The sequence below is a fragment of the Schistocerca americana genome, chromosome 10 (assembly GCF_021461395.2).
Source record: "Schistocerca americana isolate TAMUIC-IGC-003095 chromosome 10, iqSchAmer2.1, whole genome shotgun sequence".
NCBI lineage: Eukaryota > Metazoa > Arthropoda > Insecta > Orthoptera > Acrididae > Schistocerca > Schistocerca americana.
Window position 1 is genome coordinate 110,342,506 of NC_060128.1, and position 144,179 is coordinate 110,486,684.

At 43.7% G+C, this 144,179-nt stretch overlaps 1 protein-coding gene across 1 annotated transcript; it reads left to right on the top strand.

Annotated features, from left to right (window-relative positions):
- Nucleotides 1-16,352: 16,352 nt before the first annotated feature.
- On the top strand, nucleotides 16,353-111,839 carry LOC124552626. The gene is made up of 6 exons (XM_047126951.1): nucleotides 16,353-16,489; nucleotides 101,889-101,969; nucleotides 104,990-105,224; nucleotides 106,958-107,191; nucleotides 108,131-108,819; nucleotides 109,835-111,839. Exons 1-6 carry the CDS (start codon nucleotides 16,406-16,408, stop codon nucleotides 110,663-110,665), a joined length of 2,154 nt encoding a protein of 717 aa, XP_046982907.1. The 5' UTR covers nucleotides 16,353-16,405; the 3' UTR covers nucleotides 110,666-111,839.
- The last annotated feature ends 32,340 nt before the right edge of the window (nucleotides 111,840-144,179 follow it).

Consider the following 144,179-nt stretch of genomic DNA (forward strand, 5'->3'; position numbering starts at 1 on the left):
ATAGAGAAGAAATAAAAATTTAGAGGTTTGTCGACGACAAGGACTTGGAAGAGCAGTTGAATGGAATAGACAGTGTCTTGAAATGAGAATATAAGATGAACATCAACAAAAGCAAAACGAGGATAATGGAATGTAGTGGAATTAAATGAGGTGATGCTGAGGAAATTACATTAGGAAATGAGACAGAGTAGTAGATGAGTTTTGCTATTTGGGAAACAAAATAACTGATGACTGTCGAAGTAGGGAGGATATAAAATGCAGACTGACTGTGGAAAGAAAACCGTTTCTCAAGAGGAGAAATTTGTTAACATCGAATACAGATTTAAGTGCCAGAAAGTCTTTTTCTGAAAGTGGAGTGTAGCCATGTATGGAAGTGAAACATGGAGGATAAATAGTTTAGACAAGAAGAGAATAGAAGCTTTCGAAATGTGGTACCACAGAAGAATGCTGAAGAATAGGTGGGTAGATCAGGTAGCTAATGAGGAGGCACTGAACAGAATTGGGGAGAAGAGGAATTCGTAGCACAACTAGCTTAGAAGAATCGATCGGTTGTTAGGACACGTTCTGTGGCATCAAGAGACCACCAATGTACTATTGGAGGGCAGCGTGAAGGGGAAAAATCGTAGAGGATGACCGAGGCATGAATACACTAAACAGATTCAGGAGGATGTAGGTTGCAATAGTTACTCGGAGATGAGACTTGCATAGGACAGAGCAGCGTGGAGAGCTGCATCTCTGGACTGACGACGACAACAACAACAACAACAACAACCAAGAACACATGCTTTTATAAGTAATCAATTTATAATTGCCTTAAAATAGGCAAGTTACGATACGAAAACCAGCAGTTACGGAATTCAGTATTGTGTCCATATCATGATATCTCCCCACGTGTAACGCTAACGAAGCAAACATAAACATAGCCAAATCCTTGCAGACAAACAAAAATTACGCGAAGCGAAATGTAGTGTGAGGAGGGCTATGCGAGAGGCGTTCAATGAATTCGAAAGTAAAGTCCTATGTACTGACTTGGCAGAAAATCCTAAGATATTTTGGTCTTATGTCAACATCAGATAAGGAGCACCAACAATGACGTTTCTGTATATACACTAATGGGTTTAAAAAAAAAAGGGGGGGGGGGCATTACTTGTTGAACGATCCTCGTATTTCGCTCGAAGCAGCGGTTTTCGAGTTATTTAAGAAAAACGTAAAAAAGTGACTTTTGAAAGTGCCCCCCCCCCTCTCAAGGGCGTGAGTATTAGGACGTCGATCAGGACGCTGCCGCACTACCACTGCACAAAGATCTGCAGCTACACGTATGTTTTCGCCAGTTTTCCTTCGTTGACTGGACTGTTGGGAAAGGAATCGGTTGCGCAAGGTTACATCGACTGCACTACAACTGGGAGCGTCCCTCTCTGTCTCTCTCTGTGCGTGCGCGCGCGACAGCCGCCCCTCACCACGCCCGGTATCGATCAGAGCGTCCATTCAGAGTAGAGGGTGTGTCCGCCACCCCCTGGCTGCCTTGCGTTCGCAGCAGACGCGTGCCGCAGGTCTGGTGTCTTCGCAAGACTTGGTGCGCACGTGACGTCATCCTGGCGTACCACGCAGCTATCAAAGACCGGAGCAACTGCGATCGTCTTCCAATCTCAGTTGATCCATTGTGGGTATGGGACACCAACCGGTTAAATAGTTACCAAGTAAAATTGCCAAACGGCCGTATACGGCTTTTTGGCGATTTTCCTTAGTAAAAAGCTATCGACATCTACATCTACATCCATACTCCGCAAGCCACCTGACGGTGTGTGGCGGAGGGTACCTTGATTACCTCTATCGGTTCTCCTTTCTATTCCAGTCTCGTATTGTTCGCGGAAAGAAAGATTGTCGATATGCCTCTGTGTGGGCTCTAATCTCTCTGATTTTATCCTCATGGTCTCTTCGCGAGATGTACGTAAGAGGGAGCAATATACTGCGTGACTCCTCGGTGAAGGTATGTTCTTGAAACTTCAACAAACGACCGTACCGAGCTACTGAGCGTCTGTCCTGCAGAGTCTTGCACTGGAGTTTATCTATCACCTCCGTAACGCTTTCGCGATTACTAAATAATCCTGTAACGAAGCGCGCTGCTCTCCGTTGGATTTTCTGTATCTCCTCTATCAACCCCATCTGGTACGGATCGCCGACCGGAGTGGCCCAGCGGTTCTAGGCGCTACAGTCTGGAACCGCGTGACTGCTACGGTCGCAGGTTCGAATCCTGCCTCGGGCATGGATGTGTGTGATGTCCTTAGGTTAGTTAGGTTTAAGTAGCTCTAAGTTCTAGGGGACTGATGACCTCAGAAGTTAAGTCCCATAGTCCTCAGAGCCATTTGAACCATTTTGGTACAGATCCCACACCGGTGAGCAGTATTCAAGCAGTGGGCGAACAAGCGTACTGTAACCTACTTCCTTTGTTTTCGGATTGCATTTCCTTAGGATTCTTCAAATGAATCTCAGTCTGGCATCTCCTGTACCGACGATCTACTTTATATGGTCATTCCATTTTAAATCACTCCTAATGCCTACTCCCAGGTAATTTATGGAATTAACTGCTTCCAGTTGCTGACCTGCTATATTGTAGCTAAATGATAAGGGATCTATCTTTCTGTGTATTCGCAGCACATTACACTTGTCTACATTGAGATTCAATTTTCCATTCCCTGCACCATGCGTTAATTCGTTGCAGATCCTCCTGCATTTCAGTACAATTTTCGATTGTTTCAACCTCTCGATATACTACAGCATCATCCGCAAAAGACTCAGTGAACTTTAGATGTTATCCACAAGGTCATTTATGTATATTGTGAACAGCAACGGTCCTACGACACTCCCCTGCGGCACACCTGAAATCACTCTTACTTCTGAAGACTTCTCTCCATTGAGAATGGCATGCTGCGTTCTATTATCTAGGAAGTCTTTAACCAATCACACAATTGGTCTGGTAGTCCATATGCTCGTAATTTGTTCATTAATCGACTGTGGGTACTGTATCAAACTCCTTGCGGAATCAGGAAACACAGCATCTACCTGCGAACCCATGTCTATGGCCCTCTGAGTCTCGTGGACGAATAGCGCGAGCTGGGTTTCACACGATCGTCTTTTTCGAAACCCATGCTGATTCCTACAGAGTAGATTTCTTGTCTCCAGAAAAGTCATTATACTCGAACATAATACGTGTTCCAAAATTCTACAACTGATCGACGTCCCTTCTTGAAAACGGGGATGACCTGTGCCCTTTTGCAATCCTTTGGAACGCTGCGCTCTTCTAGAGACCTACGGTACACCGCTGCAAGAAGGGGGGCAAGTTGCTTCGCGTACTCTGTGTAAAATCGAACTGGTATCCCAACAGGTCCAGCGGCCTTTCCTCTTTTGAGAGATTTTAATTGTTTCTCTCTGTCATCTACTTCGATATCTACCATTTTGTCATCTGTGCGACAATCTAGAGAAGGCACTACAGTGCAGTCTTCCTTTGTGAAACAGCTTTGGAAAAAGACATTTAGTATTTCAGCCTTTAGTCTGTCATCCTCTGTTTCAGTACCATTTTGGTCATAGAGTGTCTGGACATTTTGTTTTGATCCACACAAAACCAAAATATCATAGCATCTTCTTCCGGTCGATTAAATTTCGCTTCTGTAGCGCGTCATCTGCGTGGTGTAGCTATTTTAATGGCCAGTAGTGTATTTCATACAGCTGTGGATCGCCAACAAATTCTCTTCTTCAGTCACGGAGGTAAGTGCAACAAATGCACTCCCAGTTGTGAATACTACCAACCTCGAACTGTAGAATGGAATGACGGCATTGAAAATTGGTGCCGGAGCGGGACTCGAACCTGGGTTTCCCGCTTGTGGCGAGTGGTCGCCTTAACCATTTCGGCTACCCGTGCACGCTTCACGGCCAGCTCCAGATTTCCATATGTCGCTGTCCACGTGTCATTAGCCTGCACTTGCACGCTTACTGCAATTCCCGTACAGTGTAGAAATTTAATCGAAAGTCGCCAGCCTGGTATCAGCGGATAAGTGCTATGTTACAGTGCCTGCGACTGTAAAAAGTCGGTGCAGTGCTCTTTCGGACACGGCTGTCGAACGTGCACAGATAACTGAATAGTTAAGGCGACCGCTTGCGCAAAATGGGAAATCCGGGCTCGAGTCCCGGACTGGAAATAATTTTCAGTGTCGTCACTCTATTCCACTGTTGGAGGTTACCCGCATTCGCAACTGCATATGCATTTCCTGTATTTTGCAATGGCTGTAGTCGCTGGTGTGCCCATTCCTTCAGGCATGCTTGCAAGTCCGAAGGAACATTGCACTGTACGCCTTACAAACACAGGCGCTGCAGTATCACGTAGAAGTAAGTGTTTCGAAAATATCAGGTATCTATCGACAGTCACACCCAAATTTTTGGGGAAAACTCTCCCAGTGATTTCACATCTTCAAAAAAATTAACGAGGTGTCTGCATAATATAACAATCAAATCTTTTCACTTACAAGTTCTCAAATTTATCTCAGTGGCGTTACCTTTATTGCAAAGGATAGCTGGCACAATAAAATCACAGATTAAAATAAACAAATTTGAACATATTTTCAAAATTTTTGATTTTTTTTTACCATATGGCTAGGGCCCCCCATCGGGCAGACCGTTCGCCGGGTGCTGGTCTTTCAATTTGACACCACTTCGGTGACCTGCAGTCGATAAGGATTATAGGATAACCAAGTGTCATCCAAACAAAGTCTCGAAATTGACCTAAAAAATTATGAAGGCTATTCAGAAAGTAAGGAACGATAGGTCGCAAAATGGAAACCACAGTGAAAATCAAAACTGTTTTATTTGCAATGGTTAGCTACACCTCCCAGCTACTTCTCTACACAGTCGCCGCTCAGACTTAAACATCTGTCGTAGCGTTCTACCAACTTTTCAATTTCCTTGTTATAGATGACAGCCGCCAGTGCTTTTCGACAATTTTCTACTCTGGACTGCAGTTCATTGTCTGTGTCAAAATATTGTCTTCATAGCCAGCGGTTTATCTGAGCAGCGATGAACCTCAGGGGTGGCCAATTACGGGATGTATTGTGGGTGATCAAACACTTCCTATCGAGAACACTGCAGTAGCATCTTCTTTGCCCCTGCAGAGTGCGACCGAAAATTGTCGTGTAGAACGAATTGCAAGACAGTTATGTTATGTGGATTGCATAGCTTCAGGCGAAATCTTTCGCCAGGCCCTCATACTTGGCGGGAGACGCTAATTCTCACAGTGAGCTCAGAACTGAGAACAGCGACATGATGCGATCGCTGTGAGTAGCAGACACAGTGCCCAACGTATGTGTGCAAAGCTGCATCAGATTTTCACTGTATTTTCCATTTCGCGACCAACTGTTCCTTACTTTCCAAATAACCCTCATATATAGATCACTTTCAATTAATCTAATTCCTTTCGTTGACATATAATATACAATATAACATGAGGTCAATGATATTCATACAGAAATAGTATTCGTTGTAAGAATGGTAAACTAAGAAAAAGCTAGCGTGAAACTAAAAATGTGGAACCTTAACTACCCACAAAATGCTCAGAAATTCACAAACTTCAATATGCAACGCAGTTAAATTAAATATTAATCTTCACAAAGAAGACCGATGTATCGAAGCAGACAATTGATAGTGATTATTTGAATAATAGACAAATTACAGTGGCCAACAAAAAATTATTTTTCAATGTTTCCTGCATTTCATGAGACAATTCTCACTAATTTTGGGTCGAGAAAAACGAATGTGACAACGAAAAAGTTTCCTTACCTCCAGTTTCTGTGATACATATTAGGTGGAGGCATTTTTTAATTACATATGCTAACGACATTGAAAGTGTATCTGAATCTTTTTAAATGGTAGCTACATTTTAAGAGTTCTAAATTTCTGGAAGAATACCTCGCAGATCATTGGGTCTAAAGAGAATCATGTGGTGGCTGCATGCGATCGTCGTCTTTTAGCTTGCCTCTTGCAAACGGAAAGGAAGTGAAAAAGTCAATGAGCTTTTTTACTTGGGGAGCAAAATAACTGATGATGGCTCAATTAAAGATGACTGGACTAGCAAGGAAAGAGCTCCTGAAAGAGAGAAAATTGTTAATAACTATCGTTAATCTGAGTTCAAAATGGGTCAAATACCTCTGAGCACTATGGGACTTAACATCTGAAGTCATCAGTCCCCTAGAACTTAAAACTACTTAAACCTAACTACCCTAAGAGCATCGCACATATCCATGCCCGAGGCAGGATTTGAACCTGCGACCGTAGCGACTGAAGCGCCTAGAACCGCTCGACCACTGCGGCCGGCGTTAATCTAAATGTTGTGAAGTGATTTTTGAAGGTATTACTCTGGAGAGTAGCTTTGCACGCTTATAAAATGTGGACGCTAAAGAGCTCAAATTAGAAGGTTTGAAATGTGGAGCTAGTGAAGAGTCGTGAAGATTAGACATGTAGATCGAATAGAAGGCCGCAGTGGCCCAGCGGTTCTAGGCGCTGCTGCTACGGTCGCAGGTTCGAATCCTGCCTCGGGCATGGATGTATGTGATGTCCTTAGGTTAGTTAGGTTTAAGTAGTTCTGGGGGTCTGATGACCTCAGATGTTAAGTCCCATAGTGCTCAGAGTCATTTGAACCACTTGTAGATAGAATAACAAATGAGGAGGTGCTGAATCGAATTGGAGAAAAAAATTTATGGCAAAGCTTGAGTGTAAGGTCTTAGTTAACGGGACACGACCTGACGCACGAAGAAATGGTCAGTTTGGTAATGTGTGTGGGGGGTGAGAGGGGGGGGGGGGGGAGGGAGGGTAAGGTATGGGGCTCGAAACTTGAATGAGCAGGAGAGTCGGATGGATGAAGGTCGCAGTAGTCGTACGGAGGGTAAGGGGCTAGCACGGAACAGAGCTGCCTGTAGTCCGGAAATCTCCAGTGAACCATTCCTCGGAGGCTGCAAGTGCGACGAGGTGTACGATACACTGGCGTTGCTTTGAAGACGCCTTGTGATCGAGATAAACGTCGGGGGAATCGAAAAATGAAAACGACTGTTTACAGACATTTGTGCAGACAGCGACGTTTACGTTTCTCGGTGTTTCCTCCTTCACGAGAGCAAGAGCGGGGAAGACACATCGAGCACAATGCCGCACACAGGAAGACGTTAGGAAAGGTGGCTGCCAGCTGGTGTCGTGTGTGTGTGTGTGTGTGTGTGTGTGTGTGACGGGGTGGGGGGGAATGAGGGAGGGGGGTGTACTACTCGGTCTGTTGTGGCTCTCCGCAGCTGCCCCCCTCCTCGCCGCTCCTTCCCTCACCCGTCTCAACCGCTCACCCATCGAAACGGCTTTTAACGGCCACCCTGGGACGTTACAAACAAGTGTTCCATTGCCGTTTCTCGAGGCCAAACCGTCTGAGTTTTTCTATACTGTACAGGGTGGTCATAAAGTATCCGATCCATTTCAAATAATGATGGATGGATTTATATAACGCATCACTGTAACACATTCGTGTAATAACGTTGGCCCTGTTTTTTTTTTCAGGCAATCAGAAAAAATGCTTACGATATAAGAACGTGTGGTTGTTGCTAGTTTGACGGCCGTTGTGGCCGAGCGGTTCTAGGCGCTTCACTCCGGATCCGCGCTGCTACTACGGTCGGAGGTTCGAATCCTGCCTCGGGCATGGAAGTGTGTGATGTCCTTTGGTTAGTTAGGCCGGTATTACACTATAAAATTTCTTTGTCCAATATCTTTGTCAATAGGTGTAATAGGGAACTTTGTCAAATGTCGTCCAATATCTGATCAAATCTAGGGCCTCGCTGTAGATTTGATATCAAAGAAGTCGTTTGTCTTCTGTTCACTGCAATGTGTCATGTTGCCACATGGAGCGCTAGCATTGCTGCTTTCTGTCGTCTGTAGTGTTTTTTTATAAACATTGCGGGTAAATACAATTGGTGTGTGCCGACAGCTACAAAAGTAATAGAGATGTATGAAGCTGATGAGGCGCTATACAACGTGAGGCACACTGAATACAAAAATAGATTAAGAAGATTGGAGACCTAACCTAACCTCTCTCTCTCCTGTAGCAAGGAATCGGAGAGTTACAGTGAGCCTGTCTTCTGCAGATATAGCAGTTCTTAAGTGAATATTGTGCTTTGTGATATGAGTATACACTTCATTGAGCACATACAGAAATGTATGCTCATCCATTCTTAAGTAATTGATGTACGACTTGACGTCCTCCACTACATGCTCACGTAACAAGTTTTGTTGAATGCTTTTATCGTGTCGTCGTAAAACCCACGGCTTCACCTAGGTTTGTTTCCTTTTTTTCCCCGCTTCTCTTCCGCATATGCACGCAGTGTAATAGTGGTACATGCAACTGCTGCGGTTAACAAGTTGTTGTTGTCAGCCATCTTGGACTTCGACGAAAAATATGTTGACAGTGTAGCGCTACGTGAAAGATCTTTGTCAAATGTATTTGACGGAATATTTGATCACATCTTTGATCAAATCTTTGACAAAGAAATTTGATGATGTAATACCGGCCTTAGGCTTAAGTAGTTCTACGTCTAGGGGACTGATGATCTCAGATGTTAAGTCCCATAGTGCTCAGAGCCATTTGAATTTGTTGCTAGTTTGTGGCTGCGTGATTTTTCTTATGTGAAGATACAACAGGAAGCCACTCGGAAACTTCAAAGACGAGCACCGACAAGAGCATATATCCGCTTACTTGTTAGTGAGTTCCAAATAGCTGGAAACGTTGCCGATGAACCACGCGCAGGGAAATCTCATACACCACCACGAGATGTTGTTCAGCCTGACTGCATCGACGCGTCGATTAAACAAGTCAGACGTACCAAAATCAACGATTATAAAAGTACTAGTTCGCTTTTGTTCTACAGTATTACTTTTACTGTGTTAACTGGTTTTCGGGTTACAAGGCCATCTTCAGACATTTACGGACTATTCTCACCAAAGAAGTTACACTGTTTGTAAACAACGTTGGAAGACAAGTTACATGTCTAGATTGAAGCGGGAACAGACAATAAGTAACATCTTTGACAGTGTGGTGGTAATGCAATGTAAAAAGTAAAAAATTCAACAGTAAATAAATACGAGGGTTGGAACTTAAATAGTGGTGACTATTTATTCACAACTGATACAAGTTTTTCCTGTCTACTCCGTTTGTACGAGGGTTGGAACTTAAATAATGGCAACTATTTATTCTCAACCGATACAAAAGAGTTACATGTTTGCACCTGTTACTGACGTTCAAAGTAGTAACCAGCGTTGTGTAGAACCCATTGTCAGCGATGTGGAAGGCGTAATATACCGTTAGCAGAGCCTGTTCTGTAGATGGTGCGAATGGAGCGGTCTGAAGTTATGGTGATTCTCGTGTACGACTGTGATGGTGTTATCCAAATGCATTACGTTCATTCATAGCAGACCGTCAATGCACACTACTACTGTTCGTTTTTGGAGCATCACCTGCGACCAGCTTTGCGAAAGAAGCGGCGACACTTTCTGCGCAACCCACCCATCATTTTGCACGACAATGCGCGGTCGCATACAGCGCAAGCTGTGGCTGCTCTGTTCGGTCGATGGGACTGGGAAGTACTGTACCATCCACCATACTCCCCGGACTTAGGTCCTTGTGACTTTGATTTGATTCCGAAGATGAAGGAACCACTTCGTGGCATTCGCTTCAGAACTGTTCCAGACATTCGACGGGCAGTAGACCGCTCCATTCGCACCATCAACGGAACAGGCTCTGCTAACGGTATACTAGCCTTCCACATCGCTGGCAACGGATTCTACACAACGCAGGTGACTACTTTGAAGGACAGTAGCAGGTGCAAACGTGTAACTCTTTTGTATCGGTTGTGAACAAATAGTTGCCACTATTTAAGTTCCAACCCTCGTACAAACGAAGTAGACAGGAAAAACTTAAAAACAAAATAGGAACGGCATGCCTACATAACAGTTTCTTGACAAGGCTACAAGAACTGTCGGAAGATTTAGTTAACATGATTATAAAACTTTTTGCACTAAAGAAGAAAGTGTACGACAATCGAGTGCTCTGTACATTAGACCGCAAAGATTACGCAAGTCAGCGAGGTGTAGCTTACGATACACAACCGACGCCTTATGCGTCGCAGGTTCGAATCCTGCCTCGGGCATGGATGTGTGTGATGTCCTTAGATTAGTTAGGTTTAAGTAGGTTCAAATGGCTCTGAGCATTATGGGACTTAACATCTAAGGTCATCAGTCCCCTAGAAGTTAGAACTACTTAAACCTAACTAACCTAAGGACATCACACAACACCCAGTCATCACGAGGCAGAGAAAATCCCCACAGCAGTTAAGTCCCATAGTGCTCAGAGCCATTTGAACCTTATACGTCACAATTTGTTTACTTATGAAGTCACATTAAAAATCACTGGAAAATTTACGCGAAATACAGCTTTCTATTAAGGAGTCGCGTGCCACCTCACGCTGCGACGAAATGCTAAAGAGCAATTACTGGAACTAGAGTTCCAACAACAGCGCGCTGCTGACACTGTTATATTCCATCTGGGAGGAGCGCCCTCTCGTTCTGTCCCCACAGTGAAAAAGTACCTAAACTGCTAGATGCGTCAGTAGGGGGGTAGCAGGCTGTGGCCGTAGCGCTCACCTGATACCTCACCCTTGGAGTTTCCACGTGAGTGTACATAAAGTGAAGGGGTACAGAATAAAGATAAGAGACTGTCAGGATGAAACTTCGGCTATTTCACGAGACAGACTATGCTTCTGAACGTACACCACAGGCCATTAAAATTGCTACACCACGAAGATGACGTGCTACAGACGCGAAATTTAACCGACAGGAAGAAGATGCTGTGATAAGCAAATGATTAGCTTTTCAGAGAATTCACACAAGGTTGGCGCCGGTAGCGACACCTACAACGTGCCGACATGAGGAAAATTTCCAACTGGTTTCTCATACACAAACAGCAGTTGACCAGCGTTACCCGGTGAAACGTTGTTGTGATGACTCGTGTAAGGAGGAGAAATGCGTACCATCACGTTTCTGACTTTGATAAAGGTCGGATTGTATTGCTGGTCGCGTTGGTCGAGATCCAATGACCTTTAGCAGAATATAGAATCGGTGGGTTCAGGAGGGTAATAGGGAACGCCGTGCTGGAACCCAACGGCCTCGTATCACTAGCACTCGAGATGACAGGCATCTTATCCGCATGGCTGTAACGGATCGTGCAGCCACGTCTCGATCCCTGAGTCAACAGATGGGGACGTTTGCAAGACAACAACCATCTGCACGAACAGTTCGACGACGTTTGCAGCAGCACGGACTATCAGCTAAGAGAGCATGGTTGCGGTTACCCTTGACGCCGCATCACAGATAGGAGCGCCTGCGATGGTGAACTCAACGACGAACCTGAGTGCACGAATGGCAAAACGTAATTTTTTCGGATGAATCCAGGTTCTGTTTACAGCTTCATGATGGTCGCATCCGTGTTTGGCGACATCGCGGTGAACCCACATTGGAAGAGTGTATTCGTCATCGCCATACTGGCGTATCACCCGGCGTGATGGTATGGGGTGTCATTGGTTACACGTCTCGGTCACCTCTTGTTCGCACTGACGGCACTTTGAACAGTGGACGTTACATTTCAGATGTGTTACGGCCCATGGCTCTCCCCTTCATTCGATCGCTGTGAAACCCTACATTTCAGCAGGATAATGCACAACCGCATGTTGCAGGTCCTGTACGGGCCTTTCTAGATACAGAAAATGTTCGACTGCTGCCCTGGCCAGCACTTTCTCCAGATCTGTCACCAATTGAAAACATCTAGTCACAATACGGCAGTCACTACTCTTGATGACCTGTGGTATCGTGTTGAAGTTGCATGGGCAGCTGTACCTGTACACGCCATCCAAGCTCTGTTTGACTCAATGCCTAGGCATATCAAGGCCGTTATTAAGGCCAGAGGTGGTTGTTCTGGGTACTGATTTCTCAGGATCCATGCACCGAATTTGCTTGAAAATGTAATCACATGTCAGTTCTAGTGTAATATGTTTGTCCAATGAATACCCGTTTATCATCTGCATTTCTTCTTGGTGTAGCAATTTTAATGGCCAGTAGTGTATTTAGGTCCGCGAGTAATGCTTGGAAATCGTCGGAAGCAGTGTCGAAGTGCGATGAAAATACATACAAACATTGACAATAATCTTACGAGCGTATTACGTAAATGCATTCATTATTTTTGAGAAATGGGCCGTGACTTAATGACCGCCCTGGATTATAGACTCAGGATCACCCTGACGGCGCAGTACAGCAAGGAGTAACGGCTGCCTCTCTCGCTTTTTAAAATCACTTAATTTTCCTTTTTACCGCCTGCGAGTGTCTTTACACACGTCTCACCCCTTCAGGGCTCTCTCAGTACTCGCCTCTTGTACTTCCCATTCAAGCGTGGAAATTGAAATAGTCGTGGAATTCGATACAGTGACAGCCTGTACAGTAAGTAGGTTGTTTAGGTTTTTATGTTGGTAACGCCACATAGCGCTCTGTATGAAAATCACTGACTGTGCTGTGTGAAGTCTGTGGTTGGTTTGCATTGTTGGAATATTTGCTATTGTAGTGTTGGGCAGTTGGATGTGAACAGCGCGTAGCTTTGCGCAGTTGGAGGCGAGCCGCCAGCAGTGGTGGATGTGGGGAGAGAGATGGCAGAATCTTGAGAGCGGACGATCTGGACGTGTGTCCATCAGAAAGGGTAAATCTGTAATATTGGATATCATGAATCGATATATATATACATGATGACTTTTGAACACTATAAAGGTAAATACATTGTTTGTTCTTTACCAAAATCTTTCATTTGCTAACTATGCCTATCAGTAGTTAGTGCCTTCAGTAGTTTGAATCTTTTATTTAGCTGGCAGTATTGGCGCTGTATCGCAGTAGTTTGAGTAACGAAGATTTTTGTGAGGTAAGTGATTCATGAAAGGTATAGGTTATTGTTAGTCAGGGCCATTGTTTTGTAGGGATTATTGAAAGTCAGATTGCGTTGCGCTAAAAATATTGTGTATCAGTTTAGTTTTGATCAGAATAAGTAAAGAGCGAAGTGTCTGAGTACGTTCAGTTCTGCTCAGCTGTTTGAAAATTAAATAACGTAGAGGTTTTCCAGCACAGTAATTCATTAATTTTTCTAAGGGAATGTTTCAGTACGTCTGATACACCGGAGGCAGCATCGTAATTTTAACCAGGTGTTAAACGAACATATTTGAACAGTTCGACAGCAAAACACATGGTAGTTCAAGAGCAATAGTAAGCATTTTACAAAGTGATAGTCTAGACTAACTTCGCTCCGTGTCACACGTGTGTAATTTTTATTAACTACAGAGATACATCTGGTTACAGAAATAAGTTTACATTTTGTGTGCCGGCCGCGGTGGTCTCGCGGTTCTAGGCGCACAGTCCGGAACCGTGCGACTGCTACGGTCGCAGGTTCGAATCCTGCCTCGGGCACGGATGTGTGTGATGTCCTTAGGTTAGTTAGGTTTAAGTAGTTCTAGGTTCTAGGGGACTTATGACCACAGCAGTTAAGTCCCATAGAGTTCAGAGCCATTTGAACCATTTGAACATTTTGTGTGTCAGTACTCCTGTTGCTAAATGTCATTTACCGATTCTTACGCTATATGTACAAAAGTATTCGGACACCTCAAAAAACATACGTTTTTCGTATTAGGTCCATTGTGCTGCCACCTACTGCCAGGTACTCCATATCAGTGACCTCAGTGGTCATTAGACGTCGTGAGAGAGCAGAATGGGGCGCTCGGCCGAACTCACGGACTTAAAAAAAAAAAAAAAAAAAAAAATAGTTCAAATGGCTCTGAGCACTATGGGACTTAACTTCTGAGGTCATCAGTCCCCTAGAACTTAGAACTACTTAAACCTCACTAACCCAAGGACATCCTACACATCCATGCCCGAGGCAGGATTGGAACCTGCGATCGTAGCGGTCGCGCGGTTCCAGACTGCGATCGGCCACTCAGGCCGGCGCACTCACGGACTTCGAACGTGGTCAGCTGATTGGGTTTCACTTGTGTCACACGTGTGTACGCGAGATTTCCACACTCCTTAACATCCCTAGGTCCACTATTTCCGATGTGATACTGAAGTGGAAACGTGAAGGGAAACGTACAGCACAAAAGCGTACAGGCCGACCTAGTCTGTTGACTGACAGACCGCCAACAGTTGAACAGGGTCGTAATGTGTAATAGGCAGACGTCCATCCAGGCCATCACACAGGAATTCTAAACTGCATCAGGATCCACTGCAAGTACTATAACAGTTAGGTGGGAGGTGAGAAAACTTGGATTTCATGGTCGAGCGGCTGCTCATAAGCCACACTTCACGCCTGTAAATGCCAAACGTCGCCTTGATTGTTGTAAGGAGCGTAAACAATGGACGATTGAACAGTAGATAGCCGACCGAGCGGTTCTAGGCGCTACAGTCTGGAGCCGCGCGACCGCTACGGTCGCACATTCGAATCCTGCCTCGGGCATGGATGTGTGTGATGTCCTTAGGTTAGTTAGGTTTAAGTTCTAGGGGAAGTTAAGTCCCATAGTGCTCAGAGGCATTTGAACTATTTGAAAATTCGGAGTCGGTGGTGTTATGATGTGGTTGTGTTTTTGATGGAGTGGCTTGCAACCCTTGTTGTTTTGCGTGGCACTGTCACAAGACAAGCTATACTGATATTTTAAGCTCCCTCTTTTTTCCCACTTTTCAGGGATGGAGACTGCATCTTTCAGCACGATCGAGCACCATAATGGACGGCCCTGTAATAGACTGGCCTTCACAGAGTCCTGAGCTGAATCCTTTATAACACCTTTAGGATGTTTTGAAACGCCGACTTCGTGCCAGGCCTCACCGTCCGATATCGATACCTCTCCTCAGTGCAGACTGCACTGCCATTCTCCAAGAAAACTTCCAGCACCTGATTGAACGTATGCCTGCGAGAGTGGAAACAGCTATCAAGGCTAAGGGTGGGCCAACACCATATTGAATTGCAGCGTTACCGATGGAGGGCGCCACGAACTTGTCATTTTCATGCAATTTTGACATATGATGACATGCTGGAGACCGTGGCTGTTGTTTGAAGACAAATGTTGATGGTGTTAGGACAGCAACCAGCCACAAATTTACTTTCAGTTCCTTTATTTATTCAAAGGAAACCGTTACCGGTTTCGAATCGTTGTGATTCATCCTCAGACGGTTTACACGCTTTCTTTATGACATTTGGTGTGTTTTTATAGATTAATTGCCCTAAAATATAAATAAAACATAATTATAAACACGCCACACACAGATGGTTGCGTTACAGATTTTCGTTCCATGTGACTTACGTGAAACGTCGGTTTCGAGTGTTTGTTTTCATAACATTCGTCCAACCAATGTAAATGCATTCCCACTGCATCATCGTTGTTGCACACGTCAAATGTTACGATATATCATAGCATCTGTGATACTCATATGTTTCTAAGCTCTTTGTATGTATCAAAACATGTGGTGCGTGGTTGAAATGATCTCAGCGACAAATCTGAAGTGTAGAGTGAGAATTATTTATGTGTGCAACAACGAAGATGCAGTGGGAATGTATTTACATCGGTTGGACGAATGTTATGAAAACAAACACACGAAACCGACGTTTCACGTAAGTCACATGGAACGAAAATCTGTAACGCAACCATCTGTGTGTGGCGTGTTTATAATTATGTTTTATTTATATTTTAGGACAATTAATCCATAAAAACACACCAAATGTCATAAAGAAAGCGTGTAAACCGTCTGAGGATGAATCACAACGATTCGAAACCGGTAACGGTTTCCTTTGAATAAATAAAGGAACTGAAAGTAAATTTGTGGCTGGTTGCTGTCTTAACATCAACAACATTTGTCATTTTCAGCCAGGTGTCCGGAACCTTTGATCACACAGTGTATCTAGGAAACTGTTAGCAACAGGGCATGCCCCCCTACGAGGTTTTTTGCTAGAAATGGGCGCTCCTGTCGTATGCACGAGCTTTACTCCTGAGACCTCTTGCATCAGCGTTGTGGGGGTCCGGTCCCGGCGTGACGTCACAAGTGCGACGTGGAAGGCGGGCTACGCACAATAATACACACACCCCGGTCCGTCGTTGCATCAGCCAGCCCGCACTCGCCCGTCCGCCGGCCAATGGCGCGCTGCCACGTCACGGGACGCGCTCGGGGGTGGCTGGGAGCGCGCGCGAGCGGCGGCAGTCTAGCCTCGACTGCGGCCGAGAGCAGACGTCGCGCCCGAGAGTGCAGCCAGGTGGCCAGTCTACGCCGTACTATGAGCGACCGGCGCGTGGCTCTCGCCATGGCCCTGCTGCACCTGCTGTTAGCCAGCGCGCCCCCGTCGGCGGACGCCTCGCTGGTCAGTACTCGCGCTGGCCAGTCTCCCTCTCACGGACAGCACGGCGTGAGGCGCCCGCCCCGGCTCGCACTAGCACGGCGTAGCCGCTCTCTCGCTGGCAAAGTCACGCCACCTAAACACGGGCGCCGTCACTTTCGAGCCGGGCACGCTGCCAGCGGCGTGTGTTTATTTCCGCGTGTGGGCAACCGGCAGGCGCGACCGCGCTCACACACTGAGAACTGACCTTGAGAAACTGCGGCGGCTACCGCTTCGCCCCCTTGCCTCACGCTGTGTTGTCTGTGGGATTCGAGCCGTGCCGCTACGATAATAATACGGTCCTTGTTTACTCATTACCAGTCAACACGTGACTTGCTCCTCAGCGTTCAGTTTCTATTGTTATGTTATGTTAACCGGGGACCTAGAAACGACGGAGAGACTCCGTCCCCGCCGCAGCCGCAGTGGTCCACAAGCCCACGACGACTACCTCAGTCCACCCCTCCCCTGCGCCACACCGAACCCACGGTTTCCTCCAGAAACCTGCTGATTTTCTTTTACCTAAAAATAAAACTATAAAACTGTCCTGTCTGTGAACTCTCTAATATCCAAAGTTATTAGACGAATTTCCATGAGGGCTTCACAGGTTACTTGAGCGTAGGTTGGGCCAATATACAGGCTTTATTTCATCAAAAGCGGATTGAGGGGAAAAATGTAATATAAAATTAAATGAAACAACAAGTTCACTGTTACCAGTCACCGTTTTATTTATTTCCACGACTCGTTTCGAAGGTTTAAACCTCCATCATCGGGTGGATTTACATTAGTAAGTATTACATTTGTGTGTGTGTCGTAACACAAGACACACACACAAATGTAATACTTACTAATGTAAATCCACCTGATGATGGAGGTTTAAACCTTCGAAACGCGTCGTGGAAATAAATAAAACGGTGACTGGTAACAGTGAACTTGTTGTTTCATTTAATGTCAGTAACAGTCACGGTAAAGCCTAACCTAAAAATGTTCTTATTTAAAGGTAATATAAAATGCTCAGCTTAGTAGCTCGCATGTTAACTCATTCAGGGCATGGTACACCAAAGAATCCGTTGTATGAAATAACACGCACGTTTCTTTTGTGCGTAGTGGACCCCCCAGGGAAAGTCTCACACCAGACGAGTGTAACCCCCTATGTTTGCGTGGTAGAGTAATGGTGGTGTACGCGTACCTGGAGAACTTGTTTGCGCAGCAATCGCCGACATAGTGTAGCTGAGGCGGAATAAGGGTAACCAGCCCGCATTCGCCGAGGCAGATCGAAAACCGCCTAAAAATCATCCGCAGACTGGCCGGCTCTCCGGACCTCGACACAAATCCGCCGGGCGGATTCGTGCCAGGGACCAGGCGCTCCTTCCCGCCGGGAAAGGCGTGCCTTAGACCGCACGGCCAAACGGGCGGGCAGTTTCTATTGTCACTCCACATGGGTACAATCCGACGTACCTTTTAAAATCAAATGGCTCTGAGCACTATGGGACTTAACTTCTGAGGTCATCAGTCCCCTAGAACTTAGAACTACTTAAACCTAACTAACCTAAGGACATCACACACATCCATGCCCGAGGCAGGATTCGAACCTGCGACCGTAGCAGTCTCGAGGTTCCGGACTGTAGCGCCTAGAACCGCTCGGCCACCCCGGCCCGCTACGTTTTAAACAAATCTCTCTTTGTCTCTCCTTGCAGACATTCAACATCCTAAACGCGCATCTAATCTGAAGCAGAAGCTAGATGACTCAGCAAAGCGTCGCAAAAGTTGAGAGAGTTCTGTCGGAATTCGTTAAAAAGTGGATGGCTTTCCTCCAGAAAGCTGCTGATTTTCTTTCACCTAAAAATAAAACTATGAAACTGTCCTGTCTGTGAACTCTCCAATGTCCAAAATTATTAGACGAATTTCCATGAGGGTTTCACAGGTTACTTGAGCGTAGGTTGGGCCAACATACAGGCTTTATTTCAACAAAAGCGGATTGAGGGGAAAAATGTAATACAAAATGCTCAACTTAGTAGCTCGCATGTTACCTCAGTCATGGCATGGTACCCCAAAGAACTATTAGATGGCGCTGTTAGTTTCCTTTACGTCAGTGACAGAAGTGTTTTCCGAAGTTTATGCTTGCGATTACAAACTGACATTGAATTTATTTTGCTAGGGTATAGAAATTTACTGAATTCGCTTCCTGTGTTACAAGCTAGACGAAATTGCTTTGCTTGTTCGAAAGGTTTCATTTATATTTGGCTTCCTTGTTAGGAAAAACGAATTTATTGAAAAAGTGGTGCCATAAGTGTTTCGTTTTTACCCACTGTGGTATGGAAACCTAGAAATCTGTGGTATGCTATGGCCCTTCTTTAACTTCCGTCGCGAAGCACGTCCGTATAGCTAGTTTCCCGAAATAATTATCTAAAGCGCAAGTTACTACGAAAGGTTTAGAAAATTTCACCATTTATTACCTACAATGTTGATATTTAGTACATACTTCTTTCAGAATCTTTTGTATGGAATAACACGTACGTTTCTTTTGTGGGTAGTTATACAAAAGCGCACTACGACATGTCCCCCCCCCCCCCCCCCCCCCCCGTCGGAGGTTCGAGACCTCTCTCGGGCGTGGGTGTGTGTGTTGTCCTTAGCGTAAGTTAGATTAAGTAGTGCGTAAGCCTAGGGACCGATGACCTCAGCAGTTTGGTCCCATAGTCCTTACCACATATTTCCACTACGACAGGGGCGCGTACAAAATAGTGGATATAATCGTTGCTTCGACCGGAACGTGCAGGAAGTAATGAAACAGGACGACATGACTGCATTCTATGCAACATCGAGGCTGCCTCAAACCGAAATCAGATCAAAGGGCTAATACAGCCAGTACTAGATTAGAAACGTCTTAACCCTACAGCCATAAGCAAGCATTGAAATCTCGGACGAGGAATTCAGAACGTTCCTCCTATTATTCTGTGCACTTATCGTAATTACCGTTTCGCACACCTGCTGTCACCAATGCTAGCTTAAACTACTGTTGAGGAAAACTCGTTTATACGAACCAGATACGCCGCGGCAGCATTCGAAAGATCGAAGGCCAGAACAATAAGTAGAGGGACTTGTCGGAATAATACGGCCTTACTCGCGAAGAAATTAACTGCTAAAAGCAGCGAATGCGATTTCAGATAGCCTGCATCTTCATATGCTGTCCTCTTCCATGTTTACATTCATCGCTTGGAATAGTAAGTCTGTTAGACAGGGATGAGTATGTCACTAGCGTTTCCACCACGTAGGCGAGTGTTTATACGTGCGTATGTCAGCACAAGACGGAAAGTGTTCACGACCATAACACTTCGCGGAACAGATTTTATGAAGCTTTTTGATAACATTGTCACCTATCAAACATGTTGTGTCTAGACAAGACAGCCTAGACACAAAGAGAGGAAGCCGAAAGGCACGCGCTACGCTCACGCAGATGGGCGTGAGGTCTGAAACAGGATACGTAATGAATGCTATAAAGGAAAGTACGTAGCTTCTGGAATACTTAACTTTAATCCATCCCTTTGGTACATCTGGAGATTGTGGCGATACAAGTGAGACTCTTTAGATACATGCAATGTTACTAATGGCGCCTTGCTAGGTCGTAGCCATTGACTTAGTTGAAGGCTATTCTAACTATCTGCTCGGCAAAGGAGCGAGGCTTCGTCCATGTAGTCGCTAGCAAAGTCGTCCGTACAACTGGGGCGAGTGCTCGTCCGTATCTCGAGACCTGCCTTGTGGTGGCGCTCGGCCTGCGATCACACAGTGGCGACACGCGGGTCCGACATGTACTAATGGACCGCGGCCGATTTAAAGCTACCACCTAGCAAGTGTGGTGTCTGGCGGTGACACCACAAAACCAGCAACTCGTCTGTTTACCAAGCATACTACCTCTATACTGATGCGAATACCTCACCTATATTTAATAGTCTCTTGCGTTTTTCTATGGTTACCTCACCCGTTTTCCTCATCTCTCATGCCATGAAGACATACGAATTCTTGATATTTCGTGTTAGTCTTTACTATGACAGTTTGATAATGGTGTTGCCTCAATGTGTATTGTCCTTTCTCTCTACATAATAGTGACTATTATGTGTAAGGTCTGCTTTGATACTAATTACGCAGATATTGTCTGCCTTGGGTTATTGCGTCTGCTCGGTTTTCGCCCAGAGAAGTCAAGGTTTTTTACCTATGGTAATCTCGGCTTCAACGTATTAGAGAAAGGTTTTGAGGGGAAGCATAATACGCATGTGATTTTGCGCGCCGGCAGCTGTGACCGAGCGATTCTAGGCGCTTCAGTCCGGAACCGCCCTGCTGCTACGGTCGCAGGTTCGAATCCTGCCTCGGGCATGGATGTGTGTGATGTCCTTAGGTTAGTTAGGTTTAAGTAGTTCTAAGTCTAGGGGACTGACGACCTTAAATATTAAGTCCCATAGTGCCTAGAGCCATTTGCACAATTTGATTTCACGCATTTCCTTTGTCCTCTCTAAAAATTAGTGTTATTTGTTTGTTGTCAATGTATGTTTACTGTAGGCTCAAGTGAATATTGGAAAAGAATTTCTTTGTAAGGAGTAAAACGGCAAACAAATAGCTATCTCGATTAAGACAGCCACGTGCCATTCTGCAGAGGTAATATAATTGTCCTAACTGCATCTCACTTCCCTGAATGTTGACAGAGCAGTCACCGTGGCTGTTTCCATATATTTATTAGGACAGATTCATGAAAGTTCGTAGAGTTTGTAACCACTTAGCGTGCTCTTCGGTAGCTCTGTCGGAAACTTGATATGACCTAAATCAATATCTTCTCGTCACGCTGTACATTTAAATTCAGATATGCAGTGCTGTCGCACATACTTGATGACTGGCGTTACGACGTGGCTACCACAGTACCTTGTTGACTGAATATGAAGGGCTTATTTCAATAGTGGTACAAGTCCGTTTTTGTTCATTCTGAGATTCCTAAAGTTAAATGAGCGCTGAAAAATCTGCAGTTGCGATACCAGAAATATTCAAGCATATGGCTTCTTGCTAGAGATGAACCTTTCTTTCTGTTTGTTTGGATTAATTTCAAAAGAGTTATAAACAGGAAAGTGGAGGTAATGGACTTGTACCACTATTGAAATAAGCCCTTCATATATCACAAGACGCCAGTTACCTTCTGTTAATATCAGTTAATAAGTAAAACTTCGAACCCGAGCGAATGTATTCATTCAGATACCTGGCTGCTAGTTTTTGCATTTTCACTGGCTGATATGATCACACGACACACAGATTCAATCACACCCACACTTGGAAAACAAAGACTACAATAAATCATATGAGAGATAAAATACACTGCTGTAGGGATAATTACTGTCAATTAAGAGTAAGGTGTGAAAACTAGATTTATAGGAGAATTTCTCAAACACGTTTTCCGGAATGGTTACACAGAGAATAAGTGAACAGAATAGTTTTACTTAGATGTGTTGGCAGGTCAATGTAGCAAAAGTTGCGATCAATCGTAATAACGAAGTATTAGTGTGAGTCGCATATGGCGATCTAAATCCTAACAGTAGTTAGATTAATCGTAATACTAATACATAAACATAGTGAGAGTTAGTGGCATCTCTAAGTGATCTCAACTTGAACAGCTGGCAACCATACGAAAGTTGTCCGTTACTCTTCGAAACAAGACCTAGGACAGCCGCTTTGGCCGAGCGGTTCTAGGCGCTTCAGTCCGGAACCGAGCTGTTGCTACGGTCATAGGTTCGAATCCTGCCTCGGGCATGGATGTGTGTGATGATGCCCTTAGGTTAGTTAGGTTTAAGTAGTTCTTAGTCTAGGTGACTGATGACCTCAGATGTTAAGGCCGGTATTACACTATCAAATTTCTTTGTCCAATATCTTTGTCCAATACCTTTGTCAAAGATATTTGATAGTGTAATAGGGACTTTGTCAAATGTCTTCCAATATTTGATCAAATCTAGGGCCTCGCTGTATATTTGATCAAAGAAACCGCTTGTCTTCTGTTCACTGCAATGTGACATGTTATCACATGGAGCGCTAGCATCGCTGCAGCGTCTGTAGTGTTTTTATAAACATTGCCGGTAAATACAATTGGTGTGTGCCGACAACTACAAAATTAATAGAGATGTCTGAAGCTGATGAGGCGCTTTACAACGTGAGGCACCCTGAATACAAAAATAGATTAAGAAGATTGGAGACCTAACCTGACCTAACCTAACCTAACCTAACATAACCCTCTCCTGTAGCAAGGAATCGGAGTGTTATAGTGAGCCTGTCTTCTAAAGATGTAGCAGTTCTTAAGTGAATATTGTGCTTTGTGATATGAGGATACACTTCATTGAGCGCATACAGAAATGTATGCTCATCCATTCTTAAGTAATTGATGTACGACTTGACGTCTTCCACTGTAAGCTCACGTAACAAGTTTTGTTGAATTCTTTTATCGTGTCGTCGTAAAACCCACGGTTTCACCCAGATTAGATTACTTTTTCGTTCCATAGATCCGTGCTGAGGAGATCCTCGTGGATGTGGAACATGTCGATTTTTTTAAGCTGAAATAACAATACTAATAGTATGAATAAATACATCATTTGTTTCTATTAAAAATTTCGCCAATGGAGTAGAAGGAGTTGGCCAGTAGTAAGTCTTTCAGGCTCCTCTTAAACTGATCTTTATTGCTAACTAAATTTTTTGTTTCCTGGCAAATTATTGAAGATGAGTGTTCCTGAGTAGTGGACCCCTTTTTGAACTAAAGTAAGTGCTTTTAAGTCCTTGTGCAGATCATTTTTGTTCCTGGTATTGTATGTATGAACTGAGTTGTTTGTTGGAAAAAGAGATATATTATTTACGACAAATTTCATTAAGAAGTAAATATACTGAGAGGCAGTAGTTAGTATACCCAGTTCTTTGAAGAGGTTTCTGCAGGAGGTCCGTGAATTTACTCCACAAATAATACGTATTACACGCTTTTGGACCTTGAAAACTTTTGTTTGACTTCAAGATTTACCCCAAAATATTATCCCATATGACATTATGGAATGAAAGTATGCAAGCTTTTTCATTTTTATGTTGCCTTTGTCTGCTAACACTCGAATTGCAAATACAGATTTGTTAAGGCCTTTCTGCTGTTCTGTGGTGTGCTCCTCCCAACTGAATTTATTATCAAGTTGTAATCCCAGGACTTTTAAGACTGTCAACCTCGTATGTATGGTTCCATTTTTTTCCCCCACTTCTTTTCCGCATGTGCACACAATGCAATTGGAGTACGCAGAACTGCTGCGGTTAAATAACAAGTTGTTGTCAGCCATCTTGAACTTTGACGAAACATTTGATGACAGTGTAATACCCCTTGTAGCGCTACGTCATAGATCTTTGTCAAATATATTGGACGGAATATTGGATCACATCTTTGATCAAATATTTGACAAAGAAATTTGATAGTGTAATACCGGCCCAAGTCCCATAGTGCTTACGAGCCATTTGAACAAGACCCACCTTTAATTCTGTTTATCTGAGGCAGTTGCTATAATCTCATCTGTAGCTCACACAAATCGTTTTTCAAAAATAATTCTCATAGCATCGAGGTGTGGCACAAAAGAAAGAAGATATTACTCGCTCTGTAAACTCTGAGGTAATACACAACTCGGATTATATCATCCGATGGTTCTCACTGTGAGGGAAAATTTGGTCCTACGGAACTTGATGTGTAAATAAATAAATTAACAACGCAACTGATCTTCGGATTAACATATAACACCGTTGCTTACTTCTTAAAAGAATTACTTTCACTGTCTATACATTCGTCGATGTACACCTTTTATTAGGATAACGATTCTTTTGTTACGTAATACAAACAAAGATGGAGTCAGGTTTGAAGTCAGGGATTATTTATTCTCTCTCGCGATCAGACGCTCTGCTGTTTCGAAGACCGCTGATCTGCTGTAAGATGGCGGTGACAATCTTAATAATTATTAAAACAATGTCCAAACTTGATGTAAAGATTTATGGCTACCTAGTCACGTCTATTAACGGCAGAACACACAAAAAGACATAAACTTTAACATTTTTGAGCTGGATATGTGACTGTATCCCACCGTTTTAGCAACTGATACACAGATCACGAATGCACTTTAACAATGCCAGCATCTTAATTGCGTATTAAATATATAGCCGTCCGTTTGTTATTACACTCAAAACAAGAGGGTGGAAGCTAAGCTTCCGCCCTTCTAAACGCAGTTTTGTGCGAAGTAGGTGCAAGTTCAGTGTACAGAATGACTTCAGTCAAATTTCCACTCGTCAGTAACGTCAAACAACAAAGACCTCGCAGGTTCGAATCCTACCTCGGACATGGATGTGTGTGATGTCCTTAGGTTAGTTAAGTTTAAGTAGTTCTAAGTTCTAGGGGACTGATGACCTCAGATGTTAAGTCCCATAGTGCTCAGAGCCATTTGAACCATTTTGAACAACAAAGACCACAAAATCTCTAGCTCGTCTATCACGAGAATTTGGCTAGTATTGTCCAAACTGTTCCGTATTTGCACACTACTAAAAAAATGGCTCTGAGCACTATGGGACTTAACTACTGTGGTCATCAGTCCCCTACAACTCAGAACTACCTAAACCTAACTATCCTAAGGACATCACACACATCCATGCCCGAGGCAGGATTCGAACCTGGGACCGTAGCAGTCGCACGGTTCCGGACTGCGCGCCTAGAGCCACGAGACCACCGCGGCCGGCGATATGTTCTAGTTGGGAGGTATTTATTTTAACAATAATGCACCGTGAGGTCACCGCTTTGAGCCAAAGACGGTTTCCTATGAAGAAGTTAGGCAACTCACGTGCATGTAACTGCCGAGGCAGCTTACGATTGTTAGTTGATCACATTTCATTCATGAATAGACGCGCTGTAAATGTTTTTCTTTTTTTTTTAATTTATCATTGCATGAAAGGGAAGCAGTGGTTGGGAAGGGAGTGAGACAGGGCTGTAGCCTCTCCCCGATGTTATTCAATCTCTATATTGAGCAAGCAGTAAAGGAAACAAAAGAAAAATTCGGAGTAGGTATTAAAATTCATGGAGAAGAAATAAAAACTTTGAGGTTCGCCGATGACATTGTAATTCTGTCAGAGACAGCAAAGGACTTGGAAGAGCAATTGAACGGAATGGACAGTGTCTTGAAAGGAGGATATAAGATGAACATCAACAAAAGCAAAACGAGGATAATGGAATGTAGTCAAATTAAATCGGGAGATGCTGAGGGGATTAGATTAGGAAATGAGACACTTAAAGTAGTAAAGGAGTTTTGCTATTTAGGGAGTAAAATAACTGATGATGGTCGAAGTAGAGAGGATATAAAATGTAGACTGGCAATGGCAAGGAAATCGTTTCTGAAGAAGAGAAATTTGTTAACATCGAGTATAGATTTAAGTGTCAGGGAGTCGTTTCTGAAAGTATTTGTATGGAGTGTAGCCATGTATGGAAGTGAAACATGGACGATAACCAGTTTGGACAAGAAGAGAATAGAAGCTTTCGAAATGTGGTGCTACAGAAGAATGCTGAAGATAAGGTGGGTAGATCACGTAACTAATGAGTAGGTATTGAATAGGATTGGGGAGAAGAGAAGTTTGTGGCACAACTTGACTAGAAGAAGGGATCGGTTGGTAGGACATGTTTTGAGGCATCAAGGGATCACAAATTTAGCATTGGAGGGCAGCGTGGAGGGTAAAAATCGTAGAGGGAGACCAAGAGATCAATACACTAAGCAGATTCAGAAGGATGTAGGTTGCAGTAGGTACTGGGAGATGAAGAAGCTTGCACAGGATAGAGTAGCATGGAGAGCTGCGTCAAACCAGTCTCAGGACTGAAGACCACAACAACAACAACATCATTCCATTCAAATTGACTGAAAGATTGTACAGATTGAGAGGACGCATCATGCGACGTCAAGGTACAGTTAATTTGGTAATGCAGGGGAGTGTGGAATGGTAGAATATCGTAGTCGGAGACGAAGACTTTAGCGCGGGAACCAGGCTGAAATAAGCGCAGGGGGCAGCAGTTAGGCGCAGATCAAGCGGGCAACCGGATCACACACTCAACACTTCCAGTGCCACGCCCGTGTTACGTTGCTTTCAGTGTTGGAAAGAGTGCGTAAAAATTTCTGGCACATCTCAGCGAGAACTAACACTCCCATACTGCAGAGGGGGTCCAAAAAAATGTATCCACTGTTTAAAAGTCCATTACTGGCAAAGTAATTGACGGACTTGTCTATCTTCGGAAGTGTAATAGTTTGTAGTTCCGGCAATCGCCACACAAGCGTTGTAGTGCGGTGTTTTGTTTTGTCAGATGACAGTCGCCAAATAGTCAGTGTTTTCTTCTTAGTTGCACCTAGTTACTCGAGTAAATATGGCTGGCGCAAGGCTTACATTCGATGAAAGGAAGTCAGTTTTGAAGTGGTATTTTAAGTTCGAAAACATTAATGAGGTTCAACGGCAATGGCGAAATATCAAACAGAGCCACCGGCACGTTTAACGATTCGTCTCATTCGAGACAAATTTGAAACCGAAGGCTGTGTTAAAGATGTACATAAACAACGATCTGGACGACCTGTAACAGTAATAAGTCCAGGTAACTCCCGTCGTGTGTTACAACAATTCACTCGCACACCACAGAAGTCTGTGAGACAGTGTGCCCGTGAAACTGGAGTGAGTCGCTCAAGTGTTCGGCGAATTTTGAAGAGAGCAAAGTGCTACATCCCACGATTGCTACACGCAATGAACGAGGACGACCCAGTAGAATGGAGTACTGCAGGTGATTTACTAAGATGGTGCGCAACGATCAAGAGTTTGCAGAGATGACTGCGCAGTTCAAACTCAATGGTACAGTAAATCGCCACAATTGCATCTACTGGGCCGCCGAAAATACGAACGTCGATGTAGACAAAGCCGTGAATTTGCCAGGAGTAAATGTGTGGTGTGGGTTGTCTTACCGGGGCTTGATTGGGCCATTCTTCTTTGACGGCACAGTTACCGGTGAGGTGTAGCTTCAGAAGTTTCAGACATCCATTTTACCTGCCATCCGAGACTTGTATGGATACGGAAGAGTTTACTTTCAACAAGATGGTGCCCCAGCCCACTACCAAAATCGTGTTAGGGCGTATCCAGACGAAAATCTACCAGGAAGATGGATAGGCCGTAGAGGTGCTGTGGAGTACCCACCACGTTCCCCAGACCTAAATCCTCTGGACTTTTACCTGTGGGGAACACTAAAGGACGTCGTTTATCGACAAAAGCCACGTACATTGGATGAACTTCGAGAATTAATCGTACATTCATGTGCAAATATCTAACTGAACACGTTGCAGTTCGTGCTGCAGTTCGGCGGCATAGTTTGTGTGTGGATGTTAATGGTGACCATTTCGAACACCTACAGTGATATCTTTAAGTTAGTCTTTAAGCTACACTTTCACCAAAAATGAACAACTCCGTCAATTAGTTTGCAAGTTATGGACTTTTAAACAGTGGATACATTTGTTTGGGCCCCTCTGTATTACGGGCATGGTACTACGCCTGAAATGTCACAGGAGTGGCATTCATTCCAACATTGAAAGCAACATAAAATTACGTGCATGGTGCTCATAGGCGCTGAGTTGTCAGAAACCAGGTTTACGTAAGGCTCTCAAATCCGTATCGCAAACAGATTTACCAACACCGCTTCCACGAACGTTCGTGTAAGGTCAAGGTTTGTCGCGAAGAAAGTTCCGACATTGGTGTGGGGCGGGGTAGGGAGAAGGAGGGCAAGATCTGCCAACATCGCAAGCCAATCTATTTTCGGAGCGCTCTGTCGTCTATATAGTAGTGGATTTCGTACTTTTTGGGTCTTCGTAGTCTTTATTTATGCATTTTGGTTTGTTTTTGTGACACGCTGCAAACGTTCCTTGACGAATTCTATATTATTTTTGCAATGAGCGTTCTGAAAGCGAAAAATAAGTAGGCTGTACGATAGCTAATCAGAGAATAATCCGACATTGTTTACAAATAAAAACAAAAGTTGATGAAACAATTAATGTAAAATAATGTTTTTGCAGGGAAACAGTTAACTCGACTGAAGAACTGAAATTGGGTTGTTTCTGACGTTAATCGCTACATAGGAAAAAGGCAGAACCGATAAGGTGTACAATCTATAAATATTAACTGATGTGTTTGTGTATGTACCGGCCTAGGCAGGGTATTAAAAGAAGTATCAAGTATTTGGAGAGCTCGTACAATGGACCTAAACAGGACAGACATGTCCAGTAAACTTTGATTCGAATACACTTATGTTAAGAGCGATGAGCATTCGTACATCTTCGGAAATTTGAAACAGATTTATTCTACTGGCAAAGTCTTTAGTATCACGAACCACCTAGAGGATGCAGTACATCTACATCTACATGGATACTCTGCAAATCACATTTAAGTGCCTGGCAGAGGGTTCATCGAACTACCTTCGCAATTTTCTATTATTCCAATCCCGTATAGCGCGCGGAAAAAATGAACACCTGTATCTTTCCGTTCGAACTGTTGATTTCCCTTATTTTATCGTGGTGATAAACTTCTTCAGAAACCCTTTCCTTGCCATTGCCAGTCTACATTTCATATCCTCTCCATTTCGACCATCATCAGTTATAGCAAAACTCCTTTACTACTTTAAGTGCCTCATTTCCTAATCTAATTCCCTCATCATCACGTAACTCGACTACATTCCATTATCCTCGTTTTGCTTTTGTTGATGTTCACCTTATAGCCTCCTTTCAAGACACTGTCCATTGCGTTCAATTGCTCTTCCAAGTCCTTTGCTGTCTCTGACGGAATTACAATGTCATCGGCGAACCTTAAAGTTTTTATTTCTGCTCCATGGATTTTAATACCTACTCCGAATTTTTCTTTTGTTTCCTTTACTGCTTGCTCAGTGTACAAATTGAATAGCATCGGGAAGAGGCTACAACCCTCACTCCCTTCCCAACCACTGCTTCCCTTTCATGTCGCCGGCCGGTGTGGCCTTGCGGTTCTAGGCGCTTCAGTCTGGAAACGCGTGACCGCTACGGTCGCAGGTCGGTGAAAGTCGGTAACACGGACGTAGGCGGCGGCGGCCATTCAGCGGTCGCGCCGTTCGGCGTGGCCTTGGAAGGGACAGCCGTGCGCGCAGTACAGGCAGACACAGCTGCCATGACCTCGGCCGCGCAGCAGCTCGTGTGTGAGTCAGCATGGCCACGCCGCCCTTATCGATCACGAGGCTGTTCTGGGCGCGAAGCATGCAGTCGCGCCGCAAGGTAGCGGTCTCTCCTATCTCCCTGTACAGCGTACGTACTCGTCGCGGAAGCAAGTTCTCGTAGACAGTATAGTACGCAGTCGGCCGGAGAGGAGTGGGAGGAGCGGCAGCGGTGGGGGGAATCGCTCACAGCGCTGTAGGGGAAGTGCCATTCCAAGCTGAAGGCTATGCTCACATTTTTCATAAATACCGGGTGATCAAAAAGTCAGAATAAATTTGAAAACTTAATAAACCACGGAATAATGTAGATAGAGAGGTAAAAATTGACACACATGCTTGGAATGACATGGGATTTTATTACAACAAAAAAAAAAAAAAAATACAAAATTTCAAAAAATGTCCGACAGATGGCGCTGGACAGCAAAACGTCAGTATATTCTCGAATCAGAAACATACAAATTTACAGTAGCCATACACATCAATAAATATGTACATATACAGGGCTATTACAAATGATTGAAGCGATTTCATAAATTCACTGTAGCTCCATTCATTGACATATGGTCAGACACACTACAGATACGTAGAAAAACTCATAAAGTTTTGTTCGGCTGAAGCCGCACTTCAGGTTTCTGCCGCCAGAGCGCTCGAGAGCGCAGTGAGACAAAATGGCGACAGGAGCCGAGAAAGCGTATGTCGTGCTTGAAATGCACTCACATCAGTCAGTCATAACAGTGCAACGACACTTCAGGACGAAGTTCAATAAAGATCCACCAACTGCTAACTCCATTCGGCGATGGTATGCGCAGTTTAAAGCTTCTGGATGCCTCTGTAAGGGGAAATCAACGGGTCGGCCTGCAGTGAGCGAAGAAACGGTTGAACGCGTGCGGGCAAGTTTCACGCGTAGCCCGCGGAAAATTGGCTCATGCCACAACTGAAGACCGACAGCGCCGACTTCATCTTTCAACAGGATGGTGCTCCACCGCACTTCCACCACGATGTTCGGCATTTCTTAAACAGGAGATTGGAAAACCGATGGATCTGTCATGGTGGAGATCATGATCAGCAATTCATGTCATGGCCTCCATGCTCTCCCAACTTAACCCCATGCGATTTCTTTCTGTGGGGTTATGTGAAAGATTCAGTGTTTAAACCTCCTCTACCAAGAAACGTGCCAGAACTGCGAGCTCGCATCAACGATGCTTTCGAACTCACTGATGGGGACATGCTGCGCCTAGTGTGGGAGGAACTTGATTATCGGCTTGATGTCTGCCGAATCACTAAAGGGGCACATATCGAACATTTGTGAATGCCTAAAAACACTTTTTGAGTTTTTGTATGTGTGTGCAAAGCATTTTGAAAATATCTCAAATAATAAAGTTATTGTAGAGCTGTGAAATCGCTTCAATCATTTGTAATAACCCTGTATATACACAAATTGTATTTATATTACATGTGCCCAGTACTTTGCAACCTCCAAGGCGCTTGGAGTGGCTTGCAGGAGATCAATCTTCGTGCAGGATGTAGGGCACAAAAGGCACTGGAGCATGTGGCTTGTGGTTTGTTCTTGACCATAATCACAGGACGTATCTTCTGTTGTGAAGCCCCATCTCTTCAGGTTGTCTCTGGATCGTCCAACTCCTGATCGTAATCTGTTTAGATTTCCACACCAACCAGCTCTCGTTGTGTCCAGCTGGTAGTTCTTCAGCTTATGGCGTCTGCAGGTGAGGCGTCGACTTCTTCCCTAGCTCCAGCCTTGCCTTCTCTGGTGAAATGGTGAGCTTCTCGGATGTTCTCAGGAAGCTCTTTCGCGATCTCAGCCGTTGCTGTGGTGGATTATGTCCGTGCAGTGGATGGGCACTGTCCTGTTCCACTTTCAGTCTCTCCTTGTTGGCAGCCACTGTTCTGCGTATCCATGGTGGCGCTATTCCAGCCAGGCAGTAGAGCTTATCAGTTGGGGCATGTCTTAAGCAATCTGTGATCAACCTGCAGGTTTCGTTGAGAGCAATGTCTACTTGTCTGGCATGAGATGACCTGTACCAGACTGGAGAAGCATATTCAGCAGTAGAAAAGCACAGTGGCATTGCAGAACAGCGAATAGTTTGTGGATGTGATCCCCACCATGTCCCCGCTAGTTTGCGAATTAGGTTGTTTCGAGCGGAGATTTTCATTTTGAATGTCAGAGTTCTATCGAGAGTGACTCCCAAGTATTTATGTGCGTGATGATGCTGGAGTTGGATGCTTGACCATGCAACATGTAGCTCACGATTAGCTTCCCTGTTCCTTAAATGAAAGGCACACACTTGTCTCTTCGAAGGGTTTGGTCTGAGTTGTTTCCGATTGTAGTAGCTTGACAGTGTTCTAAGTGATGTTGTCAGGTTTCTTTCCACTCTTTCAAAGCATGAGCTCTGCGTAGCAAGGGCTAGGTCATCTGCCTATAAGAATCTCCTTGTCCCTGGGGTCAATGGCTGGTCGTTGGTATAGATGTTGAAGAGAAGTGGAGCCAAGACGGTTCCCTGAGGTAGCCCATTTTTCTGGGCTCTCCAGCGGCTGCGTTGTCCTTGAAATTCAACAAAAAACCTGCGGTTTTGGAGGAGGGTGTTGAGTAGTCTAACGAGGTGGGCGTTGTTGATCATATTGTATAGTTTTGCATGGGGTAACCGATGATGGACAGTATCATACGCTGCTGTGAGATCCACGAAGACCACGCCCGTTACTTGACGGGTTTCAAAACCATCCTCTACAAACTGAGTGAGATTCAAAACTTGTCCTGTGCAGCTTCTGTTTGGTCGAAATCCTGCTTGTTCGGGTATGAGAAGAGGGTCTATTACTGGTAGGATTCTATTCAGAATCATAAGTTCGAACAGTTTATAAAGGTGACTCAAAAGGCTAACTGGTCTGAAATTCTTGGGACGCTTCCTTTCCAGGTTTCGGAAGAGCTATCACCCTGCTCTTTCGCCAGATCTTTGGTATTTGGCACTGGTTCATGCAGTTGTTGAAAAGCTGCAGGATCCACTTTCTTGTTTCTGGGCCGAAATTCTTGATTTGCTCCATACGGATGTCATCTAGAGCGGATGCTTTACCAGTTTTGCTCTCCTTAATAGCCTTGTTTAATTCAAATATCTCGAATGGGAGAGTCAGTGACTGCTCGTGACAATCGTGTATAAAAGGAGCTGTAATGAGAGAGAGAATCAGATGCGCCAGCAGTCGCAGCATGTTGACGTTACCTGAAAAGGCGCTTTTAGTGAATCTCTATTATCAGAATGGGGAATGTGCTAGTTCAGCCTTACGACCCCATCGCCATAGGAAGGGGATTCGAACGGGTAAAGGTCCGTTGACAAATGTAGCTGTGGCGAGAATGATTGTGAAGTTCGAAGCCACAGGTTGTTTAGACGATAGACCCCGTAGTGGCCGGCCGAGCACAAGGCGTAATGCTTCTGAGACAGTTCAGGAAGAAATGGAGACTGTAGCGGGTTCGTCTATGCACGGGGAAGTCAGCGCTCGTGCAGTCGCACGTCGCACCGGAATTCCATACACTACTGTTTGGTTGGCCCTTAGGCGTACCCTCCGATGCTATCCGTACAAAATCCACTGGCATCATGAACTGTTACCTGGCAGTTTAGTGAAGCGGAGGGCATTTGCGGTGTGGGCGTTTCAAAAGATGGCGGAAGATGACGATTGGTTAAGTAACGTGTTGTGGACCGTCGAAGCTCATTTCACGCTCCGAGGGTCTGTCAACGCCCACAACTGCAGAATTTGGGCTACCGAAAATACTAGAACTGTCGTGGAAACTCCATTGCACGACGAGAAAGTCATGGTATGGGTTGTATTTACCACATCTACCGTTATCGGGCCTTTTTTCTTCGAGGAAATGCGTGATCCTGGTTTTGTAACTGCTACCGTGACGGGTCAGAGATACGTTACAGAAACACATCATCCCCAGCCTGGCTGATAAACAGCTACTGGAACGTACGATGTTTATGCAGGATGGCGCTCCACCCCATATTGCTAGACGTGTGAAAGATCTCTTGCGCGCGTCGTTTGGTGATGATCGTGTGCTCAGCCGCCACTTCCGTCATGCTTGGCCTCCCAGGTCCCCAGACCTCAGTCCGTGCGATTATTGGCTTTGCGGTTACCTGAAGTCGCAAGTGTATCGTGATCGACCGACATCTCTAGGGATGCTGAAAGACAACATCCGACGCCAAAGCCTCACCATAACTCCGGACATGCTTTACAGTGCTGTTCAAAACATTATTGAGGAATGATGGTGGACATATTGAGCATTTCCTGTATAGAACATCATCTTTGCTTTGTCTTACTTTGTTATACTAATTATTGTTATTCTGATCAGATGAAGCGCCATCTGTCGGACATTTTTTGGACTTTTGTATTTTTTGGTTCTAATAAAACCCCTTGTCATTCCAAGCTTGTGTGTCAATTTGTACCTCTCTATCTACATTATTCCGTGATTTATTCAGTTTTCAAATTTATACTGACTTTTTGATCACTCCGTACAGGGGGTGACAGAGAAAAACAGGAAAATTTCCACAATCAAATCAAACTAGAAGTGATAAAGGAAGGAAATTGCATTCATAGTTATTGAAACATTACAGCTTTGCCATTTACGAAACATTGATGGCCTTTAGATGACGTCCTCCTGTACGAATACATTCGTGAAATCTGCTGTTGAGATTCGTCATTGACCGCTGCAACATTTCAGCTGGGGTACTGAGAATTGCATCCCGAATTCACTGTTTTAACTAATCTAGGGATCTTGGTCGAGTCGTGTAGACTTTGCTCTTGAGGTAGCCCCACAAGAATAAATCGCAAACGAATAAATCTGGAGATCTAGGGGGGCAGGGAATGTTACCGAATCGTGAGATCACACAGTTCGCAAACAATTCTCGCAGACCATTGATTACCGAGCAGTGTGTGATGTCGCTCCGTCCAGTTGAAACCAGGCTTCTTGAACGTTTGGAAAGTTGTTCAAAATGGTTCTAAGCACTATGGGACTTAACGTCTGAGGTCATCAGTCCCCTAGACTTAGAACTGCTTAAACCTAACTAACCCAAGGGCATCACACACATCCATGCCCAAGGCACGGTTCGAACCCGCGACCGTAGCGTTCGCGCGGTTCCAAACTTAAGGACATCACACACATCCATGCCCGAGGCAGGATTCGAACCTGCGACCACAGCAGCAGCGCGGTTCCGGACCGAAGCGCCTAGAACCGCTCGGCCACAGCGGCCGGCTAGGAAAGTTGTTCAATGGAGGTGTGACGAAAGTTCGTAACATCTCCACGTAACGACCAGCACTGACAATTACTGTGTTTCCCTGTTCATTTGCGGAAAGGTACAGTCCGATAATCCCATGTCATGAAACACCACGCCATACTGTCACTCTACTAAAAATGGTTCAAATGGCTTTGAGCACTATGGGACTCAACTGCTGTGGTCGTAAGTCCCCTAGAACTTAGAACTACTTAAACCTAACTAACCTAAGGACATCACACAATCCATGCCCGAGGCAGGATTCGAACCTGCGACCATAGCGGTCGTGCGGTTCCAGACTGTAGCGCCTTTAACCGCTCGGCAACTCCGGCCGGCGTCACTCTACTGCCGTGAAAAGGGCGCTCATGAACGTCAATAGGATTTAAGTTTGCCCAGTAACAGTAGTCCTGTTTATTCACATAACCTGTGAGATGAAAATGTGCCCCATCTGACAGTCACCACCTGTTTGGAAATTTATTGTTTATTTTTGTCATCGTTTGTTGACAGAATCTAATCGTAACCGGCAATCGTTGTCCTTCAATTGTTGCGCCATTTGTAGTTTGTACGGATGAAATTTTAAATCGAGATGAAGAATTCTGCGAACATTCTCCCGAGACATTCCAACCACTGCTGCTTGCTTACGAATTGAACGCCGTGGGCTCCGTAAGACTGACTCGCTACAACATCAATGTACTAGACTTGGCCACTGTTTCTATGTTTCGATACAGTGTATCGATACCTGGAACTGTTTCAGTGTTTCGGAACGGCTATGGTTCACTGTATCGAAACAGTGATGTTTCATTCCGCTCTGTGTCGGACGAGATTCGGGCTCGGCATAGGTACTGAAACACAACATACCACTTCATGAAACACTTTCAAGAGTGTCGAAATCTTTTGACAAGCAATACCATGAAGCTTAAGATATCCGAAAATAAAGCTTCGTTTCTAGCTGACTGTCCTATTCCGAAATGGCGTAACATCTGCTTTATAAACACTAACCAAACAATAAAACAACGCATACTATTCACATTCAAAATAATAAATATGTGAAAATCATTCAGTTAAATTACACTTTTTTTATAACATACGCTTCTCTGGTCATGTACAGAAATCATATTAAGAAACGCAAGTAAGACTACAACATTTTAAATAAAAAAAGGCGTAGAGTGACAGTTATTAGACATGTACATAAATTTGATGCAGGTATAATTGCAAGCAATCTGTTTGACACATCACTGATAGTGTAATGGTGAACGGGAAGTAACGGTTCGAGACACCTTGAAACACAAAATTTTTTTTCTGTTATATTTTGTTATTTATTCGAATTATTTGGTGTTATTTGTGAGTCTATAGTCACTGTGTCTATTATCCACAATGATTCCTTTTGTGTGCATGGAAATTAGCAGGATGGGTATATTAGCCATACCAATGGAATGTGCGAATCCCAGTAGCATATCCGTTGTTTCTGCAGTTTGCTCCCACCTCCAGTTCCGTTCGTGGTGGTTCTTCTGTCTTCAGCTATGGCTGTTCTCAGCCAATTAAAAAGTGTGAAAGTCACACGACACGAAAGCAGCGCATTTGCTGCAGGAAACACGAAACTGCCAAGACGACTAAGTGATACACTCCTGGAAATGGAAAAAAGAACACATTGACATCGGTGTGTCAGACCCACCATACTTGCTCCGGACACTGCGAGAGGGCTGTACAAGCAATGATCACACGCACAGCACAGCGGACACACCAGGAACCGCGGTGTTGGCCGTCGAATGGCGCTAGCTGCGCAGCATTTGTGCACCGCCGCCGTCAGTGTCAGCCAGTTTGTCGTGGCATACGGAGCTCCATCGCAGTCTTTAACACTGGTAGCATGCCGCGACAGCGTGGACGTGAACCGTATGTGCAGTTGACGGACTTTGAGCGAGGGCGTATAGTGGGCATGCGGGAGGCCGGGTGGACGTACCGCCGAACTGCTCAACACGTGGGGCGTGAGGTCTCCACAGTACATCGATGTTGTCGCCAGTGGTCGGCGGAAGGTGCACGTGCCCGTCGACCTGGGACCGGACCGCAGCGACGCACGGATGCACGCCAAGACCGTAGGATCCTACGCAGTGCCGTAGGGGACCGCACCGCCACTTCCCAGCAAATTAGGGACACTGTTGCTCCTGGGGTATCGGCGAGGACCATTCGCAACCGTCTTCATGAAGCTGGGCTACGGTCCCGCACACCGTTAGGCCGTCTTCCGCTCACGCCCCAACATGGTGCAGCCCGCCTCCAGTGGTGTCGCGACAGGCGTGAATGGAGGGACGAATGGAGACGTGTCGTCTTCAGCGATGAGAGTCGCTTCTGACTTGGTGCCAATGATGGTCGTATGCGTGTTTGGCGCCGTGCAGGTGAACGCCACAATCAGGACTGCATACGACCGAGGCACACAGGGCCAACACCCGGCATCATGGTGTGGGGAGCGATCTCCTACACTGGCCGTACACCACTGGTGATCGTCGAGGGGACACTGAATAGTGCACGGTACATCCAAACCGTCATCGAACCCATCGTTCTACCATTCCTAGACCGGCAAGGGAACTTGCTGTTCCAACAGGACAATGCACGTCCGCATGTATCCCGTGCCACCCAACGTGCTCTAGAAGGTGTAAGTCAACTACCCTGGCCAGCAAGATCTCCGGATCTGTCCCCCATTGAGCATGTTTGGGACTGGATGAAGCGTCGTCTCACGCGGTCTGCACGTCCAGCACGAACGCTGGTCCAACTGAGGCGCCAGGTGGAAATGGCATGGCAAGCCGTTCCACAGGACTACATCCAGCATCTCTACGATCGTCTCCATGGGAGAATAGCAGCCTGCATTGCTGCGAAAGGTGGATATATACTGTACTAGTGCCGACATTGTGCATGCTCTGTTGCCTGTGTCTATTATGTGCCTGTGGTTCTGCCAGTGTGATCATGTGATGTATCTGACCCCAGGAATGTGTTAATAAAGTTTCCCCTTCCTGGGACAATGAATTCACGGTGTTCTTATTTCAATTTCCAGGAGTGTAGTTTCATACTTTCTACGATATGATTAGCGCTCTCGCACCTCATTTATGTTTATGTGGACATACTTATACAGTAGACATTCAAGATGATAAAATGTGTAGATTTATTAGATTACAAAACACAAACTGTTTCACTGTTTCGAAACAGTGTATCGAAACATTGCATCGTACTGTTTCATTAGTTTCGAAACAGTTACGTGTTTCAGTTTGCCCCTCTCTACAATGTACGCAAGAAAACGCACACTTCTTGGTCGTCCTGTTAGTTTCTTCTTGAGGACAGATCAGAGTCTCTTCAAAGTTATTGATCCAACATTTTATCACCTGAATGAGATTTTCCCTCTGCAGCGGAGTGTGCGCTGATATGAAACTTCCTGGAAGATTAAAACTGTGTGCCGGACCGCGACTCGAACTCATTTTATCACCTGTTTCGACGGAACGGCATTATGACGTCCTAATTACTAAAACGTCGAAACTCCTTCTGCGCTGCTACCAAACTATCACTGATTTTATAAAACATTTTTATTGCTAACGAACGCTGTCCGTTCACCCACGGAGGCAGAATAAGGGGAGATGGCACTACAGACGTACGCTGTACGTTGTTTTTAAGCCAGTGGGCGGGGCCTGCCGCCATCTTGGATCCCCCAAAACATTAGCAGACGAGTGTTTACAATTTGCTTCTTGTTCGTTATTTCTGTCGTGTGCACGCGATGTTTATTTTATATAGTAAATGTTTCACTGTTTTAGTGAACAACACAGCATAAGGAACGCAACTTCAAACGTTTTTGTGGTCTTAAATGCGTATTCGATACAGTAATACGACACGAAAATATGACGCTTCTGGCCTCAGTACTGTAATTCCTTTTTGTTTATACACTTCGAAGAACAGAGAAGAGAAGTGTGTGCTATGAAAAGCGTGCTTTCGTTTTCCATTTCTATTCACTCTCATTGTGTTTGTGTCGATAATTGATAAAGCAAGAACTCCAAAAGCAATGATTGATAGTTTAGAGGCACCGATTTGTATTCGTTGCATTTTCAAGTCAAATGCAAATTTTAAATGTTCAAGTTTGCAAGAAACTTTCCTTATTTCCTTTGGTGCCCCATAGGTGTATGCAGGGACGATATAAACAAGCCAGCTGTCATGTCAATAAAGTGAAAGATTCGTTAAATTACGAAGGAAAAGAACAGAATTTAAGATTGTCAGGGCCATTGTAGTTTACACATCTGCTTTGTTTTTAAATTGTGCCTACCAAGTGACATTCATTGTGGCAAATAACAGCAATTTACAGGGTACTACAACACAGTGATAATCTAAATAGCTTGGACTTAGATACGGAACTTTGCTTTAACAAATATGTAACCCTTTAAGTACTTATAATTTTACCACCGTAACAGGTGTTCCACACATTGTACTGAAGATTTAATTAACTACATGCAGTTACAGTACTTTTATATTAAATTATCGGGTTTCAAAACAGTACTCCCCTTTTGCAGGATATTTCTTGCCAGGACTTTTCAGTTACTTGGGAATAACCAAACACTGAAAACCAAGTGCATTGCTCACCTACAGAGAGCTCTTCACGTTGGATTGATTGGAAAACAAAAGTCAAGTCACAGAAAAAAAACCATACTGTAATACTTTACAGTGCATCAGAATTTCAAATATATATAAGAAAATAGTGCTTAAATAAGTCCACTTAGGAATGAAATCAGAACGATTAGTACACCCGTATGCGACGGAAGCCGGCATTTTTTATCAAAACACTTCACGACTACACGGAATCAAACCACCAGAAGCGAATGTTTTGGGGCAGCTAACATGGCGGATCTTCACTTGGGTCGGCTTCAAGTCTGTGACGTCATGACAACTTCTCTTATTTTTACCTCCATGGTTCCACCGATCCATGATTACAAAAATGGCGGACTGTTTACTCGCTGTCACGAACCTGCAGTGCTGCCACCTGCCCACGGCTGCTACAACTCATTTCAAACATTCCAATTATTCTGTGTCACCCCTCCACGCCCACACTTGCACGCTGACCGTTAAAAAAGGTCAACTGTCACCCCTGCTTTCGTTAGTATCTAATACGAATTCCGTCGAAAATGCGGCGATTTATTTTCGCCTGGCTTGTTAACCATTTCTAACTTTCCGAGAAGCGTCACGAGTGGTGAATTTTGACTAAAACCTACACATTTCTCTGATTGCCATGTCAAAATTTGATTCTCTCGCCAAAACACAGCGGAGTTTGACTGCCTCACCTCATTAACAAGCTGTGCAGGCACAATTACGAGAGAATACTGAAACAGTTGTGTACTAAGTTTTTTAAGTGAGGAACTGGGGAAACGTAAAGTCAGTTGTTGTTGTTGTGGTCTTCAGTCCTGAGACTGGTTTGATGCAGCTCTCCATGCTACTCTATCCTGTGCAAGCTTTTTCATCTCCCAGTACCTACTGCAACCTATATCCTTCTGAATCTGCTTGGTGTATTCATCTCTTGGTCTCCCTCTACGATTTTTACCCTCCATGCTGCCCTCCAATACTAAATTGGTGATCCCTTGATGCCTCAGAGCATGTACCACCAACCGATCCCTTCTTCTGGTCAAGTTGTGCCACAAACTTCTCTTCTCCCCAATCCTACTCAATACTTCCTTATTAGTTATGTGATCTACCCATCTAATCTTCAGCATTCTTCTGTAGCACCACATTTCGAAATCTTCTATTCTCTTCTTGTCCAAACTATTTATCGTCCATGTTTCACTTCCATACATAGCTACACTCCATAAAATACTTTCAGAAATGACTTCCTGACACTTAAATCAATACTCGATGTTAACAAATTTCTCTTCTTCAGAAACGCTCTCCTTGCCATTGCCAGCCTACATTTTATATCCTCTCTACTTCGACCATCATCAGTTATTTTGCTCCCCAAATAGCAAAACTCCTTTACTACTTTAAGTGCCTCATTTCCTAATCTAATTCCCTCAGCACCACCCTACTTAATTCGACTACATCCCATTAGCATCGCTTTGCTTTTGTTGATGTTCATCTTATATCCTCCTTTCAAGACACTGTCCATTCCATTCAACTGCTCTTCCAAGTCCTTTGCTGTCTCTGACAGTTTTTATTTCGTCTCCATAAATTTTAATACCTACTCCGAATTTTTCTTTTGTTTCCTTTACTGCTTGCTCAATATACAGATTGAACAACATCGGGGAGAGGCTACAACCCTGTCTTACTCCCTTCCCAACCACTGCTTCCCTTTCATGTCCCTCGACTCTTATAACTGCCATCTGGTTTCCGTACAAATTGTAAATAGCCTTTCGCTCCCTGTATTTTACCCCTGCCACCTTTAGAATTTGAAAGAGAGTATTCCAGTCAACATTGTCAAAAGCTTTCTCTAAGTCTACAAATGCTAGAAACGTAGGTTTGCCTTTCCTTAATCTTTCTTCTAAGATAAGTCGTAAGGTCAGTATTGCCTCACGTGTTCCAGTGTTTCTACGGAATCCAAACTGATCTTCCCCGAGGTTGGATTCTACTAGTTTTTCCATTCGTCTGTAAAGAATTCGTGTTAGTATTTTGCAGCTATGACTTATTAAACTGATAGTTCGGTAATTTTCACATCTGTCAACACCTGCTTTCTTTGGGATTGGAATTATTATATTCTTCTTGAAGTCTGAGGGTATTTCGCCTGTCTCATACATCTTGCTCATCAGATGGTAGAGTTTTGTCAGGACTGGCTTTCCCAAGGCCGTCAGTAGTTCCAATGGAATGTTGTCTACTCCGGGGGCCTTGTTTCGACTCAGGTCTTTCAGTGCTCTGTCAAACTCTTCACGCAGTATCATATCTCCCATTTCATCTTCATCTACATCCTCTTCCATTTCCATAATATTGTCCTCAAGTACATCGCCCTTGTATAGACCCGCTATATACTCCTTCCACCTTTCTGCTTTCCCTTCTTTGCTTGGAAATGGGTTTCCATCTGAGCTCTTGATATTCATACAAGTCGTTCTCTTATCTCCAAAGGTCTCTTTAATTTTCCTGTAGGCAGTATCTATCTTACCCCTAGTGAGATAGGCCTCTACATCCTTACATTTGTCCTCTAGCCATCCCTGCCTATATCCTTATGAAAAAGCACATCCTCGATACAAAAAACTGTAATGCCTTCACATATGTTCTTCCAAAACCCACAGCATTATTCGTTTCACCAGCTATCGAGGCCATTAAAATTTACATTCTTTAATCGAAAAAGTCTATAGTATATTTCACTCTGGCTTTCTCGCTGGCATGGCGCGATAGCAAATGCGTGTACATTAGATCAGTTTCCGATTGCTGATAGATAGATACCTCTAAAGAAAAATTCAATATGTTAGTTAAATTTATTGAATTTTTCTTTAGACTTGTGTAGAGGTATCTATGTCAGTTGTTAGTTAAATTTCCAAAATACTAACACGAATTCTTTACAGACGAATGGGACTGATAGAAGCTGACCTTGGGGAAGATCAATTTGGATTCTGTAGAAATGTAGGAACACGGGAGACAATACTGACCCTACGACTTATCGTAGAAAATAGATTAAGGAAAGGCAAACCTACGTTTCTTGCATTTGTAGACTTAGAAAAAGCTTTTGACCGTGTTGACTGGAATACTCTCTTTCAATTTCTGGAGGTAGCAGGGGTAAAATACAGGGAGCGAAAGGCTATTTACAATTTGTACAGAAACCAGATGGCAGTTATTCGAGGGACATGAAAGGGAAGCAGTGGTTGGGAAGGGAGTAAGGCAGGGTTGTAGCCTCTCCCCAATTTTGTTCAATCTGTATATTGAGCAAGCAGTAAAGGAAACAAAAGAAAAATCCGGAGTAGGAATTAAAATCCATGGAGAAGAAATAAAAACTTTGAGGTTCGCCGATGACATTGTAATTCTGTCAGAGACAGCAAAGGACTTGCAGAAGCAGTTGAACGGAATGGACAGTGTCTTGAAAGGAGGATATAACATGAACATCAACAAAAGCAAAACGAGGATAATGGAATGTAGTCGAATTAGGTCGGGTGATGCTGAGGGTACTAGATCAGGAAATGAGACACTTAAAGTAGTAAAGGAGTTTTGCTATTTGGGGAGAAAAATAACTAATGATGGTCGAAGTAGAGAGGATATAAAATGTAGACTGGCAATGGCAACGAAAGCGTTTCTGAAGAAGAGAAATTTGTTAACATCGAGTATAGATTTAAGTGTCAGGAAGTCTTTTCTGAAAGTGTTTGTATGGAGTGTTGCCATGTATGGAAGTGAAACGTGGACGATAAATAGTTTAGACAAAAAGAGAATAGAAGCTTCCGAAATGTGGTGCTACAGAAGAATGCTGAAGATTAGATGGGTAGATCACGTAACGAATGAGGAGGTATTGAATAGAATTGGGGAGAAGAGAAATTTGTGGCACAACTTGACCAGAAGAAGGGGTCGGTTTGTCGGACATATTCTGAGGCATCAAGGGATCACCAGTTTAGTATTGGAGGGCAGCGTGGAGGGTAAAAATCGTAGAGGGAGACCAAGAGATGAATACACTAGGCAGATTCAGAAGGATGTAGGTTGCAGTAGGTACTGGGAGATGAAGAGGCTTGCACAGGATAGAGTAGCATGGTGAGCTGCATCAAACCAGTCTCTGAACTGAAGACCACAACAACAGTTAAATTTCATACACAACAACATATAATGTACTTTACACCATACGCAAAATCATAGCGACCTCTATTTTCCATTGCACACTTCTCCGTATTTCGTGCAGTGTTTTACCTTCACGTAAATATCACAATAACCATGACCATTAACGAAATGATGGACACATCATCATGAACCTAACGTATAAATCTATAAGTGAAGCAAAACTGATTTTTTTTTACCGAATAGCTGCTGTAAAATGATTTGAAAAATGTTGCAGGAAGTGCCCCTCGATTCTGTTGTCTGTGACAGGCCGAAAGGTGGGAAACACTTACCGGCCTCCCCCTCCGGACAAACGAATGAACTCGCCCAGCGCTTTCGACGAAAACTGGTCAGTGCGCATCCGCGAGCATACTCACCGGTGTTATGACGTATATCCTGTGTTGCTTGGCGTGGAACTGTGTGGATCGATAACTTAGTGGGCGTCAGGCGGCCCAACCAATACTGGGGCGATCGGTCTGCTGTATGTACCGCGTGGTCCTAATTAAAATGCAGCTACTTGCACAGGTCCGGTTTGGACTGTAATTGTACAGCAGCGAAACTTGGTATACAGGGTGTAAATTTTAAGTTGACAAACCAGAATAACTCGAAAAATAAGCTTCACACGAAAAAATGTGTAGAATCCAAAGTTGATTATATTCGAGGGGTACATCTGCTGATGCTAAAATTAGCCCACCACCCCAGCCCTATTGGGGGTGGGGCGGGAGGCAACTTTAAAATTTCAAATGGGAACCCCCATTTTTTATTGCAGAATCAGATTCTACATAAAAAAACTACGTACATTTTGTCTTAAACATTTGTTTTTATTCTTGGTAGTTGGTGTTGTAATTCAAGATAATCCATGTTCTCATTTTTGCGTGGAAAATTATTATGGATAAATAAAAAATACTTATTTGCTTCGCACATTTTGATTCGCTAAAACTAAAACTCTCTCCCCATAGGGTGGGGTTTGAGAGAGAGTTTTACAAATGTTGACCCAAATATTAATTTTTTCCTCAGATTCGGATAAGTTTTGTTTGTTTCGTGGTCTTGAGGCCACACAACTTTTAATTATCAAACAAATCATCTGACTAGCTAACTAACTAACCAAACATCCTACTTACTACCGAGTGAACTCATTAACTCATAGAGTAAACAAAGTAAAAGACTGAGGTAGAGACTAAGCCACTCGCTAACTAAAGATGAACGTATTCCCGTTTAAGATTTGGTGGTCTTGAAAAGGAGCGATTGGTTTCATTTTATTGTTGATTATTTGCAAATACTTGCAAGTAAATGAATTTCGGGATGCTTGTTTTCAGTGAGTCCCCTGGCCTCTCACTTTCGGCCTGCTTGTTGTCCGTAAATCCCTTGCATCTCACCGTTTTATGAAATCAAATGTTCAAAGTGATGACCAACTCCGATGCATTTATTGACTCATGCTGTAAATCCCTGCTCACATCTTGATAACATGTCCGGTGTAATTGCAGCGCATCTCTTTCCTGATAAACGATATCTTTTAGATAACCTCATGAGAAAAAATCTGGCGAAGTATGGTCAGGCGATCTTGCTGTCCAATTCACAGGACCTGCCCTGCCACCGAGCGAGGTGGCGCAGTGGTTAGACACTGGACTCGCATTCGGGAGGACGACGGTTCAATCCCGCGTCCGGCCATCCTGATTTAGGTTTTCCGTGATTTCCCTAAATCACTCCAGGCAAATGCTGGGATGGTTCCTCTGAAAGGGCACGGCCGACTTCCTTCCCCATCCTTCCCTAATCCGATGAGACCGATGACCTCGCTGTCTGGTCTCCTTCCCCAAACAACCCCCAACCCCCCTGCCCAGCCGACCCAACGACCATGGTAAAGTCGATCTAGTACATCGCGCGATACTAATGAATAATGCGCTGGACAACCATCATGTTGCCCGCATCCCGTGGTCGTGCGGTAGCGTTTTCGCTTCCCACGCCCGGGTTCCCGGGTTCGATTCCCGGCGGGGTCAGGGATTTTCTCTGCCTCGTGATGGCTGGGTGTTGTGTGATGTCCTTAGGTTAGTTAGGTTTAAGTAGTTCTAAGTTCTAGGGGACTGATGACCATTGATGTTAAGTCCCATAGTGCTCAGAGCCATTTGAACCATTTTTGAACCATCATGTTGCAACCACATGTTTGGTCGAAGTTCGATGCTCAGGTCTTCAAGTAGACCTGGCAGTTTATTTTCAAGTATGTTTCGATATCTGTTGCCATTCAAATTACCGTCGATAAAATATGGACCGATCAGTTTATCGCCAATTATACCACACCAAACATTAACTGACCAGTGTGGGTTCTGTTCACTCCAGTAATGCACGTAATGGCGATTAACTTCGCCGTGGTTTGTGGATGATGTCTCATCGGAGAAAAGTATTCTGGCAAAAAAGTTTTGGTTTGAAACTTCCTGGCAGATTAAAACTGTGTGCCCGACCGAGACTCGAACTCGGGACCTTTGCCTTCCGCGGGCAAGTGCTCTACCATCTGAGCTACCGAAGCACGACTTACGCCCGGTACTCACAGCTTTACTTCTGCCAGTACCTCGTCTCCTACCTTCCAAACTTTACAGAAGCTCTTCTGCGAAGAGTAAAGCTTCTGTAAAGTTTGGAAGGTAGGAGACGAGGTACTGGCAGAAGTAAAGCTGTGAGTACCGGGCGTGAGTCGTGCTTCGGTAGCTCAGATGGTACAGCACTTGCCCGCGAGTGGCAAAGGTCCCGAGTTCGAGTCTCGGTCGGGCACACAGTTTTAATCTGCCAGGAAGTTTCATATCAGCGCACACTCCGCTGCAGAGTGAAAATCTCATTCTAAGTTTTGGTTTGTTTGCATACGTTGAACTGCCCAGTGACAAAACGAAGAAATGGTTGAAATGGCTCTGAGCACTACGGGACATAACATCTGAGGTCATCAGTCCCCTAGAACTTAGAACTATAAACCTAACCAACCTAAGGACATCACACACATTCATGCCCGAGGCAGGGTTCGAACCTGCGACCGTAGCAGTCGCGCTGTTCCGGACTGAAGCGCCTAGAACCGCCCGACCACAGCGGCCGGCCAGTGACAAAACGTTAACGGTTTTGGAAGTCATCGGCATGTATTTCCTGATGCATGGATACATGGTATGGATGAAATTTGTGGAGCTTCAGGATTTTCCAAACACTCATATGTGAAATTCCTGATTGCCTTGATATTTCTTTTGTGCTCACATGTGGATTATGAGCCACAGCAGCTAGGACTGCCACTTGATTGTTTTCTCCACAAACAGTAGCTGCACTTTCTCCATAAATGTACACCATCTCAATTGTTTCTTCCACATAAAGATAATTCATAATGACATGAGCCACCTATTAATAAAAAGAAATTGTTCAAATGGCTCTGAGCAATATGGGACTTAACTTCTGAGAGGTCATCAGTCCCCTAGAACTTAGAACTACTTAAACCTAGCTAACCTAAGGACATCAAACACATCCATGCCCGAGGCAGGGTTCGAACCTGCGACTGTAGCGGAGGAGCGGTCCCAGACTGCAGTGCCTAGAACCGCTCGGTCATTCCGGCCGGCAGCACTTAGCAGCCCCATCACTCAAACACATCAGTAACGGCTTGCACTGTACGTGCTTGAGCATTGTCCTGCAAAATGATGGTCAGGTCCTGCAGAAAGTGTCATCACTTCTGTCTCTATGCTGTTCATTTTTGAAACACAACCCACGACCAGCTTAGAGACAGTTATACCTTGAAAATGATCCCAGATAATGAACAAATATTATATTCCGTTAATATTTCTCTCGCATTATTAAGGCACTGCAAACTTCCCGGTATTGAAAAAAAATCTGTTGGTGGCTCTTAAATACCGAAAATTGACCTCAACCATTACTAGCTCAAAAACTGTTTCGAACGGAGTGCCCTTCGTACACAAGTTATTTGCCCGTGTGCGGTTCTAGGCGCTTCAGTCTGGAACTGCGTGACCGCTACGGTCGCAGATTCGAATTCTGCCTCGGCCATGGATGTGTGTGATGTCCTTAGGTTAGTTAGGTTTAAGTAGTTCTAAGTTCTAGGGGACTGATGACCACAGATGTTAAGTCCCATAGTGGTCAGAGCCATTTGAACCATTTGTTTGCCAGTAAACAGCGGAAGTCCGAGAGCGAGCGCTGACCCCCACCAGCTCGCGCGCCTGCCACGGCAGACTCTACATTACATCTACATCTACTTCATACTCCGCAATAGTGTGTGGCGGGGGGGAGTACTTTCGGTACCACTATCTAATCCCTCCAATCCTGTTCCACTCGCGAATAACGCGTGGGAAGAATGATTATCGACAAGCCTCTGTATTGGCTCTAATTTCACAAATTTTCTCCTCGTAGTCAATATGCGAGATAAATGTGGGGCGAAGTAATATGTTGTGTGACTCCTGAAAATTGCTGTCCCGAAATTTCTATAGTAAATCTGTCCGTGATGCACAACGCCTCTCTTGTAACGTCTGCCAGTGGAGTTTGTTCAGCATCTCCGTAACGCTCTCCCGCCAGCTAAACGATCCTGAGACGAAACGCGCTGCTCTTCGTTGGATCTTCTCTATCAGTCCTACCTGATAGGGATCCCAGATAGATGAACAATACTCAAGAATCGGGCATAAAAGCGCCTTACAAGCCACTCCTTTCGTGGATGAGTTACGTTTCCTTAAGATTCTTCTGATGAATCTGAGTCTGGTGTCTGCTTTTCCTACTACCTGTTTTATGTGGTCATTCCATTTAAGATCGGTCTGGACAGTTACACCTAGATATTTTACGGCAGACGCTGTCTCCAGCTGTTTGTTATCAATAGTGTAGCTGTACAGTAGTGGATTTCTTTTCCTATGTATGAGCAATATGTCACATTTATTTACTTCCAAGTTGAACGGTCAGAGCCTGCACCATTCATCAATTCTCTGCAGATCGTTCCGCTAATTCTTACTATCTCCTGGCGTTGCTCAAAAATGGCTCTGAGCACTATGCGACTTAACTTGTGAGGTCATCAGTCGCCTAGAACTTAGAACTAATTGAACCTAACTAACCTAACGACATCATATTCCCGAGGCAGGTTCAAATGGCTCTGAGCACTACGCGACTTAACTTCTGAGGTCATCAATCGCCTAGAACTTCGACCTAATTAAACCTAACTAACCTAAGGACATCACACACATCCATGCCCGAGGCAGGATTCGAACCTGCGACCGTAGCGGTCGCTCGGCTCCAGACTGTAGCGCCTAGAACCGCACGACCACTCCGGCCGGCGCCCGAGGCACGATTCGAACCTGCGACCGTTGCGGTCGCTCGCGTCCAGACTGTAGCGCCTAGAACCGCACGGCCACTCCGGTCGGCCTGGCATTGCTACTTTGATATAAACAACTGCATCATGTGCGAATAGCCTTAAAGAGCATCCGACGCTTTCCACTAGATCAAACTGTCGATTTAGTTCCGTTACGAACGACGTGTTGAGTTGTATCTGCAAGAAAGTCTTGAATCCAATCGCAGGTCTGCTCCGATACTCCGTAAGCTCATTTTTTTTTCATTAAATGACAATGCGGGACGGTGTCACATGCCTTACTGAACTCAAGGAACACGGCATCGACCTGAGTGCCGTTGTCCACTGCGCTGTGGATCTCATTGTGGAACAGAGCGAGCTGAGGTTCCTAGGATCTCTGTTTGCGGAATCCGTGTTAATTTTTATAGAGGAGATGTTCATTTTCCAAGACCGTCATAACTTAAATATTTTCAACATTTCGCGGCCCTGTCAGCAACTATATAAATATTAATTTTAATTTTAAAAACCAACATCCTCACTTGCAAAGATTACCTAGATTTACCTCGGTTTCAGTCGGGATAATCCAACCTTCTTCAGAATAAAAGTTTTTACAGTCTGACGATAATTTATGGATTTGTAGTTTTAGCTTGACGATGTTCACTATGGACAAACAGTAGTTACTTTTATTCTGAAGAAGGTTGGGTTATCCCAACTGAAGCCTAGGTAAAACTAGGTGAACTTTGCAACTGAGGCTGTTGATTTTTTAACATTAAAATTAACCGTCATAATTCTGAGCGTAAAACATGTTCCATAATTTTACGACAGATTGACGTCAACGGTATAGGTGTATAATTGTGTGGATCTGTCTTACGCCCTTCCTCAAAAACGGGAATGACCTGCGCTTTTTCCAATCGTTACGTACCTTTCGTTCCTCAAGCGATCGACGATAAATTACTGCTAGGGGTAGCAAGCTCTTTCGCATAATCTTTATAGTAAGGCTCTGAGCACTATGGGACTTATCTGCTGAGGTCATCAGTCCCCTAGAACCTAGAACTACTTAAACCTAACTAACCTAAGGACATCACACACATCCATGCCCGAGGTAGAATTCGAACCTGCGACCGTAACGGTCGGGCGGCTCCAGACTGTAGCGCCTAGAACCGCTCGGCCACCCCGGCGGGCAATCTTGATAGAATCTTATAGGTATCTCATCTGGTCCTCAGGCCTTTCCACTACTAAGCGATTGTAGCTGCTTTTCAGTTCCGCGATCGGTTATCTCAGTATCTACCATTTCGACGTTCGTACAACGATTGAAATGAGGGAAAGTGTTACGATCCTCCGCGGTGAAACAACTTCGGAAGATCGAATTCAGTATTTCGGACTTCTGTTATCTTCCACTTCGGCGTGGTCGCCGAGAGAATGAATAGATGATTGTGAAAAATGTGTTGCGGAAAGCAGGATTTGCGTCACTGGCCACTGCTATCAGTCTTAGGAGCGGCAAATAGCGAGTAGTCGACGGTCGGGCATCACAGAGCACTGCCGAAGACTGAACTTCAGAAAAATACATGTTGGGTTTGGATATACACTAATCTACGCAGCGCCACGCTATAATTCTAAATTCCTTCTTCAATATTGTATTGATATTGAGTTCTAGTTAGGGATTTAAGTGGCGCATTGATGCATTCGGTACTAGACAATACGTGGTGCATTCAAGTTCTAAGGCCGCCAATTTTTTTCTACCTAACTACTCACCCGAAATCGATGAAACTGGCGTTACTTCTCGACGTAATCGCCCTGCAGACGAACACATTTTTCACAACGCTGACGCCATGATTCCATGGCAGCGGCGACAGCTTCTTGAGGAGTATGTTTTGACCACTGGAAAATCGCTGAGGCAATAGCAGCATGGCTGGTGAATGTGCGGCCACGGAGAGTGTCTTTCATTGTTGGAAAAAGTCAAAAGTCACTAGGAGCCAGGTCAGGTGAGTAGGGAGCATGAGGAATCACTTCAAACTTGTTATTACGAAGAAACTGTTGCGTAACGTTAGCTCGATGTGCGGGTGCGTTGTCTTGGTGAAACAGCACACGCGCAGCCCTTCCCGGACGTTATTGTTGCAGTGCAGGAAGGAATTTGTTCTTCAAAACATTTTCGTAGGATGCACCTGTTACCGTAGTGCCCTTTGGAACGCAATGGGTAAGGATTACGCCCTCGCTGTCCCAGAACATGGACACCATCATTTTTTCAGCACTGGCAGTTACCAGAAATTTTTTTGGTGGCGGTGAATCTGTGTGCTTCCATTGAGCTGACTGGCGCTTTGTTTCTGTATTGAAAAATGGCATCCACGTCTCATCCATTGTCACAACTGACGAAAAGAAAGTCCCGTTCGTGCTGTTGTTGCGTGTCAACATTGCTTGGCAACATGCCAGACGGGCAGCCGCGTGGTCGTCCGTCAGCATTCGTGGCACCCACCTGGATGACACTTTCCGCATTTTCAGGTCGTCATGCAGGATTGTGTCCACAGAACCCACAGAAATGCCAACTCTGGAGGCGATCTGTTCAACAGTCATTCGGCGATCCCCCAAAACAGTTCTCTCCACTTTCTCGATCGTGTCGCCAGACTGGCTTGTGCGAGCCCGAGGTTGTTTCGGTTTGTTGTCACACGATGTTCTGCCTTCATTAAACTGTCGCACCCACGAACGCACTTTCGACGCATCCGTAACTCCATCACCACATGTCTCCTTCAACTGTCGATAAATTTCAATTGGTTTCACACCACGCAAATTCAGAAAACGAATGATTGTACACTGTTCAAGTAAGGAAAGCGTCGCCATTTTAAGTATTTAAAACAGTTCTCATTCTCGCCGCTGGCGGTAAAATTCCATCTGCTGTACGGTGCTGCCATCTCTGGGACGTATTGACAATGAACGCGGCCTCATTTTAAAACAATGCGCATGTTTCTATCTCTTTCCAGTCTGGAGAAAAAAATCGGAGGCCTTAGAACTTGAATGCACCTCGTATAGCGACGTTGATTTTGAATTTTGCTGGAAATGATTACTACACTCATGCTCATAAATTAAGGATAATGCTGATACATTGTGAAACAAGGCTCTGGTGGGAGGTTTTCGGGTTTACATCGCCTCGGGGTATGACCCTGCCGCGCGGGATTAGCCGAGCGGTCTCAGGCGCTGCAGTCATGGACTGTGCGGCTGGTCCCGGTGGAGGTTCTAGTTCTCCCTCGGGCATGGGTGTGTGTGTTTGTCCTTAGGACAATTTAGGTTAAATAGTGTGCAAGTTTAGGGACTGATGACGTTAGCAGTTAAGTCCCATAAAACTTCTCACATATTTGAACATTTTTGGTATGACCATGCGGTGCATTTGACCTGCGGTCGTCGCACGGTGGCGCTGGCAGCGGTCCACATTTGCATAGGTGTTTTGGTGCATGTCAGAGTACGGTGCAGCCAGTAAGTGTGCAGACGTTTTCAGACGTACTAATGGTGACTATTGATGACGTTATGAGGATTAGAATACTAGGGCGACTGGAGGCTGGTCAAACACAGGAGGTCGTAGCACGGGCCCTCCGTGTGCCACAAAGTGTGAGCTCAAGATTATGACAACGATTCCAGCAGACAGGAAACGTGTCCAGGCACTACAGTACGGGATGTTCACAGTGTACAACACCACAAGAAGACCGGTATCTCACCATCAGTGCCCGCAGACGGCCACGGAGTACTGCAGGTAGCCTTGCTCGGGACCTTACTGCAGCAACTGGAACAGTTGTCTCCAGACACACAGTCTACAGACGACTGAAAAGACACGGTTTATTCGCCCTGAGACCTGCAAGGTGCATTCCACTGACCCCTGGTCACAGGAGAGCCCGTATAGCCTGGTGTCAAGAACACAGTACATGGTCATTGGTACAGTGGTCCCAGGTTACGTTCACGGACGAGTCCAGGTGTAGTCTGTACAGTGATTCTCGCCGGATAAAATTGGTGTACCGCTCGTGGGAAATGGACAAATATGAAAACACAGTACAATCGTGAGCATTGTAAAATGGTCAAAACTAAAAGTGGATCTGTGGCAACTGAGATCTACGTTCCGAGATGTATATTTTACGAGCATATGAAGTAGTTGGAAGACGTGAACAAGTCAGGGAGAAAAATAGTAGGTCGTAAGTAAAATGTCATTCACTAGCGTAACCTTTGGTCGGAATTTTGTAATTACAGCTGTATTTTCACCGGAAATTTATTTATTTCTCTTGTCATGTCGTTTTGTCCATATATGATGCAAAGTAGTTTGCAGATCAATGGTTTACATTATTATAACAGCTAAAGCTGCAAGGGTTTTGTTCGGAAGTTTTTAATTACATTTGCCTTTTCAAAAAAGGGGTCAAATGGCTGAGCACTATGGGACTTAACTTCTCAGGTCATCATGGCTCTGAGCACTATGGGACTTAACATCTGTGGTCATCAGTGCCCTAGAACATAGAACTACTTAAACCTAACTAACCTAAGGACATACATACATCTATGCCCTAGGCAGGATTCGAACCTGCGACCGTAGCGGTCACGCGGTTCCAGACTGAAGCGCCTAGAACCGCACGGCCACAACGGCCGGCATTTCTCTTTTCACTCGATATTTGTTTATTCATATTCCTATTGCCATTTTACTTTGCCAACATCCGATATAAAGCAGGTTGCAAATTCATCGCTTGTATTCTTTGCGGTTCTTCCCGCATTGCCTCCCTTTCACTGAAGACATTTATTTTGCGGAGACATCCTCCAACTGCCATCCGAAACCCTGCCTCTTTCTGGATCTTCCACATCAAAACTGCCGTGAGGTGAGTAAACTGTGGCATTTTCTTTATTGCTTCTAAGACACAGTTGCAGAAGTCACTAAAGTTACTTTTTCATGACTTATGTGCATAGTTGTTCTAAGTCACCGAAAAACTTCCTACAATGCGTCAAAAAAAATTATCCACAATTCTTCTAGCGCGAGATATTCGATAATTAAACATTCTTTAGCCAGCCGGGGTGGCTGAGCGGTTCTAGGCGCTACAGTCTGGAACCCCGCACCCGCTACGGTCGCAGGTTCGAATCCTGCCTCGGGCATGGATGTGTGTGATGTCCTTAGGTTAGTTAGGTTTAAGTAGTTCTAAGTTCTAGGGGACTGATGACCTCAGAAGTTATGTCCCATAGTGGTCAGAGCCATTTGAACCATTTAAACATCCTTTCCTGGCTGCCTTTATGTTACCATCCTGCGTATGGGTTCATCATGTTCTATGAAAGAGCAAAAGCATCATCTCCCACCACAACAAATCGCAAATCTTCACAATGAGAATCCATTTCCATTGTTTTTCTGTAACAAAAAAAGTCCGAACGTGTGTTTACAAGAGTTCGAAACTGTTGTCAACATTTTTCCAACGGTTGTAAGTTTGGCAAACTCTCCAACAGTTGCAAGTTTGCCAAACTTGCAACTGTTGTACGTTTCTGTTTGTTGGAGTTGGTTTTCGGTGTGAAGGTACCTTTAATGGGTTAAGTGTGTCTGTTTGTTTCTTTTTTACGCCGTTCTAAAAATTCGTCATTTATTAAAAACGCGCTGCTTCGGGGTGGATTAAAGTCGAGGAACGATGTTGAAATAGAAATGAGCGGAGCTGATTAGCAGACACGTCGCATACTGCTACAATATACACTACTGGCCATTAAAATTGCGGCACCACGAAGATGACGTGCTACAGACGCGAAATTTAACCGACAGGAAGAAGATGCTGTGATATGCAAATGATTAGCTTTTCAGAGCATTCACACAAGGTTGGAGACGGTGGCGACACCTACAACGTGCTGACATGAGGAAAGTTCCCAACCGATTTCTCATACACAAACAGCATTTGACCAGCGTCGCCTGGTGAAACGTTGTTATGATGCCTCGTGTAAGGAGGAGGAATGCGTACCATCACGTTTACGACTTTGATAAAGGTCGGATTGTAGCCTATCGCGATTGCGGTTTATCGTAACGCGGCATTACTGCTCGCGTTGGCCGAGGTCCAATGACTGTTAGCGGAATATCGAATCGGTGTATTCAGGAGGGTAATACGGAACGCCGTGCTGAATCCCAACGGCCTCGTATCACTAGCAGTCGAGATGACAGGCATCTTATCCGCATGGCTGTAACGGATCGTGCAGCCACGTCTCGATCCCTGAGTCAACAGATGGGAACGTTTGCAAGACAACAACCATCTGCACGAACAGTTCGACTACGTTTACAGCAGCATGGACTATCAGCTCGGAGACCGTGGCTGCGGTTACTCTTGACGCTGCACCACGGACAGGAGCGCCTGCGATGGTGTACTCGACGACGAACCTGGGTGCACGAATGGCAAAAAGTCATTTTTTCGGATGAATCCAGGTATTGTTTACAGCATCATGATGGTCGCATCCGTGTTTGGCGACATCGCAGTGAACGCACATACTGACGTATCACCCGACGTGTTGGTATGGGGTGCCATTGGTTACACGTCTCGGTCAGCTCATGTTGGCATTGACGGCACTGTGAACAGTGGACGTTACATTTCAGACGTGTTACGACCCGTGGCTCTACCCTTCATTCGATCCCTGCGAAACCCTACATTTCAGCAGGATAATGCACGACCGCATGTTGCAGGTCCTCTACTGGCCTTTCTGGATACAGAAAATGTTCGACTGCTGCCCTGGCCAGCACATTCTCCAGATCTCTGACCTATTGAAAACGCCTGGTCAACGGTGGCGGAACAACTGACTCATCACAATACGCCAGTCACTACTCTTGATGAACTGTGGTATCGTACACGCTATCCGAGCTCTGTTTGACTCAATGTCCAGGTGTATCAAGGCTGTTATTACGGCCAGAGGGGGTTGTTCTGGGTACTGATTTCTCAGGATCTATGCACCCAAATTGCGTGAATACGTAATCACATGTCAGTTCTAGTATAATATATTTTAATGGCCAGTAGTGCACTATACTGTTGAGCGGCAGGCGGGAGAAGCGTCAACGCCGGCCTACTGCAGCTGTCCTTGAGCGGACATTCGGTCTAGAGGCAGGGCAGGGCAGAGAGGAAAACTCCGCTCTGTAATGTGCGTGCCGACCGCCGCCTCTGCAAACCACCGTGAGGTGCACGGCAGACGTTATGTCCTACAATACCAGTTCCAGGGTCACTTCCTGTTCCTTTCACGCGCGGAGCGCCTGTGTGTTTGTGCCGTGGCGTGCCGGCACGGAACACAACAAGACGCAGCGGTGCTGCCGCCGGCGGACGGCGGTCAAGGTCAAACAAGAGAGCGTGGGCGGGCGCCGTTGGCTGAGCGGGCTACGGCTGCAGCCACGCCTGCGCACGTGTCCACCACGTGCTCTCAGGAACAGGGCCAACAGCTGGCTGCGCTACCGACACTACACTACCAGGGATGCGCTAAACTGCGATTTTCCGATATCAGTGATTTCTGTGAATGCTACTTTTCGGTAACTGCGATTTGTCGCAGTTAACGAATTCACAACTTGTATCGCTGCGCTATTTCTGCGATTTTTGCCACTCCTGCCATTTCTGAGACTTGCGATTTGTGTGGCTTCTGCGCTTTATGCGATTTCTACGATTTATTATCGTAGCTGTTACAAGAGCTGTCTCAATGCAACCCAGAAATATTTTCCCGCCGGTATAGGCGATTATTTGTGAGGGGCTAACGTAACGTATCAGTAACCCAACTGACAAAAAGTTACCAACCAATCTTCCTCAGTTGTTACACGATATAGGAAAGATACGGTTGCCCAAAGACAAAATTTCTCTCAGTAAAACAATCAGTATTAAGTACTCTACGTGATCAAAAGTATCCGGACACCTGGCTGAAAATGACTTACAGGTTCGTGGCGCCCTCCATCGGTAATGCTGAAATTCAGTATCTTGTTGGTCCACCTGATGACAGCTTCCACTCACGCAGGCATACGAGGGTTTCTTGGGGAATGGCAGCCCATTCTACACGGAGTGCTGCATTGAGGAGAGGTATCGATGTCGGTCGGTGAGGCGTGGCACGAAGTCGGTGTTACAAAACATCCCAAAGGTGAAGCTTCCTGGCAGATTAAAACTGTGTGCCGGACCGAGACTCGAACTCGGGACCTTTGCCATTGGCGGGCAAGTGCTCTACCAACTGAGCTACCCAAGCACGACTCACGCCCGGTACTCACAGCTTTACTTCTGCCAGTACCTCGTCTCCTACCTTCCAAACTTTACAGAAGCTCTCCTGCGAACCTTGCAGAACTAGCACTCCTGAAAGAAAGGATATTGTGGAGACATGGCTTAGCCACAGCCTGGGGGATGTTTCCAGAATGAGATTTTCACTCTGCAGCGGAGTGTGCGCCGATATGAAACTTCGTGGCAGATTAAAACTGGGTGCCGCATTGAGACTCGAACTCGGGAACTTTGCCTTTCGTGGGCAAGTGCTCTGCCACACGTCAGTCACTCGACACAGCGATTGTTCAAAATAAGTGACAGCAGAAGTGGAAAGTGGCCACAGCGTCTTTATACCGTCTTCGTCAGAAGTGAGTGAATGAACGTAAGGGCATCGTTTATGCAAAGTGAGAAACCTCCCACCACTCAAGTGCTTTCAGTAGCAAAAGTATTAGCAGTTGTATAATGCGAATTATATTGCTAGTAATTAGTAGCAATACAAAACTTTAAAAATCCTCGTGATTTTCGAGACGCAGTTCCCATTTCTATAACTGGTTTCTCTATGTACGCATTCGTATCCAGAACAGATAATCATGAAGATTGAAAACGATTCTCGAAGAATTCGCAGTGTAAAAGAGCTACAACTGATAACATAAATGTGCAATATGAGTATTGGTACAGCGTGTCATTGAAGTCATGTCGGCTGTGATGACAGACTGGCCTGTAGCGCAGCCCAAGGTCTAGGTTAGACTGTAAGTTTTGGTGTTTTAAGATTGATGACGTGCAAGTGGAAACAGTGGAAGGCACTGACCTTACAGTTGCAAGCTGACATTGGGAATAGTACTGATGCAGCATTTTAAAATACAGGGAAAAGTTTAACTGCGTATTGTACTGTCGGAAAAAAATGTCTTGTGAATACAGCTGTTAACCATTTAGTAAAAGTTGTATAGTGGACACCAGATTGCATTTTTTGTAGTTTATGTGCGATATATATGCATCACAATACACATTGGAGACTTATCCGTTATCTGTTTTTGAAATTACCCTTCAGTTTTAGCGGATGAAGAGTGTGCTGAAATATGTCACGAAAATTCCAGGCTACGCTATACGTTTGTCTGTTCGCACAACCTTTATTCGGTCTTCACGTTTGTCGGCTGCACCAATTCTCAACCGAGTATAAAATTTTTCTCAGAGCTGCAAATTAGCTTCTTGGTTCATTTCTTCGACCATAAGCATGTAATACATCCATATCGTTAGACACAAGGTTCTCAGAACGAATTACAGACGTAGGACAACAGTTCGCGTACGGTATCTAATGTTAACTGCGCTTTTTAGTTGCTACATGCGACTTCTCACTGAAGAGGAAGGAGTACAAAATTTGGCCAGCAGATGGCACGCTGCGTTGAAATGTTAACTGCTCTATTTAGCTGCTACTTGCGACTTGTCACTGAAATCGCAGCTAGACAGCAGGGTCACAGGAAGAAGTACCAAATTCGGCCAACAGATGGCACACAGTGTTGAATGTTAAAGGCTACTTGCGAGTCCTAGTTGTGACTGAAATCGCAGCCAGAGTTGTTATTGTGATATCTGTGACTTGTCAGTCACTGTGATTTATAAGAGACGCGAGTTCTTGCCCACCCTTACGACGCAGCGTCTGAAGCAGCGTTTCTGTGCACCGGCGCTCAACACTGCTGGCGCCTTTGGTACTGTTCTCCGCCCGTTAGCAAGTGTGCAGTGTTTCGGTAAAAGCAAGTCTCAGAGTAGAGGGTGGGACTGGAATCCATCCTTAGCCGACGCGTCCACCAGCAGCTCCGCCAACACCGCCTCCTTCCCGCTACCCAGTGTGGCTTTCGACCGTCCTTCTCTGCCGATGACCTCCTTCACCTCACTCATCTCTCCAAACAGCTTCCGTCGATCCGCCATCTTGCTCTCCCTCGACCTTGAGCGTGCTTACGACCGTGTATGGCATTCCGGTCTCCTCTTCAAGCTCCAAACCTTCGCCCTTCCTATCAACTACGTCTGTCTGATCGGGTCCTTTCTTTCCCAACGTCCTTCCTATGCCACTATCAATAACACAGAGTCCTACACCTTCTACCCCTCCGCCGGTGTGCCCCAAGGTTCCGTCCTCTTCCCTCTTCTGTACCTTTTGTATATGGCGGACATGCTGCCGCCGTCACCCCCCGTTCACCTTCTCCAGTTTGCCGATGACACCGCCTTCCTTGCCCTCGCCCTGACCCTACAACGCTGCCAACACCTTCTCCAATCCCATCTTGACCGGGTGCAACCAGTGGTTGCTCAAGGTCAATCCTTCCAAGACCCAGGCGATCATTGTAGGCAAAACCACCCCTTCCCTCCGTCTCCTCGATTTCTCTAACACCGTTTATGGTTGTCCTGCCACCCTCACCTCCACCTTCAAGTACCTTGGCGTCACCCTCGACCGTCGCCTCTCCTGGACCCCCCATCTCCGGACGATCCAAGCCAAGGCACACTTCCGCCTCCACCTCCTTGAGCACCTTTCTGGCCACACATGGGTTCTGGACCTCTCCGCCATCCTCCACACCTATAAATTCCTCATCCGCCGTATCCTCTGCTACGCCCATCCTGCATGGATCTCCGCCCCTCCTACCATTTACAAATCCCTTCAAATCCTAGAACCCCATGTGCTCCGCCTCGCCTATCGCATCCGTCTCCCCTCCCCCACGTGGATCCTATATGACCTTATTCTGTTCCCGCACCTCCTCCTTTTCCTCAAACGGATACGGATCCTCTACACCTCCCGTAAACTTGATCCCCCTCACCCGCTTGTCTCTCCCATACTCTCCCACCCCCGTCCACTGCTGCGCCTGTATTCCCACGTCCCACCTGCTCTCCTCTCCACTCTCCATACCATCGCCCAAGATCGCTTCCACCAACTACCCCTCCCTGATGATGCCCTCATCCCCTCCATCTACCCCTCCTAACGACTTCGATCCTCCCCTTCCACACTCTGTGTTTCCTTAGGGCACCCTCTCTCCCTTCTCTCCCTCCTTCCCTCCTCCCCCTGGGCTTCCCCTACCCCCGTACTTTCTTTCCTCCCCCTCCCATCTCCTCTGCCACTGGCAACTACACCCTCCCCTCTCCCTCCTCCCCCAACTTTTTCCCTTTTGGCAGGTCCCCAGACTTGCACACGTCAAGTGAACATTCGCACACTGGAGATCGTCCCCATCGTGTGTCATAATGTTAGTGCTTTAGTGTTTTCACCGCCCACGCTCCATCGTTCACGTGTGTCGTTTCAGTCATCAGTGTCCGTGTACAAGTGCTGAACGTTATTTTTTTATTATGCCCCACCTGTGAACGGCTCCATGTTTTTTTACTCAAGTATCTACTGTTTTTTGTCCACCATTATGTTTTGTTTTTCTGTGTCTTCCTTGTGTCTACTTGTTCTATCTGTGGCCGAAGAGCGGCGTAATATTGCCGCTGCCGGCCCACCTTTTGTGTAAGGTATTAAAATAACAATAAAGAAAAAAAAACAGAGGATGGAAGCATTAGCGAGGCAGAGTTGTCACTGAACACAAGTCACAGACTCGGGTAGCGTTACATCGGTACAAATAAATTTGATTTGTTTCCGTGCTAATTGGAGCGTGGTATTTCCGAGTGTCCTTTTGCTTGTTGACTTTAAACTGTGTTTGCTGCTTTTTTCGCGACGGTAATGTCTGACGACAGTGGCAATTTGGAGCTGGTGCGGCGAACTGTTGGTGGTGGACATTTGCAGTCCAGCGGTCGGACTTCAAATTGTCAGGGCCGTGAGCCGAGAAGCTGAAAACCGTCTGGCGGCTCAGAGCGAGGCTGGCTACAGTGACGTGGAAGCGTAGCGGAGCAGCCGTCCTCACACGGGACGAGACAGCTAACGTTGCGGACGCGGACAGGGAGCCCACGAGAAGGCAGCGCCTTCGCGCAGGCTCACGGTAAGACCTGGCTGGAGTGATCTGCGCTCTCAGCTCTCCCCGGCGGCAGTTGTCGGCTTTATTTGGCTCGAGAACCACACAGTTTCCTTTCGAAAATGGGCGCGCGTGTAATTGTCGAAGAAGAACGGAGAAAATCGCGAAGAAGATTCTGGACTCGTCGACGACTTCAACAGCGAGTTGTTGCTAGAGGAACGCTACAGTGACCGGAGATCCGTGCTAGTAGAAGCTACCAGGTAGTCGTTAACTCAACTGCATTTTCATTCGATTTTCGGTTTTAAACTGAATATACTGAGTCCGCTATAAAAATGTATACCTCTTTCTCCGGCTCTATCGAGATATCGGTATTGTCATTTGATTTGAGTTAGAAGTGTGTTGTAGTATGATCTTTGGCTCCACAGATGTTGGTACTTTCATCTGGCTGGCGTGATCTGCGCCGTCAGCTGTCCCCGGCGGCAGTTGTCGGCTTTATTTGGCTCTAAAACCACACAGTTTCCTTTCGAAAATGGGCGCGCGTGTAATTGTCGATGAAGAACGGAGAAAATCGCGAAGAAGATTCTGGACTCGTCGACGACTTCAACAGCGAGTTGTTGCTAGAGGAACGATACGTAGTGCTATACAGCGACCGGAGATTCGTGCTAGTAGAAGCTACCAGGTAGTCGTTAACTCAATTGCATTTTCATTCGATTTTCGGTTTTAAACTGCATATTCTGAGTCCGCCATAAAAATGGTTACACTCTTTGTCAGGCTTTATCAAAATAACGATATTGTCGTAGATCTGAGTTATGAGTGTGTTGTGGTATGGTCTTTGGCTCCACGGATGTTAGTACTTTCATCTCGGTATTGAGAATGGCTGGAGCACGTTTGACATTCGAGCAACGAAAATGTATTCCGAAGTGTTTGAAGCCATTTCGACTATTTTTCCACCATGACTGTCTCAAATATGTAAAAGTTTTTTTTTTTAAATTACCACTACCAGTAACAAACTTTGTCAACTATTGTATTACTTATTTATTTAGCGACATACACTCCTGGAAATTGAAATAAGAACACCGTGAATTCATTGTCCCAGGAAGGGGAAACTTGATTGACACATTCCTGGGGTCAGATACATCACATGATCACACTGACAGAACCACAGGCACATAGACACAGGCAACAGAGCATGCACAATGTCGGCACTAGTACAGTGTATATCCACCTTTCGCAGCAATGCAGGTTGCTATTCTCTCATGGAGACGATCGTAGAGATGCTGGATGTAGTCCTGTGGAACGGCTTGCCATGCCATTTCCACCTGGCGCCTCAGTTGGACCAGCGTTCGTGATGGACGTGCAGACCGCGTGAGACGACGCTTCATCCAGTCCCAAACATGTTCAATGGGGGACAGATCCGGAGATCTTGCTGGCCAGGGTAGTTGACTTACACCTTCTAGAGCACGTTGGGTGGCACGGGATACATGCGGACGTGCATTGTCCTGTTGGAACAGCAAGTTCCCTTGCCGGTCTAGGAATGGTAGAACGATGGGTTCGATGACGGTTTGGATGTACCATGCACTATTCAGTGTCCCCTCGACGATCACCAGTGGTGTACGGCCAGTGTAGGAGATCGCTCCCCACACCATGATGCCGGGTGTTGGCCCTGTGTGCCTCGGTCGTACGCAGTCCTGATTGTGGCGCTCACCTGCACGGCGCCAAACACGCATACGACCATCATTGGCACCAAGGCAGAAGCGACTCTCATCGCTGAAGACGACACGTCTCCATTCGTCCCTCCATTCACGCCTGTCGCGACACCACTGGAGGCGGGCTGCACGATGTTGGGGCGTGAGCGGAAGACGGCCTAACGGTGTGCGGGACCGTAGCCCAGCTTCATGGAGACGGTTGCGAATGGTCCTCGCCGATACCCCAGGAGCAACAGTGTCCCTAATTTGCTGGGAAGTGGCGGTGCGGTCCCCTACGGCACTGCGTAGGATCCTACGGTCTTGGCGTGCATCCGTGCGTCGCTGCGGTCCGGTCCCAGGTCGACGGGCACGTGCACCTTCCGCCGACCACTGGCGACAACATCGATGTACTGTGGAGACATCACGCCCCACGTGTTGAGCAATTCGGCGGTACGTCCACCCGGCCTCCCGCATGCCCACTATACGCCCTCGCTCAAAGTCCGTCAACTGCACATACGGTTCACGTCCACGCTGTCGCGGCATGCTACCAGTGTTAAAGACTGCGGTGGAGCTCCGTATGCCACGGCAAACTGGCTGACACTGACGGCGGCGGTGCACAAATGCTGCGCAGCTAGCGCCATTCGACGGCCAACACCGCGGTTCCTGGTGTGTCCGCTGTGCCGTGCGTGCGATCATTGCTTGTACAGCCCTCTCGCAGTGTCCGGAGCAAGTATGGTGGGTCTGACACACCGGTGTCAATGTGTTCTTTTTTCCATTTCCAGGAGTGTATTTCGAGGGAATACCTCATCTTCAGGCTAAATGGCATTACAAAATCAACTTTACAATAAGGTCATACTGATGTTACATACTCTTTTCTTAAATGCTGTGGTCATGCTGTGGAAGAAGAGATAACTTAGTAGGAGGTGATGTCACTTTGGAAGCTGAACTGATGTTTGCACGAAAATGTTTTGTAACGGTCACTCACTTTGTTCTTCTGGCGTGGCAGTGTCTTAGTGATGCGATGAGGTGTTTCCATTTCCGTGGCTCTTGGTCACCGTTCACAAATTGTCACTAACATAGCAGGAACTTGGAAACACGATCACCAACAGTTCTGTAGTGCATTGGACAAGATGGTGGACGAAAGACAGCTGGTTTCGATTTGACTATCGATTTGTCGATCTATGTGGTGTCGGATGTTTACATGTCTTCTGCGCGTCTTGTTATCGTATTACAGAAGGAACTGATGAAGAAATAGAAACTCTATTAAACAGATTCAATAATTTACACAACAACATCCAGTTCACAACAGAGCATGAGAAAGATAACAAAATTAATTTTCTAGACATGACAACAAGTAACACAGACCAAACCCAAAATATCAATGTATACAGAAAACCAACAGACACAGTCATTGATAAGTCTTCCACACATCCCAACTCACATAAAGAAGCTGTTTTCAGATCCTTCTTAAACAGAGCACAGAAATTACCACTTAATGCTGCCGACTGTGAGACAGAAATGAACACTATCGAATACATTGCACATAACAGTGGCTATCACGAACATGAAATAGACACATTATCACAACGCACAGCTAAAAATAACAACAAGCAATGTGACACAGCTTCCTCATACAACATCAAAAAACCCAATTATATAACGTTACCATATTTAGGTGTCATATCAGACAAAACAGCCAAACTGTTTAAAAAAACAGACATCAGGATCAAATTTGCCACCAACAACAACTTAAAAAAGAAACTGATACATGAAATATCATATCCCACAGAGAAACTTAACAAAGCAGGAATTTATAAAATTACATGCAGTCATTGCCACAAATATTACATTGGTCAAATGGGAAGAAATTATAAAGAACACATTGACTGTTTCAGTCTTGGCCAACCGAATAAATCAACTATAGCGAAAAATATAAATGAATTGGGACACAGTGTTACAATAGACAACGTTCTCAAAGTACTACATAATTTAGAAAAGAGCTGGAAAATGGCCATCTTGGAAGAAATAGAAATATTCATCCATGGCCACATGGGGAATAACGAGATACTGAATGAAATGACAGACTTCAAAAATTCACAGTTCTTTTCCAATTTCACTACAGTACTCCTAGAATAAAAAATACATAGAATAAATACCGGGTGATCAAAAAGTCAGTATAAATTTGAAAACTGAATAAATCACGGAATAATGTAGATAGAGAGGTACAAATTGACACACATGCTTGGAATGACATGGGGTTTTATTAGAACCAAAAAATACAAAAGTTCAAAAAATGTCCGACAGATGGCGCTTCATCTGATCACAAATAGCAATAATTAGCATAACAAAGAAAGACAAAGCAAAGATGATGTTCTTTACAGGAAATGCTCAATATGTCCACCATCATTCCTCAACAATAGCTGTAGTCGAGGAATAATGTTGTGAACAGCACTGTAAAGCATGTCCGGAGTTACGGTAAGGCATTGGCGTCGGAGGTTGTCTTTCAGCATCCCTAGAGATGTCAGTCGATCACGATACACTTGCGACTTCAGGTAACCCCAAAGCCAATAATCGCACAGACTGAGGTCTGGGGACCTGGGAGGCCAAGCGTGACGAAAGTGGCGGCTGAGCACACGATCATCACCAAACGACGCGCGCAAGAGGTCTTTCACGCGTCTAGCAATACTTTTTTTTGTTCTAATAAAACCCCATGTCATTCCAAGCATGTGTGTCAATTTTTACCTCTCTATCTACATTATTCCGTGATTTATTCAGTTTTCAAATTTATACTGACTTTTTGATCACTCCGCACAGGGTGACAGAGAAAAACAGGAAAATTTCCACAATCAAATCAAACTAGAAGTGGTGAAGGAAGGAAATTGCATTCATAGTTATTGAAACCTTACAGCTTTGCCATTTACGAAACATTGATGGCCTTTAGATGACGTCCTCCTGTACGAATACATTCGTGAAATCTGCTGTTGAGATTCGACATTGACCGCTACAACATCTCAGCTGGGGCACTGAGAATTGCATCCCGAATTCGCTGTTTTAACTACTCTAGGGTTCTTGGTCGAGTCGTGCAGACTTTGCTCTTGAGGTAGCCCCACAAGAAAAAAAATCGCAAACGGATAAATCTGGAGATCTAGGGGGGCAGGGAATGTTACCGAATCGTGAGATCACACGGTTCGCAAACAGTTCTCGCAGACCATTGATTACCGAGCAGTGTGTGATGTCGCTCCGTCCAGTTGAAACCAGGCTTCTTGATCGTTTGGAAAGTTGTTCAAAATGGTTCTAAGCACTATGGGACTTAACGTCTGAGGTCATCAGTCCCCTAGACTTAGAACTGCTTAAACCTAACTAACCCAAGGGCATCACACACATCCATGCCCAAGGCACGATTCGAACCTGCGACCGTTGCGTTCGCGCGGTTCCAAACTTAAGGACCACACACATCCATGCCCGGGGCAGGATTCGAACCTGCGACCATAGCAGCAGCGCGGTTCCGGACTGAAGCGCCTAGAACCGCTCGGCCACAGCGGCCGGCTAGGAAAGTTGGCCGGCCGAAGTGGCCGTGCGGTTAAAGGCGCTGCAGTCTGGAACCGCAAGACCGCTACGGTCGCAGGTTCGAATCCTGCCTCGGGCATGGATGTGTGTGATGTCCTTAGGTTAGTTAGGTTTAAGTAGTTCTAAGTTCTAGGGGACTGATGACCACAGATGTTAAGTCCCATAGTGCTCAGAGCCATTTGAACCATTTCAACTCCGCAAGCCACCCAACGGTGTGTGGCGGAGGGCACTTTATGTGCCACTGTCATTACGTCCCTTTCCTGTTCCAATCGCGTATGGTTCGCGGGAAGGACGACTGCCGGAAAGCCTCCGTGCGCGCTCGATTCTCTCTAATTTTACATCCGTGATCTCCTCGGGGGGTATAAGTAGGCGGAAGCAATATATTCGATACTTCATCCAGAAATACACCCTCTCGAAACCCGGACAGCAAGCTACACCCCAATGCAGAGCGCCTCTCTTGCAGAGTCTGCCACTTGATTTGCTAAACATCTCCGTAACGCTGTCACGCTTACCAAATAACCCTGTGGCGAAACGCGCCGCTCTTCTTTGGATCTTCTCTATCTCCTCTGTCAACCCGACCTGGTACGGATCCCACACTGTTGAGCAATACTCAAGTATAGGTCGAACGAGTGTTTTGTAAGCCACCTCCTTTGTTGATGGACTACATTTTCTAATGACTCTCCCAATGAATCTCAACCTGGCACCCGCCTTACCAACAACTAATTTTGTGTAATCATTCCACTCCAAATCGTTCCGTACGCATACTCCCAGATATTTTACACAAGTAACTGCTACCAGTGTTTGTTCCGCTATCATATAATCGTACAATAAAGGATCCTTCTTTCTATGTATTCGCAATACATTAGATTTGTCTATGTTAAGGGTCAGTTGCCACTCCCTGCACCAAGTGCCTATCCGCTGCAGATCTTCCTGCATTTCACTGCAACTTCTCTGTATACTACAGCATCATCCGCGAAAAGCCGCACGGGACTTCCGACACTATCTACTAGGTCATTTATACAGTATATATTGTGAAAAGCAATGGTTCCATAACACTCCCCCTGGTACGCCATAGGTTACTTTAACGTCTGTAGACGTCTCTCCATTGAGTACAACATGCTGTGTCCTGTTTGCTAAAAACTCTTCAATCCAGCCACACAGCTGGTCTGATATTCCGTACGCTCTTACGTTGTTTATCAGGCGACGGTGCGGAACTGTATCGAACGCCTTCCGGATGTCAAGGAAAATGGCATCTACCTGGGAGCCTGTATCTAGTATTTTCTGGGTCTCATGAACAAATAATGCGAGTTGGGTCTCACGCGATCGCTGTTTCCGGAAATCATGTTGACTCCTTCAGAGTAGATTCTGGGTTTCCAGAAATGACATGATATGCGAGAAAAAAATTAAAACACTGATAATGGCACTTTAAAGCCGAAATCATGATCGTGAAAATGTAACACTGCAAATAAAAAACAGTCTAATGGCGGTACTGACTTTAAAGAAATAAATATTTGCCAACGTTGACATAGAAATATGGCAGTGCAATAGCGGCGTTACCAGCGGTAGGAACAGTAACGAGTTACGTCTTGGGATGCTTCGGCTGCGGGAGGGCTGTGGGCTATTCTCGGTTGTGACGTCACGGATGAACAGCCGTTCAAACATCCTGTCACGCCGCGTGACTTGCAGTTTCTGTGCTCGTATCAAGAGGTGGGTTATCTGCGTGGCATTCCCAGAGCCTGCGCTGCCGACGTTGCTTCTCATCCATCACGACCCTCAGCTGTATCTGTAGCTTTAGACATGTGTTGTATCTGAAGGTTCTTAGCGACGTGTGAAAGGGCACGTAATGCAGTGGAAACGAGGCTGTGATCAGACGATGCTAGCAGAGGTCTCTTATAATAAATGTAATACGAGCTATTAGCGGTGGTAGCAGTAGGACGATGCTGAATATTATAAAAGGCCGTTATCTTCCGCCATCGTCTTGAAATATCAAAATAGGCGATCGATAACCAGTCCAGCTGCCCAAGAAAAAGTAAAATAAAGAATTAAAGAATAATAAATACCATAACTTTTAAATGTGACAAAGTCAATATACAGGGTGAAAAGTATTTAAACCGACAAACTCTGGGAGGTTGTAGGGGACATCAAAACAAATATTTTTCCCTAGTGTCATTTTTTCCTATGAGGACCATTTAAACTGGTGGAGGCCGTATTACTCTCTTCAGTCCTTAGAGGCCATATTACGATCTTCAGTTGTTAGAGGGCGTATTACACTCTTCAGGTGTAGGTAACTGCTGTCCACCAGTGTAGCAGTGCATTGTATCTGTTTACTAATGGAGCGATACACCTGGAGTGAGTACACTGATACGGTTGGTGCGTACTACGTAGCGCACCACAACGGACGAGCTGCACAGCGGGTTTATCAACAAAAATATCCTAATCACCGTATCCCGCATCATACGACCTTTGCTGCTGTGTACCAACGTCTGCGTCAGACCGGCTCATTTAGCAGATTACCTGGACAGGGACGCAGTCGCACGGTAAGAACGCTGCAATTTGAGGAAGTTGTCCTGCAGCATGTGGAGCGGGATCCTTCAATCAGCACGAATCAGACGAATGTAAGAACAGTCCTTCGAGAGCAATTGTTACGTCCATTGCACTTAGAGCCTGTCCACAACCTGGAACCAGTTGATTATCCCCCCAGAGCACAGTTTTTTCAGTGGTACCTGGAACAGTATGAAATGCATCCTACATTTCCATCCTCTGTGTTATTTACCGATGAATCAACGTTCAGGCGTGATGGAGTCTTCAACATGCACAATTCGCATGTATGGAGTGAGGATAACCCGCATGCCAGTTACTATCGCTCATCAAGTGTCGTTCTTCGTTAGTGTGTGGGTCGGTGTTGTTGGGGACTGTTTAATTGGGCCGTATCGGCTACCTAGGGCATTCAATGGCAGACACTATTACAATTTTCTCGCCAGAGCATTACTAGAATTCCTGGAAGACGTCCCGCTCCCTACAAGACAACGCATGTGGTTCCAACATGACGGGGCATCGGCACATTTCAGTCGTCGTGTGCGTCGATTCCTGGACCGACGGTTCCCAGAAACGTGCATTGGCAGAGGTGATCCTGTACCTTGGCCTGCTCGATCCCCTCTAGACTTTTTTCTGTGGGGAGAGATGCGCTACCTTGTTTCTAAAATGGTTCAAATGGCTCTGAGCACTATGGGACTCAACTGCTGAGGTCATTAGTCCCCTAGAACTTAGAACTAGTTAAACCTAACTAACCTAAGGACATCACAAACATCCATGCCCGAGGCAGGATTCGAACCTGCGACCGTAGCGGTCTTGCGGTTCCAGACTGGAGCGCCTACCTTGTTTCTGCAACTCCTGTTGCAACAGAAGAGGATCTGGTTGCCCGGATAGTAGCAGCAGCAGGAACAGTTCAGGATACTCCTGGGGTTTTTGCCCGTGTCAGACAGAACATGATCCGACGGTGTAACCTTTGTTTACGTGTAAATGGAGGCACTTTTGAAAATCTATTGTAATTGAAATTGGGTTGTGTTAACGTGTTGTCTCTTGATCATAACAAAATGGAAAAGTGTTTGTTGGTTTAATTAATTTGCCGCCAGAGAAATCTTCCTCTACCGGTTTAAATACTCCTCATAGGAAAAAATGACATTAGGGGAAAACATTTGTTTTGATGTCCCCTACAATCTCCCAGAGTTTATCAGTTTAAATACATTTCACCCTGTATATTTTCCTTGTGGAGCCGGCCGGTGTGGGCGAACGGTTCAAGGCGCCTCAGTCAGGAGCCGCACGACCGCTACGGTCGCAGGTTCGAATCCTGCCTCGGGCATGGATGTGTGTGATGGCCTTAGGTTAGTTAGGTTTAAGTAGTTCTAAGTTCTAGGGGACTGATGACCTCAGAAGTTCAGTCCCATAGTGCTCAGAGCCATTTTTTTTCCTTGTGGACTTGAGTCCGAACTCAGGACTGGTTTGATGCAGCTCCCCACGCTGCCACTGGATAACTACCGCAGTCTACATTCACCTGTTCCCTGTGTCTGTGCGTTGTCCCACCACTACAATTTTTATTCCTGCCATTTCTTTCCAACACCAGGTTGTGACATACACTATGTGATCAAAAGTATCCGGACACCTCCAAAAACACAGGTTTTTCATGTTAGGTGCATTGTGCTGCCACTTACTGCCAGGTACTCCATATCAGCAACCTCAGTAGTCATTAGACATCGTGGGAGAGCAGAATGGGGCGCTCTGCGGAACTCACGGGCTTCGAACGTGGTCACGTGATTGGGTGTCACTTGTATCATACGTTTGTACGCGATATCTCCACACTCCTAAACATCCCTAGGTCCACAGCCCCCGATGTGATAGTGAAGTGGAAACGTGAAGGGACACGTACAGCACAAAAGCGTACACGCCGACCTCGTCTGTTGACTGACAGAGACCGCCGACAGTTGAAGAGGGTCGTAATGTGTAATAGGCAGACGTCTATCCAGACCATCAAACAGGAATTCCAAACTGCACCAGGATCCACTGCAAGTACTATGACAGTTAGGAGGGACGTGAGAAAACTTGGATTTCATGGTCAAGCGGTTGCTTAAAAGCCACACATCACGGGGGTAAATGCCAAACGACGCCTCGCTTGGTGTAAGGAGCGTAAACATTTGACGATTGAACAGTGGAAAAATGTTATGTGGAGTGACGAATCACGGTACGCATTGTGGTGATCTGATGGCAGGGTGTGGGTATGGCGAATTCCAGGTTAACGTCATCTGCCAGCGTGTGTAGTGCCAACAGTAAAACTCGTTGGCGGTGGTGTTATGGTGTGGTCGTGTTTTTCATGGAGGGGGCTTGCACCCCTTGTTGTTTTGCTTGCCACTATCGCAGCCCAAGCCTACATTGATGTTTTAAGCACCTTCTTGCTTCCTACTGTTGAAGAGCAATTTGGAGATGGCGACTGCATCTTTCAACACGATCGAGCACCTGTTCATAACGCACGTCCTGTGGGTGAGTAGTTACACGACAATAACGTTCCTGTAATGGAGTGGCCTGCACAGAGTCGTGACCTGTATCTTATAGTACACCTTCGGGATGTTTTGGAACGCCGACTTCGTGCCAGGCCTCACCGACCGATATCGATACCTCTCCTCAGTGCAGCACTCCGTGAAGAATGGGCTGGCATTTCCCCAAGAAACCTTCCAGCTCCTGACTGAACGTATGCCTGCGAGAGTGGAAGCTGTCATCAAGCCTAAGGGTAAATTCCAGCATTACCGATGGAGGGTACCACGAACTTCTAAGTCATTATCAGTTAGGTGTCCGGATACTTTTGATCACGTAGTCACGTATTTTAGTCAGACTGGGCCAGTAACAATTTTTCTCGCAGTTAAGTTCCGTACCATGAACCGTGGACATCACCGTTGGTGGGGAGGCTTGCGTGCCTCAGTTATACAGATAGCCGTACCGTAGGTACAACCACAACGGAGGGGTATCTGTTGAGAGGCCAGACAAACGTGTGGTTCTGAAGAGGGGCAGCAGCCTTTTCAGTAGTTGCAGGGGCAACAGTCTGGATGGTTGACTGATCTGACCTTGTATAACTAAATTCCAGGGTTTAAATTTGCGCATAGAAATTCCACACGAAAGGTACACGAAGTCTGTCAAATTGACATTCATTGCTGGGAACTACATTTTTCTTATCAGCACTCAGAACACATTCGATTTTAACAGACACTTTAAGTATTTCATTGAAGAAATCACAACGCTCCTGAAGATTTTCCTCTGAATGATACTGTTGTTCGAAAGCAAATCGTCGTCTTTTTCGTTTATTTCTTGATCTGTACCACTGACACCTTCCTCCATAGACCGACTAACAATTTCATCCAATTCGAGAAAGTTTAAAAACTTACACATCCATGCGAAAGCATTTTGAGCTATAGGGTACCAAATGGTTCAAATGGCTCTAAGCACTATGGGACTTAGCATGTAAGGTCATCAGTCCCCTAGACTTAGAACTACTTAAACCTAACTAACCTAAGGACATCACACACACCCATGCCCAAGGCAGGATTCGAACCTGCGACCGTAGCAGCAGCGCGGTTTTGGACTGCAGCGCCTTGAGCCACTCGGCCACAGCGGCCGGCTATTGGTACCGTACTGAAGAAAACAGGTACGTAGTACACGAGGCTCCAACACCTATCAAGAACACGTGTCAACCTTAAACATAAGGCGATAACGCAACCGACAACAAAACATCGTAGGCTTGGCAATTCAAGAAGCGTACGGGGAGTATAGAAGCATTCCACCACAACTGGCCTTGGAGAGCGAGTCCTAAAATTTTCGCGTGGTCTGAGAAGATCACACTTCGTGAGTTAAGGGTTTGGACAACACACACACTCATGCCCGACGGAGGGCTCGAACCTCCGAACCGTAACAAGGCTACCTAGACCGCGCGGAGCGGTTTTTTTTTTAAGATTTTTTTTTTTTTTATATAAAAGGGTGCAGTCAAGGGTGACACCGAGGTACATATGGTACTAGTTGTCCGTGTCTCGGACGGCTTTCAGCGAGCTGGGAGAATGCCTGGTCGAACGCGTTCGCGTGCTTCCAACGGTTGCAACTGTTCCTGAAACGGACCGGAAGTCAGCGCAGCTGGCAGGGCGGAAGCCATGCCACGTGACTGTTGCCACGCTGGCAGTTCGGCGTCACGCACCGGCCTGCCGTTGCTCTTGTCTCAGATAGCAGAGCTGCACTTATCCGACATGGGCGAGACGTTTGCAGCTGTAAAAATTCTTATCAGATGTAACAGGCGACCTGCAACCGGAGGTTGCAGACACAGACATCTACATCTCTACATCTACATTTATACTCCGCTACGGTCGCAGGTTCGAATCCTGCCTCGGGCATGGATGTGTGTGATGTCCTTAGGTTAGTTAGGTTTAAGTAGTTCTGTTCTAGGGGATTGATGACCACAGATGTTAAGTCCCATAGTGCTCAGAGCCATTTGAACCATTTTAACTCCGCAAGCCACCCAACGGTGTGTGGCGGAAGGCACTTTACGTGCCACTGTCATTACCTCCCTTTCCTGTTCCAGTCGCGTATGGTTCGCGGGAAGAACGACTGCCGGAAAGCCCTCGTGCGCGCTCGATTCTCTCTAAATTTACATCCGTGATCTCCTCGGGAGGTATAAGTAGGGGGAAGCAATATATTAGATACCTCATCCAGAAATACACCCTCTCGCAACACGGACAGCAAGCTACACCGCTATGCAGAGCGCCTCTCTTGCAGAGTCTGCCACTTGAATTTGCTAAACATCTCCGTAACGCTGTCACGCTTACCAAATAACCCTGTGGGGAAACGCGCCGCTCTTCTTTGGATCTTCTCTATCTCCTCTGTCAACCCGACCTGGTACGGATCCCACACTGATGAGCAATACTCAAGTATAGGTCGAACGAGTATTTTGTAAGCCACCTCATTTGTTGATGGACTACATTTTCTAAGGACTCTCCCAATGAATCTCAACCTGGCAACCGCCTTACCAACAATTAATTTTATATGATCATTCCACTTCAAATCGTTCCGCACGCATACTCCCAGATATTTTACAGAAGTAACTGCTACCAGTGTTTGTTCCGTTATCATATAATCATACAATAAAGGATCCTTCGTTCTATGTATTCGCAATACATTACATTTGTCTATGTTAAGGGTCAGTTGCCACTCCCTGCACCAAGTGCCTATCCGCTGCAGGTCTTCCTGCATTTCGCTGAAATTTTCTAATGCTGCAACTTCTCTGTATACTACAGCATCATCCGCGAAAAGCCTCATGGAACTTCCGACACTATCTACTAGGTCATTTATATATATTGTGAAAAGCAATGGTCCCATAACACTCCCAGAGGTGACTTTAACGTCTGTAGACGTCTCTCCATTGAGAGCAACATGCTGTGATCTGTTGGCTAAAAACTCTTCAATCCAGCTACACACCTAGTCTGATATTCCGTAGGCTCTTACTCTGTTTATCAGGCGACAGTGCGGAACTGTATCGAACGCCTTCAGGAAGTCAAGGAAAATGTCATCTACCTCGGAGCCTGTATCTAATATTTTCTAGGTCTCATGAACAAATAAAGTGAGTTGGGTCTCACACGATCACTGTTTCCGGAATCCATGTTGATTGCTACAGAGTAGATGCTGGGTTTCCAGAAATGACATGATATGCGAGCAAAAAACATGTTCTAAAATACTACAACAGATCGACGTCAGAGATATAGGTCTATAGTTTTGCGCATCTGCTCGACGACCCTTCTTGAAGACTGGGACTACCTGTGCTCTTTTCCAGTCATTTGGAACCTTCCGTTCCTCTAGAGACTTGCGGTACACGGCTGTTAGAAGGGGGGCAAGTTCTTTCGCGTGCTCAGTGTAGAATCGAATTGGTATCCCGTCAGGTCCAGTGGATTTTCCTCTGTTGAGTGATTTCAGTTGCTTTTCTATTCCTTGGACGCTTATTTCGATGTCAACCATTTTTTCGTTTGTGTGAGGATTTAGAGAAGGAACTGCAGCGCGGTCTTCCTCTGTGAAACAGCTTTGGAAAAAGGTGTTTAGTATTTCAGCTTTACGCGTGTCATCCTCTGTTTCAATGCCATCATCATCATCCCAGAGTGTCTGGATATGCTGTTTCGACTGCGTCCCTACGGTGTATCGTCTCAGTTGTGCGACTGGGTTCGTGATTTCCCGTCAGACAGGTCACAGTTCGTAGTAATAGACGGAATATCATCGAATAAAACAGAAGTAATATCCGGTGTTCCCCAAGGAAGTGTTATAGGCCCTCTATTGTTCCTGATCTATATTAACAACATAGGAGACAATCTGAGTAGCCGTCTTAGATTGTTTGCAGATGATGCTGTCATTTACCGTCTTTTAAAATTATCAGATGAACAAAACGACTTGAAAAATGATTTAGATAGGATATCTTCATGGTGCGAAAAGTGGCAATTGACTCCGAATAAAGAAAACTGTGAAGTTATTCACATGAGTACTAAAAGAAATGAGCTAAATTTCGATTACGCGATAAGTCACACAAATATGAGGGCTGTAAATTCAACTAAATACTTAGGGATTACAATTACAAATAACCTAAATTGGAACGATCACATAGATAATATTGTGGGTAGAGGAAACCAAAGACTGCGATTCATTGACAGAACACTTTGAAGGTGCAACAGGTCTACCAAAGAGACTGCTTACACCACGCTCGTCCGCCCTATTCTGGAGTATTGCTGTGCGGTGTGGGATCTGCATCAGGTGGGACTGACGGATGACACCGAAAAAGTACAAAGAAGGGCACCTCGTTTTGTATTATCGCGAAATAGCACAGATAGTGTCACAAACATGGTACGTGAATTAGAGTGGCAATCAATAAAACAAAGGCGTTTTTCGTTGCGACGGGATCTTCTCATGAAATTTCAATCACCAGTTTTCTCCTCCGATTACGAAAACATTCTGTTGGCACCCACCTACATAGGGAGAAATGATCATCACGATAAAATAAGAGAAATCAGGGCTCGCACAGAAAAATTGAAGTGCTCGTTTTTCCCGCGTGCCGTTCGAGAGTGCAACGGTAGAGACAGCATGAAGGTGGTTCATTGAACCCTCTGCCAGGCACTTTATTGTGAATAGCAGAGTAATCCCGTAGCTGTAGATATAGATGTAGAAAGTGTACAAGTATATGGCGTTTGTATCTTCTGAAATCCATGTATGCACCAGAGTACTGCACTGATCGGGAAGAAAAGCGGCGAAAGGAAATTTGACTATCGTGCTCAGTTAGTTTTAAAAGTAAAGGAAGGCTTCGGTCTCGTCATCCACTGTGGAATCTTAAAGGATGTTAAAGCAACGGCTTTAATATCTATGCATGCTGGAGACACAGATAGCAGAGTAATGCCACGACGGAGCAGCATAAGATCCCCTGCATATCGTCAGAGCCACGCGAATCTGAATTCGCGCGCAAGATCTGATCGTTTCTTAACCGAATTAGAACCACACTGACAGTGTGCCGATTCTCAGCACGAGTGGAACAAAATAGTTTCTCCAAGTTGTTCCGGCGCTGGAAAGCAGACTATTCAGCAAGTAGTTGGAGAATGTCTTCTGAGAGCTTTCCGTCGCTATCCGACACAGCTCTGGTGATGAGGGGGGATTGATAGATTACCTTCGTGGCCTAGACATTAGTTAGTAATCTACGGTTATTTTCGGTATTTTAGACAAGTAATCATATGCTAAATACATAAAACTAATTAAATAAAAGGAATATGATTTTTAAATAGAGATTACAAGCTTTCCGATGTGAGCAGCAACTGGTGCAACACCCCCCCCCCCCCCCCCCCCCGCCCACACGTTTAGTGGTAACATGGGCCAGTGCACAGGCTGTTAAAACAAGATAGAAAAAAGCTGTACTGGACTGTGAAAAAAAGCAAAATAAAAGCAGTGAACGGTATTAGAAAAAGAAGCGCAATATGGAACAGGCATGAAGAAAAATGGCGTTACGGTTAAGTGGCTACGTTCTTGGAATTCCACGCGGACGAGTCGTGTTCAAATTTCCCTATCGCTAAATTTTATTTTATTTTTTTTCCACTATTCGCGTAATTCTGATTTGTGTCTGTATCATGGTGTAACGTACGTTAGTAAAACACAATTACACTATTAACAGGCGTAAGGAAGTGGCTTTCCCATAGGAACCCAAATCTTTGATGGTAGCCGACAAGTAAACCGAATCCTCCACCGGGAACCACGTCTGATGTCTCATGCACGGCATTAGTGACAGTGCGTGGTGTCGTATGATAGGAATCTCTTATCGACCCACCTACCTACTGGCCATTAAAATTGCTACACCAAGAAGAAATGCAGATGATAAACGGGTATTCATAGGACGAATATATTATACTGTGATTACGTTTTCACGCAATTTGGGTGCATAGATCCTGAGAAATCAATAACCAGAACAACCACCTCTGGCCGTAATAACGGCCTCGATACGCCTGGGCATTGAGTCAAACAGAGCTTGGATGGCGTGTTCAGCTGCCCATGCAGCTTCAACACGATAGCACAGTTCATCAAGAGTAGTGACTGGCGTACTGTGACGAGACAGTTGCTCGGCCACCATTGACCAGACGTTTTCAGTTGGTGAGAGATCTGAGGAATGTGCTCGCCAGGGCAGCAGTCGAACGTTTTCTGTATCCAGAAAGGCCCGTATAGGACCTGCAACATGCGGTCGTGCATTATCCTGCTGAAATGTAGGGTTTCGCAGGGATCGAATGAAGGGCAGAGCCACGGGTCGTAACACATCTGAAATGTAACGTCCACTGTTCAAAGTGCCGTCAATGTGAACAAGAGGTGACCGACACGTGTAACCAATGGCACCCCATGCCATCATGTCGGGTGATACGCCAGTATGGCGATGACGAATACACGCTTCCAATGTGCGTTCAACGCGATGTCGCGAAACACGGATACGACCATCATGATGCTGTAAACAGAACCTGGATTCATCCGAAAAATGACGTTTTGCCATTGTTGCACCCAGGTCCGTCGTTGAGTACACCATCGCAGGCGCTCCTGTCTGTGATGCATTGTCAAGGGTAACCGCAGCCGTGGTCTCCGAGCTGATAGTCCGTGCTGCTGCAAACGTCGTCGAACTGTTCGTGCAGATGGTTGCTGTCTTGCAATCGTCCCCATCTGTTGAATCAGGGATCGAGACGTGGCTGCACGATCCGTTACAGCGATACGGATAAGATGCCTGTCGTCTCGACTGCTAGTGATACGAGGCCATTGGGATCCAGCACGGCGTTCCGTATTACCCTCCTGAACCCACCGATTCCATATTCTGCTAACAGTCATTGCTACTACTACTTAAAAGTATGGCTCTGAGCACTATGGGACTCAACTGCTGAGGTCATTAGTCCCCTAGAACTTAGAACTAGTTAAACCTAACTAACCTAAGGACATTACAAACATCCATGCCCGAGGCAGGATTCGAACCTGCGACCGTAGCGGTCTTGCGGTTCCAGACTGCAGCGCCTTTAACCGCACGGCCACTTCGGCCGGCAACAGTCATTGGATCTCGACCAACGCGACTAGCAATATCGCGATACCATATACCGCATCGTGATACCCTACAATCCGACCTTTATCAAAGTCGGAAACGTGATGGTACGTATTTGTCCTCCTTACACGAAGCATCACAACAACGTTTCACCAGGCAACGCCGGTCAACTGCTGTTTGTGTATGAGAAATCGGTTGGTTCAAATGGCTCTGAGCACTATGGGACTTAACTACTGAGGTCATCAGTCCCCTAGAATTTAGAACTACTTAAACCTAACTAACCTAAGGACATCACACACATCCATCCCCGAGGCAGGATTCGAACCTGCGACCGTAGCGGTCACGCGGTTCCAAACTGACGCGCTTAGAACCGCACGGTCACACCGGCCGGCGAAATCGGTTGGAAACTTTCCTTATGTCAGCACGTTGTAGGTGTCGCCACCGGTGCCAACCTTGTGTGAATGCTCTGAAACGCTAATCATTTGCATATCACAGCATCTTCCTCCTGTCGGTTAAATTTTGCGTCTGTAGCACGTCATCTTCGTGGAGTAGCAATTTTAACGGCCAGCAGTGTAATTTCTACGACTGGTAAGCGAGTGAGATTTGCCTGCTTGCCCGATGTAGTTCTTCGTACGAATGTTATCGCTTCTAAGGAAATCATGTAAACATAATACTTTGTCACATAAGCTGCAACAAATGAACGCAACAGTTTCACAATCACACAGTTTCTCTTATACTGTCTAAACACTATGTTTTTATCGTTTTTGCAGTTGCGTTCCGTTTTGGACGTTTTGACTCTTGAATTCCATTGTTGTAACATAGTTCTCACTAGTTCATTTGTTGCTTTCATTTCTGACACGTCCATGTGATATCTCGCCTGCTCTCACTATTCATCACATTTATTTGCGACGGTAACGTATTCATACCACGACTCATAATCTATAACCAATGTATAGTACACTGAAGAGCCAAAGAAACTGGTACACCTCCCTAATACCGTCTAAGGCCCCCGAGAAAACGCAGAAGTGCCGCAACACGATGTGGCATGGACTAGACTAACGTCTGAAGTAATGCTGGAGGGGATTGACACAACCATCGGTAATTTCCAAGAATGATTGCCTATCGAAGGCGCAGGGTCAAAACGACACATATCGAACGTGCGATTGTAAATCGATCATGCGAGTCTCGTAGCGGGCGGTAAGAGTTATGTTGACGGCGGTCACTACAGCAACGACAAAAGAAGAGCGTTAAAAAAATACTTGCATTTACAAAGGACACGACTTACCTTATTCGTCGTCGGTGTTATCGTCACGTGAAAGTCCATGTGATGTGTGCGCTACAGGGACAATTCCCTTGTTCCCATGGCCTGGGTAAACTCTGCCAATATCACGCAAGAATATCGGCAGAGTGTCACATGCGTTGACTTTTCCCTGCAAACGCAAGTTGTGAAAGTAGAGGTACTGAAACAAGTACAGTTCGTCTCGTTGTCCTGGATGCCCTTCCCTTTTAATGGAAGACTTCACAGATTTACATGTTGTGGTCTTCAGCCCTGAGACTGGTTTGATGCAGCTCTCCATGCTACTCTATCCTGTGCAAGCTGCATCATCTCCCACTACGTACTGCTTAGTGTATTCATCTCTTGGTCTCCCTCTGCGATTTTTACCCTCCACGCTGCCCTCCAATACTAAATTGGTGACCCCTTGATGCCTCAGAACATGTCCTACCAACCGATCCCTTCTTCTAGTCAAGTTGTGCCACAAACTCCTCTTCTCCCAAATTCTATTCATTACCTCCTCATTAGCTATGTGATCTACCCATCTAATCTTCAGCATTCTTCTGTAACACCACATTTCGAAAGCTTCCATTCTCTTCTTGTCCAAACTATTTCCATAGCCGCTCGATATTCTGTGTGTGGGCACTGGAGTCATCCGAAGACACAGGGTGGTTCACGAATTCGTGGTCGAATCCTTCAGCTTTCAGAGTCTTGTACGACTGAAACCTGTCTTTAATGACTTTAGTACCAGGGAGTATGAAGTGCTTTATCAGACCCGGAGAAAAGAGCAAGTAAATGAAACACGGGAAACAGATAAAAATGACGATCACAAGTAATTGATCATAGCGCCCGCCACGAGACTCGTATGATCGATTTAGAATCGCAAGTTCGATATATGTCGTTTGGATCCCGCGACTTCGATAGGGCAATCATTATTGGAAATTACCCCACCATCCTTCAGAGCTGTCCATAAATCCGCAAGAGTACGAGGAAATCTCTTCTGAACATTACGTTGCAAGGCATCCCACATATGCTCAATAATGTTCATGTGTGGGGAGTTTGGTAGCCATCGAAGGTGTTTAAACTCACAAGAGTGTTCCTGGAGCCATTCTGGACGTGTGGAGTGTCGTTCTGGAGGAATTGCCCGAGTACGTCAGAATGCATAACGGACATGAATGAATGAAGGTGATCAGACAGGATGCTTACGTAGGTGTCACCCGTCAGAGTCGTATCTAGACGTATCAGGGGTCCCATATCACTCCAACTGCACACGTCCCACATCATTACAGAATCTCATTATCACGCTTGCCGAATATGGTCTAGCAAACTGGCGCTCTGTTTCTCTCGCACCTCAAGTTAATGACGTCACATTGCTTCGTAGAACGATATAATTTTGCAGGCACATTGAGTGGTATACACTGACTCAGAAAATGTCATGGGATAGTGGGATGTCGCAGGTGCATTGTATGCGCACGACACTTCCCCTACGCAGTGTGTTGCGAATAGTAGGCATATTAACAGTAAAAAAGTAATAATTTAAAACATCGTGCTTGATGCTGACATTTGCATGAAAAGCGAAAATGTACTTAACATTTTCATATCTCATCGAGAAAGATTATTTTTATATAATCTTCATAAGCCGTAAATTCACACTAATTAACATTTTGTCCTTTGTGGGCACCACGCAAGAGACGAAAACAATTGATTTACCTTCGATCTTCCATCGCTGCTCGGCAATTAGCTCCGCGAACATAAATTTCAAAAGGATTGGTGGCAATATTGAAGAATGGGATACAGCTCATCAGATTTGACCAGTGACGTCATAGATAACTCATACACAAACAGTTGAAAGCATAAATAAATGTTCAGAAAAAAAAGAAGAATGTTTGCCTATGGAAGCCGCGGGAACCAAACGATAGATATCGAACGTGCGAATCTAAACCGATCACGCGACTATGTATGTTTATAGTGGTCACTAAAGCTACGATAAAACAAGAGTCACTAAAATTACAAACGAAACGACTTACCTCACCCGACGTGACGTTGTCGTCATGAGAAGCTCCATTTGATGTGTATGTTACAGGAAGCATTCCCTTTTTGCCGTAACCTGAGTAGACTCTGCCAATGACACGCAAAAATATCGATAGTGTCACATTCGTCAACTTTTCCTTGCAACCTCAAGTTATGGAAATACAGATACTGAAACAAGTTGAGTTGGTCTCTTTCTCTTGGACGCCCTTCCCTTTTATTGGAAGATTTCACTCATTTCCGCCGGCCGCTGTGGCCGAGCGGTTCTGCGCGCTTCAGTCCGGAACGGCGCTGCTCCTATGGTCGCAGGTTCGAATCCTGCCTCGGGCATGGGTGTACGGTATGTCCTACGGTTTGTTAGGTGTAAGTAGTTCTAAGTCTAGGGGACTGATGACCTCAGATGTTAAGTCCCATAGTCGTGAGCCATTTGAACCACTGATTTCCACAGCCACTCGATGTTCTGCGTGTGCACACTGGGGTCATCGGAAGACACGAACTCTACAGACTGGTTGACGAACTCGTGGTTGAATCCTTGTGCTGTCAGTGTCTTGTAGGACTGAAAGCCGTCTGTAATTGCTTTGTTACCGGGCAGTATAAAGCGCTTTATCAAACCGACTAAAGTTACCTTGTCTCTGGAGAACACTCTTATCACAAAGCACTTCCGGGACTGTCGTAGAATACCCAAGTATGTTTGATTTCATTCTTTAAAGGTCGTCCTTTCTGGTTTTTCCTTCTTGCTATGTACGATTCGTCCACTTTATTTCGGTCTGAGGCACCTTGTCACGGTCAGCGCGGCTCTCACCGTCGGAGGTTCGAGTCCTCCCTCGGGCATGGATGTGTGTGTTGCCCTTATCGTAAGTTAGTTCAAGTTAGATTAAATAGTGCGTAAGCTTAGGGACCGATGACCTTAGCAGTTTGGTCCCATAAGATTTTAACCACAAATATGCAACTTTATTTGGTCCACCGATTGGTACAATGTCATTCATCACTATTACATAACAAACTTCTCTGCAAAACCCGAAATAGTCGCACACGGTATTGGTAGATAAATCAATTTCCGGTGCTGTTGCTTGCAGGGTGCTGACCCTAATTCAGCAACATACACTCCTGGAAATTGAAATAAGAACACCGTGAATTCATTGTCCCAGGAAGGGGAAACTTTATTGACACATTCCTGGGGTCAGATACATCACATGATCACACTGACAGAACCACAGGCACATAGACACAGGCAACAGAGCATGCACAATGTCGGCACTAGTACAGTGTATATCCACCTTTCGCAGCAATGCAGGCTGCTATTCTCCCATGGAGACGATCGTAGAGATGCTGGATGTAGTCCTGTGGAACGGCTTGCCATGCCATTTCCACCTGGCGCCTCAGTTGGACCAGCGTTCGTGCTGGACGTGCAGACCGCGTGAGACGACGCTTCATCCAGTCCCAAACATGCTCAATGGGGGACAGATCCGGAGATCTTGCTGGCCAGGGTAGTTGACTTACACCTTCTAGAGCACGTTGGGTGGCACGGGATACATGCGGACGTGCATTGTCCTGTTGGAACAGCAGGTTCCCTTGCCGGTCTAGGAATGGTAGAACGATGGGTTCGATGACGGTTTGGATGTACCGTGCACTATTCAGTGTCCCCTCGACGATCACCAGTGGTGTTCGGCCAGTGTAGGAGATCGCTCCCCACACCATGATGCCGGGTGTTGGCCCTGTGTGCCTCGGTCGTATGCAGTCCTGATTGTGGCGCTCACCTGCACGGCGCCAAACACGCATACGACCATCATTGGCACCAAGGCAGAAGCGACTCTCATCGCTGAAGACGACACGTCTCCATTCGTCCCTCCATTCACGCCTGTCGCGACACCACTGGAGGCGGGCTGCACGATGTTGGGGCGTGAGCGGAAGACGGCCTAACGGTGTGCGGGACCGTAGCCCAGCTTCATGGAGACGGTTGCGAATGGTCCTCGCCGATACCCCAGGAGCAACAGTGTCCCTAATTTGCTGGGAAGTGGCGGTGCGGTCCCCTACGGCACTGCGTAGGATCCTACGGTCTTGGCGTGCATCCGTGCGTCGTTGCGGTCCGGTCCCAGGTCGACGGGCACGTGCACCTTCCGCCGACCACTGGCGACAACATCGATGTACTGTGGAGACCTCACGCCCCACGGGTTGAGCAATTCGGCGGTACGTCCACCCGGCCTCCCGCATGCCCACTATACGCCCTCGCTCAAAGTCCGTCAACTGCACATACGGTTCACGTCCACGCTGTCGCGGCATGCTACCAGTGTTAAAGACTGCGATGGAGCTCCGTATGCCACGGCAAACTGGCTGACACTGACGGCGGCGGTGCACAAATGCTGCGCAGCTAGCGCCATTCGACGGCCAACACCGCCGTTCCTGGTGTGTCCGCTGTGCCGTGCGTGTGATCATTGCTTGTACAGCCCTCTCGCAGTGTCCGGAGCAAATATGGTGGGTCTGACACACCGGTGTCAATGTGTTCTTTTTTCCATTTCCAGGAGTGTACAAGAATTATGATGGTATGTTTCGATAATTTGAAATAGTCGCACCATATATTCTTCTTGACAGTCATTCGTTTACCACGGTTTCCGCAATGAAATTGTAAAGCTATTTCACTATCAGTACTCTTCTTACGAACTTTTACAGGCTTCGTTCGCCCCACCGTACACCGTCCCTCCTTTCGTCGTCCGGTATTAGCCCATATTTCCGACAAAAATTCAAACAATTTTCTAAATCGCGTAAACATGGAATTAGATTCTTCCACGTGAGGCTATCGGCTGAAGAAACGTCTACAATACCAGACATCCCACTCACTACCGATGTAAATCCTTTAGGTTTCCCTAGAAACTCACAAATGATTTATCATAACGTCCGGCATCATAGTCGCGTGATCGATCTAAAATCGCACGTTCGAAACCTGTCGTTTGGAGCCCGCAGTTTCGATAGGCAAACATTCTTGGAAATGACCAAGAACTGTAGGACAGGAAACAGAGATCGTAGACATAAATCACATAAAGCCATACTTGTAGTTATAGAGCATATATAACATTTCCGTATCTCTGCCGTGTTAAAGGCTTGAAACCAACAACAAAGTCACGTGACTCGGTGTTAGAAAGCAGAGTTCCGGTCATTACGCGTTGTGGTTAGTGGAGCTGACATAGTTTCTCTCATATCTAGCTAAAATCAAGTGTTGATTTTGACAATTCATCGAACTGTACTACAACAGTTACACATGTAGGAGTGCGGTTAACCTAGTTTCTCCGAAAGTCCTGATAATAAATGGGCATCGTTGTTACTTGGGGGTCAAGTTGAAATGTACTGATGGTTCTTTTTAATAAGTAACAGAATGACTGTTCTTTAGTGAATACTTTCTTTTTTGTTTCGCTGCGAATTATTGTAGTTCACCGCTTCGGGAGTCGAACACAAAATAAGAATTTCGCACGATTCCGCAAGAAAAAGTGTGAAACGTTTTAATATGATTTAGTAAGAAAGGAAATTCGTTTATGCGCATAATGTCAGGTATTTACACAAGATAAGCGCATATTTCTGGTTTTTGCCTAATCCAGTACAAATACCGAAAAGATATCAAGATAGAAAGCATAATATATTATAAACTGTTGATTATGTTTGTGTAGTGAGCTAGAGATTAACGATATGTCGTCTCAAAATATTAGTCATTCATCAATTTTACATCCAAGGGCCAACGCCCATCCTAACTTTCAACTTGTGGAAATACTTCTGCAAGGATTTTCAAATAGTTCCCTTTTACAATTGAGATTTTCATCTGTTTGTGAAGTGTGTAGTGTCAAAAGAAGACTTCTGTAGGCTTATATGAAGGTCATTAACTATGTTGCTATTACAAAGCACAAAATTTGATCTGTAACAAAATTACACTGTAGATTGAGAACCCTCAGGGATGTGGGATGAGTGAAGACCTACAGTAACAATAAGCAAATTGTAGACATTCTGTATTAGCATTAATGTACCCATCTCTGTACTACATAGTTATATTCATACTTGCAGCAGCTAATTAATTACAGTAAAAAGAATGCTGCCACTCTGAAAACAACTGCTACATCCATAGTTATACTAAATACTTGCTGTTTGCCTCCCATTGATAGCTCAGTACTAACTTAATTACATTCGAATTTTGTTAGCTAAATAGTTACTTGTGGCGGCAAAAACTGAGTCTTGCTTGCAGTGCATTACTATTTAACATATAGCTTTACAACTTAAATCTGTGCCTACCAAGTAAACAACAGAACTTTTTAATTACCGAATCTAGATCTTCATGTAATATAGGGTGGGTAATTTAAGTATAGTTTTCTTTTGAAATAGTAGAAATTTCCAATTTCTTGCTCTATGTTAGAGGGAAGCTTGCTGAATAATATACCTTTGCAGAAGGATTCATTACTCCTCTCGGAACACTATGCAACAATGCGAAGCACACATGAAAATTATTTTGATTGCCTTGTATTGTGTTAAGTGCATCACAGCTCAGCTGAAAATTGTTTTTGTTGTAACAAGAAAAACTATAATGGAGTACAGGTATTGTGGAGCAAGAATTCCAAGAGCCTAAAAAAGCATTCTGCACAGTGTGTGGTTATCTGCCTTACACACCAATCTTGCTGCTCACTTCTGGCGAACAGATACTGTTTACTACACATGGCCAAACACTTAATGTACTTAAAATGACCTGCCGCAGAGGACTGAATTACAGCAGAGTGAAAATAAGCCAACACCAATGCCCACACAACCCCCCCCCCCCCCACCCCCCCAAAAAAAATCATCATTTACATGGACAACAATGTACACCCTAACACTTCATACAGACATCAGTCAAGCTTGTTTGTCTTAATATTATCGTAAATTTCGTTACATAATGAAGTGCTCTCTCGGAGGAATAAGGTAAACAGCCTTTTTTTAAACAGGATCATTATCAGTGTCATAATTTTTTTAGGATCAGCAACAGGCTATATTATGTGGTTAAGGTTGCAGCTTTTTCTGGTAAAGTTCAGGGGTAGTACATTTCTAATGTGAGTACATTTTCACTTTCTGACCTCGTGCCAAAAACCTGCACCGAATTCTAAAATCAGGAATAAAAATAAAAATAAAAGTACTGGTGGTAATAATACAACCACTTAATTTACGACAGAAAAACAGCGCTAGTGCAGAATTTGTATCCTTGTACTGTGGAAATTTATTACTGTATCGCTTAACACAAATCTTTTAGAGTGAACTTTATTTAATCCAATTTTTGCTGCAGTGGAAGAAGAGAAAAATGTAGTCCAGTCTTCTTAAAAATTAAGATGATAACACAGTTTTAAGGCATATAAATTTGGAAACTGATATTCTGAATTACACATTGGAACAAATATAAAGTGTTAATTTCTCACTTGTTAGCGACAGAGTTTTAAAAAAAGATACAGAGAACGTTCATGTAAACAAAAAATAGGCAACTTGATCTCTGCAGCTGCCACCACATGTTATGTAATTCTATTTTCAAAAAATCATAAAATCACTGATTAGTAAACAAAGCTATTTTTGTGCGAACACTTCTAATCAGAGCATGGTGTAGTGTCTTCCTACGGACTCTCTGTTATATCCTAGCCAGGAATGCCACCCGAGCCCGCTGCCAAAAGGTTGGCAGCATCAAAGTCCGGACGCCGTCCGCATAAGCAGCGCCAGCGAGACAGGAAATCGCCGCAAGTCTGCGCGCGCCACCGCTGGCTTCTGGTTTCTTAAGCGCTGGAGTCGCGAGCGCTAGGACAGTTTTGTATTCGCCGCTCAGTTGTATACTCGCCACCGAATTGTGTACTTGCTAGTCAGTTGTGTGTTCATCGCAGCAGAGTTGTTGTTGGTCGTCAGCCGACGCTGACCTAGCCGCTCCGACTGGAACTAGACAGATTTCTGTAGACACGGAGTCCACTACGGTGTTTTCTGTATCATCGTTAATAAAGATAAGTACCGACTTTTATTTAATCAGAGTGTTTGGGTTTTCATCTTTCTGTTCACTGTTCCAGCGGACCGGTCGGCCCGCTATTAAAAGTGTGGCGGTGACTTCGTAAGCCGTTTCTACAGCGAATTGTTTGTCCCTACAAACGCCACCACAAAACTCTCATTTCATCATGTAGATTTATTTTGCTATACTCAAAGATTATAGCTCTTTTGCAGTTGAAGAATGTGATTATCAAGGGGGTACTGTTTCAAACATGTTTATTCAGCTAAGGAAAACATTACTCCTCAGGTCCTGCAAAGCTGAGGTAACTAATTTCTGAAAAGGGTTTTACAAATTAAAAATGCGCATTTGTTCAATACTTTCTGGCCCATTTTACACACGTATTCATGATAATCGGACATGAGAGATAAGCCAACTCTGTTTTTTCTGTTCAAGATACCAGTACTAGAAATTTTAGAAAACGATGAAATTGGCCACAGGTGGCACTCTAGTTTTATTTATTCTGTTTCCGAGCCAAATACGAGGGGCGTTTGAAAAGTCCGTGCAAAACTAAGAACTACTTACGTGTTTGGGGTCAACCTTTTTTTATTTTTGAACATAGTCTCCTTTTAGACTTATACACTTCGTCCAACGCTGTTCTAATTTTTTGATCCCATCCGTATAGTAGGAATCGTCAAAGTCTGCAAAATAGCTATTCGTTGCTGCAATCACCTCCTTGTTTGAATAAAATCTTTATCCTACGAGCCATTTCTTCAGATTGGAGGGTCAAGTCTGGGGAATAGGGGAGATGTGAAACGGGCTGCAATCCTATTTCCATTAATTTTGCGACCACAACTGCTGAGGTCAAGTCTGGAGAATAGGGGAGATGTGAAACGAGCTGGAATCCTATTTCCATTAATTTTGCGACCAGAACTGCTGAGGTGTGTGCTGGTGCATTGTCGTGATGGAGAAGGACTTTTTTGCGGTCCAATCGCCGGCGTTTTTCTTGCAGCTCGGTTTTCAGACGGTCCAGTAACGATGAATAATATGTACCTGTAATAGTTTTACCCTATTCCAGGTAGTCTGATGAGAATTATCCCTTGCGAATCACAAAAGACAGTCGGCATAACCTTTCCGGCCGAAGGAATGGTCTTCGCCTTTTTTGGTGCAGATTCTCCCTTGGTTACTCATTGTTTTAGGTTGTTGTTTGGTCTCAGGAGTATAGTAATGTATCCATGCTTCATCCACAGTGACGGAACGACGCTTAAAGTCCTGCGGATTCTTCCTGAACAGCTGCAAACCATCCTTGCAGCACTTCACGCGATTCCGTGTTTGGTTAAGCGGAACCCATTTTGCGGATAGATTTCTCATGTTCAAATGTTTATACAAAATATTATGTACCCGTTCATTCGAGATGGCCACAGCACTAGCAATCTCACGCACCTTAACTCTTACAAACTCTTATAATCGAAGGTGCAGAGTCACCGTAATGTTTATCAAGCTTCTCTTTAGTCTCCTGAGGCGTTTTGCCTTTCATAAAGTAATGTTTAATCACCGTACAAAATTCTTTTTCACCCATTTTTTGACAATCACTCGACTTCCTTGATTCACACGAATGCCAAACACAAAGAAATATGCCAATATGGCTGAAACTTCGCATGCGTTCTTTCCAAAGATGCTAAACATGACCTCGATGCGCGCCGGTGGTCCAATCTCCCAGACTTTGCACGGACTTTCTAAACGCCCCCCGTACAAAGTCTAAGAATAGATAATAGGTTTGTTTATAAATAAATAAATCTTCTGCTACCAGTCACGATTTTTCTTTATTTTAGTATTCGCACGACGCGTTTCGAGAAATAATTCCCATTTTCAAGTGCGTTTTTTGTCTGTATTAAGCCATTTCTTTTGATGTTGTTAGTGTGTGTGACTCTGCTTCATTTTGTTGACTTTTACTGTAATACATACGAAAGACGCGATTCTTTAGTTGGGTATCAATTCTTTTTGTGAGGTTAGTGGCTAAAATTTAGAAGGATTTGTACTTACAGTTTTCTAATGGTCCAATTGTGTAGAGTCTCACACACACACACTTAACATCACACACAACTTGTTGTACACATTACACATCGGAAATATCTTATATAAACAAAACAGTTACAAAGATCTTCTTACAGGTAGTCCACAGAGATAACATTAAAGGTCTTCCACAGATTATGATATGCTTTTGTACAGAGGTTATTTATCTTAACAATTTGGCTCATGAATTACTTATATTGATTTTACAATTGTGCTTATTTCTATGTTTTACTATTTTTATTTAAGTATATTATCAAAACATCTGAAGAAATTCACTGATTCACTTTCAAGTTTTTCATTTAATATTTTATCTTCATATTTTCTGTAATGTGAATATACCTCCCGTTCTTCAAGCAAATCCATTTTATGTCCTTTATTTAGTCGGTGGAGTACTTTGACATTTTGCTCTAATCTTCCAAATGGGTGTCCTGTATTATGTATGTATGTTGCTATGGCTGATGTAGTGTGTTTGTTGTGTGTGTATGCTCTAATGTGCTCTGTGTACCTGGTGTTGATATTTCGGCCTGTTTGTCCTATGTAGAACTTGGAGCATTCCTGGCATGTTACCTTGTATATTCCAGAGTCTGAATATGGATCATGATTACACTTTATATTATGTATTAGTTTTTGCTGTAGTTTATTAGATGTAGAAAACCCAAATTTACTCTGTGATTTTTGAAAATATTTTCAGTCTTCTGTGATACATTGCCTATGTATGGAATGCTAGATATACATTTGTTTTTCTCTTTTTCTTCTGTGGTGCAGTTTGTACCTGGGTTTTTCATCACTTTGTCTAAGATTGTGTCAACCATGGAAGTATTGTATCCATTGGCAACTGCAATCTTTTTCACTGTGTTTAGTTCTTGTTGCATATTTTCTTGGTTCAATGGTATTTTTGTTGCTGTATGCAGCATTGACATGTATGCTGCCTGTACAGGTTCTTCTGTGGTGCAGTTTATAATACATAATATAAAGTGTAATCATGATCCATATTCAGACTCTGTAATATACAAGGTAACATGCCAGGAATGCTCCAAGTTCTACCTAGGACAAACAGGCCGAAATATCAACACCAGGTACACAGAGCACATTAGAGCATACACACACAACAAACACACTACATCAGCCATAGCAACATACATACATAATACAGGACACCCATTTGGAAGATTAGAGCAAAATGTCAAAGTACTCCACCGACTAAATAAAGGACATAAAATGGATTTGCTTGAAGAACTGGAGGTATATTCACATTACAGAAAATATGAAGATAAAATATTAAATGAAAAACTTGAAAGTGAATCAGTGAATTTCTTCAGATGTTTCGATAATATACTTAAATAAAAATAGTAAAACATAGAAATAAGCACAATTGTAAAATCAATATAAGTAATTCATGAGCCAAATTGTTAAATCAATTGTAAAATCAATATAAGTAATTCATGAGCCAAATTGTTAAGATAAATAACCTCTGTACAAAAGCATATCATAATCTGTGGAAGACCTTTAACGTTATCTCTGTGGACTACCTGTAAGAAGATCTTTGTAACTGTTTTGTTTATATAAGATATTTCCGATGTGTAATGTGTACAACAAGTTGTGTGTGATGTTAAGTGTGTGTGAGATTCTACACAATTGGACCCTTAAAAAACTGTAAGTACAAATTCTTCTAAATGTTAGCCACTAACCTCACAAAAAGAATTGATACCCAACTAAAGAATCGCGTCTTTCGTATGTATTACAGTAAAAGTCAACAAAATGAAGCAGACTCACACACACTAACAACATCAAAAGAAATGGCTTAATACAGGCAAAAAACGCACTTGAAAATGGGAATTATTTCTCGAAACGCGTCGTGCGAATACTAAAATAAAGAAAAATCGTGACTGGTATCAGGAGATTTATTTATTTATAAACAAACCTATTGTTTCTACAGTCGCCGGCTTTCAAAAACCATTTATAATGGATCAAATCACAAAGTCTAAGAAACTAGATTAGGTATGTAATCAGAGTCGTTATTTATTACAACGGCAGAGCAATTAGCACTAGTAGGTGTACCAATCTGAATGTGTACCAAAAATCTCTTGGGAGCAGCTTCAGACTGCTGGACTGATGTTCTGCCCCTCCATGACTTATCACAGCCTTAAAAAAAACACTTCCAGCAGGCCTTGAGTGAGCTTATACGCCAGTACGAAAGTGCTTCGTGGTGCAGATCTGCCTCTGGCAGCTCCATATACAACTAAAGATGAATGTTGACTGTTAAATATACCGATAAAATCTGTTCTTGTTGAGTGAGCCATTTACCTTCACCCAGGAGATTTTTCCAACATAAACTGGCAGTCTTTTACTTGCTTTACATACCAGCATCATTAAGTGGCAAAGGTCATAAAATATAAACTATTATTTTGCGTCAAAACCGAACCTTCTGATTATAAATGTATTTAATTTCTTGTAAAAGCATTGCAAAACATTGACACGTTTTGTTGATGAATCGTCAGAAAAGTAATGTAGCCTGCCAAACTGATATTTTGCGTTCTACTCCTGTAGAAACGGCGGACTAAAAGACTCACAGTGCAACAACGGGGACTACTGAAGAAAGGGGTACAACCCGCCGGCTTTCACCAATGGCGTCAAAATTTGCCAGAGATGATTTATTACGCAGATTTAACAGCAAGGCTTCATAAAAAAAGGAATGCAGGAGAGAGAAAACAGATGGTAGACAAATATCACGTACATTAATATTTTGAACATAACAGAAAAGATTGTAACAACTACAGAGGTATCTCTTTAACCAGCGTTGTGGGTAAAGTCTTCTCAGGTATTGTTGAAAGGAAAGTGCGAGTATTAGTTGAGGACCAATTGGATGAAAATCAGTGTGGGTTTAGGCCTCTTAGAGGTTTTCAGGACCAGATCTTTAGCTTACGGCAAATAATGGAGAAGTGTTATGAGTGGAACAGGGAATTGTATATATGCTTTATAGATCTAGAAAACGCATATGACCGAGTTCCTAGGGGGAAGTTATTGTCTGTTCTACAAGATTATGGAATAGGAGGCAAACTTTTGCAAGCAATTAAAGGTCTTTACATGGATAGTCAGGCAGCAGTTAGAGTTGACGGTCAACTGAGTTCATGGTTCAGAGTAGTTTCAGGGGTAAGACAAGGCTGCAACCTGTCTCCAGTGTTGATCATATTATTTATGGATCATATGTTGAAAACATAACTGGCTGGGTGAGATTAAGATATGTGAACACAAAATAAGCAGTCTCGCATATGCGGATGACTTAGTTGTGATGGCAGATTCGATTGAAAGTTTGCAAAGTAATATTTCAGAGCTAGATCAGAAATGTAAGGACTATGGTATGAAGATTAGCATCTCCAAAACGAAAGTAATGTCAGTGGGAAAGAAATATAAACGGATTGAGTGCCAGATAGGAGGAACAAAGTTAGAACAGGTGGACGGTTTCAAGTACTTAGGATGCATATTCTCACAGGATGGCAACATAGTGAAAGAACTGGAAGCGAGGTGTAGCAAAGCTAATGCAGTGAGCGCTCAGCTACGATCTACTCTCTTCTGCAAGAAGGAAGTCAGTGCCAAGACTAAGTTATCTGTGCACCGTTCAATCTTTCGACCAACTTTGTTGTATGGGAGCGAAAGCTGGGTGGATTCAGGTTACCTTATCAACAAGGTTGAGGTTACGGATATGAAAGTAGCTAGGATGATTGCAGGTACTAGTAGATGGGAACAATGGCAGGAGGGTGTCCACAATGAGGAAATCAAAGAAAAACTGGGAATGAACTCTATAGACGTAGCAGTCAGGGCGAACAGGCTTAGATGGTGGGGTCATGTTACACGCATGGGAGAAGCAACGTTACCCAAGAGACACATGGGTTCAGCAGTAGAGGGTAGGAGGAGTGGGGGCAGACCGAGGAGAAGGTACCTGGATTCGGTTAAGAATGATTTTGAAGTAATCGGTTTAACACTGAATAGGGGATCATGGAGGAACTGTATAAGGGGGGCTATGCTCCAGACTGAACGCTGAAAGGCATAATCAGTCTTAAATGATGATGATGATGATGACGTTATGAATGTCGCTTGTTTGAGTCCTAGTACTTGTGTAAAAAATAAAGAAAAAAGGGATAGAAGTAACGTTAGCATGGAATACCTCAGTTGACATATATATATATGAGCTGTATCTCGAACTTCAGTCGATCTGTATAGGCCGGCCGTTGTGGACGAGCGGTTCTAGGCGCTTCAGTCTGGAACCGCGCTGCTGCTACGGTCGCAGGTTCGAATCCTGCCTCGGGCATGGATGTGTGTGATGGATGTCCTTAGTGCTTAGAGCCATTTGAACCATTTTGATCTGTATAGGTCAACTGCAGTACGGGATGCGAATGTAACGTACGTCGCTTTCTTCGTTTTCGTTAGCAATAGTGTCCTATTCTTCACTTGATCTATATAGGTAAGTGATAGCAGTGCTACATATGTCGATTTTTTCGTCTAGATAGCACCGGAAGACTAAACTTATCTTACGCAAACTTCTCCGCCAAAAATCCAAAACTCGCCTTGAAAGATGTTGAGAAAAATCACATACCCACATACGCAAGAAACACAACATCACAAAAAAACACACATACATACAAGTATATAACCCCAGAAGTTCACATCAACGAAATGAGGTAAAATAATTTAAAAACTATCCACAGAAGAAAATAAAGAATGATGGATCAACCCCAAAAAATCCAAATCAGTATTTTAACCATCCCGACAAATTCACGCTTTTTCTTAATTATCAGTTACCTCCCCCCCCCCCCCCCCCCAATCGCAACCTGAAATTAACTAACAAATTTTGGAGGACACCTTTGCCCAACACGTTTAAGGAAACACTTAAATGAGCCATATGTATCGGGTAATCTACGCCTCCATGAATATTCATCTCAATGGCTCTGTAAACTCGAAATGCGTCTTTTCCCCCCTCCCTACAACATATTTTATGGCTGATCAATAGCCTGCTATACTATTAGTACAGTCCCCAGTTCATAAAGATCTGAATTCATTGTTATGATTGACGACAAGATGGTGAAAACCCCTATTCCCCAAATCCGTATATGAAGAAAAACATCGGAAATAATTACAGATCCCTCTGCAACATGATTTTCAATTAATTTCATCAAAACTTTCCTCGTTCGATTTGGAACTACTTCAAAAACTACATCATCATATTGTGGGCCTGAAATTACAGCCCACCAAATCCATAATCCCATAGTAGGTTCCTCTCTGTTGTACTTGGTTTTGCCAAAATGAGACTCATCGATTTCGACTATAACACGCAGCCCCCCCCCCCCCCCCCCCAAAGCTCGCCTATGCTTTATATATTCCCCACAAACTTCCCTACGAAACGAATACCAGTCTAAAACTGTACACTCACTCACACGGCATTCATGCACACACAATCACACAGGATACTTCAACCACCAACAGTATGTAATTTTTATTACATCCCTCAAGGCCAGCTTCGATTTCTCAAACGATGTTCCTCGTCTAATTGAGCGTCATAGTCGATTCTTGCTACATCTCCATATTAATAAGTCGTGAGTACGACGAACAGACAAATTTATCATGCGCATATGTTTGCCGCACTCACGACATCGAACGTAATCAGCAAGAAGATCAGACATTTGCAAAAATCGAATGGTTACCATCATATCTACGCACAAAGCCTGCTTTAAGTCTTCCATATTTATGGGAACAGATAAATTCATACCTACAAACGAAAATCAAAAACAAAAAAATATTCTAAATGAAAGCCTATCCTCCCAAATTATCTCAAACTCACTAAGAATGGAATTATTTACGCCAATTGAAACGAAAAAATGTTATGCCATGTCTGGTGCTGTCTTATAAAAACACACTCATTTATTTCAGTTTACAATGATGGCGCTTATCCACAGCAGATAACCGATTTATTATCTATGGCTCTAAAGTAAAGACCTGAATATGATTGAGTAACCCATGACGTCATTGGACAGAGCCGACGGGTTGTTCAAATGGCTCTGAGCACTATGGGACTCAACTGCTGAGGTCATTAGTCCCCTAGAACTTAGAACTAGTTAAACCTAACTAACCTAAGGACATCACACACATCCATGCCCGAGGCAGGATTCGAACCTGCGACCGTAGCAGTCTCGCGGTTCCAGACTGCAGCGCCAGAACCGCGCGGCCACTTCGACCGGCCCGACGGGTTGTATCCCGTTCTTCAGTTGACCCCCAATAAATACAAGTATTCACTCAAGAACTGTAATTTTGTTGCTTGTAAACAGAACTGTCAGTACGTTTCACCTGGTCACATGTATAAACAATAACCATCGCATTAATGTTAGGAATTTCGGAGGAATCTGGTTAACTGCACTACTACATAGCGTTATTTTCTTGTTAAAACCAATGCTTGATTCCAGCTCAAATGAAAAAAAAACTGGAAGTGACATCTCCACTTCACGCAATTCGTAATAACAAAGTCGGCGTCCTGCACCAAGTCATGTGACTTTGATGTTTCAGCGTAATGACGTCGCGTGCAGTCTATGTTATCTATGGTCCATGCTTGTAATCATCATCAAACTATGCATCCATAAAATGGTGGCTAAATGCACAATCGGAGCTTTAGCTTACTCTACTAATAAACCAGAACTAAAAACTTATCTCTGCTATTATCTGCGTCGCCGCAGAGAGGGAAACATTTGAAAATCCACAGAGTACAAAGTGCAAATCGCTATCGCTACCTTACCAGAAGTGGCAGAGGACAGCGTACTTAAAATACATCGTAAGGAAAATGTCTTTCCTACGCCGGAGGCGGCAAAATGAAACTAAAATATTACAACCGATAAACTTTTTTCCCTTACATCATTTTGTGAGGGACGTTAGGGAGATTTAGCTTCGAAAAGGTTTGAAATTGTAAGATGCAAGTCGCTAAGTACATTCATTCTCAAGTACTGGATGAAGATGGTCTGCGTATTTGCGCGCGTTGGGTTACGCCGCTGGTGTTAAAGCTGTAACGTGAGAATATACCTTTTAATGAGTCCGCCTGCTTAGCTGGGTGGTAACGTGCTCGCCTACCATGAATGTAGGCACGGGTTGGATACCCGGCTGGGTCGGCGATTTTCTCCGCTCGAGGAGTGGGTGTTGTGTTGTGTTGTCCTCTCCATCATTTCATCGTCATCACCGGTGCGCAAGTCTCCTAATGTGGCGTCGAATGAAATAAAACTGGCGCCTTGGCGGCCGAAGTTCCCCGAATAGGGGCCTCCCGGCCAACGATGCCATACGCTTATTTCCATGTACCTCTTAACGAACACTAAAAACATTTAAATTGGAATCATAGTTATACAGGGTGATTCAAAAAGAATACCACAACTTTAAAAAAGTGTATTTAATGAAAGAAACATAATATAACCTTCTGTTATACATCATTACAAAGAGTATTTAAAAAGGTTTTTTTTTTTCACTCAAAAACAAGTTCAGAGATGTTCAATATGGCCCCCTCCAGACACACGAGCAATATCAACCCGATACTCCAACTCGTTCCACACTCTCTGTAGCATATCAGGCGTAACAGTTTGGATAGCTGCTGTTATTTCTCGTTTCAAATCATCAATGGTGGCTGGGAGAGGTGGCCGAAACACCATATCCTTAAAATACCTCCATAAGAAAAAATCGCAGGGGGTAAGATCAGGGCTTCTTGGAGGCCAGTGATGAAGTGCTCTGTCACGGGCTGCCTGGCGGCCGATCCATCGCCTCGGGTAGTTGACGTTCAGGTTTCATAACTAACCTTTTTCGTAGGACTCTCCATACAGTTGATTGTGGAATTTGCAGCTCTCTGCTAGCTCTGCGAGTCGATTTTCCTGGGCTGCGAACAAATGCTTGCTGGATGCGTGCTACATTTTCATCACTCGTTCTCGGCCGTCCAGAACTTTTCCCTTTGCACAAACACCCATTCTCTGTAAACTGTTTATACCAACGTTTAATACACCACCTATCAGGAGGTTTAACACCATACTTCGTTCGAAATGCACACTGAACAACTGTCGTCGATTCACTTCTGCCGTACTCAATAACACAAAAAGCTTTCTGTTGATCGGTCGCCATCTTAGCATCAACTGACGCTGACGCCTAGTCAACAGCGCCTCAAGCGAACAAATGTTCAACTAAATGAAACTTTATAGCTCCCTTAATTCGCCGACAGATAGTGCTTAGCTCTGCCTTTTGTCGTTGCAGAGTTTTAAATTCCTAAAGTTGTGGTATTATTTTTGAGTCACCCTGTATATGAAATAGCTGATAGTCAAAATGGTTCAAATGGCTCTGAGCACTATGGGGCTTAACATCTGAGGTCATCAGTCCCCTAGACTTAGAACTACTTAAACCTAACTAACCCAAGGACAATACACACATACAAGCTCGAGGCTGTACTCGAACCTGCGACCGTAGCAGCAGTGCGGTTCCGGACTGAAGCGCATAGAACCGCTCGGTCACAACGGCCGGCGATAATCAAGATTTTGTTGCCCCTGGAAGCCGGTAAGATAGGCAACCTGCAATTGAAAACGTGTGCCGTGAACGGGATTAACTGCTTAGATACCAGTATGTGTAACCAGAGGCAGAAATTACGCAGGAGAAATGCTCAGTATTTAAGTGTAGTTGCGTAGGACCAAAAATTGTTTTCATTAATGTTAACATTAACCATGTTTACATGTACTGTAAGCTGACTTGTTCCACATCATTTCGATAAAAGAATCGTCCAAATGATCTACGGAACATGTAACTATTTTCTGTATGGTTCACTACGTTGTCACTGTTTGGAACGTATCACAGTAGTGTGGAGGAACTTGAGACGAGCAATTTGATACGGGACACTTGTGGTCTGTCAAGTGGAGAAACTATATCAAATTGACCTTCAAAACCTGCCTGAGCTACAGCGCACGGGCGTTGCGCGAGATTTTCAGTACCACCTGTTTCTCTTCGCGCAAACTATCAGTTCAAATGGCTCTAAGCACTATGGAACTTAACATCTGAAGTCATCAGTGCCCTAGACTTAGAACTATTTAAACCTAACTAACCTAAAGACATCACACACATCCATGCCCGAGGCAGGATTCGAACCTGCGACCGTAGCAGCAGCGTGGTTCCAGAGTGTAGCGCCTCGAAGCGCTCGGGCAGAGCGGCCGGCAAACTGTCAGTCATACAAGAAAAATGAATAGGGCCTTATTTGTATTTAACTTTGTACTGAGATATACTTTTGCTGTACGCCGCGGTTTTCGAGTCATTGAAGAAATACGTATAATAGTGACATTAAACGTGTTCTATCACGAAAACCATTCGGAATGTGGCGTATATCCGTATGAAGTTTATTGCTTCAAATATTCCGCAATGTCGACAGTTACTTCTTTTATCAGAGGACATGTAAGAGGAGAAAGAAGTTCGACAGTGAAGCAAGTAGCCTACGGGAAATAATGTAGCATATATTAACGAAACGTTGAAATTGTGCACATCTGCACGGGAAGCGTGTCAGCGCAGTTCTGAGACAGAACGGATTTCGCTAGCGCCCGCAGTAGAGCGGGCGCACAAGACACACACACTACACAGGCAGGCAAGACAAGCTGCGACTTGACGGGACCCCCACCTCACAGCGAATTTCGAGGAAAGGTCCTGACAGAGCCTCCCACCGCGGCCACGCTATGGTTCCCCCCCTCCTCGCGATGCTATTGGCTGGCCCTGACGTCAAGGAGCTATTTTCAGCCGTGCCGGATGTCTGATAAAAGAGCGAGATTGTTCGCGCACGAGGCAGAGAGAGGTGGTGTTTCGTTGCGAGTGGATGTATTTTCGACTGCTGTCAACGTACTCACGAGTGACCGTGCACGACAGCTGCGTCCAATTGCGATCAGTGTTCCACCTGCCTGCGTTGTTCCGAACACCACACAGCCGCACCAGAGCAGCAGTAACACCGTAGCCGACCGACACCGCACTGTCACAGACAGGGAAGGTAAGTTCGCCGCTAGACACTTATGACTCTTGTCCTTAACCTTGGATGGTATAACAAGTTACCTGCCAGCAGTAAATAGAAGAAATAGCTCACCGCGGGGAAGAAAACCACCGTAGCGTGTATTATTCGAGTTATGTCGAATGTCAGATTCAAAGTGGACAGACATGTGACATGTTTTAGGGGATTGCGCAACATTGCGCAATACTTGCAAAATTCTGCAAGTCACGTGGATGTTGCCGTAATTAAGCCTTACGCATTACTAGTTCACGTAATTGAAATAAGAGGACGGGAATTACCGAGAATTTGTCTTCTGATGGAAATCGGCTTAACATGAGTGGCAATGTTCTGTTCTGACGCAGGTCGTCTCACCGTACTCCGCTATTTCGGCAGTTCTCTAAACACAGTTCTTTCGCCGTATACTCCACGTTGTTTATTTTAATATGCTGTATTTCATTAGTGATGGCAAATCGTGTAATTTTGAATTTCAAAGACGAAAGTGTAGTGGAAGGCGCGTTTGTTACTGGAAGCGACAAGTTTTACCTTTACCGACGAACGTACGTATGCGATTTATAGCTTGGAGCATTTGCGTTTCTATTTGTACTTATCTTGATTGAGTTTTCAACAAGAAATGACCGCGCGTCGTAAGTGTTAATTCATTCTCTTCTGTATCGAAGTGTAATGCTGATGCCACCGTTGTGGTATTTGTAAACCGAACGTCACGGTGTTTGATAGCTGCAGTTCAGGTTTACACCGGCTGTGCGTTTTGCGTCTTAGAACATTGCGAGAGCGAAGAATTCTTTTCCTTTCTGTGAAAGACAGAATAGAAAGACGGCGGCCGGCATAGAATGGGTCGGAATTTCTAGATCAGAGCGCAGCGCGCTGCCGTTACGTAACGCGCAATCGCCTGGGCGCAGCCGGTGATAACGCGTGTTTCTACTTCAAAGCACAGGGCGGCTTCCTTCAAACATTCTGTGTTGTAGTTGCTGCCGTGTAGTGGAAGAATCGTCCAGGGAGCTGAAATTTCACTTTTGATTCCTGTAACGGCCGGGTAAGCGAGTGTTCACAGCCAAGCAGACAATAACTAACTTCGAGTATAAGGTATCTTGTAGTCGGAGGGGACAGGATTAAATGACGATAGGCGCAAATTGAGTCATCTGAGAGTGGTCAGCCGCTGCGACACTTCTGCTCCACAAGTTTATATTCTGCTCCACTGCAGACTCGTTGCTGTAGTCCGTATTTTCCCTGTAATAAGACTGTAAAACTGCTTACGGAGCATCCAGACGGTGTGCAGTGGATCATCTCTTCCACGTAGATTTTTGAGCAAGATAATGTGACACAGCTACTAGCGAATCACGTCATACTTCATTTGCATCATTCTTCATAATACGTGTAGTACAAATCGGGGTAAAAGCAGCGCAGTGCACCACTCTTTTCGTTTCTCTTATTTGCTTCACAATACTCGTCGGAAACTTGTCCATTATCATAAATTTATCTCTGTAGTTTAACGTTATATAACGAAAAGTTTGTGAAATAAGCACCGAATGGAGTCACTGGGCGATGTTACAGAGCAACCTTCTATTACAAACTTTATTTCACATTCGCATTCGTCGGCTTCCCAACTCATCACAAAATTATCATCTTAGGGCATAACATAAAGCTTGGGCAATGGGACATATCAATCTTATCACTACAGCTATGGTTTCAGTGGAGGTCCACTATCGCACTGTTGCCCACATTCGAATAGTTTCTCCACTTCGTCCCCAGTAATGTATAGAGCAATGCTGTGACAATCTAAGACGTACCCTTGACTTTAGGGTCTTATATGAGGTGATTGTTTTCAGATGTAAAGCAAATCATTAAGTAATATTGATGTGAATGACTGTGTGTTCATTTTTGACGATCTGAAGTTTTTCTTTGATACTTAGTGGCAAGTGTTTGATTTTGCAGGTACGATGTCTCTGTCTGAGGTGTTAAAGCATTCCACCAACATGGGCGTCTTTTTTCTGTTACAGGTTGAGAAAGACTCAACTATCCCTTTAAAAAAGCAAGCGCAAGTCGCCACCATTCGTTGTGCACATCCTGACAGACTAAAGGTAAGTAAAGCAACTCATTTCTGATTTGCTACCTAGCTAGTGAAATTAATTTGTTTTCTTCACTTGCCTATCAGTATTTCTATTTATGTTGTTTTAACAGTTTTTTTCTTTCTGCAGTAGAAGGGATAAATTTTCTGTTCTGGATTTTTCAGTTAACTTCCTTGTTAATTGTCCTAAGGAGTAAGTACTGTGTAGTTGAAACTGTATCGATAAAAGTGAACATTGTACTACCACTAATTTCTTAAACGAGGTTCTGTTCATACAAAAGCAAAAAAAAAACTTTATTTTCCTCAGACCTGTCCACAAAAAGATCTTCCGTGCATTTGTACATTTTTTTGCTGATGTAATATACTTGCATTAGAGAGCATGATTTTTTTCCACTGGACTGTGTTGGTTACTGAGTAACGCATTGTGATGTTTTGAACCCACCTTCACTTCCCATCCTCTTGTTGTACTTCTTGTCTCTGAGCAGAAGTGTTTTGTCAGAGGTTGGTAAAACTATGTCAGTGGCCCGATCACATTTTCAAAGTTATCTTTAAAATACCAGATTTGTGTTGCTCCTGTATTAGTGAGTGTGTGTGTGTGTGTGTGTGTGTGTGTGTGTGTGTGTGTGTGTGTGTGTGTGTGTGAGAGAGAGAGAGAGAGAGAGAGAGAGAGAGAGAGAGAGAGAGAGAGAGAGAGAGAGAGAGGCAAGCAGGAGCACACTTGATGAAATTAGGTTGCACATCGTGTTTTATGTGCAGCTTTTGCAGTGACCAACATCGCCCATGTGAAATAAATCATACTGCGATGGTAGTACATTGTAAGATGCAACTGCAAATTGTTGCCCAAATATATATGTGGTAGTGACCAGGCTGCTAGATATTATTGTTCCTAAGGGCGGGGTAGGCGTGGTGCGGCGGTCGCACGGTTCGGCTCGCCTCCGGAGGCCGCGCCAGCCGGGTGTCCGCCCGCCTGCGCCTACCCCCGACAGCACTGTTTGTGTTTGTCTCCTCTCGTGTTGCTAACATTGCTGGCTTCTTTTTTAAAGGTGCCTATATTTGGGCAGCAGCAGTACGCACCCTACAAAGTCAACTCCTAGAAAGTTGTGGTGCTCGAGACGAGACTCGAGTCTTAAGCATTCACGTCACCTCGGTTAACCCATTCTTTCCCAATGTGGTCCAATCTTAGCACACCTGTGGACTATCTGGTAACATTTTTTGAACTTTCTAATCTTTTATATTAATTTTTTGACGGGAGGAGGGGGGCAGTCAGGGGAGAGACGACCTGGTATTGCGACGACACTGTCCAGAGCTTTGAACAGTGATGGTTGGGTTAGGAGAGAGAGTGAGTGAGTGAATGAGTTGAGTGTGTGAGTGAGCGAGTCAGTGAGAGAGTCGCAAAAGCTCTGGAGAGAAGCGTGCTTCACCAGAATCTCTCGCCTGTCTGCTGCTGCCTTCTCGCCATAATGATCATCTCGAGTTAAGTTCAACCTCTCTGCAGAATAACCGGGCATAGCCAGTTTCATTGGCTATCTCGTGTTAGTAGATAATGCAGACTCCCTCCACTTCAATAGTACTTTATTCTGTGGCAGTACTTGAACACAGTTGTAGGCAGCAGACCCTTGGCCTCTGTTATTTATGAGTGCTGCTGCAATTGCACTGTACAGTCTGCCATATTTTGTGCTGACATTTGGAACAAACTGTAACTTTCAGTAATTCTTGAGAACAATCACATTAGTGAAGAAAGTATGTAGGGAATGCAAACAGGCTGAACTGACTGATCATTTTATTTAATGTGGAACACTGCATTATTCAGCTTCACCGTTTTGTTGAAAAATAGTGAAATTGTGGTCATAGTTGACTTAATTTGGAAATTATGTTTCTGTTAAAGAAATGCAGGTGAAGCATAGTTTAAAGCAGTGTGTGAGAAATGAACTGGAAATGAACTTGTTTTCAGATTTTTCATTAATTACTAAAATTATCATTACAAATATTAGTTGATTGCAGTTTGATGATAGTGTTAGGATGGCGTTGAATAGAGTAGAGGTTTCATTACTCATACTGGGTGTGGTGTGGCAACAGAAGAGAACTAACAGATGTTGTCAATAACATTTTGTTCTACCATAATTGGGATATTTCACATCATCTGCCACTGGCATACTGATTTTACAAATCGTGGTCTCCTCTTCACTTTTCTCGTACTGCTGGGAGGGGGGTGGTTTTGTGGGAGGAGACAGTGAGGTCATTGGATTAGGGAAGGATGGGGAAGCAAGTCAGCCGTGCCCTTTCAAAGCAACCATCCCAGCATTTGCCTGGAATGATTTAGGGATAGCATGGAAAAACTTAAATCAGAATGTTCGGACACAGTATTGAACTGTCGTCCTCCCGAATGTGAGTCCATTGTGCTATCAACTGCTGGAATGTTTGATGGAATTCCCGAAATGATGATGTTGACAGAAATACATGGGTAGAATTATTCTGAAGTAAAACTGAATTAGGAACGTGAAGTGTAAATACTACTACTACTACTACTACTACTACCATTTGGAAAGTACATAAAGCTTCATTTCCAGTTCAGAGAATGCTACTTTCTATTGTTAGTTGTTGATTTAATGACATCTCACGCTACACTACATTTTCACACATACAGCACACACTTGGCCTGTCTCAGAATTTCTGCTGTCAACACTACCACTGAACTTTTACTTCCGCCTGTTCCTTCTCCTAAATAGTGCTATGTAAAGCTATACATGAACAAAGTGGTCAAAATCACAACAGTGTACGTTTCCAGGAGGTGGAAAGTTGTTTCATATTACTGAGCATGGATGTGGCCAGCAAATTACTTTCAGGTTTTGCACCAGGAACTCAATTGTAGATGTGCTATTATGAAAGCACCCCCCCCTCCCCCCCAACACAAAAAACAAACAAACACAGACAGACAGAGAGAGAGAGAGAGAGAGAGAGAGAGAGAGAGAGAGATTGTTACCCTCTTGTTTTTTCAGAATACTCATTTTGTGCTTTTCTTTTTATTTCTAATAGCAATCGTCTGCAAGATGTCACCCGCTCAAGCCAGCACCTGCGTGGTCCTCGCCGCCTGCCCTCAACGGAGAGAAGCCACCCCTCGGCAGGAGGAATGGGCTTCCCAGTGGGGTAGGAACCCACCGTGCCTCGAAGCGGGCTCAGCCGTCACCTTTGCCGCGACCCGTGGACACCGTACCCACTCTCACGCCCTCGCCACCCTCGTCGGCGAGCTGGGCGGCTTCGCCGGAGACTCGTGAGTATAGAATTGTTATGTTCTCTCTCACAGGCGACAAAGATTCTCCTTTTCTCTGCTAGATTCACACCTCTCTGTTTCTCCCATCTTATTCACTTCCATAAGCGGCCTCTTCCCCTTCTTTACTGCCTACTATTTGCGGGTTTCAGCAGAGATTTATCCACAGGGGAGGGGGAGAAACTGAAATTGCTGTTTTCGATATTTCAGTTGGGGTCAATTTCGTGATGTGCAGTGCCACAAGAGCTAATTATTAGAGGTGACACAAAAAACTTACCTGTCCTAGACAACTGATGGCCATCCACTCACTTTTAGAATGCATGAAAATCCTGTGGTGAATAAAAGCTCTGCACTTATACCAGGAGTGCAAGGGCCCCCCTCGCCCCTTTTGCAGACAACTGTGCTACCACACCTTCCCCTCACCCATTCACATTCACCGCCATCATTTCTGCTAACCACTTCCATCACCATTGCCATGCCACATTGACTACCTACCTTCCACATCTTTTTCTTCCCCTCGGCCGCCCTTCAGTCCCTACCAACCCTCCCTTTCCTACATTCACTACCATGCATCCCCTTACCACCCCCCCCCCAACCACTACCATCCCTCCCTACCCCTCTCCCTCACACAATCACTACCCTCCCTCCCTTCCCCTCTCCCCAACCCCTCCCACAGTCATTACCATCTCTCCCTTCCCCTCTCCCCCACCCCTCCCACAATCACTACTATCCCTCCCTTCCCCTCTCTCCCATCCCTCCCACAATCGCTACCATCCCCCCTTCCCCTCACCCTCCCACAGTCATCACCATACTTCCCCTCCCCTCTCCATCACTGCTTCCACATTAATTACCATCCCTCCCCCATTCCTCTCCCCTTTCACATTCACTCACATTCATTCTCGTCCCTGGTCCACTCCAGTCTCCTCCCTTCACACCTTCCACACTCATTCCTGTTGCCTCCCCTCATCTATCCAAAGTTCACACTCGTCCCTGTCCTGTATTCAACTCACTCACTCCACTCAAGATGACGACTCATCCCAGTCAGCAATAGGTTGTATATTTGAAGTGTTCTGCAGAACAACATTCCCTGAACTCCTTTGTCACATTTCGTGTTAATGTGCATATTGACCATTTGAAGTCTCCATTGTAGATGAGTAATTGTCTTTCTTTATTCCATTGTATGAGATACATTAAGTCGAGTTCATGAGTTGTGCATTCTCAATAGATTTAAGTGACTAGGGCATAAAGGAGCCTATTAACTAAGTTCTGTGAGTGACGTGGGGCAACTTTATTTGTTGTAGGCATACTATAAGGCTGCTCCAAATAACAAAAGGAGAAACCTATTTGTTGCATTGGATGTTTTAAAAAATGCTGAATTAATCCTGTTCCAACACAATATCTGTGTACTGTTGAACCTCTGAAACAGAGATAAATTTAATGTTACTAATACACAATCAAAAAATTTGCTACTGCTGAACATATTTTATCAGGTAGTGACAGTGAACGAGCAATTAGATTACAGTTAGTTGAAGGTGAAAATTCGGACATTGTTAGGTGTGAATTTCGTCATTACACTTTTGGTGTAAATGTTTTTCTGGTTGGAATTCAGATAAAAAAGTAAAATATACAGTATGCAGAATTACTTCTCTGACTTAGTGGTTCTCAAGTTTAGAACAAACACCAGGTTCTCAAGTCTTTGGAGTCGGTTGTAATTTACGGTGTCCTCTCTCCCACAGTGACATCGCCGATGTCAGCGTCCATGTTCTTCGCAAGCTCCGCAGTCGCTCCTCAAATGGGAGAGTACGTGGGTACTCCAGAGGATTCGGAAGTGATCTCTTGCTGGGGCGAGCAGCCTCCAGACCTCGTGACGGCAGCCAGTTGCATGGAAAGCTTCATGGACCTGAAGCAGTACTGCAACACATCAGCCTTCACAGAACAACCAGAGGGTGAACTCAACACCCCAATCATAGGTGAGACTCACACATACTATATCCCAAGCTCTTTTAGAATTCTAAGATGTAGATCAATGTTAACGAAAAATGGAACAGCAAAAGAAGAGAGAAAAAGAATATGAAGGTTAAGAGTTTGTCTCCAAAAGGTCTACGGAAACTGGGCTCTAACTCTGATCAGACAGGTACAGGGAAAGGAACAGATTATGACATTCATTTAAGGAAAAATATCACACGAGGTGATTTAGGGAACTACAAAAATCTATATCACAGTGAGCAGTTGCTATTTAAATCCTATTCCTCCCAGACCGAAGTATTGTGTCTTATACAGTTTACCAGTTTGTTGCCTATAGAATTTCACTACAGAGGTAGCTGCTATGAACATAAAGCAGCTTAAAGTGAGCCTGAACAAATGAAGGTAAAACCATTATTATTGTGAGAGGGAGATTGGTAAATAAATTTATAGTGACCTGAGAAGAAAACAATGATGAACTGTGTCTGTATTGACACCCTGTGGTCGTAGGTTACCAGTGCTGAGGTAATGTGTGCTCTTTCGGGCAGATCTATCTGTGAAAACTGGTGACACATTAGAGACAACTCGTGTCGTGCCCGGTGTGGACAATGGCCAATGCGAGGAAAGGTCTTTCTGTGACTTTGCGTGTCTATCGACTACTTTTTGCGCCAGTCGTGGCGTCCGGCTGGCGTCCTGTCGGTGTAGTCAGTTGTCGGCCTCTTGATACAGGCAGTAGCAGCACACATTGCATGTTTATGTGCGCTGCTAAATGCGATATATGTTGGGATATCCTTCGAAAAAAATCACTATTTTTATCATACCATTTGTAAAAGTTCTAATTCTCACACTTGTCATGTATGAAGTATGTATGGTGCACAGCAAAATACTAATCAATTATTTTACATAAGATATGGTAGTATGGAATTAATTACTATATTCTTTTTCAGACCTTACCAAGGAACCAAACTTCGACATACCGTCTAGGACGGTCCCTGGAAATGACTCTGTCGACTACTCGTGGAGACTAAATGATACTATGGGATTAAATGATAACTACAGCATTGAGGGGTGGAAGGAGACAGAGGAGTCAGATGCCCCTGCAGAAGAAATGGATATAATGATTAGTGACAACAACAATAATAATAATAATGATGATGACAACAATAACATTAATGTGGGAAGAGACTACACAGCCAGTGAATATAACCAACTCGATCCTGCCCGTTACTCTCACGATGTGACATTCGGCAATGCTGCTATGCCATTATTCACGAAGTCGGAACTCGCAGGCACAGAGACGTACACTACTACCACTACTGCGATGACAGGTGACGAAGTGTTTCTCGTGGTCGACCGCGAAGAAGTGGTTCCGCCAGTTGCCGAAGAAGTGATAGTGAAGAACGAAGGGTGGCCGCAGCAGACGGGCCACGTCATCGAGTCCGAGCCGAGTCCCGTACCGGACGACCCTGCCGGACCGAGACACTCCGCACCGGCTCGCCGGCGGCGCGGACTCAAAGTCGAGTTGCCGGTGCCGAGTGTCTCTGCGGTTGCTCTGCAGGTCACTCCGGGCACTGCTTCGGGAGACCTGTTCCAGTCGGTGCCGCAGGACTTCGATCTCATGAAGTTCCTCCTGGAGGTGAGCAAGCATACTCTTCTAGCAAATTCTTCTTGTCTACCGTGTAACTGTTGATATCAGTTGCTGGACACAAATGTGGTGTGCACGGGCAGAGGCACGCGTGTGGCGTACTGTACTGGAGAGAGGCCGAGAAACATGGAGCTGGTGTCACCTTCGTGTTTTCTGCCTTCCCCACTCCATTTGTTTGCGTTATCCTCTTCTGCTCATTCTCTACTAAAATGGTACTACACTCTGTGCATTTTATTTGTTTGTGTAATACTTAGTGCATTTCTTTCCTGTCATCCACGGTAAGGGTGCCCGTACCCGGGGCTAAAGGGGGCTGCGCCCTCTCCCCCCTACTTCTCAAGGAAAGAAATAAAATGTATAGTCGGGTGTTTTTGTTTTAAAAATGATTTAAAAGTCTGTATTCCACAGGTTTTCGATGCGCTTGGAACTGGAACTTTATTATGGCTACTTACGAGTTACCTTTTGTCTTCGTACTGTCTGGTTTGCCCTCCCATCCCACCAACTATTGGATGGGTACTCTTGCTCCATAGAGTACACATACTGGCTCTGTCGCTATAACATTAATCACCCTAATTAAAAAATTATGCCAAATGTTTACTGTGCATCATGAAATTTTTGCAACTGACTGAACTGTCAGACAGCAGCATAGTTCTTAACAGTATCTTAAGTGAACCTACTGCCGGCTTTCTCTTTGCACACCACTCTGTCTGCAGTTCAGTGTTTCCTTCACTGGAGTCTGTTATGTCCCTTCCCTTAACCTCATGTTGCGTGCAATACTGCTGTTCACTTGCTAAGATGGAAATGGCGATAACTGTAGCAGTTTACTGACACTGTGGGGCACATGCTTGTTTCTTCATTTCTGTACTTGCTGGAAATTGCTATTTAATTGTACATTCAGGATAAAGTATAAATTTTCTCAGATGATTGCACAACTTAAATTGTGTGGAGATTAGTGATAATTTCTCACATTTCTGCTCTTGATATTGACCCAATTCGATTATTGTTACAGGACGGAATGCCCGAGGAAGTGCCGGATCCGTTGGCAGCCCTGTGCAGGGACGGGTGGGTGCCCAACTCGAGCTCAGCTCGTGTTGCGCCCGCCGGCAAGAAAACTGCCCCTTCAGACGTAAAGGACGACTTACCCGACGTAAAGGACGACTTACCCCTCAGTGCCGACAAACGACGGGACGACAGGACAGTGGAGACCGACCGGCAGCACGACACGGGCAATTTGCGGGACACGGACCGGCAGCGGGAGAAGCTGCAGCTGGTCATCCGTAAGACCGACAGCCCGGACGGCCACGAAAGTCCATCGTACGCCGTTGTCCAGAGGCCACAGAGGGCGGCTTCGAGGCGAGTCCTCGAGGCTATCAAAGAAGAGCTGCAAGACGACTACGAAGAAGAAGAATACTTGCCGGACGACAGCGAGTATGGAGACGAGCTCGAACGGGAGTCGGGCGATGGTCGGCGGACGACCGGGAGGAAGCGGCGGGCGCCCCGCGGGACTCGCCGGGAGAAGACGCGGCACGAGCCTCCCAGGCAGAGGAGGCGGACGGTCTCGACTTCGTCGGCTGACGACGTCCCGATCTGTCGCCGGTACCGGGAACTGAGAGACAAGAACAACGAAGCGTCACGGAGGTCTCGCGAAAACCGCAAGATGCGTGAAGCCGAGATGCAGGAGCAACGTGAGAGGTTGGAGAGGGAGAATGCCCGGCTGAAGGTCCGTGCGGAGGAGCTGGAGAGGCTGGTGGACGCCCTGCGTAAGGCGCTTGTCGCGGCAGTGTCGACGTCTGCCAGCAGGCGGAGCACCGCGGAGGCGGAGACGCGGACCGAGGACTGAGCTGCGCCTGTCCGCCTGCAGGTGGGCAGAGGGCAGAATGAGGTGTATTTCTAAAGGGCCCCGGGCAGGGTGCCATTTGTATCGTCTGCTGATGGAGTTTGTGTCGGTGGGGTCGCAGGAGAATCAGATCGGTGAAGGCGTTTCGGAACGGGTGGGCAGTGAGAACTGTTTGGGAGGAATTAATGGACTGTTTCCGGGTATATGCCACCGACGTTTCAGTACCGGTGGTTACCATCTGGCTGACAGTCATACACGTGGATCTGATGATTGGGACTCTGTGTTCTGAGGAAAACTGGGATTAGTTTGTGTAGTCTCTGTGTGTTGTAACATTCACTGGTATACGAGCGGCGAGAGATACTTAAGTATTGCTGTATGCATAGCGAGTAAAACTGTCATCATTAACTTGATTTTGTAACATCTGATATTGTAAGTAATTTAAGAGCAGGAATAAGTGAGTTGTCAATTGTAAGTAGTGCACAGTATGTAAGTTGCAATAAGTGAAGGTGATTTACACTGCAGGATGAAGGTAAACATGTATCAGTACAAATTTTGTGTATTGTTGAAAAGACTGACTAGAGGAACACAGTTCTTTTGGGATTAAAGGAACAACAAGCACTTGGAAAGTTTTGGGGGAAAGTTTTTGGCTCTTCAGCATTTTTGTTGGTATTCTTATTTTCTTCCTGTAGTTGATGTGATTGACTCAGGAGCTGTGTGAAGTGTAAGGGAGACAGCATTACTTGTGCATTATTAACATCACATTACTGAATTTCCCAAATACGGTTTTAGCATTGTTTCTAATGTGTAAGATTCCATGTGTTGGAAATAATATAAATGAGTAGCCATAATAGGCACAATGTAAAGTGTCCCATTGATACCTTACCAATTTTTAAGTTACTTTTCTTGCCAGGCAAGTATTTGTAGTGGCTTGGTATTGTAAATACTGATGATGTACATTGTCTTCTAACTTTTGAGAAAGATCACTGTCTGACAGTGTTTAGCAATCAAGACCTTTTTATTTACATGGTACAATGCATGTACAATCTTCTTTATGTCTATTAGCATTTTTAATCACTGGTTTTATTCTGTGCAATCTTTGAACAAATGCATGTTTTATTAGTAATCAGACTGGTCAATGTGGTTAAAAGTGCAAAATAAAAGTTTTATAACAACTTCACTCCATTGTATTTCATCCAACTAACCCACAATCAATTTACAACTTCCTTGCTATGGTCTAGAACAGTTCAGTTTATTGTATTGCCACAGAATGTTGCAGACGTGTTGAAAGATTAAACATTTTGTCAAACTGAGAAGTTAATATGGCAGTTTTGCGTCTGGGCACAGTTAGAATCTCAGGCAACCAAAGTAATTGTTTGTGACAGGCATAAAATTTTGCTAAATAATTCACATGTCTCCGGAATATACGGCTGTGCACACTCTGGCTTAGGTCTTGCCTCAGGAAATGAATGTAGCATACTGTGTTAGGCTGTGGAAGTAATTAACGTAGGAGTGTCAGTGTCTGGATGGGGAGTAATTTTAATTCACATTTCACTGGGTTTAATTGTGAGGCTTTTCTGGTTGTTTATTTTATGTGGATGACCTAAAATTTAATTTGAATCAGAAGCAGAAATGGTTTGTGTTTGTATGAGATATTTTGTGCCACAAGAAGGAAAGGAGCATCGACAAAGGACTGTAGTAAATGATGAAAAAGATAGTGGTTTTACTCAATGCCCTTGCTTTAAATTTTTACGCTACAGGTGTTAATGAGCTGCTTTTAGAAAATGACTAACCGAAGCATATTCTGGCAGATTGTGAATGGATAGAACAAGACGTGTAAGTGAGACATCCCTAGAACAAATGTCAATGGTTCATCACTGTAGTATATGATATGTAGTTCATCTCATTTTTCAAACTTTCATCTCTTTATGCACGCATTTAAAAAAGGCTTGAAACTTGCAACTGAGCAATTTGCAGACCTGGTAAAAGGACAAAAACACAGTCGTCACATGCTCAAAAACAAGAGTACATCAGAGATTCTCAGCTGTAATTAAACTTTTGTAGCTTGAGTAGATTTAGTAACTGTGAAATTTTAAACGGGGAGTGTTATCTGACAGCAATTAAATGCTTTGTCATTGGGTACAGTTCTGTTGCTCTTTTTAATGTGGGTGCCTCCATGACTGAATTAATTGCTACTGTATGTCCTGTTCTAAAGATAATAGGATTTACCAACAAGCAGAAAGTGATGCTTACAACTATAGAACTCAATGTCTTGTTCACATATTAGTTTATCAAAATTCATGAACAGTCTCTCGGATCCAATGACTGCAACGGCAACATGTAGTCAGTATTGACTATGAGCTTACATGTCACTGCTGTACTCCTACAGTCTGTGTTAAAAGAACAGTAGAATCATAAAAATGACAATTTAACTGCTGTCCAGATTAGCTAAATTAATAGTTTCGACACTGCAGTTTTACAGTATCATGGTTACAAAAGTTTAATTTTAGCTCATTCATGACTACAGCAATATTGGCATATCTGTACTTAGGAGATAATACATTACAACATCATATTACATCAAAGGTGAGTTATAATATTTAGTTGTAAAAAAAGTCACTAAATTTGTGTGATTATTAGTTTTGTGATGGCAGTATTTCATAAATACAGTATCACTTGACAGTTATTACCCTTTATCTATATCATGTAATGGCTGTGAAGTAACCTAACTTCTGTTTCTGTGTCAGTAAACATACCATCTCTCTCAAAATCTTCAGCAACTGACACTTAAGAGCGAATAATTTGATGTCGCTTAATGATGTGAATGTAACATTTTGCATATAATTTATATTCCTTTATAAATAAAGTTATCTTACATGAATAATTTTCATTTTCTTTTGCAAGTAAAATGTGTTACACAAAGTGTTGAACCTTGTAAGATTTGTGCATTTAAGTTACGTAACACAGTTGTTGCTGAACAGTTCCCTTTTTTTGAACATGTTATCAGAAAATCAATTTCAGAAATCCGTTAAGTGATATCTTTCTTTGAGCAAAACTTTTTGGTGCTTTTGACTATCGTAGTGAATAAGTTAGAAAGAGCAAACAGCTTGAGGAATGTCAATATTATTTTATGTGGGATTTGTAATACAACCTACCCGAGGAATGATTCTGGTCGCTACAGGAGATTCAGTGGTCGTCACTGCCAGCACGTCTACTGGAAAGAGAGCAGTTTATCTCAGAACTTTGAGTTGATTTGGCAGTGATGCAACAAGAGTTAGCAGTATTGCATGCTGCAGTCTGCAGTAGTAATGCAGCATTACAGCTGAGCTTCCCAAATCGGTGGAACATCCAGGACATATTGCAAGTCTGATTTGAGATTACTCGGGTCTAGCAGTCTCCAAGTGCTTCAGTTCTTTGGAGACTGGGGAAAAAGCATTCAGACAACTTGAGAGGTTCTGAAGCAGTCTGACAGTACAGCGTATAACGTGCAAGCTGAGAATGTGAAGGTAAGTTCCATCTTATAGCTTGGTTGTAGTCGTATGATAGGAGAATGTCAGAAGTGGTTCAGACCTCTTTGGGAAGCGATTAGCAGACGGGCAGTACTTTTAAACTGAGCAAAAGACTCTGTGATGTCACCTGTGGCTTAGGCCATTCGGGGAAGGATCTTGGGAAAGAAGATCGCGTGGTAATGGTACAGATAACAATTTGAACTGGAAGCTTGATTAAAAAATAGCTGAGGATAACATCAGACACATTGCTGAGAATGCCTCTCTCACTAGACTGAACATCAAGATGACCTACCAGTGGGACAATAAGCCCAAGATAAAGCATTTGGTGGGATGTGTTAATGTAGACTAGGGCTGTCTGTAAAATACCAATAAACATCAGTGATACTTTTTCCTCTGATTTTTATTGATATCAAAATGACAATATTGAGTGCCAATATTCTAATTTCATTTTTTTTTTACACAATTTTCAGTAAATATTTGCAGTTGTTCTTTTGAAATTGCAGGAAAACATAATTTTACTTTCGCTCTGTGCAGGATTCTTACTACTTTTTGAGCTTTTGTCATGTCCAATATTTCACTTCGACTGTGTGGAGCAAGTATATGTGACTCAAAAGAAGAAGAGCTCTTGGTTGTATTTGCAGGGGGGGGGGGGGGGGGGAGGGGGGTCGGTGGTGATGTAAATGGTGGAAAAATAGCACACCAGTGGTGTTAAAAACAATTTTTAATGCAACTGGAGTGCTCTTTCTTCACATCTTCATTCTTCAAAAACAGTTGTTGAAAATGATGAACAAAAATCTAAATGAAAAGACTGGTCTTCACAGTGGACCTAGACACATGATGAGGAATACTGACGCAATCAGTGCTCGATACCGACAAAAATGGCAACGTTTAATTTCACCGTATTATTTTGAGACTACAACTGCCAGGGTGCTTGCATTGGCAGAAATGAAAAAAATAGGGAAGTCAACAAGAAGTATTCCGAACAAATTTGATGTATGATGAAACAACGACGGACCCATCGGGCACCTTTTACTGTGCCATTTACATCCAGTTACCATCGTTAGCAAAGTGGTTATCACCAAACTTGAATGGGCATTGATTTCCTTTCAAATTTGCTGTACAGAGTACGTAATAATAAATCAGTACTGAAGTATACAGCTCTAAAACTGGCAGTTTTTACAATGTGCAGCTACTATTATTATAGGCAGGTATGTTGATATTTTTTCTGTCGATATATCAATACTTTTTCAATACACTGAGGGGTGGTAACGATGTTTTTTTAAATATTGATATATCGGATCCCTGATATTTTTAAAAATAATAACGTTCCTAATGTAGACCGTAGAGCATGAAGAATGAGTCATGGGAGGGTGGCTATCACATCGCCCCTCAATTGATCGCATTGTACATGACGCAGTTTGCATTCGAGAGGGGTTACTTACAGGATTGATTGCCAGATCCATCCAGTCCAGGCATAGTAGTAGCTGTGATATCCCAGTGTGTTCATTAGACCTTTCAAGGTAAATTCACACAAAAGACAGAGCTGCAGAACAAATAAAATTGTACTTGAAACTACTAATAGTACAAGAAAACACTTCACTTTGGACAAAACCAAAGATATTAAAAAACATGTATTTAGTGTAGCGGTCGCACAACTCTTTTGTTCGAGAGCCAATACTGGCATTGTGCGGTGGCATCACAGGCCACATACAGTGGCGGTCGAAATAATAGAGCCACCTCTATTGACGAGATTAAGAACTAGGATATCTATTAGTTCGCGAAATCGCCACGAGTGCCGTGTTGTCAGTCCCTTGTAGACAACATCAGGGAAGACGTTGCTGCTATCTTTAGTCGTCCGAAAGGAAGCGTTTGAGCTAGACGTGTGAAAAGAGGCATAAAGGTAAGAATCTTATGGGTCAAAATAATAGAGCCGCTTTACACATGTGCCTTTAAATTGATTTTTATGCAGTTGTTTTGTATGTAAATTGACGTGTGGTTTTGTTTACATTCGTCTAGATGGGCAGAGCAAAGCATACCAGTGAAGATGAGCGTATAGTAATGTTCCGGATGTTCAAAAGTGGGATGTCCATGAATAAAATAGCCAATGTCTTGCACGTTTCGCGAAAACGAGTCCAGAACGCCATGAGACGGTCAAAACAAACAAAGCCGCAGGTGGAGAACAGGGGGCGACCTCGTGTAACTACTCCTCGCGTAGACAGACTCATCACTAGGGAAGTGAAGAAAGACCCATTTTTGTCAACACCACGACTGAAAGCCATTTTGTTTAGCGACGAACATGATGTTCAACCATCAACCTCAACGATTCAAAGACGACTGAGATCTGCAAAATTGAATGGGCGCATTGCAAGAAAGAAGCCACATGTTTCACAAGCTAATGTTCGGAAAAGGTTAGCCTTTGCCCGGAGAAATAAACAAAAACCTAATACTTGGTGGAGGAACATCCTTTGGTCCGATGAATCCAAGTTTAATAGGTTTGCCTCAGACGGAAAAGTCTATGTGCGCCGCCCACCAAACCAGGAATTTAATCCCAAGTACACTTTAAAAACTGTGAAATACGGTGGCGCAAGTGTTATGGTATGGGGATGTTTTTCGTGGTACGGCATTGGTCCAATACACCGTATCAACGGCATAATGAACGCAGAAATGTACAAAGACATCTTGGCAAATGTGATGCTGCCTTATGCTGAAGAGGAAATGCCGCTGAAATGGAAATTTCAGCACGATAACGATCCAAAGCATACTGCAAGGATCATAAGGCAGTTTGTTCAAGAGCACAATATCGAAGTATTAGAGTGGCCACCTCAGTCCCCTGACGCATCACCCATTGAGAACTTATGGGAGATCTTAGACAAGAGAATTGACCGCTCAAAAGCTACATCTTCAGAAAAACTGTGGGAAGAAATCCAGAGAGCCTGGTATGCGATCAGTAGTGACGAATGCAGGCGTTTAGTAGACTCTATGGGTAAGAGGTGCAGGGCAATCCTCAAAAATAAGGGTTACCCCACGAAGTACTAATGCAGTCCTATGCAAAAAAGACTGTTCCTGTACGTTTCATAAGACTGAGATCAAGTACAATATATTTGTTTCAATTGGCTCTATTTTTTTGACCCTGTGGTCTGGTATTCTTTTGAATATTATTGATTATTACTGATTAGTTTGTGTTGTGTTATCGATATAACTGACTATAGTACAATGTGACTCGGTTGTAATGGTTTCCATCATAGTTCAAACATGTCTAGTAATAAATGTGCACTTTATTCCAAACCTTTGCCAGGTGGCTCTATTATTTTGACCGCCACTGTATGTACCGATCTTATTATCAGTTGGCAAGGTACATGTCACTACACTTGGAACACTTTCTGTCTACTGTTCTGTGTTTCAGATAGCCGCCATCTTCAGCAACCCCAAGACTGCGAGACTGTAATTGCCTGATGAAGTACTGTTGTCTGTGTGAATGGAGATTAACTGATTAATATTAGCAATTTTATTTGTATTTAAATACATTCTACAGTCTGAGACACAATCAAAAACGTTTACTAAATGTTTTTAGTGTCAGTTTTCTTCTACCCATTACATTATATTATAACAATCTTAATTTAATGTCATATTACTTGCGAAAAATATGCACCACATTTAGAGGTGACCATCTATAATGCATATTCACTAAATCTGTGTCACCCCCCTTTAAAATTAATAACTAATCCATGCCACTCCCCTTTGAAATTAATGACTGATTGGAATGAGACACGCACACCTGTGTGTAGTCAGTCTTGGAAGCATACGTAGCAGAAGAAATTCATGACTGTATAGCCACACTATTGATGACAATCTGCTGGAAACAGTATCTACCACATAATATCTAGGAGTAAGTATCCACGGTGGCCTTAAATGGATTGACCACATAAGACAAATAGTGAGAAAAGCAGATGTCAGATTCTGATTCATAGGAAGAATCTTACGGAAATGTAACTCATCCACGAAGGAAGTGGCTTGTCAGGTTCTTGTTCAACCAATTCTTGAGTATTGTTCATCTATTTGGGATCCCTACCGAGTAAGACTGATAGAGAGAGAAAGATCCAACATAGAGTGACATGGTTCATCACAGGATCCCGTAGTCAGTGTGAAAGGATTATGGAGATGTTCAACAAATTCCACTGGCAGACATTAAAAGAGAGGCATTGTGCAATAAAGAGATTTACTTTTGAAATTTCAAAAGAGCACTTCCCAGCAAGAATCAGACAAAATATTAGTTTTCCTCACATGTTGTTGTTGTTTTGGTCTTCAGTCCTGAGACTGGTTTGATGCAGCTCTCCATGCTACTCTATCCTGTGCAAGCTTCTTCATCTCCCAGTACCTACTGCAACCTACATCCTTCTGAATCTGCTTAGTATATTCATCTCTTGGTCTCCCACTATGACTTTTACCCTTCCACACTTCCCTCCAGTACTAAATTGGTGATCCCTTGATGCCTCAGAACATGTCCTACCAACCGATCCCTTCTTCTAGTCAAGTTGTGCCACAAACTCCTCTTCTCCCCAATTCTATTCAATACCTCCTCATTACTTGTGTGATCTACCCCTCTAATCTTCAGCATTCTTCTGTAGCACCACATTTCGAAAGCTTCTATTCTCTTCTTGTCTATCGCCCATGTTTCACTTCCATACATGGCTACACTCCATACAAATACTTTCAGAGACGACTTCCTGACACTTAAATCAATACTCAATGTAAACAAATTTCTCTTCTTCAGAAACGCTTTCCTTGCATTGCCAGTCTACATTTTATATCCTCTCTGCTTCAACCATCATCAGTTATTTTGCTCCCCAAATAGCAAAACTCCTTTATTACTATAAGTGTCTCATTTCCTAATCTAATTCCCTCAGCATCACCCGACTTAATTTGACTACATTCCATTATCCTCATTTTGCTTTTGTTGATTTTGGTCTTATACCCTCCTTTCAAGACACTGTCCATTCCGTTCAACTGCTCTTCCAAGTCCTTTGCTGTCTCTGACAAAATTACAATGTCATCGACAAACCTCAAAGTTTTTATTTCTTCTCCATGGATTTTAATACCTACTCCGAATTTTTCTTTTGTTTCCTTAACTGCTTGCTCAATATACAGATTGCATAACATCGGGGAGAGGCTACAACCCTGTCTCACTCCCTTCCCAACCGCTGCTTCCTTTTCATGTCCCTCGACTCTTTATAACTGCCATCTGCTTTCTCTACAAATTGTAAATAGCCTTTCGCTCCCTGTATTTTACCCTTGCCACCTTCAGAATTTGAAAGAGAGTATTCCAGTCAACATTGTCAAAAGCTTTCTCTAAGTCTACAAATGCTAGAAATGTAGTTTTGCCTTTCCTTAATCTTTCTTCTAAGATAAGTCGTAGGGTCAGTATTGCCTCACGTGTTCCAACGTTTCTACGGAATCCAAACTGATCTTCCCTGAGGTCAGCTTCTACCAGTTTTTCCATTCGTCTGTAAAGAATTCGCGTTAGTATTTTGCAGCTGTGACTTATTAAACTGATAGTTCGATAATTTTTACATCTGTCAACACCTGCTTTCTTTGGGATTGGAATTATTATATTCTTCTTGAAGTCTGAGGGAATTTCGCCTGTCTAATACATCTTGTTCACCAGATGGTAGAGTTTTGTCACGACTGGCTCTCCCAAGGCTGTCGATGTTCTAATGGAATGTTATCTCCTGCCAGGGCCTTGTTTCGACTTAGGTCTTTCAGTGCTCTGTAAAACTCTTCACGCAGTATCATGTCTCCCATTTCATCTTCATCTACATCCTCTTCCATTTCCATAATATAGTCCTCAAGAACATCGCCCCTGTATAGACCCTCTATATATTCCTTCCACCTTTCTGGTTTCCCTTCTTTGCTTAGAACTGGGTTTCCATCTGAGGTCTTGATATTCATGCAAGTGGTTCTCCTTTCTCCAAAGGTCTCTTTAATTTTCCTGTAGGCAGTATCTATCTTACCCCTAGTGAGATAAGCCTCTTCATCCTTACATTTTTCCTCTAGCCATCCCTGCTTAGCCATTTTGCACTTCCTGTCGATCTCATTTTTGAGACGTGTGTATTCCTTTTTGCCTGCTTCATTTACTGCGTTTTTATATTTTCTCCTCTCATCAATTAAATTCAATATTTCTTCTGTTACCCAAGGGTTTCTACTAGCCCTCGTCTTTTTACCTATTTCATCCTCGGCTGCCTTCACTATTCCATCCCTCAAAGCTACCCATTCTTCTTCTACTGTATTTCTTTCCCCCATTCCTGTGAATTGTTCCCTTATGCTCTCCCTGAAACTCTGTACAACCTCTGGTTCTTTCAGTTTATCCAGGTCCCACCTCCTTAAATTCCCACCTTTTTGCACTTTCTTCAGTTTTAATCTACAGTTCATAACTAATAGATTGTAGTCAGAGTCCACATATGCCCCTGGAAATGTCTTACAATTTAAAATCTGGTTCCTAAATCTCTGTCTTACCATTAAATAATCTATCTGAAACCTTGTAGTACCTCCAGGGTTCTTCCATGTATACAACCTTCTTTCATGATTCTAGAACCAAGTGTTAGCTATGATTAAGTTATGCTCTGTGCAAAATTCTACAAGGCAGCTTCCTCTTTCATTTCTTAGCCCTAAGCCATATTCACCTACTAGGTTTCCTTCTCTTCCTTTTCCTACTGTTGAATTGCAGTCACCCATGGCTATTAAATTTTCGCCTCCCTTCATTACCTGAATAATTTATTTTATCTCATCATACATTTCATCAATTTCTTCATCATCTGCAGATCTAGTTGGCATATAAACTTGTACTACTGTAGTAGGCGTGGGCTTCGTGTCTATCTTGGCCACAATAATGGGTTCACTATGCTGTTTGTAGTAGCTTACCCGCACTCCTATTTTTTTTTATTCATTATTAAACCTACTCCTGCATTTATCCCTATTTGATTTTGTATTTATAACCCTGTATTCACCTGACCAAAAGTCTTGTTCCTCCTGCCACTGAACTTCACTAATTCCCACTATATCTAACTTTAACCTATCCATTTCCCTTTTTAAATTTTCTAACGTAACTGCCCGATTAAGGGATCTGACATTCCATGCTCTGATCCATAGAACCCCAGTTTTCTTTCTCCTGATAACGACGTCCTCTTGAGTAGTCTCCGCCCAGAGATCCAAATGGGGGACTATTTTACCTCCGGAATATTTTACCCAAGAAAATGCCATCATCATTTAATCATACAGTAAAGCTGCATGCCCTCGGGAAAAATTACGGCTTTAGTTTCCCCATGCTTTCAGCCATTCGCAGTACCACAACAGCAAGGCCGTTTTGGTTAGCATTACAAGGCCAGTTCAGTCAATCATCCAGACTGTTGCCCCTGCAACTACTGAAAAGGCTGCTGCCCCTCTTCAGGAACCACACGTTTGTCTGGCCTCTCAACAGATACCCCTCCGTTGTGGTTGTACCTACGGTACGGCTATCTGTATTGTTGAGGCACGCAGGCCTCCCCACCAATGGCAAGGTCCATGGTCCCACATACGCCTCGTGTAATGACCACGCTCTTCCCATGCACTGTTTGTGTGTGGAATAGGGTTGGAGAGCTCAGTTAGTGGTACAAAATGTACCCTCCGCCACACACCATTAGGTGACTTGCACAGTATAATATAGATGTAGATGAAGACTCACAGTAATAACCTTTCTCTCCTCTTCTAGCCCCACAGTTTCGACACTACAACATTAGCTAAAATTAAGTACATCTTAAAATGTACTCCCCCAGTAAATATTGTTTTTGTTGTTACTGAGCAGGAAAATGCCAATCTTAAGAAGCCCTTAATGTTAGTCTACATTTCTCGATTCGCTGTTAGCTGTTAGATGCATATTATTATAAAATGCATCTGAGAACCACAGGCTGCACGAACACTTGAGGCCACAGTCTGACGACCACTGATTTAGTGCTTTCCAAAAAATATTATGTTCGACAGCTTTTTGAATGCCATTCCACAATAGTGGATCATGAAACACACAAGCTTGTAGTGCTGACAGGTCACAGGCCACTGGCAGGAAGTGTCTCAAGTTTGATAAAGCAGCTAGACACAGTTTGGACACCTAGAAGTGTTGATGTCCAGGTTCGGATTATCTCCCACAGGGAAATTCGCTACACGGATAGAAGACATAGTGCAACACAGCTGCTGACAATTGATTGGTTCTTAGGCCCAGTGATTTAATTGTACAAAGACTTATCTGACTTGAGATGGTCAAATGTTAATGCTAAAATTTACTGTCCAGTTGGATACAGATTATAGTACAAGGTGTACAACTTTGCTTCTTCCGTTTGCCGATAGGTGGCAACAATGGTAAGTAGCGGATAGGTGACAACAATGGTAAGTAGCGGTCGAAAGAAACTGATCGCAGACATCGGTCAGTTAGCTTGGCCCTCAGTCAACATAACCTCATTAAACATTAGTCTATTTGTGTCTGCACCATAAAGTTGTTCTTGATTGAAAATGTCAGTTTACGAGCCTAATTCTCGTCATTTGCGGGAGGTGTTACTGTTTTGTTTCAGTATGAAGAACGCAGCGTCTGAGTCTCACGCTCTCAAGTACATATGGTAAGGACGCTATTAGTGACAGAACGTGTCATGAGTAGTTACAGCGCTTCAAGAATTATGATTTTAACATCGAAGACCGGCATAGTGGTGGAAGAGAGAATGTTTTCAAAGATGCAGAATTGGAGACATTGCTGAGTGAAACTGAAGAAGAATTTGCACGATTAGTGGGAGTGATACAGGAAGCCATTTCAAAACGTCTCCAGGCCATGGGCATGATTCAGAAAGAAGGAACTTGGGTCCCACATGCGCTGAAACTAAGAGACATTGAATGGCGTTTGTGTGTTTGTGAACAGTTGCTTCAGAGGCAAAAACGGATGGGATTTCTGCATCGCATTGTGACCGGGGACGAAAAATGCGTTCGTTACAATAACCCTAAATGCAAAAAAATCATGGGGATATCCTGGCCATGCTTCCACATTGATGGCCAAACCGAATATTCACGGCTCCAAGATCATGCTCTACATTTGGTGGGACCAGATCGACGTCATGTACTATGAGGTGTTAAAACCAAGTGAAACAATCACAGGTGCTCGTTATCGAATGCAATTAATGTGTTTGAGCAGAGCATTAAAAGACAAATGGCTACAACACAGCGAGAGGCATGATAAAGTGATTTTGCAGCACAACAATGCTCGACCCCACATTGCAAACGAGTTCAAAAGGTACTTGGAAACATTAAAATGGGAAGTCCTACCACACCCGCCATATTCTCCAGACATTGTTCCCTCTGACTATCACCTGTTCAGATCGATGGCGCATGGCCTGGCTGACCAACACTTCTGATCCCATGAAGAAGTTACAAATTGGATTGATTCAAAAGATGAACAATTTTTTCAATGCGGGATTTGTACACTGCCTGGAAGATGGGGGAATGTAGTGGCCATCAATGGAAAATATTTTGAATGATACATGTGTAACCAATTTGTTTCATTAAAGCCTCAAATGTTGGGGAAAAAACAGGAGAAGCAAAGTTTTTCACCTTGTAGAAACAAACAAAACTAGTAATCCAAATACAATATGGCCCACGGAAAATAGTACCGACAGAAACATTGACACCTTCAAATCACTGGCCAACAAGTCCGATGACCACTTCTTGATAGTGGCTGCAAACATTGTACCCAGTAATACACATTATTATTTAGCGTATGGCTAATACAGACATATCATGAAATTAAATTACATATACATATGAACATATTGACACACAAGAAACTTAAGTTTGTTTTTACAACTGAATATCCAGTCCTTCAATCCAGCGCACTGCATCTGGAGTTGCTAGCAGGAAGTCCTCTTTGGCGCCGTGATAGGCTCGAATCCTGCATTCACTGACAATGTGGCGAACAGTCTGGTATGGAGCCCTGCACTCACAGGCTGGATCAGGCAGCTTCTTCAACTTAAAGAGAGCATCCCTGCATCGCCCATGGCTGGTACGGATTCTATTGAGAGTAGTACAGGTCTTGCGTGGTAGGTCGAATCCTCTTGGAAGTTTAGTACCTGAGAAGATGTTATGCAGGTGCACATCTGTCACTGCTTCCCACCGACCTTTCCATTCTTCAAGAGGTTTGAAATCCTCAGCAACCATGTCAGCAGCATTGCACAGAGCTGGATGGCGTGATTTCAGTCTCTTACGATTTAAAAGTGGCAGATCGCTATGCACGGGTAAGTTAGAATTCCTGGAGATATTGTGGAGTTCTCTCATAAGGGCAGTACATCTGTGTAGATCAGGAGGCATTATACCAGTTAACAGTGGAAGCCAATAAACTGGAGTAGATCTGATTGCACCAGATATTATGCGCATTGTCGTATTCAGCTGGATATCAACAAGCCTTGAATGATGACTGTTCGTCCAAACAGGTGCACAGTACTCAGCACTTGAGTACACCAAGCCCAGAGCTGAAGATTGCAGGGTGGTTGCTGAAGATTCCCAGGTAGTTCCGCATAGCGTATGGAGGATGTTGTTTCGAGTCCTCAACTTTTGAGCTAAGTTGAGAAGGTGTTGTTTGAAGCATAGTGCACGATCCAGGATGACACCAAGATATTTTGGTTCCAATTATGACAAAGAATTCTGCCTCTGAAACTTACTTCCAGTTTTACATTCGCCAACCGGTTATTTGGATGGAAGCAACACACTGCTGTTTTACTCACGCTGGGTTGAAGTCTCCAGATTTTGAAGTAATTATCTAATGCAGACAGGTCATTGGCTAGAATCTCTTCTGTTATCTCCATTTCCTGGTGTTTTACGGCTAGAGCCAGGTCATCGGCATAGCAGTATTTTCTGGACGAAGTGTCAGGTAGATCAGATAGATATAGATTGAACAGTAAGGGTGAGAGAACTGATCCTTGAGGCAATCCGTTGTTCAGCTTCCTCTCCTTACTTATGTTGCTTCCAGTGATTACCTGGAACTTCCGATCGCTTAGCATGCTGTTAATCAGTCGAGCCATTGTTCTGCAGGGTATGATGCAGAGGAATTTGTAGATAAGGCCTTCCCTCCACACAGTGTCGAAGGCGGCAGATCAACAAATGCCGCAGATGTTTTCTGCTTCATTTAGTATCCTGACTCTATGAAGGATGTGAGAGACAATACTTGGTCGCAGCAACTACGTCTTGGTCTGAAGCCTGCCTGATCAACTGGAATGTTCTCTACGATAGCGCTTCTTATTCTGTTACATATTAGCCTTTCAAAAAGCTTGTAGCAGCAGCTAAGTAGGGCAATGGGACGATAGCTTTCTACCTTGTTGCTGGGTTTGCCAGATATTATCTTCGATCTTTTTAAACTCCAATGGAAGTTGACCAGTCAGCAGGATGTCAGTGAAGAATTCTGCCAGCCATTTCTTAGCTTTTCCTCCCATATGGATCAGGAATTCTGGATGGATACCATTGAATCCAGGCGCCTTAAGAGGTTTGAGGTCCTTCAGTCCAGAGTCAATGTCTGAAACTGTGAAGGGATAGGTATACTCAGATGAGAGAGATGCCTTCTTTTTCAGGTCACGAAGCTGTCGTCTGATATGCCTTGTATGTTTCTTGTCAGGAGGTACTCTTGAGGTAGTAATGATGTGGGAAGCAATTTGGTCTGGTGTTACTTCGGAATTTTTTCTGCATGCTGGCGCACTCCCTCCCAGTTTTCTCAGAAGACTCCAAGCTTTCCTGCTCGAGTGGGTAAAGTCCATATTTTCGACTGTTCCTGCCCATTTCTGCCTCCGAGACATGTCCAAATAGTTCTGTAGCTATCTCTGGGTCACCACTTTGCTGGAAGTGTTGGTACAATGTTTCACTTACATCATTCCATCCTGGAACATATTCTTTTCGGTATCCTCTTGGCATACACTTTTTAGCTGTTGCTTTTACTGCACCAATGAAGCATTGATAGTTATTATGTGATGGAGGTATCCATCGAATGGTCTTATCCAGTTCCGTTGAAAACTTCATCCAGTCACCTTTCTGGAAATTCCATCCAGCATGCGGAGTTGATCGTATGACAGGAACCGTGCAGCCAATTTGTATTATTACAGGTCTGTGTTGGCTGTGAAGAAAGGCATCTATCACTTTCCTTGTGGTGTTGATGGGAAAGCCAGTTTCGTTGCAGCTAACAAAGCATAAGTCAGGATTTGAATCCTTGTCCCAAGCAGCTGACCTGAAAGTGCCTTGATCTTTGGCGTCAAACACTAGATGAAGATTATTCTCTTCGACCCATTCTGCAAGCATGCTCCCATTTTCATCATTTTGAGAGTACTTCCAAAGTTCGTGGTAACTATTGAAGTCTCCTACGTAAATTGCAGGATGTTCAATTGTGTGTAGGACAAAATCGGGCCATGTTGTTTTGGGTGGTTTGTACCATTTGTAATAGCAATGCTGTGCAATTGTATGACAACTGTATGTATATCTGACTCCACACTTACAGAAATCAGTGAAGCTTCGTTTATGCTGTTACGGACATATGCAGCAATTCCATACACCTCGTGGTAAGTTACACCAAGTGCAGATTATCCATGAATTCGACCTCAGCTTCAGAATATTTCTTCGCTGGAAACATGAGTTTCCTCAATGGCGACGACATCGATATTGTTGTCCAGCAAAAATTTTTACAGGTAGTCACACTTTGCCCTGCTAATGCTTTCGATATTCAGTTGAAGGAGTCTGATAGTTGGTCCAATGATCCTTGTTAATCAGCTCTGGAAAGAACTGTTTCTGCTGTTTAGTTGATATGTCATTGCCAGGAGATCCTATGGATAGTCTGGCTGCCTGTAATCACTGTTACTCAATTAGCGCCACCCAGGAGGCACATGTAGGGTATTTAAAGGTTAAACCTACGGACGTGAGCAACGGTAATACACATTTAAATACAGACGAGTTAGATTTATTTGTGTAGACACTGCATCCTTCACTGAAAGAAGCAGTTTCAAAAATACAATGGCTAAGGAGACAACAGAATTCATCAGATCATTAAAAAGTAGTAATTGAATGGGTTATGACTGTTTTTGAAGCACAACCTTAAAATGTTGTGCCAACTTGATAGGATTATCCTTAAGCTATTTCAGTAATGAATCATTAACTCTGAATATACGAATATTTGTTGACAGATTTAAACACCCATGTACAAAACTGGAGAGACACAAGCCACATCTAATTACAGACATGTATCACTCCTTCCAATCTGTTCAAAACTGTTTGAACAATCTGCCTACAATATAATACTGACTCATTTAACTGAGTAGAAATCATTAAATGTCTCTCGTTGTGGTTTTTGTAAAGAATTCTCAACACAGAAAGTAAGACCACAAAAACGAAGTGCTTGGAGAGCTAAGCAGGAAAATTATCTTGTTGATATATTCTGTGACTGTGCTAAAGCTTTTGACCGTGTTTCTACTTAGGGAACAAGTGCTACGGCACTGACAGCATCTTGTATGGGTAGAGCCTTATCTCTGTGACGGAAGGCAGGGGTCTCACTAATAGACTGTGTCTCATGCATGGAAGTAACCTTAGACTGAGGGGAATGTAACAGGTTGATTGGCTGGCACAGTGGTGGGAACTGGGTCCTCTCTCATTTCTGACCTATGTAAATATCTTCTAATGACTTCAAAGAACAGTTCAAAAACTGTAATGTTCACTGATGACACGAGCATACTAATAAAGTGTCCGAACTCTAACATGGCAGAACAGCTCAGGTGATAGCTGAACAGGGCTGCACAGCAACCAGTTTGAGTCTTAATTTCATGAAAAGTTATTTTTTGCTTTAAGTCAGCACAATCAAGGTGTACAAGTTGTGTGTGTGTGTGTGTGTGTGTGTGTGTGTGTGTGTGTGTGCGCATGTGTATGTGCACATGTGCCCAGATACATGTAAATACTCCAACTCGAAAAAGGATTCATCTGAAAGCTAGCAAATTTTGACTCTTATTTATGCGCTCGTCACGGCTGGCTACCTCAACTGTTTGGTGAGTTGTTACCTTTGCTACTAAATTATTTACACGAAGGTTAATATTATGAAGTTTTAAAGATCAACAATTACTTTTTAGCACTACAAGTAGGAACTGAAGGTTGAACACTGAATGAAGCACACTGCAGAAAATTCATACTTGGTTTAAAAAATGAAAAGCTGTGCAATAAATTGGACATTGGGTCTCGGAGGTGTTGGTAATGTGAATTAAGAAGTCAGCAGTTACATATTATACAGCAATATTTATTGTGCAAAATGTTTTCAAGAGTGAAATTTCTTTTTTTACAAGATGCAGGAATCTATACGTTATATTTACAATTTTAACTACTGATGTTATGATTTACAGAACAGTTAATAAGTTGAACACTTACAGAAGACTGTTCTCTTTACATTCATTTTGTATGAAAGGCCACAAAGCAATTTGCATCTTTTTATGCAAAGATGAACATCACATTTTGAACAGATTATTTTTAATTTCCCTTGACATGATGTGTTTTTGCATCTACCTCCATCTTTGCGTTGATCTACCACTGGGAGATGGTTAATACCATCGTATTGTACATTTGATTGAGGTCGTCTCTCTACTCTGGATCTTTTCTGTTGAGTCTCTTTTCCAGCTTCTTCACTGCTTGGCCTACCTCTTCTTCTCTTTGTGTTTGTACCTGCTCTCACAAGACTTTCAGCTACACTCATTCGAAAATGCAGTAAGTCAAGTACTTTGTTGTCTTGAATTTTTTTCACTGAACAGTGTTTTCGATATTCTAACCAGCTGTTGACCAAAGTAAAACCAACAGCATGAGGCAGCATTCTTAGAGTCAATTTTTTGGATGTAATAAAGATTCTGTACAGTCCAATTGGCCGTACAAACAAGTCTACTCCAGCCATTGATTCATTGTACAATTTAACAACTTCAGGGTGCCTGATTTTTACGTATGATCTTGAGGTTTTGTCCCATTGTTCAACAGTGTCTTCTTTACCTATTCCAACAAAATTTGAACCCAATACCACAGTTATGTTATCATGCAACTATGTGGCGACTATATTATTGTCTCTACTGACAACCTGGTCAGAAAATCCTCTCTCCTTCTTTCTGATATCTTTGTCATTTATGAACATAGGAGAAAAGAAACCTGTTTACATGAACTGTTCCAGCAGCAAAAATTTTTCTGTGTTTTAGTACTTGAAGAAGATGATAAGAAGAGAAGTAATTGTAAAAATATAGCTTGTGTCCTTCACTTTTTATTCTGTCACACAAATGGAGAACAGACACACCTAAACCGAATAGTTTCTTGTTCTGTTCATCAAGCTCAGTCGCACTACCCTGATATATTAGGAAGTCATAAGCAACATCAAATCTTCCAGCCAAAACAAATATTTTAATTCCCCAAGGAAACGCCTTACACACCGAAAGCTGACCTTTGAATGGAACCATCTGTTGATCAATATACAAAGATTCTTCAAGGGAGAGTTCTAAACATCTTCTTCTGATGGCATTGTACAAAGGTTGAACTTCATACAATTTGTCACTTGAGTTTGCAGGGCATTCCAAATTGTTGACAATATGCAGAGCATTTCTGGATTGGACTCTAAGAATAAACCTATTCCGACAAACTTGTCCCAGTCAAGTCTCACTCGAGGAAATTTCAAGTTTCCTATCGCTATATATGGGCCAATGAGTGCTTTTATTTCATCTGGGTTAGTTGGTTTGAAATTTGTATAACAAGACTGTAATGCATATATATTTGTGTTTCTCGAAAACATTTCCCATTCTTGTTCAGTTACAGACGAATGGAAAAACTGGTAGAAGCCGACCTCGGGGAAGATCAGGTTGCATTCCGTAGAAATGTTGGAACACGTGAGGCAATACTGACCCTATGACTTATCTTAGAAGAAAGATTAAGGAAAGGCAAACCTAAGTTTCTAGCATTTGTAGACTTAGAGAAAGCTTTTGACAATGTTGACTGGAATACTCTCTTTCAAATTCTGAAGGTGGCAGGGGTCAAATACAGGGAGCGAAAGGCTATTTACAATTTGTACAGAAACCACATGGCAGTTATAAGAGTTGAGGGGCACGAAAGGGAGGAGTGGTTGGGAAGGGAGTGAGACAGGGTTGTAGCCTCTCCCCGATGTTATTGAATCTGTATATTGAGCAAGCAGTAAAGGAAACAAAAGAAAAGTTCGGAGTAATTATTAAAATCAACGGAGAAGAAATAAAAACTTTGAGGTTCGCCGATGACATTGTAATTCTGTCAGAGACAGTATAGGACCTGGAAGAGCAGCTGAATCGAATGGACAGTGTCTCGAAAGGAGGATATAAGATGAACATAAACAAAAGCAAAATGAGGATAATGGAATGTAGTCGAATTAAGTCGGGCGATGCTGAGGGAATTAGATTAGGAAATGAGACGCTTAAAGTAGTAAATGAGTTTTGGTATTTGGGGAGCAAAATAACTGATGATGGTCGAAGTAGAGAGGATATAAAATGTAGACTGGCAATGGCAAGGAAAGCATTTCTGAAGAAGAGATATTTGTTAACATCTAGTATAGATTTAAGTGTCAGGAAGTTTTTTCTGAAAGTATTTGTATGGAGTGTAGCCATGTATGGAAGTGAAACATGGACGATAAATAGTTTAGACAAAACGAGAATAGAAGCTTTCGAAGTGTGGTGCTACAGAAGAATGCTGAAGATTAGATGGGTAGATCACATACCTAATGAGGAGGTATTGAATAGAATTGGGGAGAAGGGATCGGTTGGTAGGACATTTTCTGAGGCATCAAGGGATCACCAATTTAGTATTGGAGGGTAGTGTAGAGGGTAAAAATCGTATTGGGAGACCAAGAGATGAATACACTAAGCAGATTCAGAAGGATATTGGTTGCAGTAGGTACTGAGAGATGAAGAAGCTTGCACAGGATAGAGTAGCATGGAAAGCTGCATCAAACCAGTCTCATGACTGACGACCACAACAACCTGCTAGCTTATGCCTTCAGTTTCCCACTAGCTTATCCCTTCAGTATACAGACCGATTTTCCCCAGAAACCTCACTGCAATCAGTTTTGGGTTTTAACCATATTTTTGTACCTATTGTAATGGGAACTCCATTGCCTTTTTATGGGTGCTTCCAAGTCTGGCACTTTTTTGTGAATACGTCAGCAGTTAAGCCCTAGGATTTTAATACTCTCACCTGTGGGAAACATACCTTTTGATCTCACATTCATACTTCCACATTTCCTATAGCTTCATTATGTGGACCAGCCAGAGAGTTGTATAATATGAAAAACCATTTTGTGATCACCACAAACAGTAGCTACTCAGTTTAACAGCCTCCTATGTGCAGTGCACACTGACCATGAAGGGGGCCCTAGAGTTCTCAATCCTACAGTGCAAGTTGCAGCAGAAATTGTCACAGAGTGTCTGGTTTGAACCCTCCACATGACTTCGAAGCGCAGAGGTTACGGCTACTTCTGGGGACAGTGCTGCAGAATGTTAGTTTTGAGCTCTGTCGAAACTCTGTGAGCGAAGCTGCCCTTCTCAGACTTTTCAACCGGTAGCTGAAGCGATCTGAGTACGACATCAAAGACCACACGACTGGCCTCGCTCGCTCCAGCATGTGCCGCAGTCTGCAGTCGGTTGCACCCCACCCCGTTCCCACGATGGCTGTCAGAACAGCCTCTTCAAGATGTCGAATGAGAGCGGGTGGGAGGGGGAAGCAGGCTCCACCTCGTTGAGTGCAACATGGACAGTAGTGGGGACAGTGGCTGTGCAAAGGGATGCTTCGCTGTCTTTCTCATCTCTCATTGCCATTTTCCCAAAAGGTACCGTTATTTGTTATGAGTTCTCCCAGGTCTCTGTCTCCCTGTCAAAACATCATCTGCAGTCGAGTGGAGAAGTGGCGATAGGTCCTGCTGTGCTTCCTGTAGAGGAGATAGTATTCACAGGAGCCACGACACAGTATGGGATAGACCCGTATTCGGGTGCCTTGTCGAGGATCACCAATTTGTGTACATGGTGAGAATGGGAACTGATTTAGCCGGGGCGAGAAAATAACTTCGGCAAGAAGATTAAGGGGCATTGGAAGAAGGAGAAAGGAAATATGTCAGCTAAATAAATTCAGTTTCTCTCCTCAGCTAAAGATAATGATAAAAAAGCTTAATTGGGAAATCAGCAAAATTTTTAAAAGCATTAGAATTTTAAAAATGCCAGAATTTTTGAAAGCTACGACTTAACTGCTGTATTATTATAAATGAAATATTACAAATTATCCAGAGAATTAAATGACGTAATAAAGATCAAAACAAAGTTCATACCTAGTCAACGGATCCTTAATTCAGTTGACTTAGTGAACAAGTTAAAAGACATGCAAGTCCTCCCTTGTGCCAAACTGATATCTTTTGATGTTAGCAACTTATCCACTAATATATCTGTTAAGGAGTGCCTACATATTCACAGAGAATTACTAGATACATCAGGAGTTAACCTACTTGTCATAGATGACATAAGGTCAGCTACAGGAACTCGTCTAACATAAATTATTTCCATTTCAATGATAGGATATGCAAACAGTTGGATAGTCTAGCCATGAGATGCCCCCCTACCACACAACTTCAAACATTACACAAGCAACTAAATTCTAGACACAACAGTACAAAGTACTGGTGGTAACTCCATAAATTACTTAGATCTAACAGTAGGCATCAGTAATTGTATTCATACTTTCAAGATTTTAATGAAATCTGCCACCACAGAAATAGTTCTCAACACTCTGTGACCCATAAATACGCTGTCTTTCATTCTGTGATACATCATCTAATATTCCTACTCATGAGTGAAGAACACTTCCATATGGAATTAAATGCAGTGAAACAAATAACATCAAACAATGGTTATCCTCCTACCTTAGTGGACTCCTTAATGCATAAAAAGCAGAAACAACAGTGTATGCTCTTCTTTACGCTGTCCTTGACCCCCCCCCCCCCTCCTCAAGAATGCAATAAATGGTACACAATTCCATACTTAGGAAAAGTCTCACTGGATGTAACCAGAAATCTTAAAGCCACCAATGTGCACAATACTGTTGGATACTTTATGCCCAATGGTGAAGACAGCACTCCAGCTACGGAAAAGAGTGGAATATATAAAATTACTTGTAACTGTAATAAATTCTATAGAGGTCAACAGGTCAGTCTGGCAGGGCAATATGTACCAGCTTGAACAAATACCAAAGAAGTTGGAAACTTACAAAAGGAGACCCTACTTCTCCAGAACACCTGCTTAATGAAGGCCATAGTTACAAGGTGAAACATGAAGTATTACATCACATCCATAAAGGACGGAAGATGAACTGCCTTGAAACAATGGAAATTAATAAACACATCTCCATCAAACTGAGCTTAGTACTGAATGGCTAGACACAGTTCCCCTACTTGCCACCTATAACTGCAGATACTACTCATAGTCCCATTCAGACCATGTTGTGAAGTACCCCTTTTACTCATATGCTCCATTTCCTTTATTTCACTTACAATAATTTCTCCACTGCATTAAAATATTTTTACTTTGTATAATCACAGCTGCTTCAGTCACCAGCTTATTACCACTACTGTATCTTATTTGTTCGTAATTTAGGATGTATTAAAGACAAAATTATTTTGTTCAGCCACGTCTTTGGAATACATCATCAAAGTTCATTGTTCAATTATGACAGCTGTTGTAATTTGTCTGTAGTTCTCTAGTAAATGTGTCACATAATTTATCTGTTAAATAATCTTGCAACGCACTTACACTGAAATAATCCAGCTAGTTTTATTCCTAATTCTAACATTACTATTATTCATCTCTGGAAATGGAGATACTCTATACACGTACTAGTTTAAAATCTTTGATCCAACAAAATTTCACTGCACCACATACATGGTACAACAGCTAAAAACTGGGACATGTAACAAACAATACATGTTGCAGAGTATTACACCAGTGCTGTGTGTGTTTCATTCATAATGTATAAAACATTCTATCACGAACTGACACAATGGTCAAGCAATGCAATTAACTGTTGTACATAATCCTAAAGATGACAAAACTGGTGGAATAATACATGTGTACACAGAGCACTTTCTAAATATGACATACAATAATATAACTTACAACTAGTATGGCCTTAGTGATATTTATTACTCGTAATAAAATGCAGAATCACAATACAAGACACAAAAATAATTTTCCTGTAGGCTTTGATTCTATGTCACATACTCTAGTTAAAAAGACAGTAACAACCTTCCTTCTAGTACACAGCAAGAAACTGGAAACTTCAACCAGTTGAGAAGAAAATTACTTGTCTTGAAACGTCCCCTTTTGAAAAATTGTACAGGACTGTGCTTAAACTGACACACAATATTTTTAGCGCAACGTAATCTGACTTTCAATAATCCCTGCAAAAGAATGGCCCTGATTAACATTAACCTATACCTTTCACAAATCACTTACCTCACAAAAATCTTCGTTACTCGAACTACTGCAATACAGCGAGCGCCACTACTGCCAGCTAAATAAAAGATTCAAACTACGGAAGGCACTAACTACTGATAGGCATAGATAGCAAATGAAAGATTTTGATAGAGAACAAACAATGTATTTACCTTAATAGTGTTGAAAAGTCATAATATACATAGCAGTTCATGACATCCAGTCTTACAAATTTCAAAACTCCGCCATTTCTCTCCCCACATCCACCACTGCTGGCGGCTCACCTCCAACTGCGTAACGCTACGCGCTGTTAACAGCCAACTGCCCAACACTACAATGGCAGATATTCCAACAACAATGCAAACCAGCCACAGAGTGCACACAGCACAGCCAGTGATTTTCATACAGAGCGCTACGTATCGTTGCCAATAAGAAAACATAAACAGCCTACTTACAGTCTTCCTCATTAGACACTCTTAAAAATTCTCCACTTACCTAGGTTCAAGGACTGAAAAATCTTGTTAGCTATGTGGGATGTAACAGTGAGCCACATGACAGTCACCAGTGCATGGGAAATGAACCGGTGTGTCTTCTGCCAGAGCTAACTCTTTTCCTCGAAGAGACCACTGTAATTGAGTTTGGGCATACTGATCAATTTACCAGGAGGGGATGCAAACCCCAGACTGGCCACTTTTAATTGAAATTAATATAAAAATGTCCAGTGTTTGATTGAAAATTCCTGCCAGTCTTTGATACTACGGGAAACCTATCTCCATCTGGCAAGACTGGATTCAATTGGCAGCAGTAGTGCACCGATGTGATGAACACGAGTTGCGGAAATTCACAAGCTTGCACAATGTCTCCCTCCCACCCTGCCATCACAAACCCAGAACACTGTCTGGCCTATGATGCCTCATCACAGTCTATGGTGCTAGCAAACTTAAATTGAAGGTGATTTGTGTAATCGGTAACGGTAGGGGAAAGGGTCGTACCTTGGGACGATTTTCACATTTTTATTTTTTGATGCTATACATTTTCACAAGAAATGCAAAAATTAACACCATCACAGGCAGCAATTTAAGTAATGTTGAATGAACAGCAGTTTAGGCTAGCTCCAATAATTACGTCATTATTCACTGATGAAGACTTCTGTGATACATGTCCCAAGTTACAACCTATGGTTTCAGCTTGCAGCAGTGGTGGTTCTACCTATGGACAGGATAATATTTTTCAATTTCTTACTTTTACGAATGAGAAAATCTTATTGAAATTAGGTAGTACATGTTTTTTTACTACGTCTAAATATAAAAGTAATTTTACCTTAAAACAAGAGGTTGTGGGAATAAAATACTGAACAAATGAAACATACCACTGAAACCGGTAGTTCCTTCACTATACAGGGTGTTACAAAAAGGTACGGCCAAACTTTCAGGAAACATTCCTCACACACAAATAAAGAAAAGATGTTATGTGGACATTTGTCCAGAAACGCTTAATTTCCATGTTAGCACTCATTTTAGTTTCGTCAGTATGTACTGTACTTCCTTGATTCACTGCCAGTTGGCCCATTTGAAGGAAGGTAATGTTGACTTCAGTGCTTGTGTTGACATGCGACTCATTGCTCTACAGTACTAGCATCAAGCACATCATTACGTAGCATCAACAGGTTAGTGTGCATCACGAACATGGTTTTCCAGTCAGTGCAATGTTTACAAATGCGGAGTTGGCAGATGCCCATTTGATGTATGGATTAGCACGGGGCAATAGCCGTGGCGTGGTAAGTTTGTATCGAGACAGATTTCCAGAACGAAGGTGTCCTGACAGGAAGACGTTCGAAGCAATTGATGGGCGTCTTAGGGAGCACGGAACATTCCAGCCTATGACTAGCGACTGAGGAAGACCTAGAACGACGAGGACATCTGCAATGGACGAGGCAATTTTTCGTGCAGTTGACGATAACCCTAATGTCAGCGTCAGAGAAGTTGCTGCTGTACAAGGTAACATTGACCACGTCACTGTATGGAGAGTGCTACGGGAGAACCAATTGTTTCTGTACCATGTACAGCACGGTCAGGCACTATCAGCAGCTGATTGGCCTCCACGGGTACACTTCTGCGAATGGTTCAACCGACAGTGTGTCAATCCTCATTTCAGTGCAAATGTTCTCCTTACGGATGAGGCTTCATTCCAACGTGATCAAATTGTAAATTTTCACAATCAACATGTGTGGGCTGGCGAGAATCCGCACACAATTGTGCAATCACGTCATCAACACAGATTTTCTGTGAACGTTTGGGCAGGCATTGTTGGTGATGTCTTGATTGGGCCCCATGTTCTTCCACCTATGCTCAATGGAGCACGTTATCATGATTTCATATGGGATACTCTACCTGTGCTGCTAGAACATGTGCCTTTACAAGTACGACACAACATGTGGTTCATGCACGATGGAGCTCCTGCACATTTCAGTCGAAGTGTTCGTACGCTTCTCAACAACAGATTCGGTGACCGATGGATTGGTAGAGGCAGACCAATTCCATGGCCTCCACGCTCTCCTGACCTCAACCCTCTTGACTTTCATTTATGGGGGCATTTGAAAGCTCTTGTCTACGCAACCCCGGTACCAAATGTAGAGACTCTTTGTGCTCGTATTGTGGACGGCTGTGATACAATACGCCATTCTCCAGGGCTGCATCAGCGCATCAGGGATTCCATGCGCTGGAGGGTGGATGCGTGTATCCTCGCTAATAGAGGACATTTTGAACATTTCCTGTAACAAAGTGTTTGAAGTCAGGCTGGTACATTCTGTTGCTGTGTGTTTCCATTCCATGATTAATGTGATTTGAAGAGAAGTAATAAAGTGAGCTTTAACATGGAAAGTAAGCGTTTCCGGACACATGTCCACGTAACATATTTTCTTTCTTTGTGTGTGAGGAATGTTTCCTGAAAGTTTGGCCGTACCTTTTTGTAACACTCTGTATTACTGCACTCAACAGTGCTGATGTCCTCAACATTAGGGAATAGAAAATGATTCCTTTGCTTCCTAAAGAACTTCAGAGTTATATCTTGTTCAGTATTTTCTAAAACTATTCCAGCATGGTAAATGTGAGCTTTGCCACTGATGTCAAATTTGACTAAGACCTTTGAGAACAAGAAAGTGTTCCTTTTCAAAATGGAAAGAAGCTGTTTCATGGAACTGAGGAAGAAGCTTCAGTTCTCAAAGTCATGGCTTTCTTTCCACAAGGGTGTGCTGAAATGTACAGCCTTCAATTTTTTTATGTGAGCTGTCTTAAAGCTTTTTAAGGATACAGAGCACTTTTCCAGCTCAATATTAAGCGAAAATTAACACCTATTTCTTTCAGTCACTGTTTATAATGTATATGTTTTACAGATTTTTCGTTATATCAGGTAATGCAGCACACTTTCTAAATGAATTAGAAGTATTTTAAATATTTTTGAACCTGATTAGGGTTATTAAAAAATTACAAAGAAATTGATGCAATTTTTTTCCGAAATGCTTCCTCAAATTGAGGCATCATTTAATCCAATGTTATACATTTGAAGGAGACCAAATTTTTACCAGATATGAATGACATGATGGCTGAGGTACCAGACCTATTTAATTCCACCCATTATGTATATTACAAGGATAAAAAATATCATTCTTACATTTTAATTTTTATAATTTTTTTCCTAATAAAAATGCTATTTTTTTCTATAATTTAGTTGATTCTGCAATAAAGCTTAGATCTACTACGTAAGTATGGACTATTGCAAGTTACAGAAAAAAATTAGAGTAATGCTTTATACACTTTAAGAAATATTTGTACATAAATTCTGAAAAATACAACTTGCGGGAAATTGTGAATGAAGATATGAGTCCAATTAAACTATGCCTCAGAACATTCCTGAAGCATAGTCTTCATCCTGCAGCATTTCTTCATCTTCAAGCTTCCTTTTGGCATTCCTTTTAGCACTCCTTGCTTCTTTGGTAACTTGAAGAGTGAATCTTTCAGCTTCATGCACCCATTGTCTGTCACACATGCAATTTAATCTTCCATATTAGAGCCATATTTTATGCCTAAATTTCTCAGGACTTCCAACCTTTCTACCACTCCATCATTGAAACATATCACTGCATCTAGTACACCAACTTTTAATGTATTTAGTCCTACAGAAACATTCTTGGGTAATCTTTCCCATATGCAATGGTTGAAACTTTGATTTGTATTCGAGTGCCCCCATGAAGAGATTTACTAAGCAAAACAGGGTCACTCAGGTCTGTAAAAATTGGTTTTATTCCATTCATAACAGGCTCAGGAAGAGAATGCTTATGATGGTATATTTGACCACTTCATTTTGGTAACCACGCCAAGAATCTGCTCCTTTAGGCAAAGTCCGTGAACAGGGTGGTCATCTGTGGACAACTTATGAAAGTAGGTGACCCATACAGCTTTTCTCATTGCTGTAACATCATTCAGAGGTGCAGTGCAGTTTCTGTCAATCTGCCTCGACCAGACAGAGATTTTCCATCAGATAGCAACTTTCCTTTCAGCATGCTCTCCTAATTTTCTAGGCTACATTCAGCCATACTCCAATATAGAAATAATTTGTTGAAAGAGTCGGTAATGAAGTATGTGGTGTGTGTGTGTGTGTGTGTGAGAGAGAGAGAGAAAGAGAGAGAGAGAGAGAGAGAGAGAGAAGAGAGGAGAGATGAGGATAGGGTCATGTTGTTAATGCAAGTTTGCCTTCAGACACTCATCTACAGATTAAATAGTGCATTTACTTGGCATTTTCTTCACACTATGCCCAAAAGTATTGTTTTTTTTCCTATGGATAAGGGTAATTTGTTGAAGAGTTGGGTACCCGTATTTTTCACCCTGTCATGACCTCTGTTCAGTCTTTGCCTCACCATTTAAATGTTGCCTTACTTTGTGTGTCGTGGTTCATCATGATGGTCATCTCTTCTTCTTTTTGTTTTGGCAATATCAGGACTTCATTACTCTGTAGGTCAGCTTAGTTTATTCTGATCTTCATTCCTGCCCAGTGTTCTTTTATTCCCATAACTTTGCAATCTTCTTTGCTCTTAAAATTTATAGAAAGCATTCTGTAATTGAAGCAAAGCAGCAGTCAGTATAAAAGGCTAAAAATGAAATACAAAACAGTCTTGGCCGCATTTCAAGATCTGAAAATGCGATCCAGACTGTTTTTATTTATTTTTAGCTTCTTTGCTCTTCTGTCCACGATGATTCTGTCCTGGAACCCTACAACAGTCCAAATTTTTTACTTGTAAGTCATCCCATTGCAAATCTCTATTTCCTATAATCCCTGTTCTTCCAGATCCCTTTATTTCTCTTGGCTCTCCAGTGTATTTGGTTCCATTGTTCACCTAAACTGTATTACTTGATATGTCAACCTACATTGCTCAATTATACACGGTGATTTTTTCCACCGTGTACAGACTCTAGAGACTGGTCGATGAGAGGATACAGAACAAAATAGGTCTAATGAACTTATGTCCGGAAATGCATGGTTTGCATGCTAGAGACCATTTATTGAATCATATATTGTTACAGAAATTGCGGTCTAATATGCACTGTACTATGCAGCCGCAGTTACTGTATGTGCTGAAAACTGTTTCCGTGTGCCTCAATGCATGTATGTACGTACCGTAGCATGTTCTGTCTCACACGCTCACATAAGCTAGGCCACATCCGAACAGTGTCAAAGGCAGCATGAATACAATGCTCCAATGTCCCCACATCTGGAATCAGCTCTACATGCTCAATACTTATGAGATGGTCACATAATCAGAAATCAGATGGGTTGAGATCTCGTGAATGAGCAGGCCATGCAACTGGACCCCCTTGTCCAATCCACTGACCAGGAAAAACACAATTGAGATGCATCCAGACGTTAATGGTGAAGAGAGCTAGAGCACCATCATGTAGCAGCCACATAACCCTTCGAATCATCAGCGGCACTTCTGCCAGCAGGGAAGGTAAAGTCACCCGCAAGAAACGCCAATAGTTCCGGCCTGTTAGGCGACGTAGCAACTGGTCACTAAGTACAATTGCCAATTATGCCAGCCCACACATTCTGGCTGCACCAATGCTGATCATCTGCTGACAACATACCATGGGGCTTCCACATACTATCCCACAGCTGACTGTTATGAAAGTTGAAGATACCCCTTCACATAAAGATGACCTCATCTGTGAGTAGGATGAATGACACAAATCCTGGAATCATGGCTGCCTGGTGAAGAAACCAGTGACAAAGTGCTCCTGATGTGGAAAGTCTGTCGCTAGCATGCCCTGCACATGCTGTAAGTGATAAATGTAAATGTCATGTGACTAGGGCCTCCCGTCGGGTAGACCGTTCGCTGGGTGCAAGTCTTTCGATTTGACTCCACATCGGCGACTTGTGCCTCGATCGGGATGAAATGATGATGATTAGGAGAACACAACACCCAGTCCCTGACTGGAGAAAATCTCCGACCCAGCCGGGAATCTAACCCGGGCCCTTAGGATTGACGTTCTGTCATGCTGACCACTCAGCTACCGGGGACTGACGCTACAAGTGATAAAGATAGTAACAACTGTCATGGAGAATGCTCCTCATGGTTGTCTGGCTTACTATGTACTGGCAGGCCAACTGCCTTGTACAGACACAGTGGTTGCCTTCCACAGTATTAATCACATTTTCCTTCAAGTCTGGTGTACATTTCAGGTACATCCTTCATGATTTCCTGCTTCCTGAAATGACACAGTCTCAGACAAATGGAACATACTGCAAAATATTAACCTCTGATACTGTAAAGTAATGATAACAATCTCACTAAAAGTCAGTTCATTCTCAAAGCAGTAATAAATGTAGTAGGCATTTAAACAGACTGAGAACAATGCAGAATATTTTTGTGCACAATTTTCTTAGTTTCTTAACTCACTGTATCACTGGAGAAGTGTCTACTGTTAATTAATATGTGGCAAAATAAATACTATTTTCTACCACAGTCACTATACTACGTACCACAAAATAAATTTTGTAATTAGAAAGGTAATGCTGAACATACAACGTGGCAAAATGTCAATGACAGACGTAAATAAAGTATTATACTACTTTAAAAATCATGAGGTGTACATTTATTATACTACTTTAAAAATTGTGGTATGTGTAATTTTTCAATAAATTACTATGTATATACTAAATACATGTCTTTTAAAAAATAATTTACTTACCCTTTTTTAACTCAAATTTTGATGAAGTGTCTGCTAAGGAAAGACAGAAGATTCCACTTAAAGGGTTGTATGTTTGATTTGTACATTTCTGGGGGGTAGTTCACTTAATATTTGGAGCTGAACATTCCACTTCCTCCATGTATGAGTGAAATTTAGTGGTGTGAGAGAATGTAAATACACTGTTTCACATTAAATATGTTATAAGTGAGATATAAAACAAAAAAAAGTTTATGAACATTTTCTTATCTAACATGCTCTCTCTCTCTCTCTCTCTCTCTCTCTCTCCCTCCCCCCCCCCCCCCCCTCTCTCTCTCTCTCTCTCTCTCTCTCTCTCTCTCTCTGATTTATGGCGGGAGAGAGAGAGAGAGAGAGAGAGAGAGAGAGAGAGAGAGAGAGAGAGAGAGAGAACGGGTAGGAGACTTATTGAAAGCAAATAAGACATATTGCGCGTAACTACTATCTTTCACCGTCCCCCTCCCTGCCATTTGGTACAACCATTTAACAGTAGATTTTGAAGAATTTGCTAAGGAAAGCAAAGGGATTTCGCTTTAAGGTTTTTATGTGTGCAGAGGTTTTGGGTATTCTTCATTTAATATTTTGGGATGAGCTCTTCAATACTCTGTGTATGTGATTTAGCGATGAAACAGAAAAGTATATTCTGTAGTGGACACCCAAATTTGAAGTACAGTGATTGACTTGAAACATACTTTAGTAAAGTACAAAACAGTCTTTGCAAATATCTGTGTGTGTCAAATTTAATGGCGAGACTGAACGGCACTATTTGAGAAACATAACACTGCAGTGAAGCATTAAACATTTATGAGTATCATTGTGAGTGAGTGTCATGTCTTTTCTTTTTATAAAAAGTTGAAACAGTACAGTGTGTTGTTAAACTGCATTAACCAATCTCTTGAGGCCAAAGGTATGAAGTAATTTAAAGATAATAATATTGCTTGGAGTGGTATTCTTTTAGTATCAAGAGCAAATAACAAGTGACAAACAGTAACACCATTTGTAATTTTGTGATGCAGAAACGACAAATATGCGAGATTTTGTGAACGCACAGCTGGGTTACTAGAGGGCTGTGTTTTGGACGAAGTACTACAAAGCTGATGTCATCAAAGTGCGCCCTTTAGTCACCGGCAAAGGTGAAGAATGTGGTGTCATCAGCATACTGAAGGAGGTGGACTAATGGTTGTGGTTTGGATGTATCAACAGCGTAGAGGAGATAAAGGAGAGGAGAATGGACAGAGCCTTGGGGTACTCCTGTTGTGCGATGGAAGGTACAAGAATTGGTACTGTTAAGAGTGACAAGGGATGGACAAGTACATAGGAAGGCTGCAATAAAGTGGAAACAGTCAACTGCAAGTGAATACGTCTGGAATTTGAAAAAGAGACAGAAATGTCAAACATGGGTGTGAGCTTTTTTTAGGTCAAGGGAGACAAGAATAGCAGATTTATGGGAGGTGAGTTGGTGGGACAGGAGATGAATGATGTGCAGGTGCTGGTCATCACAGGAGAAATTAGGGCACATGCTGGTTAATAGGAATAAGGTGGTGTCGGTTTAAGTGTCAACCGATGTGTCGGGAGAGGACGGATTCGAAAATCTTGCTAAAAGCCGAGGTGAGGCAGAAGGGGAGGTGGGAGGAGGTATCAGTATTAGATTTGAGGAAAAGTAAGATTTTTGATGGTTTCCATAGTTGAGGATAGTCACCTGTGGAGAGGACAGTGGTGTAAAGGGTTGCAAGGGAGATGAGAAAGGAGAGGGGACACTCTTTGCGGTGACAATAAGTAACGCAACCACGACCAGGGAAAGTGTTGCATTTTCTGTAAAGTACATGTTTTATGTCACATGCTGTAATAGGCGTATTTAATTCTGTTTGTGGTATGTTGTCCAAGCACTGGAAGCTGGGAGCCAGGGACAGGACAGCAGTTTTAGTATGTTTGTAGATGGTAGGTGTTGTGTACATAGTTCCGCGTAGTCAGCGCATACACAACTTTCCCACTAGAGCGCGCCCCGCTTAGCACAACAGCGCAGGCGCAGTGCTCGTCCGTCTCCGCACTATGAGAGGTGCTGCCTTATAGACGGACCAAATTCTGCTTCTGCCAATACGTGTATTAATATGTAACGCAGCCAATGAGGTTGCTGCTAACGTAGAACCTTTTCTCCTCGCGGATCACACTCGCGCAGTGATACCTGAATGCGCGAGGTATTATAACGAGTGTACAGACCTCCGAC

What these genes read in the sequence shown, in the direction of transcription:
- LOC124552626 (XM_047126951.1), top strand. Translation starts at nt 16,406, where the DNA reads ATGAGCGACCGGCGCGTGGCTCTCGCCATGGCCCTGCTGCACCTGCTG. An exon ending in CACATCCTGACAGACTAAAG is followed by an intron (nt 101,970 to 104,989) that starts GTAAGTAAAGCA and finishes TATTTCTAATAG; the next exon opens with CAATCGTCTGCAAGATGTCA. An exon ending in GGCGGCTTCGCCGGAGACTC is followed by an intron (nt 105,225 to 106,957) that starts GTGAGTATAGAA and finishes TCTCTCCCACAG; the next exon opens with TGACATCGCCGATGTCAGCG.